This window comes from Pyrus communis, chromosome 11, assembly GCF_963583255.1.
Source record: "Pyrus communis chromosome 11, drPyrComm1.1, whole genome shotgun sequence".
Classification (NCBI taxonomy): Eukaryota; Viridiplantae; Streptophyta; class Magnoliopsida; order Rosales; family Rosaceae; genus Pyrus; species Pyrus communis.
The window spans coordinates 5,401,751-5,525,867 of NC_084813.1; the positions used below are offsets into that span (position 1 = coordinate 5,401,751).

Genomic DNA, 124,117 nt, shown 5'->3' on the forward strand with positions numbered 1-124,117 from the left:
CTGCCCACCCCTACTCATACTAAGGGCGGTCTTAAAATTTTGAGAGAAGCTAACCTAAACCTAAATTGAGGCTTGCACACAATTTATCAATAATACTAAGACTAATATTATGGAAAACTCTTTTTTTTTTACCACACTTATTCATGATGTGGCAAATGATACATGTAACTAAGATCTTGGAGACCAACCAAACAGGACTTGGTTACTACGTGTTCGAGTAGCTTTGAGATTCTAGCCCTACACAAAGCATCGCGTTAAGGTTGAGGGGCATGATTGACCACATAAGAACCGTATGTAGTTTTTCTTCCATCGTTTATGTTCCAACAATGATTCATGAAGACAATGTTGCATGTATTGATTAGTTACATAAAGGAAACATCAAAGGTGACAATACCAAACATATTGCCCTGAAGTTTTTCTTCACTCATCATCAACAAGAGCATTAAAAGTTGTAATCAAGTAGATCCGATTACAGGACAATCTTGCCGACCTATTTACGAATTCACTACAAATTCTACCTTCAGAAGCTCGTCCATGGAATTGGATCTTAAACTTTCAAATTTGCGTCCATGGTTCTCTTGAGGAGTTTTGTCAAACTTAGGGAGAGTATCCTAATGAATACTCACATGACCTTAATGTACTCTTATCCCTATGATTAGAAGCCTTTTTCCTACTGGATTTTTGCTAACATGACGAGATTTTGATGAGGCACCTGCTTTGGGTTCACCATGCCCTTGTGTATGTTAATAATCATTTTGAAGATGTGGAACATCGACATTCTGCATTAACTCACTTTTTCTCCTTAGACCATGAGTTTGTCCCACTAGGTTTACTATAGCAAGATTTTGTGAAAATTTTATTTTGATATGCGCCCTACCAAGAGACTCATGTTAGCAACGATTTGTACATGCTGATAACTGATGACGACAACCGCCGTCTCCTAATTATGAATACTCGATGCAACTACTTCTTAAGTTGTACACATTCAAGGGGATTGTTGTAAATAATTTTATTAATTAGAAATATGATTATGTAAACTTAAAGTAGAATCTCCATAGGATTTGGAGATCAAATGCTCATATGCTTTGTATTATTTGTAAGGCTAGAAAGCTCATCATGATTAGTATAAATAAAGGTACAAAACTAGGAAGTGAAGACACGATTTCTCATACACCTAAGCTCTTCTCTCTCTCTCTCTCTCAACTTTAAAATTAGTTTCACAATAAGATTAATATTTTAATTTAACTATTTGATTTTCAATTGCTTTAATAGGTTTAGGGTTAGGAAGTGGGGTTTTCACTTTATGGTGTTTAATTAAATCAACAAACAAAATGACTCAAGTACGCATAATTAGGAATCGTAAGTGGAGGATTGTTTTAATAATTAAGTTCTTCCTCTTAAACTCATTATGACTCGCGTCCAACCCTCTCTATCCTTTTAATAAATCAATGTAGAATATCATTAATATAAAAAACAAAACTATGTTCAGGAACTGAACTCACCATTTTCCTACTCATATTAAAGAGAAGTACAAATACCAACATGATCCTCTCCGGATTCTTTTGGTTCCGGTGATGATCTTGGGGATCTGTGAATCGTGTGTGTTCATCATACATCGTGCGATCAGTTTTTATCCAGTACTATTTATGTTTATTTTTAAATAAAAATATTTAAAATGATTTATAACCGTACAAAGTACGATGAACGAACATGATTCATGAATTTCCGAAATCCTCACAAAGATGATCCAGACTCGTACAAATAACCCACCATAATGATTGCATTAAGTTTATTTTAAAAAAAAAATCTAAATGCATTCACCTAAATATCCAAAGTCATCTTCAGTAAATTGGGGACCAGTTGTTTGGCAGAGATTCATACGAGAAAAGATAAATTTGGGTACATCCTCTCCTTTAGAATTCACAGTGTTCGCATTCGACGCCATGCATGAGATCAGCTTCACCTGGTGGATGCATGGAATTGCCAGATCACAATCAAGATGGTCCCCCGAATTCGTCATTTTCCAAATAGAACTATAAAGCACATGTCGATATCCCATAATTTCTTTTTGTTCTTTGTGGTATGGTTGATAATATTCTATTATTTTCCATAAAATACAAACGCATGCATTTCATTCCTTTTCTTTAATTTGTACTCATTCCTTTTCTTTAATTTGTACTCACTAGTGATGTCCGGCCGGTCCTTTATATTTTTTTTCCATCTCTGTACAATTGGAAAGAATGTCCAATTCCAAAACATGATTAAATTACCAAAAACTTGATTGAATTGCCTCGATAATATATTGTAGCCGGAATAGGAACAGTGCTTGTAGTGAGCGTATAATTAAATTGTCTAATTTACTCCAACAACGCAAATATTAAAAGGAATAAAAAATAAACTAAATATAAATTAGCCAAAGTCTACAGAGCAGGAATTGACTAGGGACCACAAGAGAAATGTGGAACACATCTTTCAATTTAAAAGGAAATGAATCACATGTACACGTTTTGGTTTCACATCATATATAGTGCTTTAGTTCAAAGAAAAGATAAATAAAATAAAATAAATTAGATTAGATTATTGATGATACAAATGCACGTGGATTACATGGCATTTAGTGATGCTAACTGGGCAGCTGATATAAATACTCGAAGGTCCACCACTGGCTATGTTGTCTTTTTGGGGTCGAATCCAATTTCATAGCAATCAAAGAAGCAAGGAAGTGTATCTAGAAGTTCAACCGAGGCTGAGTATAAAGCATTGGCTAATGTTGCAGCTAATGTTATAGATATTATGTAATCTTTGTAGATGAATGCACAAGGTTTACTTGGCTTTTCCCTCTTGTGAATAAGTCTGATGTGTATGCAGTTTTTGTTAAATTTCATGCTCTCGTTGTGAACCATTTTAAGACTACAATAAAGTTTTTACAATCAGATGGAGAAGGAGAGTTTATGAGTGGATTGTTTAAGAAATTTTTGGAGTAACATGGCATTTTACACCTTGTTTCATGTCCATATACACCCCAGCAAAATGGGTTAGCAGAGAGGAAGAATAGACATATTATTGAAACTGCTGTAACTTGGTGCTACATTCTTACCTCAATCATTCTGGGTTCATGCTTGTAGTCATGCTATTTTACTCATAAATGTAATGCCATGTCAGAATTTGAAGATGGTATCTCCTTTTGTCAAGTTGTTTGAACAGTCTCCATCTTTAACAACTCTCAAGGTCTTTGGTACAGCTGTATACCATTATTTAAGACCTTTTAGTGACAATAAGTTGCAAGCAATGAGTGATGAATGTGTCTTTCTGGGATATTCATTGGGCTATAAAGGAGTATTGTGTATTGTGTTATAATAGGAATACAAAGAGGTTGTTGATGTCTAGACATGTAATCCATGATGAAAATGTATTCCCTTTTCAATCAGGTTGCCCTCCAAACATGAGTTCTTCTCTTATTCATGCATTTTCCCAGAAATTATCATCTATGATTGTACCTATTGTGTTACCAAGGTCTTCAAATGTGTCTGAGGAACAATTTCAAGATACTAATGAGCGTAGTCAGACTATTGAAGCGATAAGCCCTTCTGATAGCTCGAGTCAAGAATCAACACAAGCCACTACTCTAGATCCTACTTCCTCTCACTTGTTGACTGTCCATGCTAGTTCCCGAACTCAGGTACCACACTCTTTTACTGAATCATTACCACTGCATGATATATCTGTTGAGCAGTCTATTGACGTTGAAATATCTAATCCCTTACACGTTGGTCATGACATATTACCTCCTATTATTCCTAGTACTTCTACACATGGTATGATTACTAGGTTAAAGAGTGGTGCAATACAAAGAAAAGATTATGCAGCCTATCATGTTTCTATGACAAATGAAGATTTGTGTCCTACATCACATGATGATGATGTAATGTTCAGTGGCTTTACTGCTGTCCTAGATATACATGATTCTTCTGAGCCTGTTAATTATAAACAAGCAGTAATGTCTGAGTGTTGGAGAAATGCAATGACTGAAGAGTTTAATGCTCTTCAAAAACAAGGGACTTGGGAGTTAGTACCATATCCGGAAGATAGAAATGTAATAGGCAGTAAGTGGGTTTATAAGATAAAGAAAGATCAAGAAGGGAAGGTGTCTAGATATAAAGCTAGATTGGTGGCACAAGAGTATAGCCAAGAACAAGAGTTGGATTATGAAGAAACATTTAGTCCAGTTGTTAGGCATACACAGTAAGACTTGTTTTATCACTTGCAGCAACTTACAAATGGAAATTGAGACAATTAGATGTTAAAACTGCATTTTTGCATGGAGAATTGCAAGAAGAGGTTTTTATGAAACAACCTCAAGGTTTTCAAGATCCCAGATATCCCAATCATGTTTGCAAACTTCTTAAGTCTTTGTATGGTCTGAAACAGGCTCCAAGAGCCTGGAATGCAAAATTCACAAGTTATCTTCCAGCTTTACAATTTCAATATTCTCATTCAGATCCAAGTTTATTTGTCAAAGTTAATGGGAGTGATGTGGTGATTCTTCTACTATATGTAGATGACATTATAATTATTGGTTCATGTTCCAAGCTAGTGTAGCATGTGATTGATGATCTGTCCTCTGTGTTTGATATGAAAGATATGGGGAAACTCACTTATTTCCTTGGGCTGCAAGTTAGTTACAGAGACAACGGAGAAATTTTTATTAATCAGTCAAAGCATGTGACTGATCTTCTCAATAAGGATGGGATGTTTTCTTGTAAATCTTGTTCTACTCCTAGTTAACGTCATACACAGTTGTTGAAGGATGAAGAAGTACTATTGGCAGATCCTACAATGTACAGAAGTTTGGTTGGAGCTTTGCAATATCTAACCTTTACTAGGCCAAACATTGCATATGCTGTCAACTATGATTGTCAGTTCATGAACACACCCACTGAGTCTCATTTTTGTTTGGTAAAACGAATATTGAGATATTTGAAAGGTACACTACAGTGTGGAATCACATACTCTGCTGCTAAGAAATTGGAATTGTTTGCATTTAGTGATGCTAACTGGGCAGCTGATATAAATACTCGAAGGTCCACCACTGGCTATGTTGTCTTTTTGGGGTCGAATCCAATTTCATGGCAATCCAAGAAGCAAGGAAGTGTATCTAGAAGTTCAATCGAGGCTGAGTATAAAGCATTGGCTAATGTTGCTTGGATAAGATTGGTTCTTAAGGATCTTCACTTATCTTTCTTCACCACCTGTCTTGCATTGTGATAATTTGTCCACTCTAGCTTTGTGTTCTAATCCAGTCTTTCATACTCGGATTAAACACTTAGACACATATTTTCATTTTCTTCGTGAAAGAGTGCAGAAAAAAGATTTGGAGGTTCAATATATTTCCACAGAAGCTCAGGTTGCAGATGTTCTGACTAAAGGGTTACACAACCCTCTATTTGTTCATCATTGTTCCAATCTCATACTAGGATATCCCAGCTGAGATTAAGGGGAAGTAATAACATAATGTACACCTCTGCAATTAAGCTAGCTTAGTATGTACACCTCAGCAATTAGGTTAGCTTAGTTATTAAGTTTTGGCATCTACTATAAATATGTGTATAACTGTTTGTAATTCATTAATTCTCAATATAGTGAAAAAGTCAACTTCTTCAAGCTGCCATTTTCTCTCTGTTCCATATTTTCTAAGCTCTCCATTTTCACGAGTTCTACATTTTCCTAATTTCTATAATCTTCGATTTCCATGATTCTTCCATAGTTATCAGATTAAAGTGTGAATTGAATAATTTGATAGCGTGGGGAACTTTGGGGAACTTTTTTTTAGAACCTTTTACTAATCTTTTTTTCTTCTTTGCACAATTAGGTTTTTGAAGAAAGACGGTGTTTTATTAAGCAGTCAAGAAGCACAATCCTCAATTGAAACATCCCTAATAAGTAATAATATATGGGTTAACCAGACCAATCATTTCTTTGTGTTGCTTTTCTTTTAATTTTGTTAGCTCAATTACAGTTTACAACAACATTTCATAGGTTTCTGCATATTAGTATCTTATATTCTGTTGGAGACGGCCTTAGTCCAAATTTAAGTAACTGAGACTGGTGGTTTCGTTGGACCTTCTATGCGACGGTTTCCTCACATGTCCCACCCAGACCGTGCATGTGGACTTTTTGGCAACAAGAAAAGGTGTCCGTTTGGCGTGGGCGGTGGGCGGTGGAGCATAACTTTTCCAACATTTTGGTTGAAGGTGAGTAACTTAGTCTAGTTTGTGTTTTGGATTCACTCCAGCCTGATGTTTCCCTGCTTAGTCCTATTACGGACGGCGACAGTAGCTTTGCTCCTTTGATATTGCGCAAGTCTCACATGCCCCAAAGTTCTGCTAATACAGTAGCACACATATTAGCTAGAATGGTTTTATTTTACATGGTTTAGATTCTTTTCGATTCAAGGAACATCCAGATTAAATTCGGGATGTTCTCGAAAACGAATCGTTTCTCCTAAAAAAAAAGTAACTGAGCTGGACAAAATCATACACGATCACGAAACATTAAAACCTTTTGGCTCAATATAGTCCATCAGAAACACCGCACAAAGGTCTCGGTGATCTTAAGGGTGGAAAATCTCATATATCAATCGTGTTATTACGTCCTATGTCTGATGTGAGATCCTATTCTCCAACACAAAAAATTAAATTTTATAGTTTGAGCCTTAAAGGGTCCGGATTGACAACGGATGAACGCGTTAGTAACCCATTAAACTAATGGTTTGGTTCAGGCCACCCAATGGTACTCGTTTTAACCCTTTAAAATAGTATAAACACAAAAATTTCTGCAGTCAAGAAAACACGAACACACGTATAAAATAAATTTGTATTAATAAATATTTTAATGTTACTATCTCTATATACATTATTTTACAAGAAAAAGAATTTCAAATTAATGTCTCAATGAATTGGAAAAAATTTTGCAAATAATCTTACAAGGGTCATTCCTAAAAAGATTTGTCTCAAAGAACGTTGTTGCAAAGGATCAAAGATTAATAAAAGTCTAAATAGTTAAAATGAAGGAATATTAATTTCTCAGTCCCTCTAGTCAGGTGGGCGCCGACCAGTCTTTTGACCAGATATCCCCCTAAAAACCGTACGTGCGGGTCTCCCTGCATGCGGCTCACACCATTCGAGGTGGCCCAGCCCAGCATTCATTCGCAAATCCTGTAGTGAAATTGAGACTACTCGACCTCGGAAGCTAATTCGCGTGTAGGCAGCGCTGTAGGCTTGAATGTCAATATAAGAGCAGTTCAACCCCTAACACAAATGCGCTGGGTGTAAGAGCAGTTCCACCCCTAACACAAATGTGCCAACACCCAACACATTTATCCACTCAGTAAACAGTAATAGACCCCAATGAATAGTAATAGGCCAAATGCATCTCCACCCCTAAAAAAATGCGCTGGCACCTAGCCCATTTAAAATTTTTTAAATTTTTTTATAAAAGAATAAATAAATAAAATAGTTTTAATGTATTGGATATATACCTATTTATATACTAGTAGTTAGGATTTGGTCCATTTGGAAAAGGATTGAAGGCTTGGGCCTTATGGTTGTGTGGATTAGGTTTGTATAATATAGCCTAATACAATTAATATTAATTAATCAAGACAAGGGCCTTGGGGCCTTGAAATTTAAAATTAATCAGATTCATTAATTTTAAATTTGGATTAAGTTTTTAATTAATTTATTAATTAAAAAAACATTTTGATTAAGAGACACGACTCTTAGAAAGAGTTGTGTATTTTTAAATACGAACATGTATTTGAAAGGTGTGAAACAATCTATATATTTGCAATCACAGTTTCCAAGTAGGATCATCTTTTCTTCCTATTTTCCTTCCGTACAAAATTTCCAGAGAGTAAACACAAAAAACAATTCACTAGAATTCTATAATCTAGCATGGTCGAGTAGATGTTGTAGAACCACAAGCACAAGAGTGGGACTGAAATACTATTTGAAGGACATAGCTATTGCGCTAGCCTCTACCTTTGATTCAATCAAGTTAGTATTATTTTTTTTCTGTATTTATTTTGTTATTTCATTCTGTATCGCAAATATATTTTAGTAATAAAGTATAAGTATTTCAAGTTCTATATTTCTGTTATTTTTTGTTTCTAAATTGTTCTCCAACAATCTTCGAACAGTATGGAACAATCAGGAACTAAACCTCATTCTGAAAAGCCTGAGAAATTTAAGGGCAGAGACTTCAAAAGATGGCAGCAGAAAATGTTATTTTATTTGACAACTCTGAATCTGGCTAATGTTATGTGTGAGACTGTGCCTAGTGCGGAAGGAGTAAATATGTTCTCTGCAAAAACTTTGACAGCTATAGATGCCTGGAATCATAATAATTTCCTTTGCAGAAATTATATTCTCAATGCATTAGATGATTCGTTATATGATGTCTATGTGGTATGCAAAACAGCCAAGGAACTTTGGGAATCACTTGACAAAAAATATAAAACTGAGGATGCTGGTTCAAAGAAATTTGTTGTGGGCAAATTTTTGGCCTAAAAATGGTAGATTTCATGTCCGTTGTCTCTTAAACTGAAGATCTCCAGAAAATCATTTATGACATTCATGTTGAAGGAATGGTGATCAATGAGTCTTTTCAAGTGGCGTCTTTTATAGAGAAATTGCCACATTCCTGGAATGAGTTCAAAAATTATCTTAAGCACAAACGTAAGCAGATGACCTTTGAGGATCTCATTGTAAGGCTGACAATTGAGGAAGATAACAAAAAGAATGAGAAGGGCCTGGTTTCGTGTATGGAAACCAAGGCAAATGTTGTTGAAGGAAGTTCATCAAAGCAAAGGCCGAAATTCCAAAAAATTAAAAAGAAAGAAAAGAACTTTGTCCCTGGTGTGAAAAGCAAAGACTTCAAGAAAATTAAGGGAAATTGTTGGGTTTGTGGAAAGCAAGGCCATAGGGCTCAAGAATGTCGCCATCGAAGGGATCAAAGTCCAGTAAATCAAGATAACAACAACCGTGCAAACCTGATTGAAAATGATGTAGATGCATTGGCTGCAACGATTTCTGAAATCAACCTTGTATCTGGCCACACTAATTGGTGGATAAATACCGGTGCAACTCGCCATGTATGTGGTGATAGAAATATGTTCTCTTCGTACCAGAAAGTCGAGGGGAACAAGCAGTTGTTCATGGGAAATGCATTTGCATCTGTTGTGGCTGGAATAAGGAAATGTGTTATGAAATCCACTTCTGGAAAGGAATTAACCCTCCTTGATGTGTTGCATGTCCCCGATATAAGGAAGAATCTTGTTTCTGGTCCTATCCTTAGTAACAAAGGATTCAAACTAGTTTTTGAGTCCAATAAGTTTGTATTAACTAAAGGGGGAATGTTTGTAAGGAAAGGTTACCTTGCTGATGCATTATTCAAATTAAATGTATTTGCTAATGCTATAAATGAAATAAATAATGTTTCTGCTTATATTGTTGATTCGTCTAATTTATGGCACTCTAGGTTAGGACATGTAAATTTTCATTCTCTTTTTAGAATGCATAATTTAGGTTTGCTGCCCAAACTTGATTATTTAGATAATGTTAGATGTGAGACTTGTACATAATCGAAATTTGCAAGTCAAAGTTTTAAATCAGTGCATGAAAAATCCAATGATTTATTAGATTTAATTCATTGTGACTTGTGTGATTTTAGATCATATCCAACTCGTGGTGGAAAGAACTATTATGTAACATTTATAGATGATTTCAGTAAGTATTGTTATGTTTATTTACTTCATAGTAAAGATAAGACCTTGGATATGTTTAAGACATATAAGGCAGAAGTTGAGAATCAAGTTAACAAGAAGATTAAAGTCTTCAGGCTCGATAGGGGAGGAGAATATGAGTCTCATGCCTTTGTTGAATTTTGTGCCACACATGGCATAATTCATCAAACAACAACCCCCTATACACCGCAACAAAACGGTGTTGCCGAACGAAAAAATAGGACTTTTAAAGACATAATCAATTCCATGTTGAACAACTCTGGGCTTCCATACAATTTGTGGGGTAAAGCTTTACTTACTGCAAATAAAATTTTGAATCGAATTCCACCTAAAATGAGAAAGGAATCACCATATGAATTATGGAAAGGAAGAACCCCAACATTTAAATTGCTTAAAGTGTGGGGTTGCCTGGCAAAAGTACAAGTCTCATTGCCAAAGAGAACAAAATTAGGGCCTAAAACTATAGATTATGTTTTTATTGGTTTTGCATCTAATAGTTCAGCTTATATATTCTCAGTTTTTCATTCCGAAGTAAGCGATATACATGTCAATACTATTATAAAATCTATAAATGCAATATTTTTTGAGGATATATTTCCATACAAAATGGGCAAGTCTAATTTCTTGAAAAAGAGATTACATGATGATGTATCTGAGGTTAATGACGAACCTAGAGAACATGATGAGTTCATCCTCGTCTAGAGTTCAAGAAGAATAAGAACTTGAACCTAGAAGGAGTAAAAGGACAAAAATTCGAAAGGATTTTGGGCCTGATTTTGTGACCTTATTAACTAAGGTAGAACCTCAATCATTTAAGGATGCCATGTCCACTTCTGAAGCTCCATTTTGGAAGGATGCAGTTAACAGTGAGGTGGATTCCATTATGCAAAATCATACATGTGAATTAGTCGATTTGCCCCCTGGCAATAAGCCAATTGGGTACAAATGGATTTTTAAGAAGAAATTAAAACTAGATGGTACAATTGACAAATATAAGGCTCGTTTGGTAGCTAAAGGATACCGTCAAAAACATGGTTTGGATTTCTTTGATACATACTCGCCTGTAACGAGAATTATGTCAATAAGACTATTGATTGCCATAGCTGCACTCCATAACATGGAAATACATCAAATGGATGTAAAGACTGCGTTCTTAAATGAAGACTTAGATGAGGAAATATATATGAAACAACTTGAGGGGTTTGTGCTTAAAGTTGAAGAACACAAAGTTTGTAAACTTGTGAAATCGTTATATGGGCTTAAACAAGCTCCAAAGCAATGGCATGAAAAATTTGACCATATTATGATCACACATGGTTTTAAGATAAATGAGTGTGATAAGAGTGTCTACACAAAAACTCAAAATAATGCTTGCGTTATGTTGTGTTTATATGTAGATGACATGCTTATAATGGGAACTAACAAATAGATAATAAATTGGACCAAGAAGATATTGAAATCAAGTTTCGATATGAAAGATCTTGGTCTAGCTGATGTGATTCTAGGTATAAAAATCAAAAGAAACCAAGAAGGTTATACTCTCACACAATCCCATTATATAGAAGCTACACTTAGAAAATATGGTCATTTGGAAAGTAAAGATGCAATTACACCTTTTGATGCCAATAGCAAAGTAAAGAAAAATAGTGGTGATGCTATATCTCAACGTGAATATTCACAAGTTATTGGAAGCCTTATGTACATTATGAACTGTACAAGGCCTGATATAGCATACTCAGTGAGTAGACTGAGTAGATATACATACAATCCTGGGCATGATCATTGGGAAGCTTTAATTCGAGTATTAAGATACTTAAAGCATACAATGAATTATGGATTGCATTATACGAGGTATCCTCATGTGCTTTAAGGATTTACTGATGCGAATTGGATATCCGATAGTACTGATACAAAATCCACAAGTGGATATGTGTTTACTTTGGGAGGAGCAACAATATCTTGGAAATCTTCCAAACAAATATGCATAGCCCTATCAACAATGGAATCAGAATTTATAACTCTCGATAAAGTTGGAGAAGAAGCTGAGTGACTAAGGGATTTTTTGGAAGATGTTCCCATATGGCCTAAACCTGTAACGGCAATATGTATACACTATGATAGTTTAGCTGCACAATATCGAGCTAAAAATAGTGTATACAATGGGAAGTCTAGACAAATTAGACGAAGGCATAATACAATAAAGCAATGGCTCTCTAGTGGTGTAATTTCTATTGACTATGTTAAGTCAAAGGATAATATTGCGGATCTGCTTACTAAAGGTTTGTCTAGAGAGCAAGTTAAGCATACATCGAGGGGAATGGGTAGTTGGATGTCTAATTGTCCAGGCGGTAATGATAGTATCTTGTACCTGAACTGGTGGCTCACCTTTTCTAAGTAATGGGGAAGAGGACCGAAGCATGCCACTGAAAGACTCTACTGAGACAAAGATGGGCGTCAAGAACGTAGAGGAGGTAGGATAGGCAGTTGGTCAGATCTAGTATGGATCGTACATGGACAGTAGTTGGAGTCGGCGGCTCTCCTATGGTTCCCTCATCTGGGATCCCTAGGGAAGAGGATTAAGTTGGCCCTTGCGAACAGCTTGATGCACTATCTCCCTTCAACCCTTTGAGCGAAATGTGGCAAAAGGAAGAAAAATCCATGGACCGACCCCATCATCTCCACCCCGTAGGAACTACGAGATCACCCCAAGGACGCCTTCGGCATCCAGGGGTCGCAGACCGACCATATAACCCTATTCAATAAGTGGACCGCATTAGCTGTTCGCTTTCAGGTTGGGCAGTAAGGGTCGGAGAAGGGCAATCACTCATTCTTAAAACCAGCATTCTTAAGACCAAAGAGTCGGGTGGAAAAGGGGGGGAAAGCTCTCCGTTCCTATTTCTCCTGTAACGGAAACCTAACCTAGCTGATTAGAGATCTCATGGTTTAGGTTCAATAGGCAAATTGGTTTGGCTAGATTCAAAGAAAAAACACACTTACATACCCATTCCTATGATGGAAGAAATGCAGTGACTGCTGATGGGTGTAGGATACTTTAGTTTAATGATATTGATATTTGTAAATCAAGTGGAATAGTAGCAGCCTATTTTTAATCAATACCACCTACATAAGAGTAAATGTGGGGTCGCATTTATGAGAATTACATGGCTACATTCTCTAAAAGCTCTCATGAATTCAGGATTTGTTCAGGACCAAAAAGAACACAAACGTATGAATTTATGATGTGTTGGTGTGGTATATGTTTTGCTTATTGTATTGGTTTACTGCGAAGATGAACATATCAAGATTTTATATTCACTGCATCATCTAGTAAATCCAATAAGTATATACTAAGGTAGGTTCAAGTCCAAAAGACACATCTCCTGATGTATGTCACATCTATTGTTTACTTTCCTATCTTAGCTTCTCTAGGACCAAATAGTTGTCTCAAAATGTGAGGTATTGTAGGAGTTTTGAGACTCTTATTGTCCCACATCGGGAAACATTGAACTCTCAATTGGAAGAGGATTGAAGGCTTGAGCTTTATGGTTGTGTGGACTAGGTTTGTATAATATAGCCTAATACAATTAATATTAATTAATCAAGATAAGGGTCTTGGGCCTTGGGGCATTTAGGGCCTTGGAATTTAAAATTAATCAGATTCATTAATTTTAAATTCAGATTAAGTTTTTAATTAATTTATTAATTAAAAAACGTTTTGATTAAGAGACACAACTCTTTAAGAGTTGTGTATTTTCAAATACGCTGAACATGTATTTGAAAAGTTGTGAAACAACCTATATATTTGCAATCACAATTTCCGAGCAGGATCATCTTTTCTTCCTCTTTTCCTTCTGTAAAATATTTCCAGAGAGTAAACACACAAAACAATTCGCTAGAATTCTATAATCCTATGCGGGTTGTAGAATTAGGTAGTTGTATCATGGTCGAGCAGACATTGTAGAACTACAAGCACAAGAGTGGAACAGAAATACCGTTCGAAGGACATACTATTGTGCTAGCCTCCACCTTTGATTCAATCAAGTTAGTACTATTTTATTTTCTGTATTTATTTTGTTATTTCATTCTGTATCGCAAGTATATTTCAGTAATAAAGTATAAGTAGTTCAAGTTCCGTACTTCTGTCATTTTTTGTTTCTGAATTGTTCTCCAACAAAACTTGCATGGGATGATTCATTGATTTTAATTGAAATAGTGAAATGTTGAAGTGAGATAATTAGTTGAAAAAAAAAAAGTACACTATATAGTTTAAGAAAATAAAAAATGCACTAGTTTAAGAATGTAGATGATGAGAGAGTGGGGGAAACGGCTGGGTCAAATTAGAAATTTCCAAAACAAATCAAGACATTGAATCCAGATCCTAAACCCTCCAGATACATCCATTTCCAAAGAAATCCCTTTCGCTAGGGTCTGGTGGGGACTTCCAGGACTTGCCTACTTGGGTCGTCTCTTCTATGGCTAATTTGCAGTCAAATCGAGTTTTGGGTCAATAATATATAGCTAACATAGTAATTCCAAGTTTAAAGCATTGTCAAAGTCTTGTAATCCAAGTTGCCGAAAATAATTATTTTTACCTATGATGTCTTAGATTTGTTTTTCTCCTCTTACTATTGCTTTTATCAAAAGAAAAAACAAATAAAGAAAGTTTAAAACATGCAATATTTTTTTGCTACTAACATGACACTCTAATGATATCCTACTTACACACTCTTTATTACTATGAGCCTCAAAATTATGAAATAATTAACGAGTTATACTGTGAATGCATAACACCGATATTACATATTTAATTGCAAATGAATCTTGTATAGGAGATCGTTATCAATTAAATCGTATGGCCTGAATGTTTGGACCACAAACCCAATTGACATGCAAGTAGCTTAGTGTCAAACTCAAATAGCATCTTGGTGACTAAGATTAGTATTATTTGGCAATTTGGTACGTAACGGTCAAGATATCCATTGAACCTGTAAACATTAAGTCTACCATAGTCTCATTGAAGAATTTTAGGGGATTTTTCATGTCTACGTTAAGTTAATGAGTTTATACGTACAACCAAATTGATGAATGGTTCGTTTAGAAGTGTTTTTAATAACTGAAAATACTTTTAGAGAAAATGTTCTCAGATTCCGAAAGCACTTAAAGTGCTTCATTCAAGAAGCATTAGTTATGCGTTTCTTGCAAGAAGCACATTAAGTGTTTTTTCAGATTTCACTTGCATTTTAACTAAAAATTGATTTCAAAAATATTTTCAACAAAAACAATTTCATCCATTTTAAAAGTACGAATTCTAATTTTGAATAGCTGGGAAGAAGTTTCAGAACCAAATAATCTGGTCTTCCGTCTTTGCACGTGTGTGAGACTGAGAATTCTTAAAGTTGTTCTTGCTTGATTCAACTGCATGTTAATTAATTATGATAATTTCCAAAAGTTCGAAATTCCTTCCAGAAAACAGAGATTGACTCCAGAATGACTAACTGCAGATTAATTGTCGTCCACACGTGAAAACTATAAGATAATTGATGTAGACGGTTCTCGATATCTGTATCGAAGTATTACATTACGGTTATTATCTAGAAAAATTAAGTTAAAGCGAGAAAATATTTTTAAAGAAATTATAAATCTTAAACTTTTTCAATTTTTCTTTCACTAGTTTCATTCCATGAAATAAAGGAATATATTATGTTAAAAAAATGTTGTTTTTTTCTCATCATTTATAAATAAATAAACCTTAAGTAGACTTTCGTGGATGTCGACAAGTTTAATACTAAATCTTTTATGCTCGCTAATTGTGGGTCGATGACAACAACGGTAACACAAAGGGAACACATTTATAGGACTCTTGTTTCTTATAACACCAATTAATGATCAATTAACGAATTACGTAATAGATGTCTAACACTGCAACTAAAACATAACTTGGGATCCAACATTTCAACATTTAAAAGATGAGGTATCAAATCAACAAATATTGTAAACTTGGGAGCCATTTAGTATTGTAATTTAGTGGGTCTTCTTTTTTACTTTTAAGTGAAATATCTGAGATTTGAATCTCGTTGATGATAAGTTCAATACCAAATTGGCAAATTATCATAACTAGTCCATCGTCTAGCACAATCCAAATCCTTCACCCTTACTATATCCTTGTATATGAAAACAAAACCATCATTATACAAACTTGGAAAGGTTTAAAATTCAATTGTCCCTAAAAATTCGGTGACATGCATATACCACAAGTGCTTTTGCATACCAATGTTGAGTAGTAGCCTAATATTTTCAAAATAGAGTGAATAACAAAATAAACAAGTTTGTTAAAATGCATGACTTAATCAACGAGGGATGCATTAGGCCGAGTGAAAAGTTATTTGGATTTGGAAGAAACTACCCCACTTGATCAATTGTCGACAGCCCAACTATAAAAAATACGGGCCGGATTTTTAGCTAGAGACCTTCTGCCATATAGGAATTTCAGAGGAGCCCGTTAAAGAGCTTAAAGGGATTGCATTGTTATGCTTTAAGAATAATCAAACGTTAAATAAAGTAGTGGAACGTTTGGTAAATAGTAAGTTATATTTTTAAAATTATTGTGAGTATGAAAAGAAATGTAAAAGCGTTTAGTAAATTTTATTGTAAAAGTGATATAATTAATTGGCATATATTGACAAAGTTAGACATGGTAGAGGGGGTGGTGTGATGACAACAATAGCAGGGGAAGTGGTGATGGTGCCAATAGTGAGGCTTAGTAGTTAGGGTGTAGAGGAACAATGGTGGTAGGGGCAGCATCAGCTGCAGTGGTGATGTTTGTTGTTGTCATTGTGGTCGCAGTTGTAGTTATAGTGGTGGTGGTGGTGGTGGCGGCAACAATGGTGGTGGCGGTGTCGATGGCAGCGATGGGGTTGACGGTGGCAACGATGGTGGTGGTAATGACAGTCGTGGGGGTTATGATTGTGGTGGTATTGGTGGCGATTATGGTTGTAGTGGTGGTGGTGGAGGCGGCAACAGTGGTGGTGTTGTAAGGTTAGTATTTGTAGTGGTAAGTGGTGACTATCATTTTGCTCTCCAAGGGGTAAAATGTGTATAGAAGAACAAAATAATGTTATTTTTAAAACCTGATAAGGGTATACATGAATTGAATAATAATCATTAAATATTCAACTTTGCTTATTATAAAAGCAGTTTTTAAAAACAACCTACAAATTGCTTTAAAAAACTATGTCTAGAAGCCATTGTTTTTATAATAAGCCTATATTTATTTTTATTGTATAATTTTAAATTGAAGTAGTTCTTTGTTTAAAAAAAGTAATACCAAACAGGGCCTAAACCATTTTGAACTCATCATACGCATAGTTGGTTAGGTTTGGCTTGATTTCGGTATGGTTTATTTTTTGCATAGATGATCTATAATTGGTAGTTTATAGAAAGTGGACAGTTTTGATCATCAAACAACATTGTAAATTGAGAAAGATAGTCAAGAAGGTAGAACGAGAAGATCCCAAATGAAAGTTGCTAACATTTCTAAGTTCCAAGGTTGCATACACATATAGTAAGTTTCATGCTCATACTGTAGTATGTTATAAATCTCGTGGTGACACACAACGACCAATCCTGAAAGATCATTCTTTCGTCTAAGGATGCCTAACCGCCACACCGATAATTTTGGTTGGGGGGGGGGGAACACTGCGAGGTGGGTAGATTTTTTTTAATCATTTTATCGTTGGGAACAGTTATAATTGCATCAAATAATTGTCTATGAAGAGCAGATCTAATTATATTAGTGTCTATAATTGATTTCTTCTGTGTAATACTAATCGATAGGCCTCATTGGTAAGTGCTACAAGATCTCGTACATTGGAACCCATGGTTATGATTATAGACTAGCTAAATGCAAATGCGAAGCTTAATGACGGGGGTTGGTTTCACCTGTACTTATCGATGAATCTTTATGCGTAGAGAGGAGATAGAAAAAAAAAAGTCTTTTAAAGAGGGCAGCAAAAGCGAAGCAAATAAAACAGAAAAGAAGTCAAGTTTGGTGGGCCGAATCAAAGTCTTCCTCCTCATGCTTTCTACTAGGTTAACAGCTTCTACATATCATTAATATTCTTTTTCTATCTTTCTCTCACCCTTCCATTCATCTGTATACTTTATATTGCTTTACAACCCATAATCAGACTGTTATAGGACTTTCATGCTCTTACTGTAGGCTGTACAGGATTATTCACTTCTTCATCTAATAAATTTTTATTTTCTTTGCTGTTTTAGTAGTTTGGTGAGTTTATATGTTTTTGGTCTTTATTAATAGAACCCAAAAATGTGATATGATCTATCCATTTGAACTCTATATAGGACTGAATAATGCTTGATTCTTGTTATGCCAAATCAAAGTACTGTATCCATATATATGTGATTTGCCAGAAAAGTGCTGTGGGTTTTGGGTCTCTTGCATAAAGCAATATGGTGGTGTGATTACTTCACGTCTGCATTTTTGGCTTGCTTGTCCACTTTGGTCATGCTTATAGTTCACTTAATTTGTAGCCTTCATCTTATTAATTCATGCAAGTGTTTTAAATAAGTGAATTTGATAGTAGTTTTAGTACCACATTGCCAGCATGACTTCTCTTTCCAACAATAATCCACACATGCGTATGTATGTCTGGTGCCTTTTATGTAGCGATAAATGCTTTTTACACTTTGAAGATGATTAGTGCAAGGACAACGCGCATAGATCATTAGATTGACACACTTGAGTAACAGCAAAAGCGAAGTTAGGCCAAGTGAGGTATTAGAACCCGCTGACCATACTGCGATAAATGGTGGGATCTGGTAGAGTATCTCATTACTAAAAAGACTCATATGTCTATCAGTCCCAAATGATCATTTATAGAGACACTGTGTCAAGAAGTCCCCAATGAAACCGTTCCTATATATAAAGCCATATTGTAGTAAGGTCTCATCGACAATTGTTGGAGGCAATGGTGTTAGACTTGGCTTGCATATAACATTAGCTATCGCAGATTCTTACACTCACTTTCTTCCTATCTCTCATTCACGTTCTTTTTTGGCCTTCCATTGGCGAAAGAAACGGAAAGATTTACATGAATCCGTTGCATGCAAATTTTTCTCTCCAACTCCTAAAATATATATGGCAGTATACAGTGTGCCATCATATATATGGCAATCAAGTTTTCTTTCCAACTCCTAAAATATATATCGCAGTATATATGTACAGCCTCACGAATGTGTAGTTAGTTTGCTCACTCAAATATGGGCTCTAGTTGTACAAATCCATAGATGAAGCTTCACTACAGCAAAAAACAGCCAACCAAAAACTTCACAAGTTAATTTAGGCATTGGCTTCAGTCCCCAAATGCTTTACACGTTTCCAACCCAAGTTGGATTTAATTTCCAATTATCTGTTGGCCAAATATATATATTTTCCTTTTTTTCTCATCCAGTGTTCCACCTTCCCTCATCCGCCACCCTTTGTAATCATCCAACAACAACCACAATTACCTCCGATTATTGCACCGTTTTTCCGGAAAAATCTCGTCTTTCCTTTCCTTTATCTCAGTTGTTGTTTATATATATATAATTTTTTTTTTTGGATTTTCAGGTGCAGATCTACATTTCCTAAACTGGGGTTCTGACCATTTTCAGCATTAACAAAATGTCCCTTCTCCTAAATTCAGTTTCTCAATTATTTTCTTCCAATCATCGATCCCTCACCGTTTACCAGGAAAATCACTTGCATTTTTCTGGACCTGGGGTCTTCGCCATCTCTGGATGATACGCTAGTGTTTCGTGGCATAAACTGAGTCCCTAAAATTTCTTTCTCATTTATATTCTCAATAGAAAATTCAGATTTGAAAATATGCTGGGAAAGGAGTACGGAGACGAGCAAAAGCAGTTGAGTCCCAAGTCACAAAGAAACATTCTATTTGACAAGTATGAGATGGGAAGGCTTCTAGGCCAAGGCACCTTTGCCAAAGTCTACCATGGCAAAAACCTCGCCACGAAAGAAAATGTAGCCATCAAAGTGATAAACAAAGACCACATCAAGAAAGAAGGTCTAATGGAGCAAATAAAGCGCGAAATTTATATCATGCACTTAGTCCGGCATCCCCACATTGTCCAATTAAAAGAAGTCATGGCCACAAAAACAAAGATCTTCTTCGTCATGGAGCATGTAAAAGGAGGTGAACTGTTTGCCAGGGTATCTAAAGGAAAGCTCAAGGAGGACATGGCAAGAAAGTACTTTCGACAACTCGTAAGCGCTGTTGAATTTTGCCATAGTCGTGGCGTATCACATCGCGACCTGAAGCCTGAAAATCTTCTTTTGGACGAAAATGGAGACTTAAAAGTCTCCGATTTCGGGTTGTCAGCGTTGCCAGAGCAGCTTTGGAGTGATGGTATGCTCCACACGCAATGTGGCACGCCGGCTTACGTGGCACCTGAGATTTTGAGGAAAAAAGGATATGATGGAGCCAAGGCTGATATATGGTCTTGTGGGGTTGTTCTCTTCGTTTTTCTTGCCGGGTACTTACCATTTCAGGATGAGAATTTGATGAGAACTTATAGCAAGGTTTTCAAGGCAGATTATGAATTTCCGCCATGGATTTCTATGGACGCAAGGTGTTTGATCAAAAAGCTTTTGGTTGTTGACCCGGGAAGAAGGATTTCCTTTCAGCAAATAATGAGGAACCCTTGGTTTCGAAAGGGTTCCAGTTTTGCTAAGTCAATTGCATCTTCAAATTCCATTGAAGATGATGAAAATGGAAAGGGCGAGAAAATTGGAAATTTGGGTAGGACAAGAAGTGGTAATATTCGTACTCCGCCATTTTTAAATGCATTCGAGTTCATATCATCAATGTCAGAGGGATTCGACTTGTCGAACATGTTTGAGACCAAGAGGAAATCAGGGTCCATGTTTACGTCCAAGTGCTCCGCCTCCACGATCATGGCGAAGCTGCAGGTGGTAGCTGAGAGGTTGAATTTCAGAGTGGCATGTGAAAAGGAATTTACTGTGAAGTTGCAGGGGAAAAAGGAGGGGAGGAAGGGGAAGTTGGCAGTGACAGCGGAGTTGTATCAGGTGGCGGCGGAGGTGGCGGTGGTGGAGTTTTCACAATTGGCTGGGGACACTCTTGAATACACCAAGTTTTGCGAGGAGGATGTGAGGCCAGCACTGAAGGACATTGTTTGGACTTGGCAAGGTGAGGAAAATGAATGTTCACAAAAGAAAGTTGCAAAACATAACTGCCATTAACTATATGGGCATTCCCTTGAAGCTACGTGGAGTTAATGTTTACTATCTAGGAAAACCACTTGATGAGATCCCTCATCCGAAATAGGTTTTAACCTTTTTTTCTGGTATATTTGGACATTCTGATGTAATATTTTGTGTTATAACTACGTCCTGCTGCAAGAATTTTAGGGGCTTGGAATGGATGTATATAGTGCATGTGTAATAATTTTTTTTTCTTTCTAATTCATCGGACTTTTGAGTATTGGAACACATTGTGAGGTTACTGAGCAAGGTAAATACATGCATTTTGAAGGGGTGAACGACTTTTTTTTCTTCAGTTATGCGATGAGATTTTATTCTCAAGTGATGAAGATTTGAGATAAATCATACAAAAATTTAACCACCATAAATAGATTTCAAACACGCCAATGAGTTAAAGCTGAAACATTCAACTTGCATGGGAATACAGTATAGGAAGGTTTAAGTTTAATTCTTCTAAAGGGCGCGCGATTGATATTGGGCGTCAAAGCTTGTTGAGTCTTAGGAGTCTGGAATGAGGTTCTTTTGTACGGGAACCGAGTGGGGTGAATGTGAGAGAGAGGGTGTGATAAGGTGGGGGATGTGCTGGGCCTCAAAACAGGGGGAGGTGAGGTATGTGATGTTTTCTGTCTTTGAGACGGTACAAACACGTGATCCAAGTGCCGAACTTCAAAAATTTTCCTTACTACCAATTAAAAAGTAAGGATGATAGAACATGTAGAAATAGTTTAATTTTAATAACCTATATTTTATGAAAAGGTTTCAACTTGTAGAATAGAAATACTTTGTTCGCTCCTCATTTACAAAAAAATAAAATAAAGTAGAGTGCGCTGTGGTTTGTGCATGCAACTGTAACCTGTAGAAATGCATCATATCATATCATATCATAGGTTCATAACTTTCCTCAATACCTTTATTGATTTGTGGACCAGTGAATATACTGAGATTGGGTATGGTTGGTTCTCAACCTTCCACCCTTTTACCTTGTATTTGATTGGCATGGGAGGAGTTGCATAACCTTGCATCATTCGTTCTAGGATTTAAAAAAGAAAGGGAAGTCCAGTCATCTAAACCTGGAAACAGTGGGAAAGAAGGGACAAAGAGGAACTTGTGGTCTAGTGCTCAACCTGTCAACTAACTAGCTAGCTACTTGGCTTGAACTATAAACCAATTAGGTTTCCCAATGCAATAACGTTTGGGCAGAAGAAGTGTATAGTCTCTTATATTTTATGAAACTTACACATCTTGTTTCTTAAGTTGGCCCCAAAACACTTTAATTTGTTCTTTTTGAATTCAGTTTAATCAATTTGGTCCTATGTTTCTTTTTTAACTTTCTAATAATTGAGAACTTTTTAAATATAATTAGGTTAGTGGCGGACTCAAGAATTTACAACGATAAAATAAAAAAATAGCTTTCAGAAATAGATAGTATTTTCATTTGTAATTGTCCGTGACGTATTGTCATTCGACTACAGATTTCCAATCCTATTACGAAGTGGATTCCTCACAATCTTCATCACCAAAAAAGCTCTTTCAATGGAAGTGGTTGCAATAGGTAAAATTACTACTAATTTGATGAGCAAGTTCACCAAGGGTTACTGTCTATCCCTCTTTTTCTCCACCAACTTTTGTGCAAGACCACTAATTCCTTTTAGTCTAGAAAATTCATTATGCAAATACATATCAGACCTATAGCTCGTTATACTCCTGCAAATGACATACATGAAATTGATGGCTTCAAGGTTGAAACAACTCCCTCTGTGAAAACTTCTTCATATTCCGATTTCCGAAGTCGAAGCCCAAGATCTTTAGACAGATTTGCCAGTATACTTTCCATGTCACTTTCATTTGAACTTTTAAGAATATTCATTGTAGAGGATGAAGGAGTATCTTCTGTTGAATTTATCTTAAAAACACCTCTCAATAACTATTTCAAATAATACAAAAGAAAAAGAGTCAACGTAATACAAGTTTGATCAAATTAACAACCACACACTCAACCAAAAATAAAAGAAATTAAAAAAGAACTTAATTCGACACTTCAATCTTCAGTTCATTATCCTATTCATATAAAGCTAAGTATTCAAGCAATCTAAATCGGATGATCATGAACCATATAAAGCAAATTATAATGACTACATATAACTCCAGTTGAAAAGTTCCAGTCTAGAGTCAAACTAACTTAACTAATGGAATTGAATGAACCCCAAAAAATCTAAGATGAGAAAAATACCGATGATTGGGAATTAGGATTCCCTAAGAGTACAATTAACTACAACGGGTGTTCCCGATCGAACTCGAACAGTGGAGAAACTTGGAATTGGGATCGAGGATATGGAGTCTGTCATGGAGGTGGAGGAGTCACAGAGCCTGGCGTGGAGAATGCCTTGTGCGTGTTTGACAAAGCCTTCAGCGTGTGAAAGAAGTTAGCGTGCTCAAGTTATTTTTTATTTTTTTAATTAAAACAGAACAAAATGATGTAGTTTAGTTTGTGTAAATTTAAAAAAAATATTGATTAAAGTTTCTTATTTCATCTGACTTATGCCCCTCATTGGCTCCGCTGCTGGGTAAGGCCAACTCTAGTGTTGAAGGGCTAAATGTATCCCTTAGCTCAATTTTGTCTTCTGAAAAATTAAATTTTAAAGAATATTTGTACGGTTAAATTTTTCCTCCAGTCATGCAGGGTTAAATCTTTCCATCGTGGCTTGGGATGCACATGTTGGGTCTACCAAGGGTTTGAGGGCTTGTTGTATGCAGTCAGCCCATGACTAAATTTAGTTCGGACTCTTTCTTGCATGTTCATTTTGACCCTTAGTTAGGTCATCTCCAATAGAAAGGGTTAGAGATCCAAAGCAAAAGAATTGTCTGATTTGTCCAAAAATCTATCTTCAATGGATAGTTGGGCTATAATTCTATAAAGTCCACCAAAACTATTATTTGGCCAAAGGGACATCAGACTGGCCAAATGTAGCCCCATCTTAGCCTGTTTTTTGGGGCACATCTCATCTACTACAATAATTGATTTAAATTCAATGGCTCGGTTTGAAAACATCTAATAGTAATTTAATTAAATTAACCAATAAATTTAAATTGTAAACTTAAAATAATAAATTATTGAATGGGCTATATTTAGTCCTTTCAGTTGGAGATACTATATGAATATGTTCAATTTAAAATAATTTTTATGCATCGTTATAGTTCTGAATTGGGCTATATCTAACCCATTTGATTAGAGATGGCCTTAATGACAGATTTTTCACAAATTCAAGCTAAAATAACCTACATCCCTTAACTAGAGATAGCCTAAGTTCTTTGTCTCAAAAGAAGCATATATACTATAGATAATAATCTAATTGATGCCCCCTAACACACACATTGTCATGGTTCACGAATAAAGGTAAAAATAGAAACGAGCGAATAAAACCAAAAATAGATACGAAAATAGAGGGAGTAATTTTCTCACCACCATTTAATATGGTGTATGCTCACCATCTTATTTATCACCATTAGATTAATTTAAATTTTAAGATTGGTATAATAGATAGACACAAATTTTAAAATTCAAATTAATTTAACAATAATAAATAAGATAGTAAATATCCAGCGCATTAAATGATAGTGGGCAAAATGCATTTGAAAATAAAAGCACTGAAAAATAGTAGCTGTATACCTTTTTCTTTTTTGGGCAAAAGTAGCTTGGCAAAAGTTGCTGTACATTAAATGAAGAATATTAGTTGATTAATAGTGAATAGGACAATATGTACGTGAAATGAAGAATATACCTGTTATGTCACTCACGGACAATACCAACCGTTGATTAGTTCTCCAACTCGTCCCGGCACAAAATCTAAAGTTGTAACTTCAAGGCCACACCACACACCAAAGTACAGATGCACGATGCTATTCGTAGGCCCCCACCATGCCTTTTTACAAGCTTATCGTTCAATTGTCCATTTCATTGCATTCGTTCACAGTGGAACCTTTGACTTAAACAAACGATTATTTGTGGGTCTCACTATCCCTGCATGCATCTTTTTTATTTTAATATCAACCACCGGCCAAGTGCGTACAACTTACGATGGCCGCGAGCTCCGGCCTTTGTCGTTATGGGAGCTCAATCAAGAATAACGCCCCTTTTTCACACCAACAGGATAAAAAAGAATCAACTTATTCAATCAAAAACCCCATTGGATGGGAATGAATGAAGAACTGCTAAAGTCATCCTATATCAAATTTGGAACTTTGGTTCTTGCGAGAATTTGTGAGACTTTATAATATGTATAAAATGAAACTGTGGGTTATACAAATTAATTGACTACTTTTTATTTTTAATATAAAAAAAATGCTAGATAGATTAAAATTTTAAATTATATTTACAAATTAAACAATTTGTTAGTAATAAGAGATAAATACATTTATTAATACTTAAATAATTATCTAATCATCGATATTCACATCATTTGGTTTACCAATTTTAGTTTAGAAATTTGGTATCTCTAGTATTACCACAGTACCTGACACACCCCGACCTAGAAAGTCCACTTGGACCCTGAATCGAGCTGTGCTGGCCGACACCTGGAAGGTGACGAAACCATAAAATGTGATAGTGTATAAAAAGTGAATAAATTTGATTCTAAAAGTGCCTAAGTACCAGAGTGTGCTACGAGTGGGAGCGAACCCATTTCACACGCGATGTCAGAGCATAGGTAAGGTACAGTAGTGCGGGTAAGAATCATACCCTAAAAAAATATTCATCAATACTAAGATTCGCCAAAGATTCTTGTCGATACAAACTCAGCAGCTAAAACCTGGAGGGCACCAAACAGAAGGTGTGAGTAAGCAATAAAACCAAACTTCCCAAATTTATTACCTCTCTAAAAGTAATGCCCCTAATTGTAAAACCCGTATCGTTTTCCATAAGACAGTACAACATATATACATATATCTAAACCATACTCAGAAATGTCCAAAACCACGGTTTGCCATCAACTCCACCATACATTAATAAGTAGACCAAATGAACTAAATCAATACAAAGTGATATATCAGTCATGTTTTGTTTTAGGCAATTGGCGGAGATCTGACCGTTGGATCATAATGAAATTTTAATATGTTATTCTAGAAACATATTTGGGATCGTTGGGAGTTGCGGATTGGAAATCTGATATGCGGATCTTCCGGGTCAAGTTATACAGGGTTGTAAACCCTACCGTCGATCTTTGATCGACAGTTGACTTGTGGTCAATGGGTCTCAAACTATTTTAGAGTGTCGTTGAGGTTGTGTTTTATGTGAATTACATATTCTACGGATAAGAGTTTTGAGATGTGATTTGATAATTGGTCACAAGGACCAATCATTCAGGACGCCTCGATGCGTGCGCTAGAGAATCATAGTGTGGACTCCAGGTGAGTGGATCTTTTCCTTTTTATCGTACATATTGTTGAGAGTTCTATCGACACTTTTAAATTGATTAGGCATATTACTTTCATACATAATTATTGTGAATGCTTGAAGTACTATATGAACTACGAATGACTTGATCCCTGTTTAGGGTACGTAGACAGTCTAACGAGACATTGGATGCAACCATAAAATATTTGAGACAAAAACCTTGCTTGGGAAATTGAGTAATGCGAAGGAAATTGGTAAAGGCAAGTTTTAGTTTTATGAATTAGTTAGGTAAATTAGTGTTAATTGGGTCGTCATGGATAATTATCCCTGAAAATAAGTAGTTTGGGCGTAGGGCGTTATTGATTGTACACTTCACATCGTATTGTTTATAATTGAGAATGTTACGACATGGTTGAGTATTAGATTGCATCATGGTATATCAATATGTATATTACTTGCATATAATTATTGGGAATGCTTTCAAGTGCAAAGGTGAACTCAAGACACCCAGGTAAGTTCAGGTGAGTTTATGGTACTAGTTGAATCGATTGGGTTATAGCATGACTACAGTTATGTGTTAGGCAACCTCGATACTGTCATACTGGTTGCTCGTGAGTTCCCAAAAACAAAATCTTGAGGGAATGGTAAACCCAAAGTGGACAATATCGTGCTATGGTGGTGGAGCGGGCCCAGGAAGTGATCCGTCCCGGGCCGGGATGCGACAGTACCACTACACCAAATACTAACAGTCGGAATATGTATGGGCAACGGTCAGGATTCGTCAGTGTTTGTCTAATTAGATGTATTATGTCTTTATCAAAATGAGTACTGCTAAATAGATCAATTTTTCATTTCAAATTTACAACCTATGTTGTGTTTACTAATATAAATTAAACACGTTAATCAACACTTAAAAATAATCATATCATCAACAACTACGTTATCTAGTTTTTACAAAATTTAGTTAAATTGATGGTCTTCTTAGCATTTACCCCACCAAAAGATTCTCTCTTGCAATATGAAATTTATGTGGATTAGCGTGTGGGACGTGAGAGAACAATAAACAAGAACAAAGCTTGGTTGCTGCATATATAGCAAGAAGTCGTGCTAAATAGCTCATATGGCTGCTCACTAGTTTAATCCAATGATTTTCTTTTTTTTTGTCTAAAAATTTTATGCAATATTAAAAGAACAATGTTTGGCTACTCAAAGATGAGTAGGAATTTTTACTCAAAACTCTTCGTATTCGAATCACAACGCTTTATGCTTATGATTATAACCATTCATATTATATATCACGCTGTAAAGATCATCTCTATAAAACATGAATTAAAACTAAGGTCATTTAGTTAATTTATTCCAGCAAATACATAAACGGTTCATAATGTTTTTACCAATTTTATTCATTTGTTTTTATACAGACTAAATAACTTTAGTTTTAATTGATTTTTTACAAAGGAGATCTTTATATAGTGATTTATAATATAAACAATTCTGATTATAAAAACGGAGTTTTATAATTTGACAACAAATAATTTTGAGTAGAAACTCCTACTCCTTTGAGTGAGCAAATATCGTTCATATTAAAATGTACATGGGCTATATAGCAGGACTTCCTACTATATATGCAGCAGCCAAGGTTTGTTCATAAAACAATCAATGGCTTTACTATGGGCTCATTCCTAGTCTCCTGCTTTATTAAATGAAAAAACAAATTGTGTGTATTTAATTATATTATAATTTAATTTTCAATATTGGACGTGTTTTTGGGTTGGATTCAAATCGAATCAAACTTTATCAATATTCGGATCCGTTTGTAATTGGAGTAATGGATTCGGATCATATTTGGATCATCAAATTTAACTTGTCTGTTTGTGTACGATAAACCTCAAATTCACATTGGATCAAACCCTAATCGAATCTACTTTAAGAAGTGTAAATGTTTTCAAAATAATCAAGTGTAAAATAAACTGTCAATAATTTGAGTATACAAAGAAATGTAAAAGTGTTGGGTAACTAGTGTGGTGTGCTAGGTAGGGGTGTAAAGGTACCAATAGTAGTAGGGGCGGCGACATTAACTATGGTGGTGATGATAGCAACAACAATTGTGGAGGCATAGGGTGTAAGGCTGGTTAAACTCTGCTTGTTTTTATTATAAAAGTTGTTGTCTAAAAATCATTTTTTTAAATAATTAGAATGTTTTATTTTTGTTGAACATTTTTTATTTTTTTATGAAGAAATAAATTTATTTAAAGAGAGAAAGCTCGAGTACAATCGTTTTCCTGTATAGTCAAGGAGAAAAGCATTTTTAGCAATAGTATGTAAAGACCTATCCTAAATATTGTTGGATAATGGCCAAATGTTTCCTTATTTTGTGGCTTGTTTTGTGGCTTAAATTGCTTCATGTTTTGTGGCTTTTTCAAAGCCATGTTTTGTGGTTTTTTCAAAGCCATGTTTTGTGGCTTTTTCAAAGCCATGTTTTGTGGGAGAAGGCTTGGATTAAGAAAAGCATAAAAAGAGAGCATTTGGAAAAACAAGGAAACGGATGAGAGAAGGAAAGCATCCAAAAGAGATGGTGTGAGCATTTGGCTCTACCATGGGCATGGGTGAGAGAAATCAAGAGAGCTAGAGTGAAAGATCTCTTGTGAAAGAACTCTTGGGGTAGAGTGAGGCTCTTGGGAAAATTCTGTGAGTGGGTGTACAAGGGTTATGGGATTGGGTTATGTCGATTTAACTCATGTGTAACATATACTGTTTTTCTCATAGTGAAGAGCAATATCTCTCCGAGGACGTAGGCAGTTTTTTGCCGAACCTCGTAAATTTCTCGGTGTCTTTATTTCTTGTATTTTATTTTGTTCAACTGTGTGTGATTTTGGTGAGGTTGTAATCTGAATCTCGGTTCCGCACTAACGAACGGGCCAAGGCACAACAATTGGTATTAGAGCATCGTTGGGGGCTTTGGTTCGTTGGAGGTCCAGATTTGTTGTTCACCATGGAATTTTCAGTTGAGCAGTTTAAAGGGAGAGGCGGTTTTGCTCTTGGTAAAGGAGAGTAATGGAAGCCTGAAGAAATGGAAGCCGTGTTTAGGGATGCTTGGATCAACTGCGAAAGTTGATGTTGAGGAAGAAGACAAAGGCCTCTTTCTTCTTACCTCACTTTCAGATTTGTACGAGAACCTTGTGAAACTTTACTGCAAGGAAAGAAACAGTAAGTTTGGAGTAGGTGCAAGCTTCTTTGGTGTGGAATGATACACAAAAGAGACCATGGATGATGGTGGGCACAAGACTGCTTAAGCTATTCAAGGTTGAAATCGTGGAAGAAAATTGGAAAGAGGATCTGAGAGAGACAGTAGGTTCAGATCTTGTTCCGGAGGCAAGGGTCTACAGTGCTACGGGTGCAAGGCTGGGTTAGCAAGTTTGTGGTGGAAGACTTTGAGTATGCCCTCTAGGTACTCGAAGCAACACTTTTCCTGGTAATGTTTATTCTCAAGTGTTGCAGGGGTTTTACAGCAGGTGGAGCTATGAGATTCACAGGTGATGAGAAGGTCCTGAGGTAGGAGGAAGTGTGGGAATTTTGTCTGGCTCGATGGGTTGTTGCTGGAAATAGGCGCGCTGACGAGTTTCCAGGTTGCAGACAATGAAGAGGAGGAAAACCTGCTGGAGGAGACGAGGATGTGTTGAGATCCTGTCTGAAGCTAAATGGTGATTTTTAGCTTGCAGCAGCTGCACATGCATTGGCAGTAACTGAATCGGAACAGGACCAACGAGGTGGATTCAGAGTGTGCATGCTGGTACGTAAGGCCAATGGACTTTGGTACAATTTGGCCAAGGTGGAGATTGTTGGATAATGGCCAAATGTTTCCTTATTTTGTGGCTTGTTTTGTGGCTTTTTCAAAGCCATGTTTTGTGGGAGAAGGCTTGGATTAAGAAAAGCATAAAAAGAGAGCATTTGGAAAAACAAGGAAACGGATGAGAGAAGGAAAGCATCCAAAAGAGATGGTGTGAGCATTTAGCTCTACCATGGGCATGGGTGAGAGAAATCAAGAGAGCTAGAGTGAAAGATCTCTTGTGAAAGAACTCTTGGGGTAGAGTGAGGCTATTGGGAAAATTCTGTGAATGGGTGTACAAGGGTTATGGGATTGGGTTATGTCGATTTAACTCATGTGTAACATATACTGTTTTTCTCATAGTGAAGAGCAATATCTCTCCGAGGACGTAGGCAGTTTTTTGCCGAACCTCGTAAATTTCTCGGTGTCTTTATTTCTTGTATTTTATTTTGTTCAACTGTGTGTGATTTTGGTGAGGTTGTAATCTGAATCTCGGTTCCGCACTAACGAACGGGCCAAGGCACAACAAATATAAGTATCATGAATAGAGTGCTCATCTCTAGTAATCACGTCAACAAGAAAGCAAAGGTTAATGAAAAAGGCCTTTAGAGTAAAACTATTTTTATTGCTAGGTTTAAGTTAAATATTTTTTATTGCTAAATTTAAAGTAAAGCATTTTTATGAAAAAAGGCCTTTACAATACTAATCGATCGATATAAAAAAAAATAAAAAAGGAAAATATTCTACTGTTTTACATTCATAGGGTGCGTTTGCTGTACCGAAGTATCTCGGATTGAACTAGTTTCAAGGATTAAGCTGGACTGGCTTAGACTAGATTAATCTGGACTAACTTAGTGAAGCGTTGGGTAAAGTGTTGGACTAAGAAGCAGGATAACGAAAATCTGTAAAAAATGAACTTGAATAATCACAGAAAAAGGAATTTTATACAACAACATGGTATATTAACTAGCCCACAATTAAATCCTAAATTGCAAAATACCCATTATTTTTATAATAGACACTATATAGTTTGATTGGGGAAAATGACTATACATATGTATGTATCGGTCATATCGAAACCTAAATATATTCTTCACATTGTACACAAACACACAGCAAATTATACATATACTAAAACCTAGTTTCTCCAGTCTTCTCCAGTGACGAACCCTTTGTTGGTCAGCATTTTGCTCTGATCTTGCCATCGTCGACATCAAAATTTTAAGGTCAGTTTGTTTTCAATGTTTTATCTTTATTTCTTCATCTCTAGGGTAAGAAATTTTAGCTCTTTCTTTCTGTTTTTTTTAAGAATCTGCAGGTTAGGAATTTTTTTTTGTTAATTTGGACATCATGTGTTACCTCTTCAAATTATTGATAAAGAAATTATATTAATCTTAGGGTTGTATGTGAGATGTTAAAATATAGTAATTTTTGTCTTATTCGAACATTTTATCCTCATCTTGCAATCGTTGGGACCAGCTTTTTTACAAATTGTTAGCCCACTCTGAGCGCACCCTTTCTTCGAATTATCGTCTGACAAATTGTATTAAGCTTAGGTATATTCTAAAATAACTGTGTGTGATTTTCTGTTTCGAATTTGTGTTCATTTGAAAGAAACCCTAACAATTTATTTTGTGTTGATTTGTAGTGGTTTGTTGAGAATTTGCCAGCTAAAACGTTTGGCTTCCTCCACTAAGAAGTCTGAGAATTCGTAGAAGCTGGAGCATTACTGTTGGTTTGGGTATGCTCTCCTTGCCTTCAGTTTTTTTACAATTCTATATGCATTTCTTATTCAGATCGGTGTAGTTTGTGTTTTTGTTTTTTGTATTTAACTTTGTGTAATTTTATTTTGATAGAAAGTTTGATTGAATCTTCGCCCCAATTATCAATTTTGTTAGGTTGGGTTTTAATTGGGTTTTCGTGTCTCAAGCACTTTTCTACTTTTTGTTAGGATTTGACTTCAAAAGTTGTTTTTAGTGGGTATTGACCTAGTTCTCTGCTTGTATTTCTTTTCCTTTTTTCTTCTTAATAAAATCTAGTAGAGAGGGGACGGACGGGGGGTTTTTGGGTGCAACGGTTCTTTCTCCTTCGGGAGAGAGTTGGTGCCTCGCACACGACTGTTGACGAATAGCTAATTCCGCCTAATCCATCTGTACAATTTAAAAAAAAAAAAAAAATTACATGCCTATTTAGAATTGATAGTTGTTGTTCAATTGATGGGGATATTAGAATATTGGTATTTAATTTTGGTGTTTCATAAACTTTTGGCGTCACGTTGGGTGCATTATCGCTTGCAACGCCGCTACGCAACAACTATATCTGTTTCTGTATTAACCGTTCGATTGACTGGTAAAAGTGGACCCTCTTTATAACTTACGGATGTTTAATTTTCAATGCTGCCATGCAACAAGTGCATGACATTTGGCTTACAGTGTGTATCTGGCCCGGTCCCAACTCCAAACTTTCTTCTCTGGGGTGGTCAAAGTAAGTATCATTTTGAACACGACTTAGTATATTACTTGGATTGTTATCCTGTATGGATGTTGGTCAACTTATCTCAATGATGCTAATTTAGGATTTCAATCCAAATTATAGGGATTGATATTTTATACAGTAGTTCAATCAAATTTTTGTCCAATCATGAATCATAATTCAATATGGTGAGTATTAAGAATTAATTTTATAGTGTCCCTTGGTAAATCTGACTGTAAATGCATTCCAAGAGATAGATAAATGACGTAGCTAAGCTTAAACAGAAAAACAAAAAAAAAAAAAAAATGATTGAAAACGTATTGGTAAAATATAAAATTGTTAAAGGCTTTTATGGACTATTTAATTTATACATCAAACTCTGTTTCGTTTTATGTCATCGTGTGGTTTTTTGTTTCTTTGATTCTTTCAGTTGCTTTGTTTGTTGTTTGGAGCTATGGTTAAAATACTTATAGAGATACTTGACAAGAAAGGTAATAGCTACGATTACCTTTGTGCTTTCGTTGTCAAATAGTCTTCTGTCAATTACCTTTTTTTATTTATTTATTTTTTTTAATCTATGTTGTTAGATTTTTACTTTGTTTCTTTTAATGTTTGATTGAAAACTTGAGATTTTTTTACTAAAAAATTGGGGTTCAAGGAATTTGAGACACTTAGGGCTGGTTTGGTATTACTGTGCTTTGAAAAAAAGCTGCTTCTGCTGTGCTGTGAGAATAAGCAGCTGTGAAATAAAGCAGCAAAGTGTTTGGTAAACTTTTTTGTAAAAGTGCTTTTGAAACAAAAAAGCAGTATTAGAGTGTTTGGTAAACTTTTATGTAAAACAGATGTGAAAAAGCTGGTTTTTCAAAGCTGGGTTTTGCAGCTTCTTGTTTTTGGCTTTTTTCACCCAAAACTGTAAAAAAAAAGCTGAAGTTGAGTGTTTACCAAACACAAAAACAGCTCCCAACTTTTTTTGATAGCAGTTTTTTTCAGAATCACCTCAGTACCAAACCAGGTCTTAAGCTCATTTGCAAGCAAAAATTCTGTTTCAACTTTTGCTTCATTTACTCTTATTTTGCAGCCTATTTTTTCACACATTCACTCTTCAATAAACAGACTAACAAATTGTCACATACAACATTGTGTCAAATAATCGTTGATTATAAGGTACGCCATTATAACACTATGTTTTGTTAGCTTTGATAAAATTATTTGTCAGCCGTTTTAGTTTTTAGCAATTATGATATTATTTCTTATTTCAGCATAATATTATTTGGCTTAAACCTTTCTTACATCTTAAGTATCAACTTAACAATCATTTAAAAAAAAAGTCACAAATTATAGTGTCAATTTGAAGTTAACATAATGACCTTTGAAAATGTTAAAACTCACATTCACATAAATGTTTTGCATATTTGTAAAATGTCTTGAGATCGGCTTCCAACTTAAAATTAAACTTATACTTAATAAATTTTATGTATCAGTACTAAAATTTTCAACACCAAACCAAAGTGCATTTTCTTTTAAATTTTTGCACACACATTTTACCTTTGAAACCAAGCTATGCCACTGGTTGCTATTGCTACATTGGCACATAAAAACTGAACCTTTTTTTATTTTATTTTATTTTATTTTATTTTATTTTATACATGAATATTCATTCATTACTACAAATATAATAGGCATAGTTGTCTCAAAAATTCAAAATCCACCAACACATGACATTCAAACCAATTTCTATTGTATACCATCACCAGCATATACATCAAATCTAGATCAAACCTAGGTGAAATTCAGCTCACAAGATTATACTGTAATTGTTTCAATAATTTACGTTGTTTTAGTCATCCAGGTCTACAACATCAGTCAAGGATCCAAAATCATTTCTGCTGACTTAGATATTGAAGACACCAAAGTTGAGGTAAGCCATCATATCACACTCTCAAATTTTTTTAAAGCTTCAATCATTGCAAATTTTATTCACACTGGAAACTATTAATGTTCAATGGTTTTTCAAATCATCCACCCAACCAAAGTGAGTTTGTGTATTATGTATTTGACAAATAAAATTGTAATCTCATATATATAATTGACTAATAATATGATTTCATTCCATTTTTAGCCACTATTGAAACTTTGAACTTTTCCGTTGTTGAACCACATGTAGGTGCATAAAAAAATGAATAATTTGTTGGGTGTAAGTAAAATATAAGATGGTATAATAGGTGTGAACAATTATATAATCATCTTCATGTAAGCTGAATTGAATTTATATGAAAACCAAGTTGCTGAATTTAACAGCCTAGTTCACCCATATGTTGCTTATTTAAATTATTTGAAGATTGCTGTGTTGATTCATGATTTTGTGAATTTACTTAGGTCAAATATTTGTTATCTCCATCGTTGCATTTGAGAATGGCATTTCGATCCTACCACCTTTCTGCTTACTATGTGTGGAAATTAGTCATGCTTATTCTAAATATTACATTCAGTGTCGGCAAAAACGCGTGTGCACATTTTCTAGTAATATCCATATACAAAGAGAATGGAAAAGTTAATAGTGATTTTTGTGTCACCAAGCTTCAACAAAAAATTTGGACAAAAGTGCTCCAAGACAAAAAATTTCAAAGGCATTCTAAAATAATGCATCAAATAAGGCAGGGCATTTTCGTCATTCGAACAATAGTTTTTTAATAATTAATTTTTTTGCGCTTTAAAAAAAAAAAAAATTAGTGTCTCACAATGGGTTAGCAATAATGTGATTCAATTTCTCTATTTTTAAACACGTTCAAAATATCTTAAGAGGTGTGTAATGGCAGTTATAAAAAAAAAAAAAAGGTCTTTTGCAGATAATACGTGATTAAATAAGTTGTCAAATGATTTTTTTTTTTTTAAACAAACGATATTATCTACAATAAGGATGAGGATAGTAAGTTTGGGTTTTTTTTTTTCTTTTTTTTTAATATTTTTAAATGAGGGAATACGTACAATGCTAAGAATATGGTGCATGTTCTTAAGAGGCGTGTAATGACGGGTATAAAAAAGGTTTTTCGCACGCAGATAATAGTGATTAAATTAGTTGTCAAATGATTATTTTTTTATTTTTAACAAATGATATTATCTACACTAAAGGAAAAGGGGTGTGCCTAGCCTCACAATGAGCTAACAATAATGTGATTCAATCAGTTATGTATTAAATATTATTTTCTCTATTTTTAAACACGTTCAAAACATCTTAAGAGGTGTGTAATGCCGATTATAAAAAAGGTCTTTCGCATGCAGATAATAATGTGATTAAATTAGTTGTCAAATGATTTTTTTTTTTTTTTGACAAACGATATTATCTATGACACACCCCGACCGAGATCGGAGCGTGCTGGCCGTCACACAAAGGTGACGAAGCCATGTGCACGTGCGGAAGCTAATAAAGTAGTAATATAAAAGTACGAGTAATTAAAAACTAGCATACAAGGTACTAAAACAAGTGCTAGTAAGTGAGATACAAATTCAGAGCAGGTCTATAGCAGCCCAAAACAAAACGACAACAGTAGTACGCCCGAAGGCGACCCTACAATGTGGAGTGTCTGTCAGAACGCCGGAAAGCCCTCAAGGGAAAACCACCGCAACGGCTAAGCAACTAGAACCTGGAGGGGCGCAAAACAAAAGCGTGAGTGGGCAAAAACAAAGCTCTTTGAAAATCATTCGTAAAAATACTTTCTAACCCCTCGCCGTAAAACCTGTATACTTCCCAGAAAATAAACATATAAACGTATGTAAAAATACGCCAAACATGCTCAAGGGTATATCATTCATGCTCAAGAATATGCCATGTCGAAACCTCATAATGAATGCAAGTGCTCAGGTATGAATCACATCAATAACATAACATCTGGCAGCCGGAGTCACCTAACGTGACCTGTACGGCTGCATATAGAGCTCAAGTCTCAAACTTAATAACTGAACCTGCCCACGAGTCGGAACCACACAAGGTGGTCTGTACGACAGGCCTGGGTGTAACATATATATACGCTCTAGTGCTACGATCACGTGAAGACTGTGCGAATAATCGCGAGTCACCTACGAGTCGGAACCACCTAATGTGGTCTGTACGACAGGCCTATGCACCTAACTTGGATCCAAGCTGAGCGTGTGGTGCGGGAGGTGAACATCACGTGAAGGACTGTGCCCTACTCTGGGCGGGAGCACTAACACCGGGGGTGCAGGTTATGAACTCTCTAGGCATCTTAAACCACTACTGAAACATAAACATGAATGTCACTTACCTGGCACTTACTTGTGCGTCCACAGCACCCAATATGCATATGTATATGTATGCCACTAATAATGCATGCAATGATGCATAAACGATAATAACAAAGTGCATGGCATAATGTAAATAACCCTTCTAATCAATTTCTGGGAATATAAATGTATATAGGTATATACGGAAAACAAAAAGACCACTCACTGATACGTGGAAGGGTCGTAGCCCCCCTGCCTCGCGTGACCACGCTCGTCCTCGGGGTACGCGTCACCTGTATGCGAAATAACTATAAAAACGTCAACTTTAAAGCACATAACCAACTTCTCGTAACAACTTCTCATACGTTGCTCAAAATGGACAAATGAATATACCAACGTGCTCTACACAACCTCAGGATCACAACCATAATTTTAAAATAATTTTTGGACCCCGCACGCGCCCCCACGCGCCAGAACAGGCACGGACCCACGCGCCCCCACGCGCGGCCACGTGCCAGGCACACTAACGGTGTCAACAGACGCCGTCAGGAATATTCCGTTAAACTGACGGAATATTCCGTTAAACTTAACCCCTGCCGTTAGGAATATTCTGTTAAACTTAATGGAATATTCCTGCTTCTTCTCCGGCCAGTCCCCGACGCCGGCACCGTCGCCGGAAAACCTGCAAATCGCTATAACTCGCTCGTTTTTCCACCTTTTTCCACGTTTCTTGCACCAAATTAAAGCCCTAAACTAGTAGAACACAACCACACACGTTTTAAGGTCTAAAACTCACTAGATTATACCTGTGCAAGCTCTCCAAAACCGGCCAACTCCACAACCAACGATCCTGACGTCCAAATTCAACCAACGAACTACTCCCAAGCTCCTGGGAACCTCACAAAGTCAACTACAAGCTCAGAAATCCCAAAAACTCAATGTATAACTTTTGCATGAACAGTACTTGAATCGGTCATCGTCGAAACGACGTGAAAACGAAGGATTTCTCACCTGAAAAGGGTATGGCTGAGCTTGCCTCGACCTCACGAGCTCAAATGTGTCCTTGGTTTCCTCGATCTGCAGAGGTTTGAGGGTTCTTGGTGTGTGTCCGTACACTTGCAGAAGGAAGAAGAAGAAAGAAGGGAGAGAGAGAGACACGGGACAGGGACAGAGGGAGAGGGAGAGTGAGTCAGTGTGTGTGTGTGGCCCTCCACTTGCTAACACCACACAAGACTACCAAAACATCTCGAAAACCAACTAGGGGTAAAATTGTAATTTCACACGTACGATCTAAAAATCTCGGGACGAGATGTCACAATCTACACTAAGGGGGAGGGGGTGAGCTTAGTCTCACAATGGGCTAGCAATAATGTGATTCAATCAATTGTTTATTAAATATTATTTTCTCAATTCTTAATGTAAATTCTACAGAGACCGATTTTATTATGTGAATTCAGCTGGTTTAATTGGTTTGACGAGTTTCTTCTAGAGTGATCTAAAATTATTTATTTACTTCAAATATTTGACTTTCCGTTTTGTCAATTTACGCATATAAATACATTTAAAACGTGTAGGTCGTGTGTAGCATGCTATGATTCAAAAAATGTCTTATGCACGCGTGTGAGCATGTGCATGAAGGTTAGTCTATATATAAAGCCAATGGAAAAGGTGAATAGTGATTTTGGTGTCACCAAGCTTCAACAAAAACTTTTGGACAAAAATGCCCTGAAGAAAAAAAAATTTCAAAGGCATCCCAAAATAATGAATCAAATAAGGCAGGGGCATTTTCATCATTTTAACAAATTTTTTTTAATAATTAATTTATTTGTGGTTTTTTTTAATTAGTACCTCATAATAGACTAGCAATAATGTGATTCAATTTTTCTATTTTTAAACACGTTCAAAACATCTTAAGAGACGTGTAATGCCGGTTATAAAAAAATGTCATTCACTTGCTGATAATAATGTGATTAAATTAGTTGTCAAATGATTGTTTTTTTAATTTTATTATTACAAACGATATTATCTACATTAAGAGGGAGGAGTGGGCTTAGCCTCACAATGGGCTAGCAATAATGTGATTCAATCAATTGTTTATAAAATATTATTTTCTCTATTTTAAACACGTTCAAAACATCTTAAGAGGCATGTGATGCAAGTTATAAAAAAAGTCTTTCGCACGCGGATAATAATGTGATTAAATTAATTGTGAAATGATTTTTTTTTTTAACAAACCATATTATCTACACTAAGGGGGAGAGGGTGGGCATAGCCTCACAATGATCTAGCAATAATGTGACTGAATCAGTTATTTATTAAATATTATTTTCTCTATTTTTAAACACGTTCAAAACATCTTAATAGGCGTGTAATGCCGGTTATAAAAAAGGTCTTTCACATGTGGATAATGATGTGATTAAATTAGTTATCAAATGTTTTTTTTTTTTTTAACACTTGATATTATCTACACTAAGGGGGAGGGGTGGGCTTAGTTTCACATTAGGCTAGCAATAATGTGTTTCAATCAATTGTTTATTCTATATTATTTTCTCTATTCTTAATGTAAATTCTATCGAGACCAATTTTATTATGTGAATTCAGCTGCTTTAATTGGTTTATGAGGGGTTTCTTCTAACATGATCTAAGATTATTCGTCTGCTTCAAATATTTAACGTTCCCTTTGTCAATTTACACATATAAATACATTTAAAACGTGTAAGTTGCGCGTAGCATACCGTGATTCAAAAAATGCCTTCGTCATTTTAATTAGTTTTTTTGTGTTGTTTTTTTTTAATTAATACCTCAAAGTAGCTAACAATAATGTGATTCACTTTCTCTATTTTAACATAAATAGTGATTTTGGTGTCATCATATTTGGACAAAAATGCCCCCAAAACAAAAAAACTTCGAAGACATCCCAAAATAATGGATCAATAAGGCAGGGATATTTTCGTCATTTTAACAATATATTTTTTAATAATTAATTTTTTTTTTAATTAGTACCTCACATTTGGCAAGCAATAATGTGATTCAATTTCTCTATTTTTAAACACGTTCAAAACATTGTAAGAGGTGTGTAATGCCGGTTATAAAAAAGGTCATTCACACACAAATAATAATGTAATTAAATTAGTTGTCAAAGGAGTTTTTTTTTTTTTTTTTAACAAACGATATTATCTACACTAAGGAGGATGGGGTAGACTTAGCCTCACAATGAACTAGTAATAATGTGATTCAATCAGTTGTTGACCAAATATTATTTTCTATATTTTAAACACGTTCAAAACATCTTAAGAGGCGTGTAATACCAGTTATAAAAAAAGTCTTTCGCACACGGATAATAATGTGATTAAATTAGTTATCAAATGATTATTTTTTTTTAACAAACGATATTATCTACACTAAGGGGAAGGGGTAGGCTTAGCCTCACAATGAGCTAACAATAATGTGATTGAGTCAAATGTTTATTAAATATTATTTTCTATATTTTTAAACACATTCAAAACTTCTTAAGAGGCGTGTAATGTTGATTATAAAAAAAAGTTTTTCACACGAGGATAATAATGTGATTAAATTACATTAAATTAGTTGTCAAATGATTGCTTTTTTTATATAACAAATGATATTATCTACACTAAGGGGGAGGAGGGTGGGCTTAGCCTCACAATAGGCTATCAATAATGTTATTCAATCAGTTGTTTATTAAATATTATTTTCTCTATTTTTAAACAAGTTCAAAACATCTTAAGAGGCGTGTAATGTTTGTTATAAAAAAGGTCTTTCGCACGCGGATAATAATGTGATTAAATTAGTTATCAAGTGATTTTTTATTTTTTTTAACAAACGAGATTATCTACACTAATGGAGAAGCGGTGGGCTTAACCTCATAATGGGCTAGCAATAATGTGATTCAATCAATTGTTTATTAAATATTATTTTCTCTATTCTTAATGTAAATTCTATAAAGACTGATTTTATTATGTGAATTCAGCTGTTTTAATTGGTTTATGAGGGTTTTCTTCTAACATGATCTAAAATTATTCATTTACTTCAAATATTTGACTTTCCCTTTGTCAATTTACGCGTATAAATACATTTAAATCGTTTACGTCGCGCATAGCATGTCGTGATTCAAAAAATATCTTATGCACATGCATGAGCGTGTGCATGAAGGTTAGTGATTATGTTAATTGAATGCCAGCATAAGTATGTATCGACCATATCAGAATTACAATTTTGCTCTTACCAAAAAACCAACATAAGTAAGTTATCAGAAAAAATCCTTCAAAGATTTATTTCAACATCAAAATCAATAAATTCACACAAACTTTTATGCTTCAAAGATTCATACCAGCATCATATCAATAAAAAAAAACTCTTCAAAGATCAAAGAAACGAATGACAAGGTGGAAATTTCCCAAATCTAAAGGAAATTTTCCAAATATGAAGGAAATTCACTGAAATTCAACACGAAAAAACGGAAACGGAAGATATTCCGAAAAGGTATTTAGAAATCAATATTATGTAGAAAAGGTATTTAGAGTTCAAACACCTCTAAGTCCGCCAAGCATCTTTACCCAACTACAATTCAACAGAGATCGACATGAAGGACCATAAAATTCAAACGAATTTAGAAATTAGAAAGTAGGGCACCCAAATCCAACACAAACTTGTTCGTCTTCTTTTCCTTCTGTTGCTGGGACTTCGATTTCACGACACAACAGAAAGCACCAAATAAAAACCATCGCCAGCGATATAGGTTCGTCATCAATTGTTTATATGTAGGACGGTTACGATGTGGTGCGACAAGGAAGGAGAAAGGAAAGGGTGAAGGTGCGAAGGCGACGAGGGAGTAAGCTGCAGCTGCTGTGGTTGATGTGCGAAAGTACGAAGGAGAAGATAGATGACGAGATTAGAGGGCGGCATAGCAATCCTCTCCGAATTTGGGGGTCTTGCTAAGACCTGTTAGCGAGGGACTTAATCGAAGCGAGTCCTTGCTAATCCCACTAAACTTAGTCCGGGTAAGGAACAAACACAAGACTGGACTAAAACTTAGTCCAGTCTAGTCTAGTGAAAGATAGTGAGTCCAAACCAACACACCCATAAAATCCAGAATAATATGTTACATTTGTTGTTTATCCGTTCTTTGATTAAGTTAATTTATTTTCTCTCTCATTTTATTTCAACCTCTATGTTCTTTACTATCATCACAACCAAAGACTTTTTTTGTTTCTTAGACAAAGGCTTCTTTTCTTTTTTATATTTCTTTACAAAAGATTGGAAGGTTCAAATTGAATTCTTTGTAACTAGTCGTTTTTCAATAACGGGAGAGGCCGTTTGTTTGACTTCTCTAAGTTTTGTTAGGTTAGACTTGACTAATTGTTACTGTAGTCCAACAGTTGTTATCATGCAGAACTAACATTAACGAGATTAAGCAAGACTAAAATTAATAAGATTAAGCGTGACACGCCTAGATTAATACTATGTATGGATGAAAAAAATTTAAGATTACTAAGAAATTTGAAAATGATTGAATTTTATTTTCTAGAATTTGTGAATTTTCTTGTTTGATTAACCTAAAAGAACAATAGAATTGAATACAAAATTTGTATTTTTAAACTCTCAATCATATAAATTAAGAAATGACACCTATTTGCACGAAATTTAAACTTGAGAATTGAAGGTCTCAAAGTTCAATTATTTTTCCACTTGGAAATTAAATTTCTATATTATTGTTGCATGTCAATTTATAAATTCTAATTGTTATTCAAATTTCAATTTATTTCCGTCGTCCAAATGTGAGGATGTCCCTAGAGATTCTTAGCTAGCATCCCAGAAAACCTGCTCGCCTCGTCCCACACTTCTTCTTCCTGTAGTTTAGTGCCTTTGGATGCAGACGATATAGCACTTTCTACAAATCATCTTCTTCTGATTGTACTTGCGAAGCCATGAGAGAAGGCTCCATAATCCCTCCATGGAGCCTCTGCAACCACAACCATTTTCAAGCCCAGATCCGAAAAAATTGAAACAAAATAGCAGAAAAATCTGCAATCGTTCCATTTTCAAAACCAGATCCAACCCCAAAATTCGAACCAAAATCCTAGAAAATCCAAACCAGATCCAACCCCCATCTCTTACCTTTGAGCCAATCACATATGCAACTGGCTCCCAATTCTTAAATTTTTAATCTCTTTCTTGCTCTGTGGTTTGATTTTGAAGATTTGCAGTCGATGAAGTTGTGGAAGGATGAGGGAGGCAGGGAGAGACTGAATGAAAAATTGAGTCGGTTCTGCATAGCGAGAAAAGACGGGAAGGGAAATGCATCGAACCTTTAGGTTTTAGCCCAGAAACAGTTTTTCTGCTCTAACCTAAAATTTTTAGCCAAGAAACAACTTTTCTGCTCCAACCCTTTTGGCCTAAATTTTTTAGTATAAGATTATTAAAGAATAAATTTAGGCTAATTTTTTCTTTTAGAGTAATTTAAAAAAAAAAAATATATGTACGCTATCATAATTTAATTTTATGAACATTTTAACCTAAAAATATTTAAATTCCGATAAATATTGAAAAATAACTAAATTTGGATGAATTTTGAGTTAAATAATTTTTTTTAATTATTTTAGTTGTTGGATTTAAATTTGAGTCGTTAGATTTGATCATATTCGATCTCAGCCGTTGAATTCAGTAAATCCTAGGAGACATGCCCATGTGGGTGGGGTCTCGCCGGTGGTGCCCACACCATTTCTGGGCTAAATCCTGGGAGTAATTTGGCTTTTGTTTGACTTTTAGCTTTTAGCCCACACATTTAGCATGGGTTGAGTTGGGTTTTTTTTAATGGAAGAAATTAGATTTTTTAATGGAATTGCAGAAAATTACAAAATAATATTTTTACCATTTAATTTTTGTTCTTAAAGGCAAAATAAAATTAAAAATGATAATTTTTTTTTTTTTTTTGTCTAACGATAGATTTTGTAAGATTAGTCATCGACGGAGTTTGAATTCACGTTATCATGCAATGGCTCAACTCCTTTTCACCATAGTAATAAAAAATAATTTAAGTCCTAAAAATATTTCAATATGTAGTTTAGTTCAGTACATCAGCAAACACTTCAATATTTTTATCATATTTAGTTCAAGCCAATTCAGTTCAGCTTAGTATTAGAAATTAGTCTAATTTGAAATAGTTTGTTTAAGAACATTTCTTAAAGAAATGTCAAAATATTCAAATAAACAATAACGGTAAAAAAAAATTGCAACAATATTTTTTAACAGTGAAGTCAAATCTGATGCCAAAATCACGCCCGTGGTATGGTTTTTCTCCCGCAACACGTAGCCACTTTTCTCCTAGTGGTGGGATCCGATACAAAACACCCTTTGTCAAAACAGAAAGAGTCCAACGCTCCGAGTGACAGCGATATTTAGAGAGAGAGAGAGAGAGTATCAAATGTGTCCTTTAAGAAGAGCTCTCCGGGGATAGAGCTTTTCAGCTGCTGCTACTGACCCCATTTTCTCCCAGTTGACAGAAACAGTTGAGTTTCTGTTCCTGCAACTTAAGTAAGTCCATTAGGGTTCTGCTCTATATGCTGTGACCTGTTGTTTCCAGTCATTCTCCAGAAACAAAGACTCCAATCCAGGATATTGCTATTTTTATCTGTTTTTTTTTATTGCCCACCAAGTATTCGAAGAAATCTTGAATTTGCTGTAATTAATATTTTATCTGCAAGTTAACCCAATTCTTTAGGTTGGAACTTAGAAATGCTGTAATATGAATTTGCTTCACCATGATGGAAGCTTTTTTTCCTTTGTTACAGTAGTGGTAAAGTAAAGGGTGGAAAAAATGGCTGCGGCCAGTACGGCTTCTGCGCAGCCACAGTTCATTGCAAGCACTGGAAACCGAAGCTTCTCTAATGCACCGCTCATTGAGGACACAGATACTGAACAAATTGTTGTTCCTGATGTGAGTTTCATGTTCTAGTTGTCATATCTATGCATTTTGTTTTGATCTTAGTGTATATTGTTGTTGTTTATTGCATTCCATAAGCACAGCAATTTGTTTATTAATTTCAAAGTAAAACGAGATGGGTATAAGGCTATAAGCAACTCCAAATTGGTTGCAATAAGCATTGGCTGAAACTAAACACTTGACTTCTATCTATGATTCTATTATTATATGAATTTCCATTATCTGTAGGGGAATTTGTTTTTTGTGCTCTCTTGGTAATTGTATAACTACGCTGAACAAAGCATGTTTCATGTTTTGTTTGCTAATTATTTGACTACGCTGAACAAACCATAAGGTCAAAATGGGATTTGCTCCAAGCAGAGAAGGGATGTTTCGTGTTGTGTTTGGAAATGAAGAATGACAAACATGGGAGTTTTTTATCGATACATCACCATCTAAGTGGAGAGGAATGCAGAGCATGTTGGGGTTGCTTCTCCCTCTGTTAATTGTGCACTGCTACTGGGTGAAATTGGAGAGGTGTCTGAGGAAGTGGGTCATTAACAGTGTAAACCTTGTAGAAATCCTTGACCATGGTGCTACTGAAAATACAAAAAAAATATTTTGTCAAACTATAAGCAACTCTGTCGTTTGAATAAGCAATGCATGGTTACATCAGCTGAAAGAATCATCAGCGTATCCTGATGCTGATCATAGACAACCAAGCTACGTTAGTTAGATTAGGAGATCCCTGTAATTAAAAAATTGAAATTTGTGTGGTAAATGGCGCGTGGAGTCATATAAAATGCGAATTTCACCTAAAGATGGTGCTTCAGGTGGATGATAGACTGAAAGAGTTACTCTTACTGTACTCTATATTGTCCATATGAACAGGTCAGTCTATGCCACTGAATTTCTGCTTATATGCTTGTCTGACATGGTCTATTTATTAATTTATTTTTCTTGATTTATTTCTGATGGGAGGCATGTTTGGGATAATAAATGTTCAAACTGAATTCCTTGATAGATGACCATCAACATTTTGTTCATACAGAAGACAAGCTGGAAAAATCTCTTTGCCTACATGGGTCCAGGGTTTCTTGTTTCAATTGCGTATATAGATCCTGGGAATTGTGAGATCATAACTTATTATTTACTTCATGCTTCTACATTTGTTTTGTTCTCTTGAACATAACCCCATGTTTTGTGGTTGGTTTACAGTTGAGACAGATTTGCAGTCAGGGGCGCAGTACAAGTATGGGGTGTGTATATCATTAATGCAGTGTTTTTGCCTTTGAAATTAGATAATTTTAGCATCTTTGAGAGGATCCGGAACAGAACATTTTGAAATGGCATTTTGTTAAGTTTTATATCAAGTCCTGATTCTCTGGAATGTAATGTTTTCATTCTATCCTATGAGCCACCTCATCAATCTAAAAACTACATACTAGTTACAGATATCATCTACTCACTGGCTTAGTTTCCAAATTATTTTCTTGTAACTAAAGAGTGAAGTAAGCCATAAAAATTGATGGTAACAGTTCTGAGAAAATCTCTTTTTGTAGCTACTCTGGATAATATTAGTTGCTTCATGTGCTGCTCTCGTCATTCAGTCCCTTGCAGCCAATCTCGGGGTAGTCACAGGCATGTGATTTTATAAGTATTTTTTTTGTAAATTCTTCTGACAATATTTTTTCTCTGCATTTCTTATAAAATGCTTTTCTAATTTGTAGGAAAGCATTTAGCAGAGCACTGTAGAGCGGAATATCCTAGAGTAACGAACTTCATTCTTTGGGTTCTTGCTGAGATTTCTGTAGTTGCATGTGACATTCCTGAAGGTAATTTTTTGCTTCTCAGATGTTGGTATAAAGTTCGGTTATTGTCATTTCTGTGGGCTTCGGTTACTACAGAATTTAAAGATTTGTCTTTTTCAGAAATTTGGTATAACTGGAATGTGGCTGTTAGTTAGTTTTGTGTTGTTTTTGTAGTTTCTAAATGTCTGGGTGATGGTGCTATTTATCTTGTTTTGTTTGTGCCTTTGCAGACTTCTTGTCCGCTCTTGTATTTTTATTGTTTCTTTGCAATAAAAAATTGTTTCTTCTTCACAAAAAATATGCTGGTATAAATTCAGTCAGAATAGAAGCAGTTAAGTTTTTCTAATTATGTTTTATTTTGTATGTTTAGAAGGTTTTGATAAATGTTAAAGGTATAACTAGTTTAGCTGTCTCACGCGCCTATAGGAAGTGATTTTGCTCTGTAGTACTTTTGCTTACTTGTGCTTTTTAGGAGCCAATAAATTTGTTTTTATTTATTTATTTTGGATATAAGAATTCAGATTCGGGATTATTAACAGAAAAATATATATGTTTGTGGATCCACATATGTACATCCATGATTTCCTTGTTCATAAATAACTTTTAATTATTTTGATAAGATATGAAGATAATGAGGTATCACATCTGTCCATTAATAGTGGTGAGTTGATAAGATATATGCTTATTCATTTCGTTCTGACTGATCTTCCTTACCAGTGATTGGAACTGCCTTTGCATTGAACATGCTCTTCAACGTACCCATATGGATTGGCGTACTTCTGACAGGACTTAGTACATTGATTCTTCTGGCATTACAGCAATATGGGGTAAATATGTTTTTTATATTTCTGGAGTCTTGGAGATCTTTGGTTTCCATGCCTACAATTTAAAATGAGCTACCCAAAGATTTTTTTCATTTACAGGTTAGGAAACTTGAATTCTTGATTGCATTTCTTGTACTCACAATTGCTGGATGCTTCTTGGCTGAGCTTGGCTACGCAAAACCTGACGCTACTGAAATTTTGGATGGGCTTTTTGTTCCCCAACTCAAAGGAAATGGTGCTACTGGTCTTGCAATTTCTCTTCTTGGTGCTATGGTTATGCCGTAGGTTTCTAGTGTCTTCATATATTCATTACTGGTTTGTTTTGTTTAGTTCTTTCTGCTCAGCAGCTTTAGCTACTTGCTACAGGCACAATCTCTTCCTCCACTCTGCATTGGTGCTTTCTAGGAAAATACCACGATCCGTCCGTGGCATCAGAGTAATTAATTTCCGTTACTGGTTTTAATTTCTTGCGTTATGACTTATGAGAAGTTTGTTGCATACTTTGTTGAAAAAAAAAACAAAAGTTAGTATAGAAGAGTTTCAATCCCCTGTTCCCTCTAAGTGACTTCTCTTTCTTCCTCCTTTACTTTATGGGTTCTTGGATAATTTATTGAAATCACCTCTAAAAAGACTTATGTAGGCAAGATTCTCTCGATTTGTTGTCCCCTAGCATAATGTTCTTAGAATATGGCTGAACATACTAAGAAATTATATCTGACAAAATATTTTGTTTGCAGGAAGCATGCAGATTTTATATGATAGAAAGTGGCTTTGCTCTCATGGTGGCATTCCTAATAAATGTATCCATTATTTCTGTAAGTGGTGCAGTTTGCAATTCCCCAGATTTGAATGCTGAAAATAAGATGAACTGCCAGGACTTGGATTTGAATAAAGCCTCCTTTTTACTAAGAGTACGTCCTGCATTGGTTATCATATGTTATGTTAAAATTTGTTATATCCCAAATTAAGAGGTCACTTTCATCCTGATGTATTATAATTTTTATTTACAGAATGTTTTAGGTAGATGGAGTTCCAAGCTTTTTGCTGTAGCATTGCTTGCATCAGGTCAAAGTTCTACTATAACAGGAACATATGCGGGGCAATATGTTATGCAGGTATCTTGCTGGAAAAATAACATTCGTTCCCTTTAATACACACGCTCGGAGTTCAAATATAGTTAGTGTTGTCGGGTATAAGCTGTTACTTCTCTGTCCTGGTCTTCCTTGATACAAGTCAAGAAGTAAAACTGTACTAATGTATTAGCATTTTTTGTACTGGTCATCGATGAGTGATTCCTAGATCACCTTCCTAATTCTTGTTTCTAACTCAACTTTTAGTATACAAATTTAGTGTTCAAGGCGTAATAATGTTTTTTAACTTATATATGGCTGCTTTGTATCTAAGAAATACATTTCTCTGTACCACTGGCTAATTGAAAAAGCAAAATTAAATTTCATGTGTCTCATCGTGTTTTTAACTTTATATTCCTTTATTTTCTGTTGAAGGGGTTTCTTGATTTACGACTGAAGCCATGGCTTCGAAACTTTTTAACCAGATGCTTGGCAATAGTCCCTAGTTTGATTGTTGCAGTCATTGGCGGTTCTGCTGGGGCTGGACAGCTGATTATTATTGCATCAGTAAGATAAACTCCTTATACTATATTTTACTTCCAAATCATGCGTTGTCCTTCTCTGAAAACTGCTGTGTTTTTTTTCGAACACATTTTACTAAATTGTTTGAACGGATTGAGTTATGGTTGTTGTAAGAAAATTATCCCATTGAGTTGTGAGTTTGTTCCGATGGAATGTATTACATGCTTGAGAGACCTTATTATGGGGGCTTCTTAGTAGCTTTGTTTATGCCACTGGTATAGTCAATTAAAGGATCTGCTTCACCCGTTATCTCTGCCAAAAGCCTCCTTAATAGTGACTTATCATTTCACACTAAGCAAGTAACTCTCCGTAAGGTCAAGCTTTTATACTCTGAGAACCTTACTCAAGCACCATTTAGGAAATCTATCTTAACAGATAGGGCTGATTCTGTTGACAGATGAACAAGTGGAATTTTACCACATTGTTTCTGAATTAATGATTGGAGTTCATAACGTTATTGGAGTTCATAAAGTTACCTTTTTGTTGGAAAAGACATTAAAATTTTCTCTTAAATTTAGTGACATTATATCATGCAAAGCGAGTTTTGTAACTGTACCCATTTACCAATATTCCGGTCCAGGAATCAGAGTATTACTAAAGTTTTATATTTTTCGTAAGTTGTTATGTTTTCTGTAATGGTTGAGTGACTATTTGGTAGCGAAGATGTGTTTTTTAAAGCGCAAAGCTCTTTACTAGCAAAAGGTCATTAATTTGATCTCAAAATGAACTGAAAATTGTATAATTTTATTTGGATCTGTTCTGTCCATTTGGAGGGCCCTGAAATCAACGGACAAGTTGAAGCTTTTCCATATTGGCCTACTGGACATGTCATTTGTTCGTGTCTATCACTTGTTTAGAGGTTCATGGAACATGTTGCATCATTTTGCCATGATATCGTGCTGCGTTTGAGGACTGTGCTGTACTGATAAGAAACTTTTGAATTGTTATTATTCGTTTCAAATTGCATATATACAAGAACAAGCTGGATTATGCATATAATTAATATTTTAAAATTGACTCATGTCACTAACTACAAATCTTATGATTTTGTGTTTATAGATGATTTTATCATTTGCGCTGCCTTTCGCTCTTATTCCACTGCTTAAGTTCACAAGTTGCAAGACCAAGATGGGGACACATGCCAACTCTACTGCGGTAATATTTACAACTGCATATGTTGCTAGTCAGTTGTAATAAATTTGATTGCAAGTCCCTTAGTTTTATTTCTAGAAGCTTTCTGGAGCGTCAATTGCTTAACATACTTCAGCATTGCATAGATAAAGCACTTATGAATTTCCCGAAAATTTGTTTTTTTCCACTAAGCCAATCTGAAACTGTTGTATGCTCCATAGCTTGGGAAATCGTTTTTGTCAGCCATGTTATATGTCTCCGATTGCAGATTTCAGCTCTCACTTGGATCATTGGTTCTCTGATGATGGCCATAAATTTATACTACCTGATGAGTAGATTTATCAAGTTGCTTCTTCACAGCCACTTCAAAGTTGTGGGCATTGTCTTTCTTGGAATATTAGGATTCTCTGGTATGGGATTGTATTTGGCTGGCATCGCGTATCTGGTGTTCCGTAAAAACAAGGAGGCTACGCATCTTTTGGCCCTAACAACGCCTGAAAGTAGGCAAACGGAAACTGGGCAGCAGGGTCCTGGATCGATGTATCATCTCGAAAGAGAAGACATTATGAGCATGCAGCTGCCTCAGAAGAGGTCTACCGAAGATATCGACTGATGAGTAGTTGCACAAGATAGATTAATAACGGGGTTTTTCTCGGACATTAGGCACCCTGAAAGGAAAATAGTTGTCTAAACTAGATCAATAACACATCTTTTAATTTACTCTTGTCGTTGTGTTTTGACATAAATCAAATATAATTTGTATTTCCCCCATAAGCCACTTCCACTAGTTTTTCATTTTCCATCTTTTAGTCTCAAATTGAATACCAAACAACCCCTTAAAACATGAATATGAGAAAGTCTTCCTTGACGGCCCTCAAACACCAAAGAGAACACATGTAACGCTTTACATACAATTTATCTATCGTCAAATGATTGGAGATATAAGAAAATGGTATGCAACCAGTTGCGCCTGAGCTCACATGACATTGGGGGAGTGTAGGGAAGGTTTCAAATGTAAGTCCAACCATATGGTACAAAGTCTCATGTCTTTCATTTATAATCCAAACAAGTATATAACATGTAGAAAAATCGTATATTGTTCATGTGACAAATGTTTCACATTGACAAAATAGATCATAATTTAATACTTATTCTCTAGCGAATCATTTGTTTACCAGACCAGACTCATAGCAATCTATCATATGCTTCATATTTCTTGAGTGATTTTTTAAACACAGCATTTTGCATGAAAAAAGGTCTCTCTTGAATAATTAGGTGTCTACTTTTCTAATGGTACAACTTGAAAATTAACATCCTTCACTACACGAAGTTCTTTGTATTTATTCAACTTTCATTAAGAATAGCTAAGTAAAAGAATACATATATTTTTTAATTACACCTCTATTAAGTAATAGTAATAAAATTGGTTCGGTCTCAATTTTATAGCTATATAATATATATAGAAGGTTTTATCGTACGTAGAAGATGACTCGTTCTAAACGTAGAATATATTACACCGTCGGCCTCAATCTATCTACTCAGTGCATACTATAGAAAAGGGGGGAAAATATAAAGGAAAGTCTGGAGACGGAGGAGAAAATTGCTTGTAATATGAGATTGGAGTTACGAGACTACGCAACTATAAAATAAAATACAGTTGGTGGGGGTTAGAATTGAACTTGATTACGTACATTACATGGATGAAACTTCTGAAGAAAAAATACCCCCTTTTTTAATGGCGGGATGGGATGTTTGTTGAGCTACATCAACATTATGGTATCTTTTCAACCCTTCCCATACGGCCAATACATAGGTACCGTTTGGTACATGGGATGGGACAGGACGGGACGGGACGGAAAGAAGTGGGACAAGCCTATCCCATGTTTGGTGCGCCTAAAATGGGTGGAACACGCTGCGGGACGAGTTTTGGGTGAATTTTGGTTCCACCTCACCCCCTGCAACGACTCGTTCTACATTCGTGAAATTATAACATTTTAAGACAAAAATACCCCTTATCTTTATCAATATTTACACCATTCAAAAAACAAACCCTAAAATTCTATCTTCTTCGCTCCATCTTCTCTGCCTGCCGCTGACTTTTCCCGTAGCCTTCCTCCTCATCCTCTCCCGTAGCCGCTGCATCTCCAGGTTCGATCTCGATCTTCTCCCGTAGCTGCTGCATCTCCAGGTTCGTTTTCTTGATTTTTCCAGGAAAATTTTCAATTTTCTGGGAAAATAGGATGCTTATGAGAAAATAAGTTAGTTTTCTTGGTTTCTCTAGTTTAACTTGTGCTTGGGAAAAAGAACAAAGTCTGATTTTTAAGGTTTATTACGATTCTGGTTTGTAAAGAATTGAATCTGGTACCGAGCTGTGCGATTTAGTGGGTTCAGTTGTGAGCTTGGCTTTGTATGATGGAAAAAGCTGGTTCTTTAATCTGGGTCTTCCTCCTTTTATTCTTTCTAAGTTGAATTTTAGTACTTCAAAATTTTTGATAATTTTTTGAATTTGAGTTTCTGGGTTGCTCTTAAATTGGAGCTTTTGTGTTGGATATTTTGGTTTTTTTTTTTTCCCTTTATTTTCTGATGCAAGCACTGTTCCATTCATGCAATTTTGGCTTCTGAAACTGGGTATTCTGCAAAATTTCATCAATTTATCAATTGGGTTGTTCTTCTTTTGTGATTTCGAGAATTTGGTTGTTCTTGTTTTGTGAGAATTGGGTATTTAGTGATTGCACATTGTCATGGTTTTTTCACTATTTCAGAAGCAATGCACATTGTCATGTTTTTTTCACTATTTCAGAAGCAATTGATTGAGTTGGATGTGATGCTGCTGGAGCGGCAAATCGTCGAGTCTTCAGAATGAGCGAGTCTGCAGATCCATTTTGTTTTGATTCTTATATAGTGTGATAATATTTTGGGTTAGATGTTTTTTGGAGCGGATTTGAAGCAAAGGTGAGAGAATGTGATAAGCGAAGTAGGGCTGGGCACGGTGCGGTTCAGTGCGGTTCCACCTTTAAATTGGAACCGGAACCGAAATATATTAACGGTTCGATTCGGTGCGGTTCCACTTAAATTTATGACTAGAACATTACGGTTCGGTCTACACCGGTTCCGATTCGGTTCTTGCCGGTTTACGGTTCCTAATAATAAATTATTTGAACACCAAATCATTATGCATTCAAATACATATTCTAAAACTGATTACATAAAGTTGCATACAACACATCTTTTTTAATGCAAATGTCTTTGGTAGTGGCACCAAGTCAACAAAAAGAGACAACTAAAATACATATGCACTGGTCAATCAGTCAACAAACAAAAAAATGATGAAACAAATTGCAAGTTTTCAGACTTCAGAGAGCAAGCAAGAAGCAGCAGCTCCTGTACACAATTTTTCAACCTATTTTTCAACCTATTATACCATGACATGTGTGTGTGTATATAATTTATTTATTTATTATTAATAAAACGGTTCGGTTCGGTTCGGCCGGTTCTTGGTCATTCGAAACCAGAACCGGAACTGATTTGAACGGTTCGGTTCGGTTTTTCACTCAAAGTTGACTTTTCCGGTCAACACGGTTTTTTTCGGTTTTTTTTCTTACGGTTCGATGCGGTTTTTCGGTTTGGCGGTTTTTATGCCCACCCTTAAAGCGAAGGCTTTCTTTTTTTGCTTAAATGCTTTAGATTTGGTGGAAAGAATTTGCTTCCTAAATTTGAAAGGCTTTGCTGTATTAGTTGGAGTTATAGTTCTGCAACAACAATCTCTAAGGATTTCGTTGTTGGCTAACTATTTAAGGCTTTCATCTTCTGTTTCATGCAATTTTGAAGAGGATTCGAGGTCAGTTTTTGATGACTCTGTAAAATTGTAATTGTGTGTTGTAGATGAACACATTGTGATGTGCTAATTGGGGAGTTGGAGAATTGAACCGTAGATGGAGCGCAAGTGGTTGTGGAAGAAGTCTTCTGAGAAGAGCTCTGGAGAAACTGACAGTTCAGGTTCAGTATCTTCACACTTCGAGAGGTACCCCGATGAACAGGTAGGTAACTGAACCCTGAGTCACACAAAATTTGAGTTCAATTTTAATTCTGGAAAGCTTGCATACATTTGCTCTCGTGGAATTGAACTCAGTAATTAACCTAAATGGTCTCTTTTGTAAAAGTTGCCCTTGTCTTTAACCATGTCAGACATCATGTAAGTTTGTAACTGCTTTTGCTAGGGGGGAAGCATGCATGCGGTTTAGGAAAAACAATGTGAAAGATTGTGACTTGCAAGCAGTTTTACTAGTGTGTGTGATTGTAAAAGATAGTCTGTTGAAGTTTATTTGGTTTTCTCATACGCTCATCTCTTCTCCTTGTATATGGGAGTTCTATCGTTTAAGTGTTGAATGAATTATCGTTCGGAAAAAAAAAAAGAAAAAAAAAAAAAACATGATTTGGAATTATCACGAGATTGGTCATTCATGGCTTGCTGATAAATTTGTGTAGTTTTTCTATTTTATTATTACTTACCAATGCTCTTTACTTTTTGTTTTATAGGTCTCCATGTATGTTGTAGCAGCACATTAGATTATCTTAAAGATCCAAATAACCTTTTATTAGATGAATACTCAAGAAACATGAAGTTATTTCTTCAGGCCATGGGTCTGTTGACTGATATGTACACATCGGTATGGCTTTACAAACACATCAGCATGAAGGTTACACATCAAATTGTAGGAAGGCTGTTATACTGTTGGGATTCGTAGGGATATAAGGAAGTTAGTTGGTTACTAGCTTATGAGTAAAGCAAAGAATACTTGTATAAATAACAAATACCTGTCTCTGTAATTCATTCATTGCTCAAGAAATACAATCTTTAGTCATTCACTTTCTCTCGCTAAATTCTCTGCCATTGTTATTTGTTTTGCTTCTTCTGCCATGTCTTCGATCAAGAAATGGCATAACATATCTTCGGCCATGTGCTAGTGTAAAAAATATATCATAGATAAGCATATATGTGTTCAAATATGAACAAGTTCAAAACAAAAGAAAAAAAACAAAACAAAATAGTATCGTCCCGTCCCACGCATAAACATTGTACCAAACAACAGACGAAATAGGGGTAAGTTATTCATTCAATCTTTTGATTCCATTCCGTCCAACGCGTACCAAACGCAGAACAGAACAACCGTCCCATTCCATCATGCGCGTACCAAACATAACACGGAACCTCCATTATGTCTCGTCCTGTCCCATCCCGTCCCATTCCATTCCGTCCTGTCTCGTCTGCGTACCAAACGATCAAATATGCACACTATTTATAATATGTTCTTCTCTATACCCTGGGGTGGATGAAAGTAGGGACTAAGGTGGTCCCAGGACTATCCGAGTCCGAAAAATATACATGTGAAGGTTTTCTGATGACCTTCCGAATGTTATTACAGGTCCTTTTGTGCCTATTAAATGTTCGTTGCAATGCATGCTAGGCATATTTCGACATGTTGCATTGACAATACTCGACAAGTTCTCTCTATATTACTCATCAGATTGTTTTGGCGCATGCTGATATTTGTTGACATGGGCATAACAAGCCCATCATGTGAATAAATTGAATTATTTATTTATTTATTTTTTTGAGCGCTTCACTCTTCTCCTATCTAAAAAAGTTGTATTTAATACTAGGATCCCCAAGATTTAAATCTTGGATCTGTCACTGCCTATACCTATATTTATTACACACACACACATATATATATATATATAGGAAAGTAATTTTTGCGGACTCATTTTAACTTTTAACACAACTTTCTTAATTTATGATCATCAAATTAAATAATAAAATAAAATAAAGAGTTAGCATTAAACAGAGAAGTGTGTAACGCTAAAATGACTGAAAACCATTTCCTTATTAATATTTATATGGTATAATGCTCATGCAGGCTTACGAAATACATACGCATGGCATCATGAGTTTTGTTTGGTCCTCATATGGTGGAGTTTCCTTTGAAAGGGTCGGCATTACAATTGAATATTTGTGACTGTATAACAGTATAATCGACCAACTTCGCACCGCATGTGCTTCACCAAGAAACCAACCAATTGTTCCTTGGTCGGTAGTTTACTTGTATATATATATCCCTTCTATTATTCCACACCTTTTTGAGTCATCCAATTACACCAGCCGCCCTGCAATGGCATCCAATCCCACATTAGGAGGAATTTGAGGCCTCAAAGTCCTAAACCAATTCAAATAATTAAATTCTTAATTGAATTTGCAGATAGAGTTGGCACGTTGTCTGAACTGGAACCGGATCCTCTCTGAATCTCAATAATCTGAGCCCAATGATCATTTGATCCGGATCGTTGAAATTTGATAAAACTGCTACAATTATTATAACTTTTAAAAAGACTTCCTATTTGTAGCCGTTAGATCAAATTTCAACGGCACGGATCATTTGATCCTTAGGCTCATATTATTGGGTTCCGAAGGGGATCGGTTTCGTCTGAATTGAACAAACGTTCTCACTTATGTGATAGAGAAAGTGTTGTTAGGAATTGTGAATCAAATACAATTGTCACACGTCAGAAAAAGTAATTATCCTTGTATAATATTACATATTAAGTGGTAACTTCCTAAATTGTATTGAAGTATTTTAAGATAAAAGATCACACCTTCGTATTAATAGTACATTGAAAATCCCAAACTGTTAAAACAATTTTGCACAATAGTATTTGCTTTCCTTTTAAATTTCTTTTTATCCATTTGCTTATATGGAGAGATTTTGCAGTGTAGTATGAATACGGCTTGGTACTCAAGTGTTATAAAATAAGTGAGAAATTTTTTTTTTTTTTTTTTTTTGAAGTGTTCATCCACTTGTATAATAATACTTTATATATGAAGGTATGTTCCTGATACACTAAAAATCTTTCCTTATCATGGGGATGTTTTCCTAATCTTATACCATGCAAATAATTAGTTGGAAATTACGAACAGAAGTCAGAAAATTAACCGTTTCCAAAAATATAAGATACTTTGGCTTAAGAGTTATTGACTCTACAAAAATTTCTTTGGTTCTCAGAATTCAGAAATGGGACTGCAAACATCTTTCCTGAAAACTGTGCCCTCCTCCACTAGAAGCTAGTATTAAAAATACCGTTGCAGCTTTATTATAGGGACCAAAATAAGATAAGTATTTAAACAAACAAACAATCAAGGACTCGAACATATTCATGCTTCTTTTCTGTTTATACAATTATAAGCAAGATCGAATTTTAATGGAATCTTGTTCTTGTTTTGTAGGGACTGGAAGGTGGCCCTTCTCCTGCAAGCTCTTGACAGTTTCATACAGGGTATGTTTGACTGGGGTGAACTCCAACCCTAAATCTCGTAGCTTCTGGTTTGTGAACTTGTATGATTCTGCTCTGGGTTTCCCATTATCTTTACACCTGCAAAGTATATATTTGACATATTAGTTTAATCACACAAAATAAAAAACACCAAGTAAACTAACAAAATGCAAATACATATCAGAAGAAGCTATCAATTAGTATGATGCTAATCACTCTTTTAGATATGCTCAACAAAATATACAAAAGAAGTAAACCAATGATTCGCAAATATTTATTTATTCTTATTGAAATATAGTTTAAGAACACCAATTAGTCTTCATGCAGAAGACAGTATTATTTCCTGAATTTTTGTTGACCCATTTCATTTCCTGAAGTGGGACCTAGTAATGGTGAAATATTGGCATCGCATATATTCCTAAGATCATTGAGAGCACTATATCATTGAACTTGCACCGCCTAACAAAGGGGATAATTTTTATTTTTATTTTTTTTGGTCAAAGGGAATTTTTATAACAAGTACAAATTACAAAGATTCCATAGCTAAAAGCAAGAAATAAAATAGGAATTAGGATTCTTTTCCTTCCTCCTCTCATCCCTTCCATTCTCTCCTCTCACATTATCTTATTTTGTTTTTTTCTTGCTTTTAAAAATTAATATAAGATGTTGACGTGGTTTAATTGTGACCGTTCAAACAAAAAGAAAGAGAAGAAAAGAAAAGAAAAAAAAAAAAAAAAAAAAATCCTATTCCATAAAACAGCCCCCAAAAAAATATCGGTACAGACATGACATATTGGTAGGTAAAGAGAGTGACATATTGCAAAGGATAATAAACGCTAAAGATAATGTCAGGGTGAGGTGGAGTCTTGTAGTAGGTAAGGACTCATTAGCTCCACAAGTATATTTATACATCACTATTTCAACTTTTTTTGGTGCTCAATTTTCAATTTGGGGAGTCTTTTGTTTTGTGTAGACATGTCAAAGCTGGTACAACTACAACTGCCCCACACCGCAACAAAGCTCATGCGATCAAAAGCTTACGCATGTCTTCCATAATCAGGTGTCGAATCATAAAATAAATCCTCAGATTTTAAATTTAGAAGTGGAGAAATATTCATATCGACATGCGTTGGATTATATATCTATATATATATATATGTATGTATAAGAGTAGCCCAACAAGTCTTACTAACAATTAAAAACCCTAAAATTCTAAAGTTGAATGTCTATTTGTAGTATGCTCAGAAGTTACTCAAGAAAATGAAGCCTAAACATTTGTGATCTTGCATGGCCAATTCTATGGACGTCCACCCGTCTACATTAGATCAATGACTTAAGAAAGACTCATCTATGTATGCATAAACAAAAGAATCAATGTTTTGAAATTGTCTACGCATTCATGAACGACCGTAATTAATATTTCATTTTACCAAAATCTAATCAGACATCTTTATCTTTATAAGAAACAAAAGTCACAAAACTAACCTAATAACAACATTAATAACAGTAGTAAAAACTGTTAGAGATTTCAATAATAAATATATAAATTATTATTATTATTATTATTATTATTATTATATTATATATATATATATATATATATATATATATATATATATATATGACTTGGCTGCGTTGTGCAGCATGTGCGTGCGCGTAGAAAGGGCAGCAACCTTATTAAGGGTTGTGTTTTATTCAACCTTTTACGATTGTATATTTTGTTGAATAATTGCAACTTTTGGTTAAAAGACATGATACTTACTCAAATTGTATGAGTAGAATTAAAAAATGTAATTAGTCAATATTTATTTTCTGAAAATATTAAATAGAAGATATGTCTTTTGGATCAACACTTTTAAGAAGAGTTGTATATTTTCAACTAAAATGAAAGGACTCGATGAACAGGTGCCTTAATGCCTATAAATACCTATTGTGGTATAATGTTTCACACATAATTTCATAAATTTGTTTCTACATTCCTTGCTCTCTTCTCTCTCCATCACATTCATACAATTTCTTTTTAGTTATTTCTAAGGGAATATAATTTGGTTTTGCTAATCGAATATTCCATACTTTGTTGTATCCTGTAAGTGATTTTCCAAGAACATTTTAGCAAACTCATTCGAGTGAGGGCAAATAACACTTTAAGGAAACGATTCAAGTCGTACCTCCAAGTCATCATTTGGATTATTCCCTATATTTCTACATTTTAATCCAACAATCTTAAAGTGTTATTTTCGTCATGGAGAACAAATCTGATAACATGGCTTTGAAGATTATCAATCAAGATGTCTACAAGCTAGACAAATTTGATAGATCAAATTTCACCCGATGGAAGGACAAGATGCGTTTCATGCTTATTGTTCTAAATGTCATATATGTGATGAACTCAAAATTGGAGTCTATTTGTGAACCAAGTGACAAAAACTCTGACGAAAACTCAGACAAAATAGTTGATGATCGAAAGAAGCGGGAAGAAGATGAATTGGTATGTCAAGGACACATCTTGGGCACATTATCTGATCGATTATATGACTTGTACGCACACATTCAATCTCCAAAAGAAATTTGGAAAGCACTTGAACACAAGTACACAACTAAGAAAAGAGGTACCGATAAATTTTTGATGTTCAAATATTATGAATTCACTATGTTTGATAAAACCCATCATAGACCAAGTTCATGAATTATTGGTCTTGGTCTCAAAGCTTCATGAACTTAAAATAGTTTTTTTTGGATCCTATGATAGTTGGGGCTATTATGGTAGAATTACCCCAAACATGGAATAACTATAGAAAGAAACTTCTACACATGATAGAAGATATTAGTTTGAAGGATTTACAAAAGGGTATTCAAATTGAAGAGGAAACTCGAAATCGTGATAAGAATTTTGCAAATCAAGATTACTCTAAAGTTCACATTGTCGAAGGAAACAATTATAAAAAGAACTTTAAAGTCAAAATTGACAAAATGAAGTTTAAGAAGACCAATTCCAACAACAATCAAAAGAATGCAAATGTTGTTTGCTACCATTGTGGAAAGAAAGGCCATTACATTCGTGATTGTAGACACAAAAAAGAAAGTCAGGAGTATGCCAATAAGACCAAAAGGGTAAATATGGTGGAAAATTCTAGAGTTCATAACATTGTTGCAATGGTATCAATGATGCATATTAGCATGATTACCGAATTGAGTATGGCAGCGGCAATAAAATCATCTGATTGGTGGCTTGACTTAGGGGCTATTGTACATATGTACAATGATAAGGCACAATTCAAGACATATGAAGCATCAATGGACAATCAAAAGGTTTTAATGGAGAATCATAATTCTGCCAAAGTTCTAGGAAAAGGAACCATTGAACTTCAATTTACTTCAGGGAAGAAATTGATATTGCTTAATGTACTACATGTTCCATAAATTAGAAAGAATCTTGTGTCTGCAAATTTATTTTGTAAAAACGATATAAAGACTGTTCTAGAGTCTGACAAGTTAATAATGTTGAAAAATGAGATGTTTGTTGAGAAGGGGTATTCTTGTGATGGGATGTTCAAACTAAATATTAATAATAAATTGAATTCTTCTGCTTATATTGTTGAATCTTCCTCTCATTTCTGACATTTACTTTTAGCACAAGTAAATTTTAGATCTTTAAAATACATGCGCACACTTGGTTTAATTGCTTGCAATGATGATGACAATGATAAATGTGAAACATGTACTCAAGCAAAAATGACTAAGAAACCTTTTCCAACTGCCGAAAGAAATACAAATTTATTAGACTTAATACATTCTGACATATGTGAATTTAATGGTGTTTTAATAAGAGGAGGAAAAAGATATTTTATCACATTTATAGATAATTGTTCTAAGTTCACTTATGTTTATTTATTGTCTAATAATGATGAAGCTTTTAAGTGTTTTAAGCGCTATAAGGCTGAAGTTGAAAACCAAAAAGGAAGGAAAATTAAATGCCTTTGTAGTGATAGAGGTGGTGAATATTTTTCACATGATTTTGATATTTTTTGTGAAGAGCATGGTGTTGTACATCAAAGAACTGCACCATATACACCACAACAAAATGATTTGGTAGAAAGAAAAAATAGAACACTCACTGAAATGATTAACTCTAAGATGATTAATGATAATACTCCTAAATATTTATGGGGTGAAGCATTGTTAACTGCATGCCATATACACAATTATATCTACGAAGACACATGTGTCACCATATGAAATTTGGAAATGAAGAAAACCAAATTTGTCGTATTTGAGAATATGGGGTTATGCATCCTTTTACAAGGCATTGGACCCTAAGAGATCCAAGTTGAGTCCAAGAGGAATTAAAAGCATATTTGTAGGATATGCAAAATATTCAAAGGCATATAAGTTGCTTAATTTAAACTCAAATCCAGTAGTTGAGTCTAGAGATGTCAAATTTATAGAAAATAAATTTTATAATGACTACTCAATGTTTGGAAAAGAGAATGATTAAACACCTTTCTCTAATCCAGCTACTAGTCATTCTCAAGGTGAGAAAAGAAAACAGTCTAAAATTGTTAATGAACAAAGGAAAAGCCAAAGGGTAAGAAAAGAAAAGACTCTAGGCTTTAATTTTATTTTGTCTCAATCTATTGTATTTTTAGTCGAAGGAAATAGAAAAAAGGTTATTAAAAGATACTCATATTGTTGAATGTTGAGGATGATCCTAAAAGTCTAAGCGAAGCAACTTCAAGAGATGCAACCTTTTAGAAAGAGGCTATATATGATGAGTTTGAATCATTAATATTTAATCAGACATGGGTTTTAGTAAACTTGCCTCAAGAATCAAAAGCAATAGGTTGTAAGTGGGTATTTAGAAGAAAATACAATACAGATGGGTCTATTCGGCCATTTAAAGTCAGGTTGGTTGCCAAAGGTTTTAAGCAAAAAAAGGGAATAGGCTATTTCGATACATCTGCACTAGTAGCTAGGCTCACATCAGTTAGAATATTGTTTGCGTTGGCATCTTTATATAATTTACATGTGCATCAAATGAATGTGAAAACAACATTTTTAAATGGTGATTTGGATGAAGAAGTCTGCAGGGAACAACCATAAGGGTTTGTTCTCCCCGGGAATGAAAAGAAGGTTTGTAAATTAGTCAAGTCGTTATATGGATTGAAGCAAGCACCAAAATAATGGCATGAAAAGTTTGATTTTGTCATTTTATCATATCGATTTAGACATAACAGTGCTGATAAATGCATATACTCTAAATCCACAAATGATTATGGTGTTGTTATATGTTTATATGTCGATGACTTGCTAATTTTTGGTACAAATATGAAAGGTGTATCTGAAACTAAAAAGTATCTAAATTCAAAATTTAAGATGAAGGACTTGAATGAAGTAGATACTATCTTGGGAATTAAAGTAAAGAAGCATAGTAGGGGTTACGCTTTGTGTCAGTCACATTATATAGAAAAATTGCTTCTTAAGTTTAAGTATCTACAAATAAAAGAAGCAAATACCCCTTATGACCCTAGTGAAACTTTGCTTAATAATTCTAGTAGGTCCATTGCACAACTTGAATATGCTAGTGTAATCGGAAGTTTAATGTATGTCATGCATTGTACTAGGCTAGATATCGCATTTACAGTAAGCAAACTTTCTAGATACACTAGTCATCCAGGTACTGCTCATTGGAAAGCAACAAATAGAATTTTTGGTTATCTTAAAAGAACTATGAACCCGAGTTTAACTTGCTATGAGTTTCTAGCAGTACTTGAAGGATATTCAGATGCAAGTTGGATAACAAGTGCTAATAATAATAAGTCTACATCATGGTGGATTTTTACAATTGCCAGATGAGCAATTTCTTGGGCTTCAAAGAAGCAAACATGTATAACACATTCAACTATGGAATCTGAATTTATAGCATTAGCGGTAGTAGGTAAAGAAGCGAAATGGATTAGAAATTTGTTATTGGAAATAGAGTTGTGGCCACAACCAATACCATCTATTTCCTTATACTGTGATAGTGAGCCTACTTTGTCTAGAGCATACAATAAGGTATACAATGAAAAGTCTAGACATATTAGCTTGAGACATGAATATGTCAAACAATTAATAACTGATGGAGTTATTAATATTATTTATGTTAAATCAAGTAATAACTTGGCGGATCCGTTAACGAAAGTACTTTCAAGAGCTTTGGTAGTTAGTACATCTAGTGGAATGGGGCTAAAATCCTTTACTGAAAATTAGCCACCAATAATGGTAACCGGACTTTGTCTAGAACGTCACTAGTTTAAAAGTTTAATAGGTAATAACAAGTTATTGTTAAGTGGTTGTGAAATCATTGAAAATTAATATATAGCTCATTCCAAGATGATCAGTCACTTAATGAGATTATTTGCAATTATGTCTATAGTAACAGGGACATGGGAAGGAACCTCACATATATGAACATAAGAAGTGGTGCCGCTTCTACCAAGAGTTGGGTTTTCTCTTGTAAATGTTCATGAAAGTAGGATGAAGCACAAGGCCATAATAGTACTTAATTAGTTCAGAAATTTCTTTAAGGAAATAAGACATAATCACGTGTGTAGTGATTCCGGTTTTAACATAAGAATAGGCAGTTTAAACTTAGGTCACCATCGCATTCGTTATAACTTTGAATTACTTACACTGATTAAATGTTTAATTTGAAAGACACCTTTATTGTACACATGATTATATCAATATGTTTGTGGTTAATTATAAAGAGAGAAATGTTATTATATTATTGAAATTGGGAAGGATTGTTAGAGATTTCAATAATAAATATATAAATTATTTTATATATATATATATATATATATATATATGACTTAGCTGCAGCATGTGTGTGCGCGCAGAAAGTGCAACAACCTTACAAAGGGTTGTGTTTTATTCAACCTTTTACGGTTGTATATTTTGTTGAATGATTGCAACTTTTGGTTAAATGACATGATGTTTGCTCAAATTGTATGAGTAGAATTAAAAGATGTAATTAGTCAATATTTATTTTCTGAAAATATTAAATAGAAGACATGTCTTTTGGATCAACACTTTTAAGAAGAGTTGCATATCTTCAACTAAAATGAAATGACTCGATGAACGGGTGCCTTAATGCCTATAAATACCTATTGTGGCATAATGTTTCACAAACAATTTCAAAAATTTGTTTCTACATTCCTTGCTCTCTTCTCTCTCCATCGCATTCATACAATTTCTTTCTAGTTATTTATTAGGGAATATAGTTCGGTTTTGCTAATCGAATATTTCATACTTTGTTGTATCCTGCAAGTGATTTGCCAAGAACACTCTAGCAAACTCATTCGAGTGGGGGCAAATAACAGTTTAAGGAAACGATTCAATCGTACCTCAAGGTCATCATTTGGATTATTCTCTATATTTCTACATTTTAATCTAACAAAAACAAGAAAATTTACCATATACACTCAACGACTCAGTAAAAGGGTTTGTACCAAAATTGACAAGGATAATGATGTTGCACTTACTTGTTTGGAATAGGGTATTCCGGGAAGAATTTGGCCAGGATTTCCACCACATCGCCACGATGGAGCACACTCTCAGCACAAATATATCTGCCAGAGGCAGAGGGTGTCTCATAGACCAGAATGTGAGCTAGTGCGACGTCCCTAACATGCACGTAGGCCTGAACTGAATTGGCATATGTTTGGGTTGAGCCCTTCAAGTACTTGAGGATATGAATGATGCTAGCATTGACAGTTGGTTGCAGAAGTGGTCCGAGCACCAGCACTGGGTTCACCACCACCAAGTCCACCCCTTTCTCTTTGGCCTCAGCCCATGCTGCCTGCTCTGCCACTGCTTTCCCGTAGCAGTACCAGTTCTGCAATTTAATTTTTATTTGTTAATTCATTATCAAATTATCAAAAGTAATATAAATTATATGTTGGGTTTTTTTTCTATATTGATTTTTCTTTCCAAATTGTTTCTTTTATATTGATTTTGCATGTTCAACCAAGTCTATAATCATGCATCCCAATTGACCAAAAAATTTATTTTTAACTAGTAGATTTTTCTCCAACTTTTCACAATGCATATGTATATTTTCATTCACTACAAAAAAAGTGAGCAACAACTATTACATTTAGTAATTATTTTTGTAGCTTTTGTTGGATAATGATGTTGCCAATAAGAAAATAGTGACAAAAAGCCAAAAAATAGGTTATAGTTACATCAAAATGATGACTAATGCGTTATATATATATATATATATATATACACATATATATATATTGTCACCATTTTTTTATTTACAGAATTATTGTTATTCTAATAATAGTTACTAAATAGAGTAGTTGTTGCTTCTTCTTTTCTTTTTCTTTTTTTTTTTTTCGGCAATGATTCTCTGCTGTGTTCTATCTAATATATAATAAGTATTTTATTGGTAGATAAACATAACTACTTCATATTAGTAAGTGATATTTTTTTTTTGGTTAATGAGAAAATAAATTATATATAATTATGGCTCTGCTAACCTTGGTGTTCTTGCAAAATTCAAGATCACTCCAACAAGATTCATCAACCACCACATCAGGACCCCTGGTGGGGTCCATGTACACCGCACCGATTGACGACGTGAAAACCACCCGTTTCACCTTTGCTTCCGCCGCTGCCTGAATCACATTCTTGGTTCCGTTCACTGCGGGCTCCACCATTTGTTCCTGTATATACATATTAGGCTAGAATGAATAGTACTATTTTTGGGATTGCATAATCATATATAATTATTTCTAAAGAAAATAAAATAGGTCAAAATTTTTCTATTTCTAGTAAAAAGTACAGTGATTTCTTTCTTTCGTGGGTTACCTCTATGTTCAACACCATGTTATTATACACAGAAAAGCAGAAAAGCAGAAGAGAAAGTCAAGGGAAAGGAAAACTCACTGGATCATCCGTGACAGGTGATGCTGTGTGAAAAACTCCATCACAGCCGTTAATGGCTTCTTTGAGGCTCTCATAATCGAGGAGATCAGCTCTGCACAAAGTTAGTCTCTCTGCAGCTCCTTCAAGCTCTCTCAAATAAGCATTCTTTGGGTCATCTATAACCAAAACCAAAGTAAGAAAACCACACAAAAAATAAAGGATAAAAGCACAAAGAACAATGACTGATGCACACGTCTTGCAACATGGATGGCATGTTACGCTGTCAAATTCTGAATTATATCTACCGAATATTATGAAACAAGAACTGCACGTGCAAACATAATTAAGTAACCAATAATTATAATTCGGTCCGATAACAACGTAACAATATAATATGTCGAATTATCTGTGAAATTGTGAATGCAGGCCTAGAAGATGTAAATGATTTGAACTACGTGGGTTTCTCAAGGTTCCTCGAACAGTGTAGCCGCTTTCGAGTAATAGCTTCACCATCCAAGAAGCAATGAAGCCTCCAGCTCCAGTGACACAAATAGTTTGGCCGTGGCCGGAAATTGATGAGCTATCGGCAGGCATCTTGGTCATTAGCTTTGTTTCCGGACGAGATACGATACAGACTTTCTTTTTTGGGATTGTTGGGAGCGAAAGAGATAAGAAGAGAAGAGACGAAAAGGAAAGTTTGAAGTGCGTTTGTGTTGGAAGAATGGGGAGGCAAAAAACAAGAACAGCGACTAATTGATGTAGTTTTATAAGGAGGAGAGAGCCCACCAGACTCACCTACCGCCACTATGTTACAAGTGGGACTGATCGAAGGAAAAATGTGACATGAGTAACATGACTTTTTATTTTTTTTCTTTAATTTGTAGAAAAATTATATTTTAATTGGTGTTATTAGTGGGGTTTTAAATGACTGGTTTTAGAATTCTTACGTATGAATGCAATCAGAGGGGTTGAAAATGACTAGTTTTAGAATTCTTACGTATGAATGCAATCATAATTTTTTTTAATATTTTATTTATGAAAAATGTTAAGAGGTCGTCACATTTTAAAACCAGTAGTGGTACTGTTTAATATGGTAAATGATGTACATGTCATGTTAATTACTATTTACATACAAAGCAAATGACTTACTCTCATTTGTGCTATACTAATGTGGTAAAAAAAAGAAGTGATATCCTAACAATTACTCTTCATTTACATAAATACATACATAATATCAGATCTTTATTATAAGTGTAAACATGACATGTAATATTACTGTCGCACATCAAGAAATTCCATAACATGACATAGAATGTGTTATGGTTTTGTTCGTAAGGAGAATTTTTCGATATAAAATTGGTTCGATGGTTTGGTTAAGTCACTTAGGATTAGGTCCTATGTTTGATTTATTCCAATTAATTTTGGTGTGCACCCAAAATTAAATAGATCTGTTTTTCTTTTGTTGGAAATTATATCACCATTTATCTAAGGAAAATTTTTTAACACACATTATCTCACTCTACACTCATATTGTATTTAATGTATTCTGGCTTAAGTGGAAAAACAGTTCTCGTAGTTATAAGATAGTCAGATAACGGCCTCCGTTGTAAAAAAATTAAAACTTACACCCTTGTGATCAAAGACCGTTAGCAATTTAGTGCATAAGTAAAACTCCGTCAAAATCAATTAAAATGAAAGAATAAGCATATATTTTCATGTCCATAAACCAATACCCCTCCCCTCTTCTCTATCTTTTGTTTCTTTACTATTGTCCAATGTTTTAAAAGGCTCGCCTCAGGGCGCGCCTAGGCGGCCTCTGAGGTTGGGCGTGAGGATTGCCGTCTCTGTTTTGAGGGAGTGGGCGGTAGGCGTTGCTGAAGCCGCCTAGGCGGCGGTAGGCGTGCCTCAGGGCGCCTAGGCGTCTCTGTTTGGCTGTTTTTTTTTTTTTCCTTTTTCTTTTTTCAACTCCCAAACCCAATTTTTTTGTAGGGTTTTAATTGCCTCATACCTCTTCCTTGCACTATCGTCTCTCTGCCTTTTTTTTTTTTTTTTTTTTTTCTTCTGATTTTTATTTTTTTATATAATGGATGTGTACTCTGTATGGGTGCATTGTTATATGTATATTCATTGTGCTTTTCATCTTTTATTATATATATATATATATATATATATATATATGATATATGTACATATATGTGTGCCTATATATTTATAATATATATATGTGCTGAGGATGATTATTAATTAATAATTTTTTTTAATATAATATATGTGTGCTCTTAGTGTATGTATTAAAAAATTTAGATCCTGTAAAGCTTCACCTCACGCCTCACGCCTAGGAGAAATTTTTTATTGTGATAGGAACACAGGTGGTACACCACGTGTTTTTATGTAAGTGGTGGGAAATTTTATTTTTTAAGTTATTAACTTTTTAACACACATATCCCACCATTTGTATAATGACACGTGGTATACCATCTCATGTGCCGATCATATTGAAAAATCTCTCCACGCCTAAGTCGGTCTATCTCTCGAACGCCTAGCCCCACGGGTGACGGTTTTAATACATTGCTACTGTCTGACACTGTCTTCTTGCTCATGGTCAACCTCGATAGAATCCAGCGACCGACCAACCAAAAATCAAAAGCAAGCCCAAATTCAACTGAGAAAAAAGAGGTGTAATATTTAATCAAAAGAAATACTGAATGAACATGAAGAGGGAGGTTAAGAAAAAGAGGTGATACTGCTGTTGGGTAGTCATATAAACGAGTACATAGAAAGAGCAATTAAAATAAAATGGAAGAAAACGAAGAGATATGGAAATGGATTTATTGCATCTCTTTTTACCGAAACACGGTGGAGAGCATTGAGAGAGGTAGGGATGAAGACTGACAGAAGTTGTCGCTTAATATTACAAGAAAACCCGTAGTCCAACTGACAGAAGTTTTGGACGGGCTTTTTGTTCCCCAACTCAAAGGAAATGGTGCTACTGGTCTTGCAATTTCTCTTCATGGTGCTATGGTTATGTCGTAGGTTTCTAGTGACTTCATATATTCATTACTGGTTTGTTTTGTTTAGTTCTTTCTGCTCAGCAGCTTTAGCTACTTGCTACAGGCACAATCTCATCCAACACTCTGCATTGGTGCTTTCTAGGAAAATACCACGATCTGTCCGTGGCATCAAAGTAATTAATTTCCGTTACTGGTTTTAATTTCTTGCGTTATGACTTATGAGAAATTTGTTGCATACTTTGTTGGGAAAAAAAAAAAAAAAAAAAGTTAGTATAGAAGAGTTTCAATCCCCTGTTCCCGCTAAGCGACTTCTCTTTCTTCCCCCTTTACTTTATGGGTTCTTGGATAATTTATTGAAATCACCTCTAAAAAGACTTATGTAGGTAAGATTATCTCGATTTGTCCCCTAGCATAATTTTCTTAGAATATGGCTGAACATACTAAGAAATTATATCTGACATAATATTTTGTTTGCAGGAAGCATGCAGATTTTATACGATAGAAAATGGCTTTGCTCTCATAGTGGCATTCCTAATAAATATATCCGCTATTTCTGTAAGTGGTGCAGTTTGCAATTCCCCAGATTTGAATGCTGAAGATAAGATGAACTGCCAGGACTTGGATTTGAATAAAGCCTCCTTTTTACTAAAAGTACGTCCGGCATTGGTTATCATATGTTATGTTAAAATTTGTTACATCCCAAATTTAGAGTCACTTTTATCCTGATGTTTTATAATTTTTATTTACAGAATGTTTTAGGTAGATGGAGTTTAAGCTTTTCGGTGTAGCATTGCTTGCATCAGATCGAAGTTCTACTATAACAGGATCATATGCGGGGGGCAATATGTTATGGAGGTATCTTGCTGGAAAAATAACATTCGTTCCCTTTAATACACACGCTCGGAGTTCAAATATAGTTAGTGTTGTCGGGTATAAGCTGTTACTTCTCTGTCCTGGTCTTCCTTGACATAAGTCAACAAGTAAAACAGTACTGATGCATTAGCATTTTTTGAACTGGTCATCGATGAGTGATTCCTAGATCACCTTCCTAATTCTTGTTTCCAACTCAACTTTCTGTTGAAGGGGTTTCTTGATTTACGACTGAAGCCATGGCTTCGAAACTTTTTAACCAGATGCTTGGCAATGGTCCCTAGTTTGATTGTTGCAGTCATTGGCGGTTCTGCTGGGGCTGGAAAGCTGATTATTATTGCATCAGTAAGATAAACTCCTTATACTACATTTTACTTCCAATCATGCGTTGTCCTTCTCTGAAAACTGCTGTGTTTTTTTTCGAACACATTTTACTTGAGTATAAATTGTTTGAATGGATTGAGTTATAGTTGATGTAAGAAAATTATCCCATTGAGTTGTGAGTTTGTTCCGATGGAATGTATTACATGCTTGAGAGACCTTATTATGGGGCTTCTTAGTAGTTTTGATTATGCCACCGGTATAGTCAATTAAAGGATCCGCTTCACCAGGCATCTCTGCCAAAACCTCCTTAATAGTGACTTAGCATTTCACATGTATTAGTTTGGTACTGAGGTGCTTTTATAAAAAGTGGATATTAAAAAAAAAAAAAATTGAGCTCAAAAAGGTGTTTGGTAAACACTTAAAAACATCTTATTTTCACAGTTTTGGATGAATTTAAGCTGAAAACGTGAAACAGCAAAAATGAGCTTATTCTTATAGTACAACAGAAACAGTTTTTTTTTTCAAAACACATCAATACCAAACCAGAATCAAGTAACCCTCCGTATGGTCAAGATTTTATACTCTGAGAACCTTACCCAAGCACCATTTAGGAAATCTATCTTAGCATATAGGGCTGATTCTGTTGACAGAAGCACAAGTGGAATTTTACCACATTGTTTCTGAATTAATGATTGGAGTTCATAAAGTTACCTTTTTGTAGGAAAACACATTAAATTTTTCTCTTAAATTTAGTGACATTATATCATGCAAAGCAAGTTTTGTAACTGTACCCATTTACCAATATTCCTGTACAGGAATCAGAGTATTACTAAAGTTTTATATTTTCCGTAAGTTCTTACGTTTTCTGTAATGTTTGAGTGACTATTTGGTAGCGAAGATGTGTTTTTTAAAGCGCAAAGCTCTTTACTAGCAAAAGATCATTAATTTGATCTCAAAATGAACTGACAATTGTATAATTTTATTTGGATCTGTTATGTCCATTTGGAGAGCCCTGAAATCAACGGACAAGTTGAAGCTTTTCCATATTGGCCTACTGGACATGTCATTTGTCCGTGTCTATCACTTGTTTAGAGGTTCATGGAATATGTTGCATCATTTTGCCTTGATATCGTGCTGCGTTTGAGGACTGTGCTTTACTGATAAGAAACTTTTGAATTGTTATTATTCGTTTCGAATTGCATATATACAACAAGCTGGATAATGCATATAATTAATATTTTAAAATTGACTCATCTCACTAACTACACATCTTAACTCTGATTTTGTGTTTATAGATGATTTTATCATTTGAGCTGCCTTTCGCTCTTATTGCACTTCTTAAGTTCACAAGTTGCAAGGCCAAGATGGGGACACATGCCAACTCTACTGCTGTAAGATTTACAACTGACATATGTTGCTAGTCAGTTGTAATAAATTTGATTGCAAGTCCTTTAGTTTTATTTCTAGAAGCTTTCTGGAACGTCAATTGCTTAACATACTTCAGCGTTGTATAGATAAAGCACTTACGAATTTCCCGAAAAATCGTTTTTTTCCACTAAGCCAATCTGAAACTGTTGTATGCTCCATAGCTTGGAAAATCGTTTTTATCAGCCATGTTATATGTCTCCGATTGCAGATTTCAGCTCTAACTTGGATGATTGGTTCTCTGCTGATGGCCATAAATGTATACTACCTGATGAGTAGATTTAGCAAGTTTGCTTCTTCACAGCCACTTCAAAGTTGTGGGCATTGTCTTTCTTGGAATATTAGGATTCTCTGGTATGGGATTGTATTTGGCTGGCATCGCGTATCTGGTGTTCCGTAAAAACAAGGAGGCTACGCATCTTTTGGCTCTAACAACACCTGAAAGTAGTCAAACGGAAACTGGGCAGCAGGGTACTGGATCGATGTATCATCTCGAAAGAGAAGACATTATGAGCATGCAGCTGCCTTGTTGGAAATTATATATTATATATTATATATTATAGTATATAATTTTAATAATTGAATGAAAAATATTGTTAACCAATTTCTTAGAAAGGTTATGTTGTTTAGTTGTATTCCCTTTATAAGTGATGTATACTTATAGATAAAAGTTACATCTCTTTGGTAAGTAGAAATTGGATTATATATAAACGCATGAAACCATTGGTATTAAATATAGAAAATTAGAGTTAATTTTTACTCTTGAGAAATAGGGTTTCCCCACTTTGTTTCTCTCATGTTTTGTGAGTCAAATTCCGAGTCGTGTCTTAAGAGTACGGAATATATAAAGTTCGTCAGAATTTGAAGATTGAAGTGCTTTGACTTCGGATTATAGATTGTTGAATCCTGGGAGATGAACGCCTACCGAACTACAAGCATAAGAGTAGGGGCGAAATTCTATCTTTAGGACATTGCATTTATGCAAGCCTCAATCTCCAAGTTTGTCAGTTATTCTAACTTTTTCTCTAGTTGTTTATATTAATCTCATATATAATTGATGTCATGAATTTCTTTATGATTATTATCATTGGAATTATATTGTTATTTTTCATATTTTCTAATATTGCTCCAACAATCTAAAGATAGAATTTTATTTGGAGTAATTAGAAAAATATGCGATTGTAAGATGTATATGCAGTTTACGAGAAAAGTAAAAGGGAATGTAAGCATTAGTCTTTACTTGATTCGTGCCTTTTGCATGGTGTGATTTTAAAATCTGGCAGCTATTAAGGCAATAAGTCAGTACCTTTTGGTAAAGAAAGACTGAGAGATACAAATGAATGGCGTGTCTGTTTAATACTTGTGTTTCATATACACAATCATGTTTGTAACTCTGATTTGAGGTTTTGCGATTATATGTTTTGACTTGATTGATAAATCTTTGAATAAAACTGAACATAAATATATGATAGTTAATAGTGCAGATTAGTATCAATCCGTGGGATAAGGTCCTCTTCAAGGAAGGGACTTCATGTAAATTTGATGCATTTAATTGATATACATGGGGCCAAGAACTTGTGGCAGAAAGATGAGAAATGGCGAATCATTTTTTATATTCAATGGATTTAGAACCGCCAAACGGTTTGGCTAGCCATGGAGTTTGACTCATGCAGATACTCGTGTCTGTTGGTGGAAACATACCAGTATGTATAAATTAAAATATACAATCTCTTCAGTTTGGGTCCGTGATGACAAAGCCAAGGTGAACAGGTATGGTTGTTTATAATTGGTATGATTGTTTGATTTCGATGATGAGGACTTGGGGCTTCAGTCTCGCTTGCGCCTATTAAAAATGGTTTTTTAACCATGTTGTTACGAAGTGTCCTACAAGATAATCAAATTGATATGCAATAGTACATTAGTTTAGAGAATCCTATTATTTAAAATGGAAGATGGAGTGGCTTCATGATCCAGACAAATCATGTCTTGATAAGAAAGATGCAAACCATTGCATATGCTTTGACGAAGGGCTTGATATGCCGGCTGATGTTTTTTACAGAAAAAACATAAAAAGGCATTTGGTGGTGAACCGAAAACAAACGTGGCTTTCCATTTGAATGGACGTATATGTAGCCAAGCAGTATTGTGCTTGTGGTGGCAAGTTCAGAAAATTAAAGTTTTTTTTTTTTTTTTTGGTCTAGGAAATTAAAGTTTGGTATCAATCAAATGGATTGATTTGCATATGCCACATGTTTCCATCCCATTTCAGAGTAGCGGTTGTGAAGCATCTTTCTTTGCAAAAGAGAAGGTTTTTTTTTATGACATTATACATATGGCACTGAACTTGTTGTATACCGCAGATGTGCGAGGGCTTCAAAGCCATAGTGATACGGAAATATGAATGTTTGAGGTTTTTGTTTCCCAATTAGCTATAAGATCATAATGCAATCTTTAATGTTGTGGCTGAGCATCTACGGATATAGGCTGTATGATATGTAAATGAGTAACATATATAGAATGATGAGCAGTTCCTGATAAATGAGTAACATGTGAAGGCAACTACAAAAATGAGTCTTACTCATAAGCCATGTTAGTCATGGATAAAACCAAAGCCAATTCCTTGCGAAGAATTACACACTAAAAGTGTGGGGGTCCTAGTCAAAGGAATGATGAGAGTAAGCATATAAAATTAAATTAAACATGATGATGCTTATTAAGTAAGCATATGAATTTTGAGGACTTGAAATTTCAAACAATGTCAAACAACTACTCTCGTATGAAATATAATTTCATCAGATGGATTGTGCACACCATTAAAATAGTCAATCTAGTAATAGATCCAATCATTAAAGGTTAGACTAGAGAGTAAGTTGATCATCGAGGGGAATGAGGCTAAAGCCAACACGACTAATGAATCAGCCGAGCGGAAACCTAACTTAGTTGATTGGAGATCCCATGGTCTAAGTTCAATAGGCAAACTGGTTGGGCATGATTCAAAGAAGTTAACACACTATATACCTCATTCCTATGATGGAAGAAGTGTGTTGTCTGCAGAAGTTTAGGATGTATATTTATACTTAATGACAATAATATCTTATAAATAAGAGGAATATTGCAGAGTATTCTTAATCAGTGGTCACCTATGTGAGAGTAGAAGTGAGTCGCTTCTATGAGTATGAGATGACTAAATTCTCTAAAGTTCTCATGAATCCGGGATTTGTTCAGGACCAAAATGAACACAACCATATGAACCAGAATATATTAGGATTAGTGATGTGTGTTGCTTATTATCTCGGTTTACTACTGCGGTGAACAGTTCAAGATTCTATATTCACTGCATCACCAAGTAAATCCGATAAGTATTCACTAGGGTAGGTTCAAGTCCAAAAGACACCTTTCCCGATGCATCTCTTGTCCACCTGTACTCTCAAATTCTTCCTAATTTTTCATTCAGAAGGTCTACCGAAGATATCGACTGATGAGTAGTTGCACAAGATAGATTAATAACGCAGTTTTTCTCGGACATTAGGCACCCTGAAAGGAAAATAGTTGTCTAAACTAGATCAATAACACAACTTTTAATTTACTCTTGTCTATGTGTTTTGACATAAATCAAATATAATTTGTATTTCCCCCATAAGCTACTTCCACTAGTTTTTCATTTTCCATCTTTTAGTCTCAAATTGAATACCAAACATCCCCTTAAAACATGCCTACGAGAAAGTCTTCCTTGACGGCCCTCACACACCAAAGAGAACACATGTAACGCTTTACATACAATTTATCTATCGTCACATGATTGGAGAGATAAGAAAAGGGTATGCAACCAGTTGCACCTGAGCTCACATGACATCGGGGGAATGTAGGGAAGGTTTCAAATGTAAGTCCAACCATATGGTACAAAGTCTCATGTCTTTCGTTTATAATCCAAACAAGTATATAACATGTAGAAAAATCGTATATTGTTCATGATAATTCAATTTCATATTATATATTTTACCCTATTCTTAGTGTGTTTTGGTAATTATTTTGGTAGAATTTTGATATTTTGATTTATATTTCCAATATAGGACATCTGACTCCCTCTGCAGCAAAACATGATCAAACAGACGAATTTTGGAGTGATTCAAATTGGACGACGTTCGTGTGTCTTTTGGCATGTTTGTATCAAAATTTAGCATTTTTCTACCAAGTGGTTATTTTCTGGAGATGGAATAAAGGAGCAGTGCGCAGCATTGGAAAATGACGTTTCTGGGATTAAATTGCGTTTTGGAGCCCAAGATGACGTCTGATGGGTTTGTGGCCTTCTGGATAAGTGTTCAGAATATTTCAAGCCTTTAATCCAACTATATTGGGCCGGTTTTGGAGTAGTTTTGGGGTCTAAAACGTGGCTATTCAGATTTTAGGCGAATTTTACCATTTAATGTAGAGTTATGTTTTTTATTTTATTTTAGTATTTAGTTTCCTAGTTTGATTGGAAGACCCTTTTTAGGAGGATTTAATTTCTGATAGGTTAAATAAGCTTGGCCGGCTTTATTCTTGTTACTTCTCCATGCGTTCTGGAAGAGAGGAAATTGGCCAAGTGTAGAGATTTTCAGACTTTTTCCATTCTAGGTGTTTTCGATCTTTTATTATTTCAATAAAGAACTTTATGATTTTTATTATGAATATGGGTAACTAATTCTCTTTTTGCTAGGGTGAGGCCACGAACCTTAGTAAGAATATGTAGTTTCTCTTCAATTTGCTTATGATTATATGCATACAGGTACTAATTTAAACTATCTAATTATCTTGATGCTTGATCACCATTAGGATGTTTAGAAAAGTAATTTGATGCAATTTTGGTCGGAGGCCGGTCCCTGAAATTGACGAAGGCTTCTTATGATTAATATGTGCAAGTTCACTTCCACGTCTTAAGGGTTGTATGGTTTTTCAAAAGATTTCACAGAACTTAAGGAGTCATGCGTGTTTAGATTTGATATGAATACCACAGACGGATTGCATGTTTGATATACGCTTTATGTTAGGGGTCCAAGTAGGCATATATTAGGAAAATCTAACCTTCGAAATATGCATGTATAAGTCATAAGTAATTGAGAGAACTATATAGGATTGTTAAGGTGACGGTGGATCCCTAGTGCTTTCTTAATCTGATTTCTCCAAAACTGTTTCCTTTTTCTTCACCTTTAATATTGTATATTAGTTTACTTTTATTAATTAAATTCGTTTTAATTTAAGTTGGTTATAAAATCAATCATCTCAATTTCTACTTTACAATAGTTAATTGAAATTTGGTTTGCTTCGAATTATTTAATAATCCCTGTGGAGAACGACCTTGCAAAAACCGTTTATACTACAATAACCTTGTCATTCTTACAAGTAATATAGGAGTTTTTAACCTTTTTGCGTGAGTGGTAAAATCCCTATTAGTTCATGTGACAAATGTTTCACATTGACAAAATAGATCATAATTTAATACTCATCCTCTAGCAAATCCTTTGTTTACCAGACCAAACTCATAGCAATCTATCAAATACTTCATATTTCTCGAGTGATTTTTTAAACACAACATTTTGCATGAAAAAAGGTCTCTCTTGAATAATTAGGTGTCTACTTTTCTAATGTTAGAACTTGAAAATTAACATCGTTCACTACACGAAGTTCTTTGTATTTATTCAACATTCATTAAGAATAGCTATGTAAAAGAATATAATTTTTTTTTAATTACGCCTCTATTAAGTAATAGTAATAAAATTGGTTCGGTCTCAATGTTATAGCTATAATATATATATATATATATATATCTGTGTGTGTATACAGAAGGTTTTATAGTACGTAGAAGATGACTCGTTCTAAACGTCAAATATATTACACTGTCGGCATCAATGTATCTGCTCAATGCATACTGCAGAAAAGGGGGGAAAATATAAAGGAAAGTCTAGAGACGGAGGAGAAAATTGCTTGTAATATTGGAGATTGGACTTACGAGTCTACGCAACTATAAAATTAAATACAGTTGGTGGGGGTTAGAATTGAACTTGAGTACGTACATTACATGGGCGAAACTTCGAAGAAAAAATACCCCCTTTTTTAATGGCAGTATGGGATGTTTGTTTAGCAGCAGCGACATTATGGTACCTTTTCAACCCTTCCTATATGGCCAATACATACGGTCAAATATGCACACTATTTATAATATGTTCTTCCCTATACCCTGGGGTGGATGGAAGTAGGGACCAAGGTGGTCCCAGGACCATCCAAGTTTGAAAAATATACATGTGAAGGTTTTCCGATGATCTTTCGAATCTTATTACGGGTCCCATTTGTGCCTATTAAATGTTCAGTGCAATGCATGCTAGGCATATTTCGACATGTTGCATTGACAATACTCGACAAGTTCTCTTTATATTACTTATCAGATTGCTTCGACGCATGCCGATATTTGTTGACATGTGCATAACAAGCCCACCAAGTGAATAAATTGATTTTTTTATTTTTTATTTTATTGGGAGTGCTTCACTCTCTTTTCCTATCTAAAAAACTTGTATTTAACACTAGGATCCTCAAGGTTTAAATCTTGGATTTGTCACTGCCTTTACCTATATTTATTACACACACACACACACACATATATATACATATATATATATATATAGGAAAGTAATTTTCGTATACTTATTTTAACTTTTAACACAACTTTCTGAATTTATGATTATCGAATTAAATAATAAAATGAAATAAAGAGTTAATATTAACCAGAGAAGTGTGTAACGCAAAAGTGACTGAAAACCCTTTCCATATTAATATTTATATGGTATAATGCTCATGCAGGCTTACGAAATACGTACGCATGGCATCATGGGTTTTGTTTGGTCCTCATATAGTGGAGTTTCCTTTGAAAGGGTCAGCATTACAATTCAATATTTGTGACTGTTTAACAACATAATCGACCAACTTAATTCGCGCCGCACGTGCTTCGCCAAGTAACCAACCAATTGTTCCTCGGTCGGTGGGTTCCTTGTATATATCTTTCCCTTCTATTATTCCACCCCTTTTTGAGTCATCCAATTGGCCGCCCTACAATGGCATCCAATTCCATATTAGGAGGAATTTGAGGCCTCAAAGTCCTAAACCAGTTCAAATAATTAAACTCTTAAATGAAGTTGTAGTTAGAGTTGGCACGTTGCCTCATCGGATTCCAATAATTTGAGCTCAATAATCATTTGATCTAGGCCTTTGAAATTTAATCAAACTGGTACAATTATTATAACTTTTAGAGAGACTTCCTGTTTATAACCGTTGAATCAAATTTCAACAGTCCAGATCATTTGATCCTTAGGCTCAAATTATTGGGATCCGGAGGGGATCCGGTTCCGTCTGAACTGAACAAATATTCTCACTTATGTGATAGAGAGAACGTTGTTAGGAATTGTGAATCAAATACAATTGTCGCACGTCAGAAAAAGTAATTGTCATTCTATAATATTACATATTAAGTGGTAACTTCCTAAATTGTATTGAAGTATTTTGCGATAAAAGATCACACCTTCGTATTAATAGTACATTGAAAATTCCAAACTGTTAAAACAATTTTCCACAATAGTATTTGCATTCCTTTTAAATTTCTTTTTATCCATTTGCTTATATGAAGAGATTTTGCAATGTACTGTGAATACGACTCGGTACTCAAGTGTCATAAAATAAGTGAGAAATTATTATTTTTTCAAGTTTTTATCTACGTGTATAATAACACTTGATATATGAAGGTATGTTCTTGATACACTAAAAATCTATCATGGGGATGTTTTCCTCAACTTATACCATGCAAATCTAGAATTAGTTGGAAATTACGAACAGAAGTCAGAAAATTAACCGTTTCCAAAGATAAAAGATACTTTGGCTTAAGAGTTATTGACTTCATTAGAAAAATTTCTTTGGTTCTCAGAATTTAGAAATGGGACTGCAAACAACATCTTTCCTGAAAACCGTGCCCTTTCCTAGAAGCTAGTATTAAAAATACCATTGCAGCTTTATTATAGGGACCAAAATAAGATAAGTATTTAAACAGACAAACAAGTAAGGACTTGAACATATTCATGCTTCTTTTCTTTTTATATAATTATAAGTTTAAGATTGAATTTTAATGGAATCTTGTTCTTGTTTTGTAGGGACTGGAAGGTGGCCCTTCTCCTGCAAGCTCTTGACAGTTTCATACAGGGTATGTTTGACTGGGGTCAACTCCAACCCTAAGTCTCGTAGTTTCTGGTTTGTGAACTTGTATGATTCTGCTCTGGATTTCCCATTATCTTTACACCTGCAAAGTATATATTTGACATATTAGTTTAATCACATAAAATAAAAAACACAAAGTAAACTGACAAAATGAAAATACATATCAGAAGAAGCTATCAATTAGTATGACACTAATCACTGTTTTAGATATGTTCAACAAAATATACAAAAGAAGTAAACCAATTATTAGCAAATATTTATTTCTTTTTATTGAAATATAGTTTAAGAACACCAATTAGTCTTCATGCAGAAGACAACATTATTTCGTGAATTTTTGTTGACCCACTTTTGTTGACCTCATTTCCTGAAGTGGGACCTAGTAATGGTGAAATATTGGCATCGTATATATTCCTAAGATCATTCAGAGCACTAAATCATTGAACTTGCATGGTGGCCCATCAAAGGGGATTTTTTTTTTTTTTTTTTTTGGTCAAGGGGAGTTTTTATAACAAGTACAAATTAGAAATATTCCGCAGCTATAATAAACACTAAAGATAATGTAAAGAGAGCGACATACTGCAAAGGACATATTGGTTGGTAACGAGAGCGACATATTGCAAAGGATAAAAACACTAAAGATAATGTCAGGGTGAGGTAGGTAAGGACTCATGAGCTCCACAAGTATATTTATACATCACTATTTCAACTTTTTTGGTGCTCAATTTTCAATTTGTGGAGCCTTTTGTTTTGTGTAGACATGTCAAAGCTGTACAACTACAACTGCCCACATCGCAACAAAGCTCATGCAATCAAAAGCTCACACGTCTTCCATAATCAGGTGTCGAATCATAAAATAAATCCTAAGATTTTAAATTTAGAAATGGAGAAATATTCATATCGACATGCGTTGGATTATATATATATATATGTATGTATGTATGTATGTATGTATGTATGTATGTATGTATGTATGTATATAAATAAGAGTAGCCCAACAAGTCTTATTAACAATTAAAAACCCTAAAATTCTGAAGTTGAATGTCCATTTGTAGTATGCTCAGAAAATAAAGCCTAAACATTTGTGATCTTGCATGGCCAATTCTATGGACGTCCACCCGTCCTACATTAGATCAATGACTTAAGACTTAAGAGTCATCTACGCATGCATAAACAAAACAATCAATGTTTTGAAATTGTCTACGCATGCATGAACGACTGTAATTAACATTTCATTTTACCAAAATCTAATCAGACATCTTTATCTTTATAAGAAACAAAAGTCACAAAACTAACCTAATAACAACATTAATAGTAGTGGTAAAAACAAGAAAATTTACTATGTATACTCAACTACTCAGTAAAAGGGTTTGTGCCAAAATTGACAAGGATAATGATGTTGCACTTACTTGTTGGGAATAGGGTATTTCGGGAAGAATTTGGCCAGGATTTCCACCACGTCGCCACGGTGGAGCACACTCTCAGCACAAATATATCTGCCAGAGGCAGAGGGTGTCTCATAGACCAGAATGTGAGCCAGTGCGACGTCCCTAACATGCATGTAACCTTGAACTGAATTGGCATATGTCTGGGTTGAGCTCGTCAGGTACTTGAGGATGTGAATGGTGCTAGCGTTGACAGTTGATTGCAGAAGTGGTCCGAGCACCAGCACTGGATTCACCACCACCAAGTCCACCCCTTTCTCTTTGGCCTCAACCCATGCTGCCTGCTCTGCCACTGCTTTCCCATAGCAGTACCAGTTCTGCAATTTAATTTTTATTTGTTAATTCATTGTCAAATTATCAAAAGTAATATAAATTATATGTTGGGTTTTTTTCTATATTGATTTTTCTTTCCAAATGGTTTCTTTTATATTGATTTTGCATGTTCAACCAAGTCTATACTCATGCATCCAATTTGACCAATAAAATTATTTTTAACTAGTAGATTTTTCTCCAGCTTTTGATCACAACGCATATGTATATTTTCATTCACTACAAAAAAAGTGAGCAACAACTATTACATTTAGTAATTATTTTGGTTTATTTTGGTAGCTTTTGTTGGATAATGATGTCACCAATGAGAAAATGGTGACAAGAGCCAAAAAAATAGGTTGTAGTTACATCAAAATGATGACTAATGCGTTATATATATTTTGTCACCATTTTTTATTTACAGCATTATTGTTATTCTAATAATAGTAAATAGAGTATTTGTTTCTTCTTCTTCTTCTTTTTTTTTTTTTTTTTTTTCAATGATTCTCTGTTGTGTTCTATCTAATATATAATAAGTATTTTATTGGTAGATAAATATAACTACTTCATATTAATAAGTGATTTTTTTTTTTTGTTAATGAGAAAATAAATTATATATAATTATGGCTCTGCTAACCTTGGTGTTCTTGCAATATTCAAGATCACTCCAACAAGACTCATCAACTACCACATCAGGACCCCTGGTGGGGTCCATGTACACCGCACCGATTGACGACGTGAAAACCACCCGTGTCACCTTGGTTTCCGCCGCTACGTGAATCACATTCTTGGTTCCGTTCACCGCGGGCTCCACCATTTGTTCCTGTACATACATATTAGGCTAGAATTGAATAGTACTATTTTTGGGATTGCATAATCATATATTATTTCTAAAGAAAATAAAATGGGTCAAATTTTTCTATTTCTAGTAAAAAGTACAGTGATTTCTTTCTTTTGTGGATTACGTCTAAGTTCAACGGACAAGGATTGCCGGTCTTTCCGTGCTCTTCTATTTTGTGTGATCACGGTTAAACCACGTTAACATTTTATATTATTATTTTTATATAGATAATAAGACAAAAATGAATAATAATATAAAATGTTGACGTGGCTTAACCGTGACCACACAAACAGAAGCGCACAGGAGGGCACCAGAATTGGAAGCGCAGACAATCCTTGTCCAAGTTCAACACCTTGTTATTAGGACAAGGATTGTCTGCCCTCCCACTTCTGATGCCCTCCTGTTTTGTGTGGTCACAGTTAAGCCACGTTAATATTTTATATTATTTTTTTATAGAGATAATAAGACAAAAATGAATAGTAATATAAAATGTTGATATGACTTAACTGTGATCACACAAACAGAAGGGCACGGAAGGGCACCGAAAATGAGAGAGCAGACAATTCTTGTACTTGTTATTATACACAGAAAAACAGAAAAGCAGAAGAGAAAGTCAAGGGAAAAGAAAACTCACTGGATCATCCGTGATAGGTGATGCTGTGTGAAAAACTCCATCACAGCCGTTAATGGCTTCTTTGAGGCTCTCATAATCAAGGAGATCAGCTCCGCACAAAGTTAGTCTTTCTGCAGCTCCTTCAAGCTCTCTCAAATGAGCATTCTTTGGGTCATCTATAACCAAAACCAAAATAAGAAAACCACACAAAAAATAAAGGATAAACGCACAAAGAACAATGACTGATGCACACGTCTTGCAACATGGATGGCATGTTACGTTGTCAAATTCCGAATTATATCTACTGAATATTTTGAAACAAGAACTGCACGTGCAAACATAATTAAGTAACCAATAATTATAATTCGGTCTGATAACAACGTAACAACATAACATGTGGAATTATCTGTGAAATTGTGAATGCAAGCCTAGAAGATGTTAATGATTTGAACTACGTGGGTTTCTCAAGGTTCCTCTAACAGTATAGCCTCTTTCGAGCAATAGCTTCACCATCCAAGAAGCAATGAAGCCTCCAGCTCCAGTGACACAAATAGTTTGGTCGTGGCCGGAAACTGATGAGCTATCGGCACGCATCTTGGTTATTAGCTTTGTTTCCGGACGAGATACGATACAGATTTTCTTTTTTGGGGTTGTTGGGAGCGAAAGAGATAATTTTATAAGGGGAGCCAAAAAACAAGAACAGCGGCTAATTAATGTGGTTTTATAAGGAGGAGAGAGCCCACCAGACTCACCACATCTGTATGGCATTTAACCATTTGCACTACGTTACAAGTGGAACGGATCGAAGGAAAAATGTGACATGAGTAAGAAGTTGAAGCTTTTCCATCTTGGCCTATTGGACATGTCATTTGTCCTTGTCTATTACTTGTTTAGAAATTTATGGAACAAATTGCATCATTCACCTTGATATCGTGCTGCGTTTGTGGACTGTACAAGAACAAGTTGGATAATGCATATAATTAATAATTTAAAGTTGAAAAACCAATGTTTTATGCTCGGTAATTTCTACGTCCAGTAGCTCATGTCCTCGTCAAAATACAACACCCGTGTCACTGACCACAAATCTTAATTCTGACATTGTGTGTACAGATGATTTTATCATTTGAGCTGCCTTTTTCTCTTATTCCATTTCTCAAGTTCACAAGTTGCAAGACAAAGATGGGGACACATGCCAACTCTACTGCGGTAAGATTTACAACGGACATATGTTGCTAGTCAATTGTTATAAATTTGATTGCAAGTCCTTTAGTTTTATTTGTAGAAGCTTTCTAGAGCGTCGATTGCTTAGCATACTTCAGCATTGCATAGATAAAGCACTTGTGAATTTCCCGTAAACTCGTTATTTCACATTATTACAGTAAGCCAATCTGAAACTGTTGTATGCTCCATAGCTTGAAAAATCTTTTTTATCAGCCATGTTATATGTCTCCAATCGCAGGTTTCAGCCCTCACTTGGATCATTGGTTCTCTGCTGATGGGCATAATTGTATACTACCTGATGAGTAGATTTATCAAGTTGCTTCTTCACAACCACTTCAAAGTTGTGGGCATTGTCTTTCTTGGAATATTAGGATTCTCTGGCGTGGGATTGTATTTGGCTGGAATCGCGTAACAACACCTGAAAGTAAGAAAACGGAAACTGGGCAGCAAGGTACTGGATCGATGTATCATCTCGAAAGAGAAGACATCATGAGCATGCAGCTACCTCAGAAGAGGTCTACCGAAGATATCGACTGATGAGTAGTTGCACAAGATAGATTAATAACGCAGTTTTTCTCGGACATTAGGCACCCTGAAAGGAAAATAGTTGTCTAAACTAGATCAATAACACAGCTTTTAATTTACTCTTGTCTATGTGTTTTGACATAAATCAAATATAATTTGTACTCCCCCATAAGCTACTTACGCTAGTTTTTTATTTTACATCCTATCGAGTCTCAAACTGAATACCAAACAACCCCTTAAAACATGCGTGGGAGAACTTCTTCCTCAACAGCTCTTTCACACCGAGGAGAAACATGTGTGTAACACTTTGCATACAATTTATCTATCGTCACGTGATAAGAGAGATAAAAAATGGTATGCAATCAGTTGCACTTGAGCTCACATCACATCGGGGGAGTGTAGGGAAGGTTTCAAATGTTAGTCCTCCCTATGGTACAAAGTCTCATGTCTTTCATTTATAATCCAAACAAGCATATAACATGTAGAAAAATCATATATTCTTCATGTGACAAATGTTTCGCATTGATAAAATAGATCATAATTTAATACTTATCCTCTAGCAAATCCTTTGTTTACCATACCAGACTCATAGCAATCTATCAAATACTTCATATTTCTCGAGTTATCTTTTAAACACAACATTTTGCATGAAATAGGTCTCTCTTGAATAATTAGGTGTCTACTTTTCTAATGTTACAATTTGAAAATTAACATCCTTCACTACACGTAATTCTTTGTATTTATTCAACTTTCATTAAGAATAGCTAAGTAAAAGAATATAATTTTTTTTTAATTACGCCTCTATTAAGTAATAGTAATAAAATTGGTTCGGTCTCAATGTTATAGCTATATAATATATATATATATAGAAGGTTTTATTGTACGTAGAAGATGACTCGTTCTAAAAGTAGAATATATTACACCGCCAGTGCCAATCTATCTGCTCAGTGCATACTACAGAAAAGAGGGGGGGGGGAATATAAAGGAAAGTTTGGAGACAGAGGAGAAAATTGCTTGTAATATTGGAATTATTAGTCTACGCAACTATAAAATAAATACAGTTGGTGGGGGTTAGAATTGAACTTGAGTATGTACATTGCATGGGTGAAACTTCGAAGAAAAAATACCCCCGTTTTTTATTGGCGGGATGGGATGTTTGTTGAGCAGCAGCAACATTACGGTATCTTTTCAACCCTTCCTATACGGCCAATACATACGGTCAAATATGCACACTATTTATAATATGTTCTTCCTTATACCCTGGTGTGGTTGGAAGTAAGGACCAAGGTGGTCCCAGGCCCATCCGAGTTTGAAAAATATACATGTGAAGGTTTTCTGATGACCTTCCGAATGTTATTACAGGTCCCTTTTATGCCTATTAAATGTTCGATGCAATGCATGCTAGGCGTATTTCGACATGTTGCATTGACAATACTAGACAAGTTCTCTCTATATTACTGTTTGGACTCAAATTTACATCATCGGCTCATGCAATCAAGGCCGTTGATTAAGCATAGCTCCACACCATCAGATAAAAGTGAAGATAATTTTATTATTGTTAAAGGGTAATATTATGATCTTTTTATGTTAATAATTATCTTTTAATTGTGAGTTATCTTGATATTATCTTGTACAAGATAGATGAGATGCAAATTATATCCCCAAAACAAGCAATAAAGTTCAATTTGATTTTGGATTCTTGGAGTTTAGACGCGTGGTGGATTGGAGCATTAGAGCATTTTATCAAGAGTCTTAATATAGTGCGACGTTGGTTGGCAAACGGATATTGATTGGCAGAGAAGATTAATCCACACATTTAAATGGGATACCAAGATGCGTAATCAACAGAGAATCAACTCCACGTGTGCTTGGAGTTGGTTAGCCGTGCATAAAGGTTATTGGCATATTTCAAATGAGGATGCTTATCAGCATAAAGATATGTGCTACTAATGGGTATATGCTATTAATTAGCAAGTGATGGTGTCATGCTGGTAAGTGATAAGGCATAACAATCTTTTGTCTTGCATGAGATTGTTATGCAGGAGGAAGCGTTGGTATTGACGACAGTTTTAAAACATGACGGCCATCGAGATGATAGTCTTATAAATAAAAGATGCTTAGAAAACAGAAAAGGACCTCCAATTCAACACACAACTGCCCTGCGCAAAATCTCTCAAACATCTTGAGATTTTTTTTATTTTTTATTTCCCGCCGACACATCTTCAGTTTGGATAAACAGCACTGTGAAGGCAATTGGCGAACACCTTCAGTTTGGATAAACAACACTGTTGCCGTAAAATCAGCCGACCGAGGAACACCTTCAGTTTGGATAAACAGCACTACGTCGAGGCCGACTGGTTACCTATCCAAGTCTCGGTCGAGAAGGGTTTCCGAATCCTTATTGGCAGATGCTATCTTATTAGCCTTCTCGGCGAAGTAAGGTGTTACGAGTTACGATATTCGGCGCATTGAACGCCGAGTGATTTTATGATTGGATACTCACAAGTAAGTTTCAAAATTCGGCATTCTGACGACCGAACCACATTCACCATCAAGACATACATTACCTTTGAATACTTGTGTCCGTACAGTCTGGTGTCAATTCGACGTGCTTATACTCTCACGAATATAGTCACTGTGACCAAATCCGGCGTCGAGGATTTGTGAACTTCGCAGAACTAGTAGCCTTGTCTTTAGGCTCGAGAATCCAAAGGCTGAGATTTGTTCCTTCCTCGGCCGCAGTCATAAGATAAAGAAGTCAGCAACGCAACATCAACAAATTTTACTCCTCGGCCGAGATCGACTGACGAGTTGGCACGCCCCGCATTCAACCAAATGACGTATTTAGCTTATTAGTTACTCGGTCTGCGCGCCATATAGGTTTTGTAATTTTTCGGGTCAACAATTACTTATCAGATTGTTTCGGCGCATGCCGGTATCTGTTGACATGTGCATAAGAAGGCCACCAAGTGAATAAATGGATTTTTTTTTTTTTTAGTGCTTCACGCTCTTTTCCTATTTAAAAAATTTGTATTTAATGTGACATCCCACATTGCGCAGGGAAGTGATCCTTAAATGTATATTCTCATCCCTACCTAGCGCGAGGCATTTTGGGAGCTCACTGGTTTCGGGTTCCGTAGGAACTCCGAAGTTAAGCGAGAAGGGGGCTAGAGCATTCCCAGGATGGGTGACCCATCGGGAAGTTCTCGTGTGAGTTCCCAGAAACAAAACCGTGAGGGCGTGGTCGGGGCCCAAAGCGGACAATATCGTGCTACGGTGGTGGAGCGGGCCGAGGAAGTGGTCCTTCCCGGGTTGGGATGTGACAATTTGGTATCAGAGTCTAACCCTGGTCGCGTGTGTGCCAACGAGGACGTCGGGCCCCTAAGGGGGGTGGATTGTGACATCCCACATTGCCCAGGGGAGTGATCCTTAAATGTATATTTTCATCCCTACCTAGCACGAGGCCTTTTGGGGGCTCACTGGCTTCGGGTTCCGTAGGAACTCAGAAGTTAAGCGAGAAGGGGCTAGAGCAATCTCACGATGGGTGACCCATTGGGAAGTTGCTCGTGAGTTCCCAAAAACAAAACCGTGAGGGAATGGTAAGCCCAAAGCGGACAATATTGTGCTACGGTGATAGAGCGGGCCCGGGAAGTGATCCGCCCCGAGCCGGGATGTGACATTTAACACTAGGATCCCCAAGATTTAAATCTTGGATCTGTCAATGTCTATGCCTATATTTATTACACACACACACGCATATATATATATATATATATATATATATATAGGGAAGTAATTTTCTCACTCTCATTTTTACTTTTAACACGAATTTCTTAATTTATGATCATCGAATTAAATAATAAAATGAAATAAAGAGTTAGTATTAAACAAAGAAGTGTGTAAAGCGAAAATGACTGAAAACCATTTCCTTATTAATATTTATATGGTATAATGCTCATGCAGGCTTACGAAATACATACGCATGGCATCATAGGTTTTGTTTGGTCCTCATATAGTGGAGTTTCCTTTGAAAGGGTCAGCATTACAATTGAATATTTGTGACTGTTTAACAATACAATTAATCGACCAACTTCGCACCGCACGTGCTTCACCAAGAAACCAACCAATTGTTCCTTGGTCGGTAGGTTACGTGTATATATCTTTCCCTTCTATTATTCCACCCCTTTTTGAGTCATCCAATTAGCCGCTCTACAATGGCACCAAATCCCACAGTAGGAGGAATTTGCCTCGAAGTCCTAAGCCAGTTCAAATAATTAAATTCTTAAATGAAGTTGCAGACAGAGTTGGCACGTTGCCTCCACGGATCCTAATAATTTAAACCCAAGAATCATTTGATCTAAGCCGTTGAAACTTAATCAAACTACTATAATTATTATAATTTTTAGAAGGATCTCCTGTTTGCAACCATTGAATCAAATTTCATTGGTCCGGATCATTTGATCCTTAGGCTCAGATTATTGGGATCCGGAGGGGATCCGGTTCTGTCTGAACTGAACAAATATTCTCAGTTATGTGATAGAGAGAGCGTTGTTAGGAATAGAGAATCAAATACAATTGTCGCACGTCGGAAAAAGTAATTGTCCTTGTATAATATTACATATTAAGTGGTAACTTCCTAAATTGTATCGAAGTATTCTGAGATAAAAGATCACACCTTGGTATTAATAGTACAATGAAAATTCCAAACTGTTAAAACAATTTTGCACAATAGTATTTGCTTTCCTTTTAAATTTCCTTTTATCCATTTGCTTATTAGAGAGATTTTGCAGTGTACTGTGAATGCAGCTCTGTACTCAAGTGTCATAAAATAAGTGAGAAATTATTTTTTTTTTTCAAGTGTTTATCCACTTGTATAATAATACTTGATATATGAAGGTATGTTCCTGATACACTAAAAATCTTTTCTTATCATGGGGATGTTTTCCTCAACTTATACCATGCAAATCTATAATTAGTTGGAAATTACAAACAGAAGTCAGAAAATTAACCGTTTACGAAGACAAAAGGTACTTTGGCTTAAGAGTTATTGACATCATTACAAAAATTTCTTTGGTTCTCAGAATTCAGAAATGGGAATGCAAACAACATCTTTCCTGAAAACTGTGCCCTCCAATAGAAGCGAGTATTAAAAATACCGTTGCAGCTTTATTATAGGGACCAAAATAAGATAAGTATTTAAACAAACAAACAATTAAGGACTTGAACATACTCATGCTTCTTTTCTCTTTATACAATTATAAGTAAGATTGAATTTTAATGGAATCTTGTTCTTGTTCTTGTTTTGTAAGGACTGGAAGGTGGCCCTTCTCCTGCCAGCTCTTGACAGTTTCATACAGGGTATGTTTGACTGGGGTGAACTCCAATTCTAAGTCTCGTAGCTTTTCGTTTGTGAACTTGTATGGTATTGCTGTGGGTTTTCCATTATCTTTACAAATGCTAAGTATGTATTTGACATATTAGTTTAATCACACAAAATAAAAACACCAAGTAAACTAACAAAATGCAAATACATATCAGAAGAAGCTATCAATTAGTACGACGCTAATCACTCTTTTAGATATGCTCAACAAAATATACCAAAGAAGTAAACGCATGATTAGAAAATATTTATTTATTTTTATTAAAATATAGTTTAAGAACACCAATTAGTCTTCATGCTGTTTGAACTAAAATTTACATCATCGGCTTGTGCAATCAAGGCCGTTGAATAAGCATAGCTCCACACCGTCGGATAAAAGTGAAGATAATTTTATTATTGTTAAAGGGTAATATTATGATCTTTTTATCATAATAATTATCTTTTAATTGTGAGTTATCTTGATATTATCTTGTACAAGATAGATGAGATGCAAATTATGTCCCCAAGGCAAGCAATACAGTTCAATTTGATTTGGGATTCTTGGAGTTTAGACGCGTGACGGATTGGAGCATCATAGCATTTTATCAAGAGTCTTAATGCATACATTTAAATGGGATACCAAGATGCGTAATCAACAGAGAATCAACTCCACGTGTGCTTGGAGTTGGTTAGCCGTGCATAAAGGTTATTGACATATTTCAAATTAGGATGCTTATCAGCATAAAGATATGTGCTAATAATGGGTATATGCTATTAATTAGCAAGTGATGGTGTCATGCTGGTAAGTGATAAGGCATAACAATCTTTTGTTTTGCATGAGATTGTTATGCAGGAGGAAGCGTTGGTATTGACGGCAGTTTTACAACATGACGGCCATCAAGATGATAGTCCTATAAATACGAGATGCGTAGAAAACAGAAAATGACCTCCAATTCAACACACAACTGCCATGCGCAAAACCTCTTAAACATCTTGAGATTTTTTTTTATTTTCTTTTTCCCACCGACACATCTTCAGTTTGGATAAACAGCACTGTTGCCGTAGAATCAGCCGATCGAGGAGCACCTTCAGTTTGGATAAACAGCACTGCGTCGAGGCCGACTGGTTACCTATCTAAGTCTCGGTCGAGAAGGGTTTCCAAATCCTTATTGGTAGAGGTCATCTTATTAGCCTTCTCGGCGAAGTAAGGTGTTACGAGTTACGACATTCGGCGCATTGAACGCTGAGTGATTTTATGATTGGATACTCACAAGTAAGTTTCAGAGTTCGGCATTCTGACGGCCAAACCACATTCACCATCAAGACATACATCACCCTTGAATACTTGTGTCTGTACAGTCTGGTGTCGATTCGACGTGTTTATACTCTCACGAATATAATCACTGTGACCGAATCCGGCGGCGACGATTTGTGAACTTCGCATAACTAGTAGCCTTGTCTTTAGGCTTGAGAATCCAAAGGTCGAGATTTGTTCCTTCCTCGACCGCAGTTGCAAGATAAAGAAGTCAGCAACACAACATCAACAAATTTTACTTCTCGGTCGACGAGTTGACACGCCCCGCATTCAACCTAATGACGTATTTAGCTTATTAGTTACTTGGCCTGCGCGCCACGTAGGTTTTGTAATTTTTAGGGCCAACACATGCAAAAGACAGTATTATTTCCTGAATTTTTAGGGCCAACACATGCAGAAGACAGGATTATCCCCCGTCCTCTTCCCATACCCTTCCATCTCCTCGTCTTACATTATCTTATTTTATCTTTTTCTTATTATAAAAAAATTAATATAAAATATTGATATGACTTAACCGTGACAGTTCAAATAAAAAGAAAGGGAAGTGAAGGGAAAAAAAAAAACAAAAAAGAAAGAATCCTACTCCACAAAACAGCCCCAAAAAAAAATATTGGTACAGACAGTACATATTGGTCGGTAAAGAGAGTGACATATTGCAAAGGATAATAAACACTAAAGATAATGTCAGGGTGAGGTCTTGCAGTAGGTAAGGACTCATTAGCCCTACGAGTATATGTATACATCACTAATTCAAGTTTTTTGGTGCTCAATTTTCAATTTGTGGAGTCTTTTGTTTTGTGTAGACATGTCAAAGCTCGTACAACTACAACTGCCCCACACCGCAACAAGGCTCATGCAATCAAAAGCTTACACATGTCTTCCATAATTAGGTGTCGAATCATAAAATAAATCCTAAGATTTTAAATTTAGAGGTGGAGAAATGTTCATATCCAAATGCGTTGGATTATATATATATATATATATATATATATATATATATAATTGTTATAAGTACTTCAAAAATCTCATTTTAAACTCCTCACAAGTGTATTTTTCTTTCTAATTATGAGAAGTTTGGAATGCTAAATGAGATTTTGAAAGTGCTAATAACAATTCCCTATACATACATACATACATACATACATACATACATACATATAAGAGTAGCCCAACAAGTCTTACTAACAATTAAAAACCCTAAAATTCTGAAGTTGAATGTCTATTTGTAGTATGCTCAGAAGTTACTCAAGAAAATAAAGCCTAAACATTTGTGATATTGCGTGGCCAATTCTATGGACGTCCAACCGTCCTAAACTAGATCAATAACACAGCTTTTAATTTACTCTTGTCTATGTGTTTTGACATAAATCAAATATAATTTGTATTTCCCCCATAAGGTACTTCCACTACCTTTTGATTTTCCATCTTTTAGTCTCAAATTGAATACCAACCAACCCCTTAAAACATGCCTACGAGAAAGTCTTCCTTGACAGCCCTCACACATCAAAGAGAACACATGTACCGCTTTACATACAATTTATCTATCGTCACATGATTGGAGAGATAAGAAAATGGTATGCAACCAGTTGCACTTGAGCTCACATGACATCAGGGGAGTGTAGGGAAGGTTTCAAATGTAAGTCCAATCATATGGTACAAAGTCTCATGTCTTTCGTTTATAATCTGAACAAGTATATAACATGTAGAAAAATCGTATATTGTTCATGATGAGTCAATTTCATCTTACATATTTTACCTTATTCTTAGTGTATTTTGGTAAAATTTTGATACTTTGATATATATTTCCAATATAAGACATCCGACTCCCTCTGCAGCAAAACATGGTCAAACGGACAAATTTTGGAGTGATTCAAATTGGAGGATGTTCGTATCAAAATTTGGGATTTTTTTACCATGTGGTTATTTTCTGGTAACGGAATAAAGGAGCAGTGTGCAATACTGAAAAATAATGTATCTGAGATTAAATTGAGTTTTTGGAGACCAAAATGACCTCTGATGGATTCATAGCCTTCTGGAAAAGTGTTCAGAATATTCCAAACCTTAAATCCAGCTATATTGGGCCCATTTTGGAGCAATTTTGAGGTCCAAAACATGGCTGTTCAGATTTTACGCAAATTTTACCATTTAACTTGGGGTTATGTTTTTTTATTTTATTTTAGTATTTAGTTTCCTAGTTGGATTGGAAACCTTTTCTTATGAGGATTTAATATATGATAGGTTAAATAAACTTGGCTGGCTTTATTCTTGTTACTTCTTCTCCATGCATTCTAGAAGAGAGGAAATTGGCCAAGTGTAGAGATTTTCAGACTTTTTCCATTCTAGGTGTTTTCGATCTTTTATTATTTCAATAAAGAACTTTATGATTTTTATTATGAATATGCGTAACTAATTCTCTTTTTGTTAGGATGAGGCCACGAGCCTTAGCAAGAATATGTAGTTTCTCTTCAATTTGCTTATGATTATATGCATGCAGGTTTTTGAATTATTAATCACTAATATAAATTATCTAATTATCTTGATGCTTGATCACCATTAGGATGTTTAGAAAAGTAATTTGATGCAATTTTGGTCGGAGGTTGGTTCCTAAAATTGACGAAGGTTTCTTGTGATTAATATGTGCAAGTTCACTTAGGATGAATACCACGTCTTGAGGGTTGCGTGGTTTTTCAAAAGGTTTCACAAAACTTAATGAGTCATGCATGTTTAGATTTTATATGAATACCACAGACGGATTGCATGTTTGATATACACTCTATGTTGGGGGTCCGAGTAGGCATATATTAGGAAAACCTAACCTTCGAAATATGCATGTATAAGTCATAAGTAATTGAGATAACTATATATGATTGTTAAGGTGATGGCGGATCCCTAGTTCTTTCTTAATCTGATTTCTCCAAAACTATTTCTTTTTTCTTCATCTTTAACATTGCAAATTAGATTACTTTTATTAATTAAATTCGTTTTAATTTAAGTTGGTTATAAAATCAATCATCTCAGTTTCTACTTTACAATAATTAATTGGAATTTGGTTTGCTTCGAATTATTTAATAATCAATGTGGAGAATGACCTTACAAAAACCGTTTATACTACTATAACCTTGTCATTCTTACAAGTAATATAGGAGTTTTTAACCCTTTTGCGTGTGTGGTAAAATCCCTAATAGTTCATGTGACAAATGCTTCAAATTGACAAAATATATCATAATTTAATACTTATCCTCTAGCGAATCCTTTGTTTACTAGACCAGACTCATAGCAATCTATCAAATACTTCATATTTCTCAAATGATTTTTTAAACACAGCATTTTGCATGAAAAAAGGTCTCTCTTGAATAATTAGGTGTCTACTTTTCTAATGTTACAACTTGAAAATTAACACCCTTCACTACACATAGTTCTTTGTATTTATTCAACTTTCATTAAGAATAGCTAAGTAAAAGAATATAATTTTTTTTTTAATTACGCCTCTATTATGTAATGGTAATAAAATTGGTTCAGTCTCAATGTTATAGCTATATAATATATATATATATAGAAGGTTTTATTGTACTTAGAAGATGACTCACTCTAAACGTACAATATATTACACCGTCGACGCCAATCTATCTGCTCAGTGCATACTACAGAAAAGGGGGGAAAATATAAAGGAAGTCTGGAGACAGAGGAGAAAATTGCTTGTAATATTGGAGATTGGACTTACGAGTTTACGCAACTATAAAATTAAATACAGTTGGTGGGGGTTAGAATTTGAACTTGAGTACGTACATTACATGGGTGAAACTTCGAAGAAAAAATACCCCCTTTTTAATGGCAGGATGGGATGTTTGTTGAGCAGCAGCAACATTATGGTATCTTTTCAACCCTTCCTATACGGCCAATACATATGGTCAAATATGCACACTATTTATAATATGTTCTTCCTTATACCCTGGGGTGGATGGAAGTAGGGACCAAGGTGGTCCCAAGACCATCCGAGTCCGAAAAATATACATGTGAAGGCTTTCTGATGACCTTCTGAACGTTATTACAAGTCCCTTTTGTGCCTATTAAATGTTCAGTGCAATGCATTCTAGGCATATTTCGATATGTTGCATTGACAATACTAGACAAGTTCTCTCTATATTACTCATCAGATTGTTTCGGCACATGCCGATATTTGTTGACATGTGCATAACAAGCCCACCAAGTGAATAAATTGAAATTTTTTTTTTTTTTTTGAGCGCTTCACGTTCTTTTCCTATCTAAAAAACTTGTATTTAACATTAGGATCCCCAAGGTTTAAATCTTGGATCTGTCATTGCCTATACCTATATTTATTACACACACACACACACACACACACATATATAGGAAAGTAATTTTTGCACACTCATTTTAATTTTTAACACGAATTTCTTAATTTATGATCATCGAATTAAATAATAAAATGAAATAAAGAGTTAGTATTAAACAGAGAAGTGTGTAACGCGAAAATGATTGAAAACCATTTCCTTATTAATATTTATATGGTATAATGCTCATGCAGGCTTACGAAATACATAGGCATGGCATCATAGGTTTTGTTTGGTCCTCATATGGTGGAGTTTCCTTTGAAAGGGTCAGCATTGCAATTGAATATTTGTGACTGTTTAACAATATAATTAATCGACCAACTTCGCACCGCACGTGCTTCACCAAGAAACCAACCAATTGTTCCTTGGTCGGTAGGTTACGTGTATATATCTTTCCCTTCTATTATTCCACCCCTTTTTGAGTCATCCAATTACACCAGCCGCCCTACAATGGCATGCAATCCCACATTAGGAGGAATTTGAGGCCTCAAAGTCCTAAACCAGTTCAAATAATTAAATTCTTAATTGAAGTTGCAGATAGAGTTGGTATGTTGTCTGAACTGGAATCGGATTCTATCCAGATTTTAATAATCTGAGCTCAATGATCATTTGATATGGACCGTTGAAATTTGATACAACTGCTACAATTATTATAACTTTTAGAGGGTCCTCTTGTTTGTAGCTGTTGGATCAAATTTCAACGGCCCGGATCATTTGATCCTTAGGCTCAGATTATTGGGATCTGGAGGGGATCCGGTTCCGTCTGAACTGAACAAATATTCTCACTGATGTGACAGAGAGAGCGTTGTTAGGAATTGTGAATCAAATACAATTGTCGCACGTCAGAAAAAGTGATTGTCCTTCTATAATATTACATATTAAATGGTAACTTCCTAAATTGTATCGAAGTATTTTGAGATAAAAGATTACGCCTTCATATTAATAGTACATTGAAAAATTCCAAACTGTTAAAAAAATTTTGCACAATAGTATTTGCTTTCCTTTTAAATTTCTTTTTATCCGTTTGCTTATATGAAGAGATTTTGTAATGTACTATGAATACAGCTCAGCACTCAAGTGTCACAAAATAAGTGAGAAAAAGTTTTTTTTTTTTTTTTCAAGTGCTCATCCACTTGTATAATAACACTTGATATATGAAGGTATGTTCTTGATACATTAAAATTCTTTTCTTATCATGGGGACGTTTTCCTAAACTTATACCATGCAAATCTATAATTAGTTGGAAATTACGAACAGAAGTCAGAAAATTAACTGTTTCCATAGATAAAAGATACTTTGGCTTAAGAGTCATTGACTTCATTACAAAAATTTCTTTGGTTCTCAGAATGCAGAAATGGTATTGCAAACAACATCTTTCCTGAAAACCGTGCCCTTTCCTACAGGCTAGTATTAAAAATACCATTGCAGCTTTATTATAGGGACCAAAATAAGATAAGTATTTAAACAAACAAACAAACAAGTAAGGACTTGAACATATTCATGCTTCTTTTCTTTTTATATAATTATAAGTTTAAGATTGAATTTTAATGGAATCTTGTTCTTGTTTTGTAGGGACTGGAAGGTGGCCCTTCTGCTGCAAGCTCTTGACAGTTTCATACAGGGTATGTTTGACTGGGGTGAACTCTAACCCTAAGTCTCGTAGCTTCTGGTTAGTGAACTTGTATGGCTCTGCTCTGGGTTTCCCATTATCTTTACACCTGCAAAGTATATATTTGACATATTAATTTAATCACACAAAATAAAAAACACCAAGTAAACTAACAAAATGCAAATACATATCAGAAGAAGCTATCAATTAGTACGACGCTAATTACTCTTTTAGATATGCTCAACAAAATATACAAAAGAAGTAAACCAATGATTAGCAAATATTTATTTATTTTTATTGAAATATAGTTTAAGAACACCAATTAGTCTTCATGCAGAAGCTAATATTATTTCCTGAATTTTTGTTGACCCACTTCATTTCCGGAAGTGGGACCTAGTAATGGTGAAATATTGGCATCGTATATATTCCTAAGATCATTGAGAGCACTAAATCATTGAACTTGCAAGGTGGCCTAGCAAAGGGGATAATTTTTTGGTCAAGAGGAATTTTATAACAAAGTTCAGAAAGATAAATTACAAAGATTTCGTAGCTAAAAGCGAAAAATAAAACAGTTCCAAGAAAAATATCGGTACAGACAAGACATATGGGTAGGTAAAGAGAGTGACATATTGCAAAGGATAATAAACACTAAAGATAATGTCAGGGTGAGGTGCAGTCTTGTAGTAGGTAGGGCTCATTAGCTCCACAAGTATATTTATACATCACTAATTCAACTTTTTTGGTGCTCTCAATTTTCAATTTGTGGAATATTTTGTTTTGGGTAGACATGTCAAAGCTGGTACAACTACTCCTGCCCCACAGCGCAACAAAGCTCATGCAATCAAAAACTTACACATGTCTTCCATAATTAGGTGTCAAATCATAAAATAAATCCTAAGATTTAAAATTTAGAAGTGGAGAAATATTCATATCGACATGCGTTGGATTATATATATATATAAGAGTAGCCCAACAAGTCTTGCTAACAATTAAAAAACCTAAAATTCTGAAGTTGAAAGTCTATTTGTAGTATGCTCAGAAGTTACTCAAGAAAATAAAGCCTAAACATTTGTGATCTTGTATGGCCAATTCTATGGACGTCCACCCTACATTAGATCAATGACTTAAAAGTCGTCTACGTATGCACGGACGACTGTAATTAGCATTTCATTTTACCAAAATCTAACCAAACATCTTATCTTTATAAGAAACAAAAGTCACAAAACTAACCTAATAACAACATTAATAACAGTGGTAAAAACAAGGAAATTTACTATGTATACTCAACTACTCAGTGAAAGGGTTTGTACCAAAATTGACAAGGATAACGATGTTACACTTACTTGTTGGGAATAGGGTATTCCGGGAAGAATTTTGCCAGGATTTCCACCACGTCACCCCGGTGGAGCACACTCTCAGCACAAAGATATCTGCCAGAGGCCGAGGGTGTCTCATAGACCAGAATGTGAGCCAGTGCGACGTCCCTAACATGCACATAGGCCTGAACTGAATTAGCATATGTCTGGGTTGAGCCTGTCAGGTACTTGAGGATGTGAATGATGCTAGCGTTGACGGTTGGTTGCAGAAGTGGTCCTAGCACCAGCACTGGGTTCACCACCACCAAGTCCACCCCTTTCTCTTTGGCCTCAGCCCATGCTGCCTGCTCTGCCACTGCTTTCCCATAACAGTACCAGTTCTGCAATTTAATTTTTATGTGTTAATTCATTGTTAAATTATCAAAAGTAATCTAAATTATATGTTGGGTTTTTTCTATATTGATTTTTCTTTCCAAATTGTTTCTTTTATATTGATTTTGCATGTTCAACCAAGTCTATACTTATGCATCCCAATTGACCAAAAAAATTATTTTTAACTAGTAGATTTTTCTCCAACTTTCGATCACAATGCATGTGCATATTTTCATTCACTACAAGAAAAGTGAGCAACAACTATCATATATAGTAATTATTTTGGTAGCTTTTGTTGGATAATGATGTCGTCAATGAGAAAATGGTGACAAAAGCCAAAAAAAGGTTATAGTTACATCAAAATGATGATTAATGCGTGTTTTATATATATAGTCACCATTTTTTATTTACATCATCATTGTTACTTATTTACAAAAATAGTTACTAAATAGAGTAGTTGTTGCTTTTTTTTTATTGGGAAATTTAATGAAAAGTTATCGGTACTGTTCACTTTAACGAAAAACCATATTTTTATACTAAAAAGTCAATCATGATACTATTTACGTTACATTTTATTTTGTTCTTATCGTTAAAACTCAAAGTATTCAATCTATTTTCATTCGTTTTATTTATTTATTTATTATTTTGCAATGATTCTCTGCTGTGTTCTATCTAATATATGATAAGTATTTTATTGGCGATTTTTTTTATTTTTTATTTTTTTGTTAATGAGAAAAGAAATTATATATAATTATGGTTCTGCTAACCTTGGTGTTCTTGCAAAATTCAAGATCACTCCAACACGACTCATCAACCACCACATCAGGACCCCTGGTGGGGTCCATGTACACCGCACCGATTGACGACGTGAAAACCACCCGTCTCACCTTGGCTTCCGCCGCTGCCTGAATCACGTTCTTGGTTCCGTTCACTGCGGGCTCCACCATTTGTTCCTGTATATACATATCAGGTTGGAATGAATGCTATTTTTGGGATTGCATAATCATTTATTATTTCTAAAGAAAATAAAATAGGTCAAAATTTTTCTATTTCTAGTAAAAAGTACAGTGATTCATTATACACATTGTGAGACTTAATCTTCTCCCTAACATATCATTTGTTCAAAAAAAAAAAAAAATGAATTTATTATTTACCAAATTTAAGATAAATATTGACATACATGCATAGTATACTTCCGTTCTTTTTTGGTCAAACATGCATGTCTTATCAAATTTTTGATATTCGGAGGTATCTACAAACATCTATTTTTAAGACTCGTATCAGACTTTTTTCTTTTTTCCTTTTTTTTTTTTTTTTTTTTTTTTTATCTTACAAATTGAATGGTGTAGCATGATAATTAAAAAGAATACACTATTATTATGGCATTACAAATCAATAACAAAAAAATGGTATTATTACTCAAGACACCATATTAACATTATACCAGCGACATATAGCCTCGTTTAAGTTTACTGTTTGTCCAAAAGTGCATCATGAGAAAGTGGCAATAATAACTTCTATTAAAAAAAAAAAAATCTCAAAAAATATGAGAAAGGGAAAAAAATCCACCAAACCAATGTCCATCAACCAAATTTTCCTTTTCTTTGTTATCTTCCTTTTGGAGGTCCACAACATCACCATCGACAAGAAGTGCCGTCTGACAGAGAATCGCACTTATAATACTTATTTTTTAAGGATCCACAAAGCAATCAATTAGGGTGCAGAGCGTTGGTGAATGGTAAAGGACTAGAAGGAAAAAGCGTGCAGATTTTCCAGGATTTTCTCAGCAACCAAACAGAAAAGCAGAAGGGAAAGTGAAGGGAAAAGAAAACTCACTGGATCATCCGTGACAGGTGATGCTGTGTGAAAAACTCCATCACAGCCGTTAATAGCTTCTTTGAGGCTCTCATAATCAAGGAGATCAGCTCTGCACAAAGTTAGTCTCTCTGCAGCTCCTTCAAGCTCTCTCAAATGAGCATTCTTTGGGTCATCTATAACCAAAACAAAAATAAGAAAACCACACAAAAAATAAAGGATAAAAGCACAAAGAACAATGACTGATGCACACGTCTTGCAACACGGATGGCATGTTACTCTGTCAAGCTCTGAATTATATCTACTGAATATTTTGAAATAATTAAGTAACCAATAATTATAATTCGGTCTCATAACAATGTAACAACATAACATGTCGAATTATCTATGAAATTGTGAATGCAGGCCTAGAAGATGTTAATGATTTGAAATTTTGAACTACCTGGGTTTCTCAAGGTTCCTCTAACAGTGTAGCCTCTTTCGAGCAATAGGTTCACCATCCAAGAAGCAATGAAGCCTCCAGCTCCGGTGACACATATAGTTTGGCCGTGGCCAGAAACTGACGAGCTAACGGCAGGCATCTTGGTTATTAGCTTTGTTTTCGGACGAGATACGATAAAGATTTTCTTTTTCTTTTTTGGGTTGGTGGGAGAGAAAGAGATAAGAAAAAAAGAGACGAAAAGGAAAGTTTAAAGTGTGTTTGTGATGGGGGAATGGGGAGGCACAAAACAAGAACAGCGGCTTTATAAGGAGGAGAGAGCCCACCAGACTCACCTACCGCCGGTAGAAAGGTTCGAGAGAAGAGCCAGACATCCGTATGGCATTTAACCATTTGAACTATCTTACAAGTGGAACGGATCGAAGGAAAAATGTGACATGAGTAACATGACTTTTTTTCTTTCTTTCTTTAATTTGTAGAAAAAATGATATTTTAATTCGTGTTATTGGTGAGGTTTTAAATGACTGGTTTTAGAATTCTTACGTATGAATGCAATCATAGGGGTCGTAAATGACTAGTTTAAGAATTCTTACGTATGAATGCAATCATACTTTTTTTTAATATTTTATTTATGAAAAATATTAGGAGGTCACATTTTAGAACCAGTATCTAATATGGCAAGTAATGTACATGTCATGTTAATTACTATTACATACAAAGCAAAGGATTTACTCTCATTGGATATTGATTATATGCATTTGTCACATATATGCTATACTAATGTGGTAAAAAAAAAGTGATATCCTAGCAATTACTCTTCATTTAGATAAATACATACATAATATCAAATCTTTATTATAAGTGTTAACATGACATGTAATATTACTGTCGCACATCAAGAAATTCCGTAGCATGACATAGAACGTGTTATTGTTTTGTTCGTAGGGAGAATTTTTCGATATCAAATTGGTTCGATGGTTTGGTTAAGTCACTTGGGATTAGGTTCTATGTTTGATTTATTCCAATTAATTTTGGTGTGCACCCAACATTAAATAGATCTGTTTTTCTTTTGTTGGAAATTATATCACCATTTATTTTAGGAAAATTTTTGAACATACATTATCTAATTCTACACTCATATTGTATTTAATTTATTTCTTTTGATTAAATATTACACCTCTTTTTCTCAGTTGAATTTGGGCTTGCTTTTGATTTGTGGTTGGTCGCTGGATTCTATCGAGGTTGACCATGAGCAAGAAGACAGTGTGAGACAGTAGTAAGGAAACAGAAGATAGAGAAGAGGGGAGAGGTATTGGTTTATGGACACGAAAATATATGTTTACTCTTTCATTTAAATGATTTTGACGGAGTTTTATTTATGTACTAAATTGCCAACGGTCTTTGATCACATGGATGTAAATTGCCGCCGTCAAAATATCAGGGAAGTACGGATCTATTTAGCTAGAGGAAGGGGGTGATGTAATTTCTGTATTTTAAAGGACCCTCAACGGAAAACTCAATTTTAGGCTAAATTGCTAACGGTATTCACCAAAATGGTTAAATCTTAAATTTTTGCTACATAAGCTTTCTTTCAATTACCGTGTAATCACGAGTTAAGCCATTTACCTTTTAATATCTCTTTAAATCCACTTTTATCACCTAAATTACCTTCATAAACTCAATCTAATACGTAAATTTATATTTACATCTAATTAAAAAATAGAATTGTTATTAACACTTTAAAAATCTCATTTGGCACTCCAAACTTTCTATAATTAGAAAGAAAAATACACTTGTGAGGAGTGTAGAATAAGATTTTTAAAGTGCTAATAACAATTCTCTTAAAAAAATAAAAATACTAAAAATAAACACTTAAATGTCTCGAAATCATCGAAGCAATGAGAAAACGCTGAACGGTGTAGGCAAATTCCGATTCTCTCTTTCTTCCATTTAATCAACCGAGGAGTTGAAGTATTCAAAATATTTTCTTCATTTGATAAAATTTATTATTTTTCAATTGTATTGAATGTTGAAATAATTTACAAATTGCAAATCGTGAGAAAACTCGATTGGGTAAAATCATCATCTCAACACTATCATTTGAATCGTTAAATCAGATTCGACACCCAAAAAGTACACTTGGCAAAATAATGGTCGCGCTGAAGTTTTTTTTTTTTTTTTTTTTTTTTTTTGTTTTTGTTTTGGAGAATTGGACATTGTATTCCAGGATCCAAGGCCAAACAAAGATACAAAGAGGTCTACAAACTACATAAGTACAAAACAAAACAATGGACCTGAACAGTACACACAAAAGAGCCCAAAACAAGTTTTGGGGCCCAAGACAAACACAGACAAAACTACAGAACTCCCTAGAACCTTGCAGTCCCCTCCGTTGCTGGAAATGTCGAGAGCCACCATCACAATCCGTCCAACACTCCGACCAACTAGTGCTCCAACACTACAGAACATCCACGCCCGCGCAAACCCACGCCCTGAACTACCATCAAGCAGCCACCGCCCAGAAACGAAGAATCTGGTGACTCCTACAACCCATAACAACCCTCGTGTCGATACTCCCATTGAGACATAAGTCTCATTTTGTGTCTTTGGGCTAGTTAAGTAAACTTCTTTAGAAGGAGAGATTTTGGAATGAGGATCCTCTCCAGATTCTCAAATTGTATTTGTTCATCGTACATTGTCGGAAATCATTCTAAATACTTTTATTTTAAATTAAATATGAATATTACTTGATAAAAACTAATCGCACGATATATAATGAATCATTTTAAATACTTTTATTTTAAATTAAATATAAATAGTTCTTGACAAAAATTAGTCACACGATATATAATGAACGGAGATGATCCCCAGGATCCAGAGAGGATCATCCTGGGAGATTTTATGCCTTTAGTTCTCAAACGTTGTCATCATGTCATCACTATATTTGATTCTTTAAAGAAGGCATTTCAAATTAGTTGTGTCATGGTGGGCCAGTTACTGAGGAAGGATATATAGATAAAAATTAAAAAAAAAAAGTTTCAATTGCATATCATTTTTTATGGTAATTGTACAATAGCGTAAAATAGATAATTCACATCTAATGGTTAAATTAGGTGTAAGTGAAGCAATATGGGTTCAAATAAAATTTTTCATATAACAAATCCAATCCAGTTTTCTATATTTTTGCTACTAAGATTAATTTATCCAAATCATGTGCATATGTTTCATTAATTTCTAATAAGTTCCTTCTTCTTTGTCTTTTTGAAGTGGTAATCTTCCTTTTTGGTGACTCGAACACTCTCAAATAGTCAAATACACAAGAAATAAGTACAAATACACATATGCATGATAGTCATCTGAGTTAACTTTTAGATGAAATCATTTAGAAAAATAAAAGGAGCATTGTAGGTATAGCAAAATTTTCATAATCCTTCGGTGTTTTGTTATTTTTAAAAGTCGTGAGAAAATTTAAAAATAAGTAAGCCTATAAATATTTACTAAACAGATTTAATGTTTCACATTGAAGTGACACAGTTTTTAGGAAAAAAATAATCTCAAACTGGACCTTAATAACGTGTGATTGGGTATCAACAACCACTTTGGTACTTCAATTTTTTTTTCAAATGCTATTATTCTGAAGGGGAAATAATGGTGTAAGGTGAAATGACCTGAAATGTCAATACAAAGCGAAAGTCAATACTTTTATTTGGGGTAAAGGTAAGAGAGTCCGGACTCAACAACCATTTTTTTCCAAGACAAAGCCTTTGGAGGGAAGAATCATTGACAATAGGGGGATCTCCAAAGAGACTCTTAAACCTACCTAACTTAAAGCTTCAATACTAAAGAGTCATTATTCCTTTCATGACGACATCATGTGACATTATTTTACTGTACTATATCAAAATTCAACCATTCATTTTTTTTATTATCATTTAAAGTTATCTTCAGAAAATTTAATTATTGGAGACTGTTAAACAATCCATATGTGTGGAATAAATTGGTGACCACTATAACCCATAACATCTTCATAATCAACTTTCAACTTGCTGGATTCATCTGGATGATTAAACAATTTTCTAATCGAATATAATTCTCCAATTTTAATGATGATTTTTAGATGATGACAAAGAAAATGAACAATTTGCATTATCACGTTTTTACAATTACATAATGTCATGTCAATCATGTAAAAAATAATGACTTCTTACATGTAAAAGTCAAGTCATATCCATCATATATGTGCTAAACCACCAAGTTCTCAAGGCTACTTTTAAAGCATCCTCCGCATATTGTACTCGGAAATTTTACAGTACTCATACATAAAAAATATTTGTGAATGCTCAAATAAACTACAAAATCTCTCTAATTCTCTCGAATTTCTTAACTTTTAAAATTCTTTAAAATCAATTCCTAATTAAATACATCTGGAATGTTATAAATTCTTTAAAATCTTAATTGAATACACCCGGATTTCTAAGGATTTTAATAAACTATCTTAAAATTCTTATTGAGTATGCGACAGCCCGTCCCGGACTTTTAGTACCGTAGCGGTGAAATGACGGTTTTGCCCCTAATGGGTAATTGTTGTTTGTGTGGTTGTTTTGGGTTCTTGGGTGGTTGCATCCCAGCCACACATGCATCATCATCCTCATCCCCCTCTCCTGTTGACCCTATCTGTCCCGAGACCCTCTCTCTCTCTCCCATTCCTATCTTCTTGTACGGACAACACCATAACCCTTGGAAACTTCACGGATCGTGGAAACAAATTACACAGTTGTGCTCGAGAGGTCTTTAGGAGTTCAACCATACCCATTTCAGGTAAGGATACCTTCGTTTTCACGTCAAACTCAAGATCCCCCGATTTGGTCACTGTTCATGCACACGTTAATTCTTGTGTTTTTGGGAATTTCAAGCTTGTAGGAAGCTTGGTGAGGTTCTTAGGAGGCTCGGGGTAGTTCGTTTGAAGATTTTGGACGTCGGGATCGTGAGTTGCAGGTTTGGCTGGAGTTGATGATGTTTTCCCGGCGAGATTCCGTGGGTTTTAGTGCTTGAAAGTGGTATGGACTTGTTCCTCTTGTTGTAAGCTTCATTTTGGTACCAATTTTTTGAAATTTGGTTGAAAAATGAGTGAGATATCAAGCTTTGAAATTTTCGCGGTTTTCTAGCACTAGCGACGACGCCGGAGGTTGGCCGGAGAAGATGGCGGAATATTTCGTCAGTTTGGACGGAATATTCCTAACGGCGTTAACGAGATCAGTTAGTTTTAACGGAATATTCCTGGCGGCGTTAACTGACGCCGTCAGTGTGCCAGGCATGTGCCTACGCATGGGCGGCACGTGTGGTCGTGCCTTGGCCGGCGCATGGGGGCGCTGCGGCGTCGGAAGATTATTTTAAAAATATGGGGATGTTCGTGAGGTTGAGTAAATCATGTTGGTGTATTCATACACCCCATTTGAGCATTGTATGAGAAGTTATTTCGTAATGTTGGTTATGTGCTTTAAAATTAACGTTTTTATAGTTGTTTCACATATAGGTGAGACCTATCCCGAGGACGAGCGCGGTCACTCGAGGTAAGGGGGTTACGACCCTTCTACATACCAGTGAGTGGGCTTTTGGTTTTCCGTATATACCTATATACTTATGTTTTTCCCAGAAAGTGAAATGAAACGTTTATATGTTTATATGCCATGCATTATGTTTGCCCATTTAATTATGCATTATTAATTGCATATATATATATATATATATATATGTGTGTGTGTGTGTGTGTGTGTGTGTTGGTGCTGCGGACGCACAGGTAAGTGGCAGGTAAGTTATGGTTTATGTTTATGTTTAGTAGTGATTTGAGATGCATAGAGAGCTCATAACTTGCACCCCCGATGTTTGTACTCCCGCCCAGAGTTGGGCCCAATTTTTCACGTGATGTTCACCTCCCGCACCACACGCTCATCTTGGATCCAAGTTAAGTGCATAGTCCTGTCGTACAGACCACTTTAGGTGGTTCCGACTCGTAAGTGACCCGCGATTATTCGCTCAGTCTTCACGTGATCGTAGCACTTGAGCGTACTTATTATAAACCCAGTCCTGTCGTACAGACCACTTTAGGTGGTTCCGACTCGTGTGCAGGTATAGTTAGTGAGTTGGAGATTTGAGCTCTACATTCAGCCGTACATGTCACGTTAGGTGACTCCGGCTGACAGATTACATGGCATGGTTTGACATTACCTGAGTACTTGCATTTTATTTCGAGGCATTAGGCATGGCATATTTCTGAGCTTGATTTATATATATATGTATATATTCTATTTTTCTGGGAAGTATACAGGTTTTACGGCGAGGGGTTAGAACTTTGTTTATGAAATGATTTTTGAAAAGCTTTGTTTTTGCCCACTCACGCTTTCTGTTTTGCGCCGCTCCAGGTTCTAGTTTGGCTAGCGCTTTTGGTGACTCCCCAGAGGATTTTCCCGGCCTATCTGACAGATTATCACCAGTGTAGGACCACCTTTGGGTGTGTTTATTTAGTGTCGTTTCTCCCGGACTGCACTAGGTCTTTCGTGCTTTGAACTTTGTTTTTCACACTTACACTTGCACATGTATGTTATTTAACTTGTGTATAGCTGGGTTTTTATTTATTCGTACTTTTATTATTATTTATCAGTTTCCGCACTGTGCACATGGTTACATCACTTCCACGTGACGGCCAGCATGCCCTGATCTCGGTCGGGTTGTGTCAGAGTACCCTTTAAATTTAAGAGAATTAATTAAAATTATGATTGAATACCCCTATATTTATTAATAAAATTAAAATCCTTCAAATTCCCAATTGAAGACACTATAATGTTTGAACTACAAGCCACTTAATACTGTTGTCTACTGGTATTCCTCTTCACTTATAAGTGAGAGGTCTTAAGAATTCTTGCCAAAGGCGAAATCGAATCAAATTATTATGGCTCACACATATCTCACCCCTTGCAAATAACATATGTTCACAACTTAAACTTCATAATCACAACCATCAATTTCTTATTCTTTATTTGAAGATCGCACCTATCCAAAAATCATTTAGAATCGAAGATAATTTGGTCATCCAAATGTATGGACTAAATGAGTGGTTCATCATGAATATGTCATTTGGTACTCATATCGTCGTCGGTTTGTTCCATACATTTAGATGCATAAATAATCTTTGATTCAAATGACTTTTAGTAGGGACCTTCAAATGAAGATTAAGAAATTGAACATTTTCGATTAGAGAATTTATATGGTGAAAATACGTTATTTGCAAATAGGTAAGATATGTGCATTCTCCTAGAAAGGGATGCAAGTATTATCATATAGTTAATAACACAAATGACATTGTTATTACTGTAACAAAATTAGTGTTTACATTGTAGACATCCTATTACATTGTTAAAATAAGTTGTTACGTGTCAAGGTAAGTGCATTATAAAATTATCATTCGAAGTAAAGGGTACCGATACTCTTTATCTTTATATATAAAGCCAACAAACCCTTTTGGGGTCACAAGCTTCACCAAATTTTTTTGGACAAAAATGCCCCCAAAACAAAAAAAATTCAAAAGCAACCCAAAACAATGCAGGGGTATTTTCGTCATTTTAATAGTATTTTTTAAATAATTAATTCTTTTTGTACAATTTTTTTTAATTAGTACTTCACAATAGACTAGGAATAATGTAATTTAATAAGTTGTTCATTAAATATTATTTTTTCTATTTTTAAACACGTTCAAAACATCTTAAGAGACGTATAATTATGGTTATAAAAAATGTCTTTCGCACGCACATAATAATGTAATTAAATTAGTTGTCAAATGATTGGTTTTTTTTTTTTTTTGAATAAACGATATTATCTACACTGAGGGGGTGGGGGTGAGCTTAGCCTCATAATAGACTAGCAATAATGTGATTCAATCAGTTGTTTGTTAAATATTATTTTCTCTATTCTTAATGTAAATTCAATAGAATGTAGATGGAAATTGAAAGACCAATTTTATTATATGAATTTAGCTGCTTTGATTGGTTTGTGAGGGGTTTTTTCTAGTATGATCTAAGATTATTCATTTACTTCAAATATTTGACTTTCCTTTTGTCAATTCACTCATATAAATACATTTAAAACATATAAGTCATACGTAGCACGCCGTAATTTAAAAAATATATTCTACACGCGCGTGAACGCGTGCATGAAGGCTAGTTTATTTTAAGGGTGGCGTAGACTAACCCACAAGATATTAGCTTTCAAAATGCCAAAACACCTAACTATAAACTCTCACCAACCTCCATGTCTTTGTCCATGCGCGTGCATGAAGGCTAATTTATTTTAAGGGTGCCGTAGACTAACCCACAAGATATTAGCTTTCAAAATGTCAAAATACCTAACTATAAACTCTCACCAACCTCCATGTCTATTTTTGTCAATTGCGTGACATGATGACATGATAACAATTAATAAGGATGTACTACCACCAATAGAGGATTAACGCATATATTTCATTCTTCTAACTAAAGCTTCTATCCATTAATTTTTTTAACAAACGATATTATTTAAGGGAATGAGCTTAACCTTACAATGGACTAACAATAATATGGTTCAAATCTTCTTTTGGTGAGAATTGAATCTAACACCTCTCACTTACCATTAAAAAGGAATACCACTGAACTGTAGAATATCACTAAACTGTAGTACTAAATGACTATATGACATCCTAGATTATACTATACACACCACAAGTGTCCAATCCAACCAAGAAACTTCAAGACCTTAAATCATTATATTATAGGAGATGGATCTGTGACACGATATTTTTTTACATAGATTTTAAACCATTACATTATCCCCTGTCAATAGTTAAGATTTAACCTAATATCCAATTAATTTGACTTTTGAGAAATTAAATATATATTGGAAATAAAAACATGAAACCTTTTTTAATTATGACTCTGATTTTCTCTCCTAATCCCATTAACTTTCCATTTTTTCCCTGTTCTTTTCTCTTGGTCTTCACCAACAATCTCTTCTGTTCTCTATTTTTATTGAAAATTAACCGCAGCTTTAAGTTCAAACTTCGTACAGTGCTGACAAAAAAAAAACCTTCCATCTCTCTTCTCTATCCATCCTCACTTGAGATAATTTTAATTTTTAAGAGGAAATTGTAGCAATGACATATCAACTTTAACTCAATTGGAGTGATGATCACTCAACTAAAATTTGTAATCATTGGTTCCTTAACTCATCAAAACGTGTAGATATGGTCATTTTCGTTAATTTCGTCAGAACTTCCATCAAAATGAGTAACGTATCACGCATGTGAGGCTAAATCAAAGGGCAAACGCAAAACAATCTTATGGAGTTCACATGTGGGGTTTCTAGCAATTAAAATCCCAGATTCCAGTAATCCAATAAGCTAAACAAAGTTCAAGACAAAAAAATTGTGCAAACTTGCATTATCCAACAAATTGTTCATACATGAAACATGTATATAAACAGAGACTCGATTTAATAAGAATTTGAAGTCAGGACTGTTGCTTCGCTGCCCATCGCGCAATGTGGCTTCGTGATTTGGACTCTTCATTTTTCCAAGCTCACTGTAGTATCATTCCTGCAAAATAATAACCAAATCGAAAATCATTGGTAAAGTTCATCTCACGCCATAGTGTTTTATTGAAAGGCTGTATCACTTGATTGTGATCATTGTTTGTGATCATTCAACAAGGACCTAAAAGATAGACACATCATGAGACCAGATTACATAGAATTGGAGAGAGAGAGAGAGAGAGAGAGAGAGAGAGAGAGAGAGAGAGAGAGAGAGAGAGAGATGAGAGGGGAATACCTGGTAGGATGGTATTGGAAAAATGAACCGAGATACAGACCTCACTTAAGTCTACCAAATGCTGAGTACGGTTTGAGCTCAGACAAATAAAAATAACGCCACACAGTCCTGCATTTTCTATTGAATCGGACCAACCATCTAGTCCAAGGTAATGCCATGCACAGGACAGCCTAGCCCCACCCTTTAATAATTCCATCAAATGTGCCAAGATTGCATAGTATGGGCAAAAACTCTTTTCGTTTTCTGCTTTTAGTATAACTTGATTATTATGGCACATTCTTTCCTACGAGTATGTATTTCTGCGCACACGCGAGAGAGAGAGAGAGAGAGTATACATATGAAATCATACAGTTCTCATGTCCAAAGGAAAAACCCATAAATGGTGATGGGAATGAATCTAAGAGAGAGCGAATAGCCCTTCTGCAACGGTTTATATATTACTTCATATAAAACCTACATCAAATGGAAAAACCACCGTCTGGGTGCATGTTACTGTGTATACAAAAGAAACAAAACAGAGACTAACCGACATTTTCGTTACTAGAGCTAAAATCATGCACTTTTGAGCTTGCCCATCAATCGCTACCTGTCATCTCTATACGCACTTTACTCTAACTAACGTTAAGTGATCTTGCGTTCTCTGCACCCTTGCCCAATTCCATCAGTTCTTTGAAGCATTCCCTACCAGAAGGTTCAATATCGACTTTTGGACTCTCTCCCTTCGATAAGGTCATAGTCTCCGGTGTGAGCTGTGCAGAGTCAATACCAGTCTTCATACCAGCCTCCAATTCACCAGCATACATTTGGCCATTATCCTTCAATCCGGCATTTTCCTTGGCTTGACCCCCCTCTCGTTCATCAATAACTTTATGGTCACCTACTGCAGCAGAGTCAATACCAGCCTTCATATCTGCCTTCGATTTACCAGCAGACATTTGGCCATTATCCTTCAATCCATCATTTTCCATGGCTTGATCCCCTTCACGTTCATCAATAACCTTATGCTCACCTACTGTGGCAGAGTCAATACCAGTCTTCATATTGGCCTGCACTGCACCAGCAGATATTTGGCCATTATCCTTCAATCCGTCATTTTCCTTGGCTTGCTCACCTTCACATTCATCAATAACTTTATGCTCACCTACTGTGGCAGAGTCAATACCAGTTTTCATATTGGCCTCCAATTTGCCAACAGATATTTGGCCATTATCCTTTACTCCGTCATTTTCCTTGACTTGATCATCCTCACGTTCATCAATAACTTTATGCTCGCCTACTGTTGCAGAGCCAATACCAGTCTTCATATTCGCCTCCAATTTACCAGCAGATATTTGGCCATCATCCTTCAATCCGTCATTTTCCTTGGTTTGATCACCGTCACATTCTTCAGTAACTTTATGCCCACCTAGTACAAAACAGTCCGCAGATTTGCTTCCAGCTGAGACTCCACGTCTAGATATCCTTCAAATGAAATTTCAGTTAGGGACCAAAAGAAATAATAGTTCAAGACAATCTGAAAGCAACCAACTCTCTGCGCAAGATTGTTGATTGGATACTCATGTGGCATCCTCAAGTCAAGAGCAGGTCTAAGAGTAGGTGAAAGAAGAAAACCAACCTTTTTGAGGACAGACCGGTGTTTGTTTGTTTTGATGGCCCTGATTTTGGTTTCTGTTTTCTCTTTTGTGGTAGTCTGATCAAGATGCACAACCGAATCATTAATAAGATTAGAGAGGCATGTACATGGAAGCAGCCACACTGTGCTAGGCGAGGTAAATACGATATCAACCATTCGGTGTGAAGAATGACTTATGAGCAATCTAAGCTATACTCTGCATAAAATCTTTGACTGTATTGAATTAAGGTTGTGGTTACTTATTTTCCACTGCTAGGGTACTTTTGAAAGCCTATTGCATTGATCCTTTGGTTTGAAAACTCAATCTGTAAGTAATATGAAATTGCATCTGTATTATTAGGTTAACCACTAAAAGAAGCAAAAATTATATGGAAAAAAAAAAATTATAGTGAAAATACATTCAAAACTCTTATTAAGGGAGCTCATTACTGTCATATAATTGTGACAAATACTCAAGAAAAACTTTTTCTGTGTTGTCGTGCAAAAATGCAAAGGACATCCAAGGTTTGTCCAGAACACGATGAGAATTTCAGGAGTAATGATGACAAGAAAGATTGGTTGTGCTTCCCCTAATTGTCTAAAGCGGCCAGAGAGAATCGGTTTTGCAAACACCAGTTTAACCATAAAAGACAGACACTTGTCAGAGGCACAAGAGAGTGAATTTTCTATGAAGTTAACTGATATTATTTAGGGAATAATACTTACGTATCAGAAGCAGCAAAAGGTTTTATCAGATTCTCCAATTCGACCTGTTGAAGAAAAAGAAAAGTTACGCAGGATAGGGAATAATAACACCAATGATTAAAATATGAATAACAAAAAAAAGTGCAATTTAAGGCACAACACATACGTCTGGCAAATCATCTCCAATCAGTTTCCAGCGCTGCTTTTTGAGGTTCAGGTTTTCTTCATCCCCATCAGCATACAACACCTGTGCAAGAAGTCAAACAGAAAAAAGTTATGCATCATGCTAAGAAAATTATGAAATGAACCATAACTGTCGGGCTATATGACCAAGGAGATCATGTCTATAACTCAAGGACTCTAGTAGTGGAAGATCTTCGATCTAACATTTCATCTTTGTTTGTGATACGCAAAAGAAGACAGACAATATAGCATGAAGGCCAAAGACCATAAATCCAACTCACCAAGTGTTTCTTTTTGGCAGGGTCGTAAGAAGAAACAACACCTTCATAAAACCTGCAGAGAGAAATTTCATGCAAGAAAATAATCATTTGGGGTTTAAAACTCCAGCGTCACAGACTTAGTGGGGCCATATAAAAAAGCATTGAAAAATCGCATGAAGAATAAAGCATTAACCCAAGAGGGATTTGACTCTTCTGGCAGTTTGGGAAGCCAAAAATTTCACCCATGGGGTATCTACTGAAGGGATCATAAGCGGAAACAAAATAACACATCAAAACCTCCTGCAAGTCATGGTCAAGTTACTGACTTCTTGCGTTGGATCAAGAACAGAGATATGAATTCCGCAGCAAACAATACAAATCCAAAATTCAGTGCCAAAGAATCACATTCATCATTTTTTGAACCCCAAAACGTCCTGTTTTATGACATACTATATCAACCTTCTCTGTCATATGAGATAGACCTGACCCAGGAATGAAGAAACAAAACCCATTTACAATAATTTCAATATTGACAAATCCTAACCAAGGTTTTGCAAAACCCTAACCAGATTCTGTACAAAATTACAAACATAATGGCAAGTCCCCTCTTGAGCGAAGCATACCCAATTATAATATCCACAAGCATATTCATCAGTGTCCACTCGAATCCACTGAAAGTCATGGAGCCTTTTTATTATAGCAAAATGTTATTTGATAATGTTTCCAAGTCCTAAAGGCATTAGTGATCAATAAAACCTAGCAAACATAGAAACATGAAAACAACTGACGGTATAAGGTGAAAGTAAATATTGACTAACTACAAATAGAATGTCATTTTATCATCAGTTCTGCAATACTCACTTTTTGTCCTGTGGCCACCAAACCTTTATTCTTCTGTCAACCAACCGTTCACCGAGATCAGGCATTTGAGAGGCCTAAATTGGAAAAGTTGAATTTACAAAAACAAAAAATTATTAAATATACCAATAAATGAATAGATAAAAGGGGATGTGTGAGCTTAGAAGTTAGAAGAAACTGAAATTCGTTACCTGGAAGCATGTTCTTAAAACAATACATTCAAATTAGTAAGGATATGTAATAGCTAACAGAAAATACCTGCCTAGCATGCTGCATACTTGACTAAATACATCAGGGGGGAAATGGACATTTGGTATTCAGGAAAGCATCCACCAAACTTAGTTTAAGAGTAAATGAAGTAAGAAACATATTTATTTCTGTCTTTTGGTTGCATTAGCCCACCCCAAGGGCTTAAACAAGCACATATTGATTGTGCATTTTCACGATAAAGGGAAGGTGATTATTCCCATATAGTAGGACACAATACTTTGACCACTTACATAAAAATAATAATAAAGGTGACAGACTTGTTGGTGTTTTTCCACGTATAGTGCTGATAGATTAGTAAAAGGTTAAACTTATTGAAAAGAATGTGTAACAAATCATGCAAAAAGAGATGTAAACTAATACATATTGGCACAAAAATAACTGCAGAAAGCATGTATAAGCATAAAGGTTTTTCCACAAATGAACACCACGGTTCCAAATCCAATGCGCTCTCCTTAATATCTTTACTTCTCCAGTTAGAACTTATTCTAGTGTAACTATAAACTATAAAGAGAGATACATGTTAACTTTGGAGGATTCCCAAGTTCAAAAAGTACACCATAGTACCAAATCCAATGTGAGCTCCTTAAGATATTAAATCTCCAGTTGAAAATTGAAATCCGCAGAGACTACCCATACCTCACTGTTTCTGCTCTATTAACTAAGGCCCGTTAAAGAAGTAAGAAACGAGGAAAAATATTATAAGACCGCAATACATTACTAAAATGCATTGGCCTTGCTACTAGTTTAATACTTTCCTTATCATCAAGGGAAAGAAAGCATGAATTATCAATTTTAATGCCACTACTTAACTCAAATACACCTGATTTCAGAACTTTGTTGTTGGACTGAATATTCTAATGTACAAAGACCAAACTGAACAAAAACAGCATTTTTTTTTTTCCATATCTTCTGACAAAAAGCAGAGGCATGGAAAGAGATATTGAGAACCTTTTACATATTAGTCACTGAGATTTTACTCAGGTTAAATCTTTTGTAATCCAATAACAGTGTTAATAATACTGTTCATTTGCACTGCTTCATCTACAAGACGATGCTAAAAGGGCCATTTAGATTGAAATAAAAAAGTTGGGGCCAATAAAGTATACAGCCAACCTAATGTTGTTCATCTACACTTTTTAATTAATATTACTCAAACAATGGTCCAAAGCGACAAAGTGAGGATAATGGTTGAGTTGAATGACCAAAAATATATTAAAAAATAAATAAAAACAAACAAACAAACAATACCAAAGGTATACTTTTTGTTCAAAAGAGAAAAAAATTGTAAGTATGATTTAGCACCAAAGTATAACTAAGCATACTTTAAATTGCAAATGAAGTTTAGAATCCTTACCTCTTCCTTTTCAATGATACGCTTCCTCTTGAGAACCACTTTAGGGGTTCCTTCATTATCTTCATTCATTTTTTTCGCAGACTCAGAAATCTTTTGCAGAAGTGGATAATTTCATATGGGAGACCCAGCCAAATATAGAAGAAAATTAAAAGTCATTACTGGTGACAACTTAAAATTTCAATATCTATTTATTTTTGCATCATTGTCAGAGAAAGTACCTTGCTACCAGACGCTTCAGCACTCTCCTTTTGAGAAGCATAATTCCCCCTACTTTTCTTAATACGACGATGGACAGATGATGGATCAGTGGTACTCTTCGTTTCAACATCTAAAGACGACTGTTGTTGTGATGCTTTATCAGGATCACTAGGAACTTCAGATTCCTTATCTGTGACCACATTTACAGAAGAACGAATGCAGCCCTCATTTGATTTTTCAGCAAGTCTAACATCTCTAAGCTGCTCCCGTAGTTTTTCTCCTATGTTAACAGTCCCCTTATATTTCTTTCTCGGCTCGGGCTTTTCTTCTTGAGGAGTTCTCTCCTCAATTTGAGCAATTGAGAACTCTTGCTTCACAGCTGAAAGGGAACTAGGATCAGCAGCATGGTCTGCTACATCTTTCTTCTTCAGTCGGCGCCTTATGTGTTGGGATCCACCAAGAGGGTTGTTCGGAAGAAACAGAGAAGCTCCTACATCCCTTTCAGTTTTAGGTTTGGAACCAGGTGGCTCCCTCACATTTTTAAGCATCAAGGGCACATCAGCCTTTGCATGAAGAAGATCATTTGTAGGTGAAGGATTAGACACCTTGTAATCAGACTTACCGCTGGCAGATGGTTTTTGAGTTTTTCTCCCACTACTAATCCAAGAATGGTCATAGCCTTCCGCTGGGTTCATTAAAGAATTTGGCTTCCTGCCTCTCTTTTTTGGGGCCGAGGATGGCTCAATTTCTGATTTAACAGCGTTCAGAGAGAGTGAATTGTTGGGTTGAGCATTGTCATATCCTTCTTCTGAACCCTTCAAAGATTTTGATTTCTGACCTCTCTTCTTGGGAGCCGAGCATGGCTCAGTTGCTGATTTGATAGCTTCTGAAGAGGAGTTGTCTGGTTTAGCACTATCTCTTGAATCAACAACCTTGGAGGGTTTAGTACGATGGCAATGCTGTAATCTTGCAGTAGAATTTTTATGTCTGATGTGTTCATCCTCAGTAGAAGCGGCTACAGTCTTTTCAACTTCTCTGGGACAAACAGCAATGGCCTTGGGCCCCTCGGTCACCTGGATAATGAAGAAGTTTTTTTATTGATGAGTGTAAGTTTCAAATGAAAAAGGAAAAAGAAAGGAAAACAAAGAGGAGAGGAATGGACATAACAGTAAATATACATGAACAAATCATTCAGTACTTCCTAATTCACATACAAGCACACATGCACAAAGACTTATGTCATAACTCATAAGCTAGATCATACAACTTTCCTCCCAATAAATTTTCCTGACATGCCATGTAATATAAGCAAAGCAGTGTCATTCCAATTTCTCTAACAATCTCTACATAGAAAGTAGCATAACAGTAAATATAAATATATATATATATATATATATATGTATGAACACACCAAGGCTGACAATATCACCAGTTTGGCTTACCAGAATCTTCACAGAATCATTAACATGATCATGTTTGACAGCTTGACATCCATTTTGGCATATAGAAGCCACTATTTGAGCATAATCATCCAAAGCAGTGTCCATGGACTTCACTGCTTCCACTAGATAAGGTTTAAGCTTAGCTGAAGAACTGTCTATAACCTTCTCCCCCAATTTCCATGAAAAATGTGAAACAGTCTGAAAAAGTAACAGGCATCTTAAGTGAAGAAACAGAATGATTTATAACAATTTAATAATAATAATTCATAAAAAAGAACAGAAGAAAACAAAAAAAGATGTAAAGGAGAAGATTATGACCTGATTTTCCTTTCTAACACTGGATAAAAGAGCTTTGACAAGATCCACAGGAATTTCTTCACTTTCATCTAAAACCATGGTCATAATAGTTTCCATGGCTGAAAATACAGAATGTGGATGATTGGACCTTAACATTAATCAAGTAGAAGCCATAAGTTGTAAATCATTTGAAAGAAATACATGAACTACTGTATTTGAGATAGTAGACAAAGCTTCAAGTTGTCATTAAAATCAAAACACACCACGCACAGAGAGATTGTCTATTTTATAACTTACTTTTTATATGAATAATTCTACAGAAAATAAATAGCATGAACACCACAGATACAATGATTGTCTATTTTATAACTCCATACACCTTCTCTGTCATTAGAAGTAAACAAAGAAACCCTGTTTCTTTCCTCCACAATCATGTCTTCTGAGAAAAGATTCAATTGAGAATGCTCAGCATTGTTATTTTAACTTTTCCCTTTCACTTTGAAAATTTGGTGTAGATTCCATCTGTTTTGGTGGCGACGGTTTGGCCTAAAAACTGCTAATCTTTGCTAGCAGGTTTGGGTTGAGGGACACAAGAAGGCTATGGAACAAAGTTCAGTTTCGGACTCTTTGGGCTTCTGTCTCTAATGATTTTAGGCTTATTTCTTTCTCTTATATTTGGTGGGACTGGAAGTTTGTGGTGCTGTAGTCCTTTTAGCCTGTTTGGATTTTTAAGCTGGTTCTGTTTCTCTCCTGCTTTCTTTTCTTTTAGTGGTCTTCTAGACCACTTTCTTTTGCCCTTTGTTTTTTACACTATTCTAAAAATCCCTGTCTAGCGCCGCCTAGGCGTTAGGCAGCTGGCCACCGTCCCGATTAATGCTTAGGCGTTTGAAAATTAAGAAAGGGCACATAGACCTGCTAAGGCGCCCGCCTAGACCGCCTAGGCACCCGCCTAGCCTGCCCAGACCCTCCTAGGTTGCAACTCACTTAGGCAGAAAATAGGTAACTTTCATTTTGCATTTTATTTTTTTCAATAAATTGTAAGAGACTTGTCGAATACTTAAATCAGCACACATTATATGCTTGTTCCCCATGTTTTCATTATGTTCCAATACTTCATAATATATGTGTCATTCTAGTTTGTAGTTTATGATGAAATTTTATATATTTTAAGTATAAACATACACTTATTTATATGAAATATAATGGATTTAGTTAAATCCGCCTAGTCCGCCTAGGCGCCTAGGCGCTAGGCCTCAGCTCGCCGCCCGACTAGCGCCTAGCGTCTTTTAGAACCTTGGTTTTTAAGTCAAATGAGAGTAAAAGTTCAAAATGGATCTTTGAGAACAGAAAGTATCTACAAGAAAACTGTGAAGATGATGATCTGATGAGGAAAATTGTCTAAATTCATTACGCAAATGAAACTATGAATAAATTTTCCAGTGTTTTTTTGTTATTCCCTCTTCTTGGAGTGCAGATAGGAAACCCTACAAATCTCTGGCTCAAGATCAGTGCAGACCATACAATCTGAAGAAACTCATCAATAATTTCTAGGTGCATAAAACATACAGTTTTACCTCGCTAACTCTGATTAGCGAACTGTGGTTTGAAGGAAAACATGCCCAGTATTAACGTGAAAATTCTGCCCCACTTCAGAATAACATGCTCTTGATACAGACAATAAAAGACAAGAAACCTCTAGGAATCAACTTGAAATAACAAAAATAAAAAACCCTACTATTCCATGCAAACAATTGCCTAACTATTAATAAGAAGTGGAGCAGTACAGTTTTTCTCATGCCATTCACGATATATAAATATGTGACACGAAAATTCCTATGCTTCCATATCAAAATACCAGATAATATTGCAGAAGTTTCTGGTAGTTGTATATATCTAATATATATATATATATTAAAGATCATTATATGAGAGAAAACTTCACTTACCAAAAATGAAAGTTTACAACAAATTTCATTTCTCAATTCAACCACAATTCACATTCCAGCAAAGCATCATCAGAAGTCAATAAGTAACATCATAAACAGCATGAATAAAGCTCTTACTGGGTTAATTTAAGGAAATGTTGAAACATCTTAAGAATTAATGCACTGCAACCAAGGTCCAGCATCAGCAAGCTTGACCTGACCTTTGCCACAATATGAAGAATGGAAACTGCCTTTCTATAAAAGGGACTGGAAACATACGACAGTTTCTCAAAAGCTGCTACAGTCAGCTGAAAGATTTCCTGTTCAACCAATAAATGGAAAATGAAGTCCTAAGAGCCCATAAAATTAAAATATATTCATTGGAGGATGCAAGATGTAGAACTTCAAAATGATTAACGATTACTTTAGATCGTAGACAATTTACTAGAGCAACAATACCTTCATCCATTCATCATTGTATGGAGGAACCGGTGCTGTTATTCTCGTAAGCTCAGTAATGCAAGAAGCAACATATAGCTTCACATCCACATCTGAGTGCCTAAACAGCTCATCAGAAATTAATGCCTTCATTATCGGTAGGAGTGCATCTTGCATGGACCTGTGTGGTGCTTGCTCAACATTTGACAACAAACCCTCAGCTTCCTAAAATACAAAAAAAAAACAGAGGATCTCAGGTTTTCGCAATTTGAAAAGCCATAAAGAAAAAACAAAAATACATGAGATAGGTATAACGAACAAAACAACTAAATGAGGACAAATCATAAATAGATTTATGCATATCATCAAGACAGAACAATTAACCACTGCATTTGCAATTATCTAGTAAAATCTGTGAAAGAGCAAGGTGGACTAGACATGCTTGAAGCACCACAAGAATCAGCAATATCACTATAGTAAAGTTCTTAGGTACGAGCCGTTAACCATGTAAAGCAGCCACTTCCATCTTCCAGTTCTCACTGGCTAAATCTTCTAGAGAAGATAGGCTTCCAAGAAATAAGCCATATGTGAGCAATATGATTTAGTGCAGACAGAATACTAAGGAGTAATAAACCAACTGAATGGCATCGAAGATCAACTTTATCTAATTTAAGAAAATGATCATCTCAAGCCTTACTTGTCAGAAGTAGAGAAAAAGTGTATATCAAGTTCAAAACAGGCTAAACCCCTCTCACATGCAAACCAGTCCAAAAAAGGGCAGCCTACTGTGACTGTTTCTAGGGAGACAGTTTTCACAACTTGAACCCGAGAACCACTAGGTTGCTTGGGCAAGCCAAATTGCTGCTCTAAGATAAGCATTCAATGAAGGTGAGTCTAATAACCCAAAATATGTAGGGCCTTGTGAAACTAAAGAGACTAAAAAGAAAAACCACAGATAATCATGTTTAAGACCAGACGAACAAACAGGCTCTAACAATGAGGAAAGATCATCAATAAGTTTAAACCTTTGGAAATGTACCATCATCAAGTAAACAAACATGTCTTTGCAATTGGACCTGTCAATATCTAAGTATGATTTTATTTAGGCATCACGCAGATTATCAAATCTGAACAGAAATGCTGAGGAGGTACTTATTGGAAGTGTATAGAAATCATTAATTTACTTATTATGAATTTGCGTAACGTCATAGAAGGTTAAACAACCTACACCGCCACGCATGCACACACACGCAACATCTTTTAACAAGCAACAGTATACATTCATTATCTTTTGATAAGCAACAATGTGAATCAAATATTCAAATATGAAAAATCATAGGCAACAAGAAATTGGGAAATAAAAGTCATCTGTTCATTTAAAACACAATAGTGACTGGAGCAAACAAACATCAACAAGAAACCGAAACCACATCAAAAGGCCAATTTTTTGGTAAAAATTGGGCAAAAATAAGCCCCCATTTAAGCCCGACTCTAACGAATTCAGAAAATGATGATCAACCCATCTCAAGCCATCACTCATTTGTATTCTAACGTTTTCAATTAGCCCAAAAGAAACCCAAATACACACACAGAAACCTATAAAACACCAACAGTCAGTAATTCAACAAAATGATGATCAACCCACTTCAGCATTCCCATGAATTCATCCAACCCAACAAAGAAAATTAGCTCAGTAAACATGTATATGACCATATGTGTGTATCTGTCTGTGTGTGTTGTCTAAGCAGTAAAATACAACACAGAGAGAGAGAGAGAGAGAGAGAGAGAGAGAGAGAGGGTATAGGGGGCATTACACCAAGGAATTTGAGAAGCTCCTCGGTAGCCGAAGGAGGGTTGAGGAGAATATTTCCAGCCTCCTTGAGCTGCTCCTCCAGCTCTTTCTCAGAGGAACAAGACATTTCAACAACCACCCAGAAAACAAAGCAGCCAAGTTTTAGGGATTTAAGCCCGGGCGTTGGGCACGCTACTCTCTCTCTCTCTCTCCAGTTAGTGTACTGGGTTTTTTCGGTTTTGCCTCGCACGCCATCAAAATCCCATCTTTTGTGCACATTGGCGCTTTCGTTCTCGAACGCTGGCCTAAAATAAGAGAAATGATTTTGATACCGCTTTTTTAGCATTTTACACACTTTTGTTTTATTTTAACAGTTGATTTTGTTTGATTTATTCAATGTGATGGATAACAATAAAAGAGCGGGTGAGACGAGATGTGAAAATCAATTTGGTCAAATTACAAGTTTGCCCTTGTAATATTTGAATTTGGAGGGTAATGGTATGATTTTGATGGTATTGTATTGGCTAATAAAGTCATTGTAGCACCAATTTTAGGTGAAATGCCATATGTTCTTAGATACGGTCATTAAAAACTGTATCCTGGTTGGAGACATAGAATGAGGACAAGTTTGATGAATTTTCTAGAATTTCTATTTTCATAAACCATGAAAATGCAAGATCGCCCTTTTTATATAGAAAAAAAATTTATTAAAACAAAAAAATCTCTTGTACAACCGTTATTACAATCGAAAATAAAAGCATTTCTAATACAACGTTTTTAAACTTAAGTCACCCTTTTAAACTTAATTCAATTAATTATTTCCTCCAACTAAGTAATCTAAGTAATTAATTCGTAATACCTTAATTCAAGAATACGGTCAGCGATCAATCAGTAACCATATCGATAAGAGA

General features: G+C 35.1%; 6 protein-coding genes, 1 long non-coding RNA gene and 1 pseudogene across 12 annotated transcripts; 4 read left to right on the forward strand and 4 right to left on the reverse strand.

Annotated features, from left to right (window-relative positions):
- Positions 1–19,486: 19,486 nt before the first annotated feature.
- LOC137709392 (CBL-interacting serine/threonine-protein kinase 5-like) lies at positions 19,487–21,348 on the forward strand. Its single transcript, XM_068448484.1, has one exon. The coding sequence runs from the start codon at positions 19,689–19,691 to the stop codon at positions 21,078–21,080; it is 1,392 nt and encodes a 463-aa protein (XP_068304585.1). The 5' UTR covers positions 19,487–19,688; the 3' UTR covers positions 21,081–21,348.
- A 10,048-nt stretch (positions 21,349–31,396) lies between these two features.
- Positions 31,397–51,158, forward strand: LOC137708604 (metal transporter Nramp1). Of its 5 annotated transcripts, XM_068447720.1 has the most exons (17): positions 31,397–31,542; positions 31,965–32,057; positions 33,902–33,952; positions 34,638–34,706; positions 44,839–44,984; positions 46,021–46,099; positions 46,188–46,228; positions 46,532–46,610; positions 46,700–46,804; positions 47,498–47,607; positions 47,704–47,885; positions 47,971–48,040; positions 48,342–48,515; positions 48,615–48,719; positions 49,110–49,241; positions 50,316–50,411; positions 50,656–51,158. In XM_068447720.1, exons 5-17 carry the CDS (start codon positions 44,865–44,867, stop codon positions 50,998–51,000), a joined length of 1,638 nt encoding a protein of 545 aa, XP_068303821.1. In that variant the 5' UTR covers positions 31,397–31,542; positions 31,965–32,057; positions 33,902–33,952; positions 34,638–34,706; positions 44,839–44,864; the 3' UTR covers positions 51,001–51,158. The 5 variants fall into 5 exon arrangements, with proteins under 5 accessions (XP_068303821.1, XP_068303823.1, XP_068303820.1 ...); XM_068447722.1 differs by lacking the exons at positions 31,397–31,542; positions 31,965–32,057; positions 33,902–33,952; positions 34,638–34,706 and adding an exon at positions 44,424–44,555; XM_068447719.1 differs by lacking the exons at positions 31,397–31,542; positions 31,965–32,057; positions 33,902–33,952; positions 34,638–34,706 and adding an exon at positions 44,438–44,581.
- A 1,287-nt stretch (positions 51,159–52,445) lies between these two features.
- On the forward strand, positions 52,446–55,268 carry LOC137708348 (uncharacterized). Its single transcript, XR_011064781.1, has 4 exons — positions 52,446–52,575; positions 53,188–53,339; positions 54,270–54,424; positions 54,924–55,268. It is a non-coding gene; the product is annotated as an uncharacterized lncRNA (long non-coding RNA).
- A 2,242-nt stretch (positions 55,269–57,510) lies between these two features.
- LOC137709348 (cinnamoyl-CoA reductase 1-like) lies at positions 57,511–67,370 on the reverse strand. The gene is made up of 5 exons (XM_068448434.1): positions 67,088–67,370; positions 66,654–66,808; positions 66,245–66,430; positions 65,240–65,592; positions 57,511–57,812 (listed from the first exon to the last, which is right to left on the reverse strand). The coding sequence occupies exons 1-5, from the start codon at positions 67,233–67,235 to the stop codon at positions 57,620–57,622; spliced, it is 1,035 nt and encodes a 344-aa protein (XP_068304535.1). The 5' UTR covers positions 67,236–67,370; the 3' UTR covers positions 57,511–57,619.
- A 2,058-nt stretch (positions 67,371–69,428) lies between these two features.
- Positions 69,429–85,457, forward strand: LOC137708931 (metal transporter Nramp1-like; annotated as a pseudogene).
- Positions 80,123–84,398, reverse strand: LOC137709347 (cinnamoyl-CoA reductase 1-like). The gene is made up of 5 exons (XM_068448432.1): positions 84,155–84,398; positions 83,721–83,875; positions 82,883–83,068; positions 81,901–82,253; positions 80,123–80,576 (listed from the first exon to the last, which is right to left on the reverse strand). The coding sequence occupies exons 1-5, from the start codon at positions 84,291–84,293 to the stop codon at positions 80,390–80,392; spliced, it is 1,020 nt and encodes a 339-aa protein (XP_068304533.1). The 5' UTR covers positions 84,294–84,398; the 3' UTR covers positions 80,123–80,389.
- Positions 85,458–97,994: 12,537 nt separating the features above from the next.
- On the reverse strand, positions 97,995–102,423 carry LOC137709349 (cinnamoyl-CoA reductase 1-like). Its single transcript, XM_068448435.1, has 5 exons — positions 102,026–102,423; positions 101,605–101,759; positions 100,536–100,721; positions 99,424–99,776; positions 97,995–98,189 (listed from the first exon to the last, which is right to left on the reverse strand). The coding sequence occupies exons 1-5, from the start codon at positions 102,162–102,164 to the stop codon at positions 98,003–98,005; spliced, it is 1,020 nt and encodes a 339-aa protein (XP_068304536.1). The 5' UTR covers positions 102,165–102,423; the 3' UTR covers positions 97,995–98,002.
- A 9,816-nt stretch (positions 102,424–112,239) lies between these two features.
- Positions 112,240–123,455, reverse strand: LOC137707870 (sister chromatid cohesion protein PDS5 homolog D-like). 2 transcript variants are annotated; one of them, XM_068446802.1, is made up of 13 exons: positions 123,229–123,455; positions 121,436–121,639; positions 121,115–121,296; positions 119,073–119,199; positions 118,755–118,952; positions 117,333–118,385; positions 117,115–117,204; positions 115,494–115,567; positions 114,654–114,705; positions 114,356–114,436; positions 114,211–114,254; positions 113,488–113,562; positions 112,240–113,324 (listed from the first exon to the last, which is right to left on the reverse strand). In XM_068446802.1, exons 1-13 carry the CDS (start codon positions 123,331–123,333, stop codon positions 112,484–112,486), a joined length of 3,126 nt encoding a protein of 1,041 aa, XP_068302903.1. In that variant the 5' UTR covers positions 123,334–123,455; the 3' UTR covers positions 112,240–112,483. The 2 variants fall into 2 exon arrangements, with proteins under 2 accessions (XP_068302903.1, XP_068302902.1); XM_068446801.1 differs by having other exon boundaries at positions 112,240–113,333.
- Positions 123,456–124,117: the final 662 nt, after the last annotated feature.

Coding starts and splice junctions, on each gene's coding strand:
- LOC137709392 (XM_068448484.1), top strand. CDS start 19,689: ATGCTGGGAAAGGAGTACGGAGACGAGCAAAAGCAGTTGAGTCCCAAG.
- LOC137708604 (XM_068447720.1), top strand. CDS start 44,865: ATGGCTGCGGCCAGTACGGCTTCTGCGCAGCCACAGTTCATTGCAAGC. Junction 46,229..46,531: donor GGGCGCAGTACAAGTATGGG/GTGTGTATATCA, acceptor CTCTTTTTGTAG/CTACTCTGGATAATATTAGT. Junction 46,611..46,699: donor CAATCTCGGGGTAGTCACAG/GCATGTGATTTT, acceptor TCTAATTTGTAG/GAAAGCATTTAGCAGAGCAC.
- LOC137709348 (XM_068448434.1), bottom strand. CDS start 67,235: ATGACCAAGATGCCTGCCGATAGCTCATCAATTTCCGGCCACGGCCAA. Junction 66,431..66,653: donor CACCTGTCACGGATGATCCA/GTGAGTTTTCCT, acceptor ATGTATATACAG/GAACAAATGGTGGAGCCCGC. Junction 65,593..66,244: donor AATTTTGCAAGAACACCAAG/GTTAGCAGAGCC, acceptor ATTAAATTGCAG/AACTGGTACTGCTACGGGAA.
- LOC137709347 (XM_068448432.1), bottom strand. CDS start 84,293: ATGCGTGCCGATAGCTCATCAGTTTCCGGCCACGACCAAACTATTTGT. Junction 83,069..83,720: donor CACCTATCACGGATGATCCA/GTGAGTTTTCTT, acceptor ATGTATGTACAG/GAACAAATGGTGGAGCCCGC. Junction 82,254..82,882: donor AATATTGCAAGAACACCAAG/GTTAGCAGAGCC, acceptor ATTAAATTGCAG/AACTGGTACTGCTATGGGAA.
- LOC137709349 (XM_068448435.1), bottom strand. CDS start 102,164: ATGCCTGCCGTTAGCTCGTCAGTTTCTGGCCACGGCCAAACTATATGT. Junction 101,760..102,025: donor AGGAACCTTGAGAAACCCAG/GTAGTTCAAAAT, acceptor TTTTGGTTATAG/ATGACCCAAAGAATGCTCAT. Junction 99,777..100,535: donor AATTTTGCAAGAACACCAAG/GTTAGCAGAACC, acceptor ATTAAATTGCAG/AACTGGTACTGTTATGGGAA.
- LOC137707870 (XM_068446801.1), bottom strand. CDS start 123,333: ATGTCTTGTTCCTCTGAGAAAGAGCTGGAGGAGCAGCTCAAGGAGGCT. Junction 121,297..121,435: donor ACAATGATGAATGGATGAAG/GTATTGTTGCTC, acceptor TTGGTTGAACAG/GAAATCTTTCAGCTGACTGT. Junction 115,568..117,114: donor GTATCATTGAAAAGGAAGAG/GTAAGGATTCTA, acceptor TTTCCAATTTAG/GCCTCTCAAATGCCTGATCT.